The sequence below is a fragment of the Sciurus carolinensis genome, chromosome 8 (assembly GCF_902686445.1).
Source record: "Sciurus carolinensis chromosome 8, mSciCar1.2, whole genome shotgun sequence".
Lineage (NCBI taxonomy): Eukaryota > Metazoa > Chordata > Mammalia > Rodentia > Sciuridae > Sciurus > Sciurus carolinensis.
Genome location: NC_062220.1, coordinates 86,249,163 through 86,358,976, shown reverse-complemented (window position 1 = coordinate 86,358,976; position 109,814 = coordinate 86,249,163). Strand labels below are relative to the sequence as shown.

General features: G+C 45.8%; 9 protein-coding genes and 1 long non-coding RNA gene across 20 annotated transcripts; 8 read left to right on the top strand and 2 right to left on the bottom strand.

The window, feature by feature from the left end:
- The first annotated feature begins 3,387 nt into the window (after positions 1-3,387).
- On the top strand, positions 3,388-6,014 carry Hoxa9 (homeobox A9). 3 transcript variants are annotated; one of them, XR_007109810.1, is made up of 2 exons: positions 3,388-5,066; positions 5,689-5,827. XR_007109810.1 is itself a non-coding variant. In XM_047561215.1 (2 exons), exons 1-2 carry the CDS (start codon positions 4,067-4,069, stop codon positions 5,925-5,927), a joined length of 822 nt encoding a protein of 273 aa, XP_047417171.1. In that variant the 5' UTR covers positions 3,401-4,066; the 3' UTR covers positions 5,928-6,014. The 3 variants fall into 3 exon arrangements, 1 of the variants encoding a protein (XP_047417171.1); XR_007109809.1 differs by having other exon boundaries at positions 3,388-5,113; XM_047561215.1 differs by having other exon boundaries at positions 3,401-4,649; positions 5,689-6,014.
- Positions 6,015-12,072: 6,058 nt separating this feature from the next.
- On the top strand, positions 12,073-15,606 carry Hoxa7 (homeobox A7). Its single transcript, XM_047560070.1, has 3 exons — positions 12,073-12,383; positions 12,587-13,174; positions 14,091-15,606. The coding sequence occupies exons 2-3, from the start codon at positions 12,796-12,798 to the stop codon at positions 14,408-14,410; spliced, it is 699 nt and encodes a 232-aa protein (XP_047416026.1). The 5' UTR covers positions 12,073-12,383; positions 12,587-12,795; the 3' UTR covers positions 14,411-15,606.
- A 1,058-nt stretch (positions 15,607-16,664) lies between these two features.
- Hoxa6 (homeobox A6) lies at positions 16,665-42,202 on the top strand. 2 transcript variants are annotated; one of them, XM_047560069.1, is made up of 4 exons: positions 19,053-22,031; positions 23,435-23,713; positions 29,126-29,227; positions 42,175-42,202. In XM_047560069.1, the coding sequence occupies exons 1-2, from the start codon at positions 21,590-21,592 to the stop codon at positions 23,692-23,694; spliced, it is 702 nt and encodes a 233-aa protein (XP_047416025.1). In that variant the 5' UTR covers positions 19,053-21,589; the 3' UTR covers positions 23,695-23,713; positions 29,126-29,227; positions 42,175-42,202. The 2 variants fall into 2 exon arrangements, with proteins under 2 accessions (XP_047416024.1, XP_047416025.1); XM_047560068.1 differs by lacking the exons at positions 29,126-29,227; positions 42,175-42,202 and adding an exon at positions 16,665-17,072 and having other exon boundaries at positions 21,770-22,031; positions 23,435-23,697.
- Positions 16,934-61,411, top strand: Hoxa3 (homeobox A3). Of its 5 annotated transcripts, XM_047560061.1 has the most exons (5): positions 16,934-17,072; positions 29,126-29,227; positions 46,593-46,675; positions 57,717-58,362; positions 59,713-61,411. In XM_047560061.1, the coding sequence occupies exons 4-5, from the start codon at positions 57,837-57,839 to the stop codon at positions 60,522-60,524; spliced, it is 1,338 nt and encodes a 445-aa protein (XP_047416017.1). In that variant the 5' UTR covers positions 16,934-17,072; positions 29,126-29,227; positions 46,593-46,675; positions 57,717-57,836; the 3' UTR covers positions 60,525-61,411. The 5 variants fall into 5 exon arrangements, with proteins under 5 accessions (XP_047416017.1, XP_047416016.1, XP_047416019.1 ...); XM_047560060.1 differs by lacking the exons at positions 16,934-17,072; positions 29,126-29,227 and adding an exon at positions 44,643-44,782; XM_047560063.1 differs by lacking the exons at positions 16,934-17,072; positions 29,126-29,227; positions 46,593-46,675 and adding an exon at positions 46,713-47,002.
- Hoxa5 (homeobox A5) lies at positions 23,721-28,267 on the top strand. Its single transcript, XM_047560065.1, has 2 exons — positions 23,721-26,268; positions 27,242-28,267. The coding sequence occupies exons 1-2, from the start codon at positions 25,374-25,376 to the stop codon at positions 27,490-27,492; spliced, it is 1,146 nt and encodes a 381-aa protein (XP_047416021.1). The 5' UTR covers positions 23,721-25,373; the 3' UTR covers positions 27,493-28,267.
- Hoxa4 (homeobox A4) lies at positions 38,443-40,800 on the top strand. The gene is made up of 2 exons (XM_047560067.1): positions 38,443-39,137; positions 39,691-40,800. Exons 1-2 carry the CDS (start codon positions 38,510-38,512, stop codon positions 40,035-40,037), a joined length of 975 nt encoding a protein of 324 aa, XP_047416023.1. The 5' UTR covers positions 38,443-38,509; the 3' UTR covers positions 40,038-40,800.
- LOC124991347 (uncharacterized) lies at positions 52,622-55,449 on the bottom strand. Its single transcript, XM_047562133.1, has 3 exons — positions 55,225-55,449; positions 54,430-54,775; positions 52,622-53,317 (listed from the first exon to the last, which is right to left on the bottom strand). The coding sequence occupies exons 1-3, from the start codon at positions 55,447-55,449 to the stop codon at positions 53,016-53,018; spliced, it is 873 nt and encodes a 290-aa protein (XP_047418089.1). The 3' UTR covers positions 52,622-53,015.
- A 3,765-nt stretch (positions 61,412-65,176) lies between the features above and the next one.
- Positions 65,177-69,140, top strand: Hoxa2 (homeobox A2). The gene is made up of 2 exons (XM_047560982.1): positions 65,177-66,495; positions 67,139-69,140. The coding sequence occupies exons 1-2, from the start codon at positions 66,111-66,113 to the stop codon at positions 67,876-67,878; spliced, it is 1,125 nt and encodes a 374-aa protein (XP_047416938.1). The 5' UTR covers positions 65,177-66,110; the 3' UTR covers positions 67,879-69,140.
- LOC124990719 (uncharacterized) lies at positions 67,333-74,146 on the bottom strand. Of its 3 annotated transcripts, XR_007109797.1 has the most exons (4): positions 73,095-73,449; positions 72,820-72,908; positions 72,092-72,161; positions 67,333-69,770 (listed from the first exon to the last, which is right to left on the bottom strand). It is a non-coding gene; the product is annotated as an uncharacterized LOC124990719 (long non-coding RNA). The 3 variants fall into 3 exon arrangements; XR_007109796.1 differs by lacking the exon at positions 73,095-73,449 and adding an exon at positions 73,818-74,146 and having other exon boundaries at positions 67,334-72,161; XR_007109795.1 differs by having other exon boundaries at positions 67,334-72,161.
- On the top strand, positions 72,280-75,361 carry Hoxa1 (homeobox A1). Of its 2 annotated transcripts, XM_047560985.1 has the most exons (3): positions 72,280-72,933; positions 73,137-73,231; positions 73,711-73,846. In XM_047560985.1, the coding sequence occupies exons 1-2, from the start codon at positions 72,574-72,576 to the stop codon at positions 73,194-73,196; spliced, it is 420 nt and encodes a 139-aa protein (XP_047416941.1). In that variant the 5' UTR covers positions 72,280-72,573; the 3' UTR covers positions 73,197-73,231; positions 73,711-73,846. The 2 variants fall into 2 exon arrangements, with proteins under 2 accessions (XP_047416941.1, XP_047416940.1); XM_047560984.1 differs by having other exon boundaries at positions 72,288-73,231; positions 73,711-75,361.
- Positions 75,362-109,814: the final 34,453 nt, after the last annotated feature.

Below are 109,814 nucleotides of genomic sequence, written 5' to 3'. Positions count from 1 at the left end.
GTTTCCTGTTGTTGGGATCCACCTTTCTCTCGACAGCACGACACTGCCTTCATTACTTCAGTTGAAATCGTCTCCAGGTACCTGTACGCGCGGAGGCCGGGCCGTGCGGGGCATCAAGGCCCCGGTAGTGCCAGGCCTGCGGTGGCAACCTCGGTTTTCCCTGTGCAGGAGCCTCTTTTCTTTCTTAGCGCTGTGCCAGCCAGCAGGCCTCACCACTCCCCTATCAACACCTGGCCCAGAGCAGGTACCATCAGGTTAGTTGCTCCTTCGCGGATGCCGGGGGCGTGGTAAGAATTCTGGGCCCCGGGCCATTCAAGGTCAGGGGCGCTAGCTTCCATCCTGAGCCTCTTTTACTGCAGGCCCGCACCAGTCCGGGGACCCCGCCATTCCCTTGCAAGGCTGGAACACACACACTCCAATCCGGGATGTGAGCTCCGGAAAGATCCCTTTGCCAGTGGAGATCCAGGCCGAGATAGGAGGGATAAGGGCGAACAAGGGCTGGGATCCTGGCCTTGTCACTTAACCCTTCCCTCTGAAAATGCACCCTCTGCTCCCAGGAGCCCTCTGTCTCCTTTTTTCCTTCTTCCTCTTTTATCCTTTTATTTTCTTTGCTCCTTCTTTCTTGTTTTCCTCCCCTTTTCTTTCATCTTCTGTTTCTCTGATTCTCAATCTCGCTGCCTACTCTCATTTTCAAATCCTTTTGGAGAAGAAAAGGACTGGCTTGAGAGAAACCTAAAAGTCTTATTTTTCTCTGCGCGCTTAGGTGAAGGTCGGAGTCTGAAGTGAAAGGGTTTGCGTGGGGCCGCTGTCGAGGACGTGGGTTTGGCCTGGTGTGCCTCTGTGCAGACAAGGCCTCGGTTACGATCACGACCGGCTGGCGGCGGCCTTGCGTTCCTTCTCCGCGGGTCGCTAACTGGCTGTCTGGGAGACCAGATTAGGGGGCACCCGCGGCGTCTTTGTGTGCCCACACTCAGGGCAGGGAGGTGTTCGCCAACCTTACCCGGAACACGGGCTGAAGCCCAGCCAGGCATGGTGGATCCAGACCACTCAGAGAGCTCCATCTGGAAGTTCCTTGCCGGCTCTACCAGGCCTGCAGGTCCCAAACTCACTCACTCAGGTTTCACTGTGGTGAGGGAGCCTCCCTAGGGCAAAGCTTGACTGTTTGCTTGCCAGTGGCAGGCATCAGGGTCAGACTATGTTCGATCCGGCCACTTTGTACAGCTGGGTGCTGGAGAAGAGGACTCTTCCCAGCGCCAGTATGTTCAAATAGGTGAAAGGAATCCCAAATTCTAGAGTCATTGGGATACAAACTTAAGTCCTTGTCCTAAGCTATAGTTATGGATGAAAATCAGCCTTGACCATTCTCAGTATTCAAAACTGAAAATAATCCATCCCCTTTTCTCCAGTACACTCATAGCCTTCAGACTCAATGCCCACAGAGCTGTACTTCCTTTCCCAGCTCAGCTGAGGCCCAGGGATTGTTTTCATTGCTCGGTCAGCCAACCTGTTATCTGAAAGGCCGGCACACCCGGTTCCCTTCAACTTCTCTGCTATCTTCTGGACCAGAGTATTGGATTTATTTCAGAGGTTTATTTCAAGGTTTTTGGAAAATTCTCAGTTGTGAAGGGGCGGTTTGTAATTACACCCATTTATTATTTCTTTATGGACATGCAATCCCTTTAATAAAAGCAGATGCAAAAGTCTGAATATTCTGTTTCCAAACCTCTGGGCTCAAGAGAGCCAGTATTTGGTTTTGTGAAAAATTTCCCCCTTTTAGGCACTAGTAACAGCTGCTTAACACTCAACGCCTGATGATTATTTAGTAATTCGCCTATTGGGGGATAAGGCTATTTAAAGCAAAAACCTTTTATTTATTAAAAAAATACTAATATCTGTGTCTTCTCTGGGTACAAAAAATGGAAAGGACAACCAGGCATGCTCTTCCATTTACAAACAATTATAAGTAGGAGTGAAGTTTTCCTCCAGAATTAATTTTTTTAAATGGAAAATCTCAGAATCCCCGCGGACTGTGGGACCTTTAGGACACCTTGGGCTGCGATGGGGGTTGGGATGACGCGGAGGAATTTACAGGGAAAGGAAAATATTAGGGGGGAGGGGGTTGAAGCGGCTGGGACAGGCCACGTCGGAGTTCATTGTGTAGGCCACCTTCCTCTTCCCAGCGCGCAGGCAGAGGAAGAGGCACACTGTCGGTATCTGCGCGGCTTTGCAGCCTCCCTCCCCGTAGAATCTTACATTTGAGGGTCTCGCCCGCTAAGGATAGGGATATGTTCATGATGTGGGTTCTTTTTTTTTTTATTTATTTATTTATTTATTTTTTTTGCGGGGAGGGGTTACTCGAACTTTTGGTGAAAAGGCAGGCAAAAAGAAATAAATGCCTGAGGTCGCCAGCCTTACTGCCAGCGAAGTGGACTAATGAGAAACACACTTGCAAGCATAGTGTTCACACGTGAATTTAATTACCCCATTTCTAGGAGTCGCTACTTTCTGTTTGGATTGGGGTGGGTTTTTCTTTTTCCTTTTCTTCCAATTAACAAAAGAGATTGCGGCCTTTTCATTTGCCTTTACCCCCAAAGAGTGAGAAACAATCTCCTTAATCTCATCAGGTCAAAGGATGGGATTAAAGTCAATGCCCGGTGCCCGATGCTCCGTTTTTTAATTTCTAGTCCTGGACTTGAGCTGCGGCCGCCTTGCTTTCGGCCTTGTAAGTCTGTAAAGTTCCTCGGTTCCGTGGGTAACCAAGGCAGGGCATGGGATGGTGGCCAGAAGGGAGGGAAGAAAGGGACCCTGAAGGGCATTCATACTGGGCTCAGGACCCTTTACTCCAGTGCGGGCTTCCAGTCACTGGAGCGGTGGAATCTCTTAAGCGGGACTGCCTTTTAGCTAGCCGAACTCGCCCTCAATTGATGCTGTTGGCGGTTTTTAACCAGCTTTCAGACCCAGCTTTAGGGCCTTAGTGAATAAAGCATAGGGCCAGGTCGCTAGCCGCCTCTGCTCAGGGATGGCGAATCCCAGAGTGTGCCGCAGGGTCCCGGGTTAGGGGCCTATCCCTGTATAACCAGGCTCACAAACGCTTCACCTTGTGGCAGTTGGCCGCTCCTTACTGCCAGCTCCTAGATGGAACAAGGACGAACTTGGGGGGCTGTCCGGGTGTTAGGCTCTCTCTCCTTTACCGCAGGCTGGGGTGTGGGTGGCAGACCAGACGGTCCCCCGCTAGACAGACAGTCCCTGCTGGACGCGCTCTGGCAGGGGCCAGTGACTACTCTACTTGTGACCCATACTGCGTTGGATTTGACTTTTCACGACGGGCCAGGGGAAAACTCCCGAGGACCGCAGGGATTATTTACAGGGAGCTCGCCAACCAAACACAACAGTCTAATTTAACCTTTCCAAGTCCTCGTAAATTTTTACAGCTGGAAGCCCCGGCGAGGCAAGCGAATCTGTTGGTCGTTCCCGACTTCCCAACCAGCCTGTGTGGCTTCTGAAACAATAACTCCTTATGAAATATCATAAATATAGATTTAAATACAGTAGAGCGAGAATGCGATTTGGCTGCTTTTTTATGGCTTCAATTATTGTCTAATTTTATGTGAGGGGTTCCTCTGGCCGCAGTCGCATGCGGGACCCGCGCCTTCCTGATGGCGTGATTAATTGTGATATAAAATAGTCCGCTTAAGAAGTGTGTGTGTGTTGGGGGGGGCAGGGGAGAGTACAGAGGCAAGGCCAGATTTGATCTTTTAATCTTCGTTGGCCACAATTAAAACAAACCCGATCGTGGAGCGGCGTGATCCCTTTGCATAAAAACATATGGCTTTTGCTATAAAAATTATGACTGCAAAACACCGAGCCATTAATAGCGTGCGGAGTGATTTACGCGTTATTGTTCTGCCGGGCGGACACGTGATGCGCGCGGCCAATGGGGGCGCGGGCGCCGGCAACTTATTAGGTGACTGTACTTCCCCCCTGGTGCCACCAAGTTGTTACATGAAATCTGCAGTTTCATAATTTCCGCGGGTCGGGCCGGGCCGGCCAGGCGCGGGACACAGCAATGGCCACCACCGGGACCCTGGGCAACTACTATGTGGACTCCTTCCTGTTGGGTACTGAGGCGGCCGACGAGCTGAGTGCTGGCCGCTACGCGCCAGGGGCCCTGGGCCAGCCCCCACGGCAGGCGGCGGCACTGGCGGAGCACCCCGACTTCAGCCCGTGCAGCTTCCAGTCCAAGGCTGCGGTTTTCGGCGCCTCGTGGAACCCGGTGCACGCGGCGGGCGCCAACGCCGTGCCCGCTGCAGTGTATCACCACCACCATCACCACCACCCCTACGTGCACACCCAGGCGCCCGTGGCAGCGGCGGCGCCGGACGGCAGGTACATGCGCTCCTGGCTGGAGCCCACGCCCGGTGCGCTCTCCTTCGCGGGCTTGCCCTCCAGTCGGCCTTATGGCATTAAACCTGAACCGCTGTCGGCCAGAAGGGGTGACTGTCCCACGCTTGACACTCACACTTTGTCCCTGACTGACTATACTTGTGGTTCTCCTCCAGTTGATAGAGAAAAACAATCCAGCGAAGGCGCCTTCTCGGAAAACAATGCTGAGAATGAGAGCAGCGGAGACAAGCCCCCCATCGATCCCAGTAAGTGTCTTCTTCTCCAAACCAGCCGCCGCCTCCACGCCGGCCACCGGGATCTGCTGGCCCGCCAGCTTTCTCTGGAGCCAGCCTTCGTCCTCGCTGGGAGCCTCCTGAGCTGGGGCCAGCAACCAGAAGTTGGTGTTTGGGACACCTCAGATGGGGCCCCAAGTCCACAGAACTGTGACGAGCAAGCCTGCAGGGCTGGGGAAAGGGGAGGAGGCTGCTGCAGCGAGAGGGGGCGGGGCGGGCGCTACAGGCCGAGCCAAGACCCGCCGCCCCTCTCCTAGGCTGCCCAGGCCCAGGACAGAGCTACTTTGGGCCGTTCTTCGAAAGCAGCGCAGCGGAGAGAGTCTTTTGTGCGGCTAGATTGTTCTCGAGCGGCGGCAGCAGAGGCAGCCGGGCAACCTGACCCGGGACTCGGTGAAACGGTCGATTCCATCCACTTCTTGCCTTCAGCCTGTGGCGGCGTAAATCCTGCTTAGGATGGGGCTGCGGGAGATGGGGCCGCAAGGGTCCCCTTTCCAGATTATTCAAATAAGCTGGAGACGTGATCAAAGGCGTTGGGGCGCCCTGCCGGTCGGCCTAGCTCTCACGGCCTTCCAGGAAGGTCAAATAAGAAGTGGGAAGAGTAGAGGGAGAGCTGGGGAAGGAAAGGCAGAATCAATGAGAGGGAGAAAAGCAAAATTAATCTTGCTACACATACACAGCGTCGTTTCCCTCTGCGTGGCAAAAAAAAAAAAAAAAGGAGATCTGTTTCTAAATTTCACTCTTTTACAATGTGCAAAGAATGGGATGAGGCAGGGACAGAAGGATAGAGGAGAAAGAAGGGCTGCGGAGGGGAGGGGGAGACGAGGTTTTACTGCGGGCAATTGTAAGTGACCGTCCGTGCGTCTGTCTGTCAGGGTTCCATTGTGTCCGAGGCTGGGCTGCCTTCCCTAACCAATTCTGCAGCATCCTGCATTTCGACCAGAGACCCAGGAGGCTCCCTCGCACCCGGCTAGGGTGCTTCTCCTTCTAAACCCAGTGTCTCTCTCCCCCGCAGATAACCCGGCCGCCAACTGGCTTCACGCACGCTCCACGCGGAAGAAGCGCTGCCCCTATACCAAACACCAGACGCTGGAACTGGAGAAAGAGTTTCTGTTCAACATGTACCTCACCAGGGACCGCAGGTACGAGGTGGCCCGACTGCTCAACCTCACCGAGAGGCAGGTCAAGATCTGGTTCCAGAACCGCAGAATGAAAATGAAGAAAATCAACAAGGACAGAGCAAAAGACGAGTGATCCATTTAGTTCATTTAGGAAAGAGATGAGCTAGAAAAAAAAAAAAAAAAAAAAAGAGAGAGAAAAGACTGCTTGTCCCCCTGTCCCTGCTCCTGCTCTCCCCCAACCCCAGCCTCCACCACCCTGCACAAAGCGGCTCTAAAACCCCAGGCTCATCTCCCCCCTGGCAAACCCTGCTCAGGCTGGCTTCTAGGCCTGCGGCTTTGATGGAGGAGGTATTGTAAGCTTTCCATTTTCTATAAGACAAAAAGGGGGGGCATTAGCGCTGATGGCTGTGTGTGCTAGCTTGTATATATTTTTAAAAAATCTACCTGTTCCTGACTTAAAACAAAAGGAAAAAACTACCTTTTTATAATGCACAATTGTTGATGGCGGGCTGTATAGTTTTTAGTCTGTGTAGTTAATTTAATTTGCTCTTTGTTTGGCAGATCGCTCTGCCTAGATACTTGAACACTGTGTTTTATTGTGGTAATTATGTTTTGTGACTCAAACTTCTGTGCTGGGTGATGCACCCGTTGTGATTGTGGAAGCTAGAATTCAATTTGAACTCAGGTTGTTTATGAGGGGAAAAAACAATTGCATAGAGTATAGCTCTGTAGTGGAATACGTCTTCTGTATAACTAGGCTGTTAACCTATGATTGTAAACTAGCTGTAAGGATTTCCCAGTGAAATAAAAATTTTAAAAGGGGGGGAGGTTCTTCAGGATGCATAGATTAATGGTTTCTTCACTTTCGAAATGTGGGCATTTTAGTCTCTACATATGCTCTATGGTCTTATCTTGTTCGTTGTACATATTATCTATACATTAAAGAAAAAGTTCATAATCAGACAAGCTTGAATATTGTTTTTGCACCAGAGGAACAGTGAGGAAATTCGGAGCTATACATATGTGCAGAAGGTTACTACCTATGGTTTATGCTTAATTTTAATTGGGGGAAATGCTTATTGTAATGGAGTTAATTTTATTGATAATAAATTATACACCACAAAACCGCCATTGGGCTACTGTAGATTTGTATCCTTGAATAATCTGGGTTTTCCATTGGGCTGAACATACACTGTATATTTTGCAATAGTTACCTCAAGGCCTACTGACCAAATTGTTGTGTTGAGATATTTAACTTTTTGCCAAATAAAATATATTGATTCTTTTCTATTTTTTTGCGGGTCTGCTCTTTGCACCTTCTCTGCGACCGGGGACCTTGGGTAGAGTCTCTGAATGGGGGCCAGGCTAGGGGTGTGGAGAGGAAGAGCCCTAATTTTGCCTCTCGCCTGCGTTGGAAACTGAGACCTGCCGCAGGCCAGTCACGGCGGGCCTAAGCTCTCCTAACCTAGCCAGCTGCCCTGGCGGCACAAGCAGCGGAGGAAGATTGGAAAACACAGGCCTCCCCTCGAGACCTTGTGCCTATTCGCTGGACCGCAGAGAACCTCGGACGAGCTGGGCTGGGGCCTGGGTATCCCTGGCCAGTAGCGGTGGAAAGACCACTCATTCATCTCGGTGCCCCAAGAAATTTCCCAAACCCAGGTCCAGGGAGCCGCCTTCGGCCTTTCCTAGCAAGGTGGGAGGAGTGGGGCGCACAGGACCCACAAGGCCCGCCTCCTAAGGAGGCTCTGAGTAGGGAAACACTTGCCCCGCCGGCCACCGTGGCGGCCCGCTCACGCAGCTGGGGGCTTGCGCGGGCTCCAAGGCCGGCGCATTCTCCCCCTGCGTCCTGGCAGCCAGGTCCGGGAGAATCTGCATCCTGCCCCACAAGCCCCTCCTGAGCACAAGTCCTGGCAGAGGCAGGGCAGGGCAACCGAGGAGCCCCGAAGCGCCATAAAAGAAAATGAGGGCTGTTACCGTTTATGGGGTGTAAAGGGCTGCGGAGGGAACGGCCACAATTTCGGAGGCCCGAGCGCTTTCCAGATGTGGCGGGAGGGTGCATCCTCGCTCCCCTCTTTTCTTCTCTTGCCCCTGCCCCCACCCTCCGCGACTCCTACAAAGTTGACTGTGTTCGGAAGCGTGAAAGAGGAACCAGGCGCGAGTGGATGGAGTGTCCCCTCACCCCCACCCCCATCCCGCCGCCAAGTTGGGACGCCCTCTGTTGTTGCAGACAGAAGGAACTTCAAAGAATGGGAGTAAGGGTGTGCCATAAAGACCGGGTCTGCGAACTGTCTGGAATTCGGTCCTTAATGAGTTTACAACTGTCCAGCCCCAATTAGGATATTCTACCAAAGCCCTTTCATTTGTTTGCTCTATCTGCCGCCGATAAAGCGGTTGCGGAAACAGCTTTCTTTTATGGGCATTACCCGCTCCGCGGCGCAGATTTCTGACCCCACGCGCCAGCCCTCCCCCCGCCTCGGGACTGGGTCTTCGCCCCGCCTTTGGGAGTGGGGCGTTCTGTGGACCGCAGCCACGGTTGCCGAAGTTCAGGCTGGCCCGAGCTTTGGGGGCTGCAGTGCCAAGGTAAGACCAGGAGATGGCAGTGTGGCTCCACCAAAGAGGTGCTCGAGCCGCCATCTCCGGCCGCCGCGACCCTGGGAAGTTCCTAAGATGTCGACTTAACGCGAGCCTTTCTAGAATGGGAGCCCCACATCTGAGTGGACAACAGTCATATATTATCGGTGTTGCTCATGCCAGGCTAGAAGCCTTCCTGAGAAGCAAGCATGCGGTGGGGGCTTGCCTGACCCTCACCGCTCGCGCCTCCTAGGCCCCATCCCAAGGGCGCAGCACTGCGGGGCTGCGGCTCGGTGCACGGGTACGACTCCAGGGTCACCGCCCTCAACCCAGCACAGGCCTCGGGGCAGCGAGACGCGCCGGGAACCCGGCTCACCGGCAGATGGACACAGGGACCAACGTTTACAGCGCGCTTGGACCTGATCACCCCACAGAGGGTGTGCAGAGGAAGTGCAGAGGGCGCACACCGTGACCACGGGTTCCCCGGCGGTCCCCGAGGCCCCGAAACCTGCGCGGTGGTTCAGGGCCCGGTTCAGGACCCACAAAGCCAGCACTGGAGAGAGCCAGGACCCCGGGACTCGGCCGGTTTGAATACGTGACAATAAAATTAAGCGGGTGAAAATTGGGCGTGAAACCATCCTTGGTGAATGTCTAGCGTAGATTAGCCGGGAGTTGCCTGGGAAGAGGAACCCTGCGGAACAGGCCAGGAACTATTTAGTTGTTCTAAAATAAATGTGATGTTTGAAATAACAATTATAATATCAGCCAAGTTCCAGAATTGGCGTGCACATCGTGGAAACCTCCCTTACTTTCTCTGGCTGCGGTATTTCCTTGGCTTTAGGAGTAGAGATTACTCTGGCGTCCCCCGCTGAGTAGGCCAAAAGGAAGGGACCCCAACCCATGCCCAGTCTATCCCTGTCCTAGGTGGGGAACACGCTTCGAAGCCGAAGCCTCTGCAAAGGCCGCCCACAGCCCGGATGGGAGGATCAGCCACGGGTGTAGAATGGTTTCGGAGGGAAAACTCAAAAGCAAACAGAATCCTTCGAAGCACCCCGGAGCCCTGTGAACACGCTGCGCGCGGTACATTTATTTGGGATTGTAATAGTCTCTGCCAAGCCCACAAAATGTTTACGACCTGCATCTCCTGGCTGAACATGCTGTAAAACTGGGGACTGGGTTTTGGCTGACATCTCTCCTGGGGGTTTGCCTCACTCGCTTTTTCTTCTGTCTATATACACTTGTTAGTATTAGAGGTTACATCTTCATTATCTTTCTGTATGAAATACATACTATTTCACAGCGTACGATTGTAATTTACGAAGGGTTTTATAGCTTCCCTGAGAGTGACCCGTGGCCGTGTATTCAAAACCGCAGACAGAAAGAGCGATTTCTGTAATTACCAATAAATGAAGTCACAAATCGGTTGCCACCGCTTCTCTCCACCGATCACAGAGGATCCAGGTAGGTGCAAGCCTCCCAGAGTCTCAGAGGCCTCGACAACTGCCCGGTTCGGGCAGGGCCTCCTTGCCCTTGGCCGGCGGGCGGCTAGGTGGCTGCTCTCCCTCTCCGCAGCCTGAGAGCTGCTTCCCGAAACCGGTCTTTGACCAGAAAAGATTCTGTATCGGTCGGGGCTCATTTGAACGCGCCGGGGGTGGGTCTGTCCCCATGCCCCGGCCAGGGATCTCTCACTGGATGGAAAATGAACGGGCAAGCCGCGCGAGGGGTGCGGGTGGAAACATTTAGAGAAGCCAATCGCTTCCTGACTCTTCGGCGCCATTCGCTGCCGAGAGCTGGATTTATATATTTAACTGGATTTAAATATTCAGGACTGTTGTTAACAAAATATAGGAAATACTCCTACAGTAGAATACTCTGACATGAGGAAAGTAGAACATTATCTAAACACAATCATTTGGCTGATTAGAAACCAGCCTTCGAGGGCCTGTTCCAGGCCCAGCATGGACAAGTGTTTCCATGATTATTATTACACATAGCCCATTGTATTTGCGTCTTTTCAGTCAAATAAGTAGGTAACCAAGGGCTCAAGAACCCATGATCAAATAGGTTTTATTGAAAACCTCCTTTTGTCGGGTCGTTTTCGTTTTAAAATTCGTCCACAGGAGGCAGGAGGACAGAGAGAAGCCCAGAAACGAAAGGGAGGTTGAGGTGCTTACGGGAGTGGCCCAGTTGACTGACTTGGGCCCAGAAGAACCTAGGCCTTGCAGGCAGCATCTGAATCCTCACTTTGCCCAAGCAGAGGGGCAGAACCTCCTGCCAGGACGGCTGGGACTCATCCGGGGCCAACCTGGGGTAGAGATAGGTATGTCGCGCTGGCACACAGCTCTTCCTTGAGGCCGGTGAGTTCCTTCCTGCGCTCTGCAAAATCATTCCTCATGGCCTGTTGGATCGCCCTACCTAGGGCAGGTTCTATTTTAAAGGCCATATCTTTCAAACCTTCCAGCAGCCTGAGTCTAGACAGACTGCGGCAGGGCCAGGTCTTTTTCTTTGCATCTTGCTCTGTGTCACCCAAGGAACAATTTATTGGTCTAAAGCCGTCTAATTCCGCCTCTTTGATCTCCTTGTTTGCTTCGTTTTCCTTTAACTTTCTTAGGCTTTTATTTGTCTCAGAAGGCATTATTTGGAATTTTTTTCTTGCTGTTTTACTCCCTTCATGCCTCACCTGAGACTCAAGACTCCTATCATCTTGACCCACCATAAACGGCATCCCCGGATATTGTCTCTCTAGCTTCTCTGTACCCCCAAGGAGACTCCAGAGCCCACCTACACCCTCCTCCCCCACCCAAGTATGAGCCCTTTACTGGGCAGAAGCTGGGGATCCTTGCTGATTTGAACTATCCTACTGCCTTTTGTGCTCCAGGACCCCCTGAGAGGGTGCTGTGAATGAGGGGGGCAGCCTGGATCCTCTAAAACTGATGAGGAGTGCTTTGTACACAAGGAACCAAACTCTATAATTTAGAGGAGAATTTCCGGGGCAATTCCATTGTGAGGTCGGGTTTATGGTGTGCAATCGAGCTGGCAGTAAAAGGTGGCCAGGCTTCCAGCGTAGCCTGGGCAGTTTATGAGGCGTTTAGAGGAAAGGTTAGCTCAATCATCATCCACAGAGAAGGGGCTTCAGTTGATCCAACAGGGCAGGGAAGGTAGGAACCGTGGGTTGAGAGTCTAAATCAGAGGAAGTAAGACTCAGCTTTCTGTGAGTCCAGTACTTAGAAAGGTAAAGCACCAGAGCTGGGTGACCTTTGGGGACGTCTCCCCTATTTGCTTTTGTTATCTTCTAAAGAAACGGGGGCCCACAGTGGGCTTCAGTCCCCAGATGCCTGGATCCCCTCTCCTGTTCAAATCAGCTCTAAAGCATTTACTACTCCCAGGTATCCCGAACCACAAGGTGGAGGACCAGGGTTGGCTAGAGTGAAGGCTGCCTGGAGAGGTGTGTGGTGGGGGGGTCAAGGTTTCTCCAAGCTGAAGAGGAGAGAACCAGTTCCCCAGTGAACCAAGGGGGAAAAAGGGGTTGTGGGAAGGACAAAGGAGTGTTAAGCCATTTATTGACTTGCCGGAGGCCAGCCAGGTGCCCAGGAGTGAAAGCACAGAGCCTGCAGGGCCCTGGTGTCCAGGAGGAGGGAGGAGAACCTCATGCTAATAAATCTGCTGGCAAATGAGGCTCATTAATAGATAAATATTTCACTGCTTCCTTTAGTGCGGATAAACTGTGCGCTGCCGATTAAGGAAAGGAAGCTGGGAGAGGTTGAGTTTATTCGAACCACATGGTTCCAGTTTGCGGTGGCATTCTCTCTGCAGCTGTAAGGACGCTGCGCCTGCCGTGTCTGGATCGGAGTTTAAATCTGGCCTGTCCCCCACTGGACATGATGAAGACCCGGGCACAGTAGATCTGCTCATAGCCAAGACCTGCCTGCGAGGCTATAGGGTGGACGGGTGCGCAGAGTGCAGAGACCCTCCAGGGACTGGGTCAGCAGACAGAAGATGAACAGAGACGATCCACAAGGTTGATCTGGGGTTCGCTACTAAGTATGAGGAACTGTGCCGCGCGGACACTGCCCAGCGTCTGCAGGCTCAGGCGCCTGAGTTGGCGGCTAGTCGCATGCTCCCGCTGAACCTCGGGGTCTTTTTCCATAGGGCACTCCAGGCCCGCCTGGCGCGGGCAGATTCGTTGGCCTCATATTTGAGCCTCTTCCCCTTCCATTCTAGGCGGCAGCGGGTCCCGCGGAGCAAGACCACCTGTGAGGGCTGCTGAGATTGGCGGAGGCGGTCATGTGGGCGGTCACGTGCTGCCGCGAGCTCCGTCCAAAAGAAAATGGGGTTTGGTGTAAATCTGGGGGTGTAATGTTATCATATATCACGCTACCTCGTAAAACCGACACTGAAAGCTGCCGGACAACAAATCACAGGTCAAAATTATGAGTTCTTCGTATTATGTGAACGCGCTTTTTAGCAAATATACGGCGGGGGCTTCTCTGTTCCAAAATGCCGAACCTACTTCTTGCTCCTTTGCGCCCAACTCGCAGAGAAGCGGCTACGGGGCGGGCGCCGGCGCCTTCGCCTCTACGGTACCGGGCTTATACAATGTCAACAGCCCCCTCTATCAGAGCCCTTTCGCATCGGGCTACGGCCTGGGCGCCGACGCCTATGGCAACCTGCCCTGCGCTTCCTACGACCAAAACATCCCCGGGCTCTGCAGTGACCTCGCCAAAGGCGCTTGCGACAAGGCAGAGGAGGGCGCGCTGCACGGCCCTGCCGAGGCCAATTTCCGCATCTACCCCTGGATGCGGTCTTCAGGTAGGCGCAGCCACCAGGAGGGGCGGGCGGAGAGGTAGCCGGGAGCTCGGCGCTTGGTAGCGCGGGCCGGGAGAGAGCCGAGTCAGGCGGCTGTGTGCCGGCGGCCCCTGTGACTCCCGGCGGCGCTGCCTTTCTGGTTTTAATTAGAGCTGAGGCGCCATTGCGTGGAGAGCCCATAGTATTGTATGTAAATGAGGCTCATAAAACTTTTTATGGCCCAATTAATGGGTTCGATCCTCGTAAATTTATTTAACTCCCTTTGCCTTGAAATTTTAACGTTAAGTTTGTTCGCTATTTTCCTTCTCTCTCCCTCCTCTCTCTCCTCCTCCCTCCCTTTCTTCTTTTTCTCTCCCTCCTATTCCTTTCTGTCTGGCTTTTCTTTCTCAAAGGCAGAGAGAACCAAGTTGTCTGGGGGCCTCTCACCCACCTCTGTGCCAGGGGCCATTTCAAGACGTGGGCCAGGAAGGAACTGGGACAGAGGGTCAGAGTGCCCTGGAGACAGGGGCGAGGGCTGCTGAGGAGGGTCACCCACTTGCTAGCAAGGCTAGGGAGCGGAGGGACTCGCCTTTGAATGGCAAAAGTGCAGCAGCTCCCACTTGCCCACACTCTATATTTACAATTTCCCTTTGTCAGGGGGAACCAGGACATTGTGGAAGCGTAGCCGGCTGGAAAGGTCGGTTGTAAAGTTGGGATTCTGTGTCTTTGCTCCTCGCAGAACTGCCTACGCGTCTAGCACCATAGTGGGTATCTTCTGCTAACACTCCCCCTGTTCCATTCTCGGTTGCGGGGCAGAGCCGGATGCGCGGTCTGGGCAAGGAAGAAGGTGCAGGCTCAGGGATAGTAGCCTGGCTAAAGCACTTTTCTGCCCATGTCCCTGTCTGCTTGTCTGTCCATGTGTCTGCCTTTCTACTCTTAGGACCTGACAGGAAGCGAGGCCGCCAGACCTACACGCGCTACCAGACGCTGGAGCTGGAGAAGGAGTTCCACTTCAACCGCTACCTGACGCGGCGGCGCCGCATTGAGATCGCCCACGCGCTCTGCCTCACTGAGCGCCAGATCAAGATCTGGTTCCAGAACCGCCGCATGAAGTGGAAGAAAGAACATAAGGACGAGGGTCCATCCCCCACTGCGGCCCCTGAAGGTGCAGTGCCCTCCGCTGCTGCTGCTGCGGCTGCCGCGGACAAGGCCGAAGAGGAGGAGGAAGATGAAGAGGAGGATGAAGAAGAGGAGGAATGAGGGGCCACACAGAGGTCCTGGCTGCACTGGACAGTCAGAAAAGCGTCATTAAGAAACTCACTGGTTTTATTTACAAAAATGGGGAAAATAAAAAGAAAAAGAAAATGTAAAAAAAAAAAAAAAAAAAAACTACCCCGACTCCAACCCGCACCCCACCCACCCCATCACCCACCCTTGTTCCCAACTTTTCTGGACTGAGTGGCCACCAAGATTAGGTCGCCTTGGGATCCCCTCTGCCTCTGAGGATCCCAATAGATACCCCAAACCCTAGGCCAGCGCTTGGCTCTGGCATGGCCAAAATACTACCTAGCACAGGCCTCCTTGAGAGGCACCCCCAAACTACCTATGGGCCCAGCCCCAGTGGGCCTCCACTCCCAGGATGCCCCCTCCAACACTGGCAAACACCCAGCACCACCCCCATACCCTTAAGAACAGTGATTCTCTCAGTACTACCTACTAGCCCCAAACTACCTATTTTGTGCTGGCTGGCTTGCCTGATACTTGGTGCCGGCCTCTCCCAGGCCAGGCTCCTGCTGCTCCCAGTGGAATGCCTTTGAGGTGTCACTGAGAAGGCATGGGGGTCCAGGGACCAGGGCATTGGCTTCTATTTAAATTGAAAAATAATATATTTATTCCAAAGCATACTTTGTGCTGCAACCTAGAATCCCTCTTTCTCTGGCTTGGGCACCCCAAGCTCAGGTCCATCACACCCCTACTTCTGGAGGGAAGCATTGCTGAGATGGCTGCAGACCTCTGGGTTAGCTTCTGCTTCATAGAATTGCAGAAATGCTCCAGCCTCCCTGTCCTCTTACCTAGCCCCTGTGTCCTACTCTTCAGCCATGTCAAATATGTACGCTCTGATTTTTCCTACAATGGCAAATACTGTATATTTGAATGAGGTTTTGTTTTTTTTTTTGTCATTTCTATAGTCTTGGAGCTCATTTATAAAGGAATGTCTTGACTTGGAAAGGATGTGTTAATGGGGTGACTTTGTAGCATGGTGTGTTGTCTTGAGCTAATTCTGTAGTGGCTGGGAGGCTGGATGCCCTCCCTAATGCCTTTCATCTCCTGTGTTGTCTTGTGTCCCCCTTAGCTCCAGCGTGGGGTTTAGGGAAGACATGCTTCCCAGCCCAGTTAATCATGTTTTACGTAACAAAATAAAGATGCTTGGTGACAAAGAAACATGGACTACTTTATCCAAAGGGTTGGGGAGAAGAGGTGGCTATAGCTGAAGGGCAAGCCCTGGCTATGCCTGCTTGCCCAGGGTGGTGGAGGGGAAGCAAAAATGGAGGACTGTCCTTGGATCCAAATATTGGGTGCGCATGCATTAATGTATATGTGTGTCATGTGTCTTCTTATGTTTTATGTGTGGATTCTGTGAGTATGCATGTGCCTATTTTGTATGTATGTTTTTTATATTTGCTTGTGTATATTTTTATATAATTTCATAATTGTGCATATTTCCACATCCACAATTATGTGTATATCTGTACCCATAATTGTGTGCTTATTTCTCTGTCCATAATTGGGTGCATGTGTTTTTGTGTGTCCATAATTGAGTGTATACATTTCCCTGCATCCATAATTGTATATCTCTTTGTAGAGATTTTCGTCTGATTTCTGTATGTGTAGATCCCTTGAAAACGGAATCTGTGACAGATTCATTATGTTCTCCGAAACTCCCTTAAAAACTCCATAAATTCCATGAGAGAATTCTAAATTCACTCTCTCATCTAAGGACGTGGAGCGAACTCAGAAAGGGTTCTATGGTAATGACCTACCCTGTATCTGATCCCCGAATTTTGCACACCCTCTCACCCAGAGCCAGGATAGGAAATGGAATTTAGGGCCTCTACCGCAGCACCCGACTCTGCCTTTAGGAGAGGCTGAGAGCACCCTAGGGTTCAGCACTGTAGCAGAGGGGTTCGGAGAGGAGTAGGAGCCGCAAACCTCGGCTGCGCAACCTCGGCAGGGTATCTCAGGGTTGGGGAAGGGACGAAGAGCTAAGGGGCAGTGGGCACAGCGCAGAGCATCCTGATCTCTGCCAGCGAAGACCTCCCTTCTATCTCCTGCCCGGGTGGGGCCAGCTTCTTAGAGCTCTTTTAAATAAAACCCGGCCCAAAATGGTCTGTAAAACCTGCGGCCCCAAGTAGGGGCCGCTTCGGTGGTAAGATGGCGCCGGTGTAAGAGCTGCCTCCTCTTAGTGATGGGGAAAGGGTCATAAATCCGTTGTTGTTTATGAAAATTTACAACTTTGCAATACAACTTTATGAGTTGTTCGGCCCTTCCATTGGCCGCTGTCGGTCATGTGGATAGGAACCGTGAACATGAACTTTTTTATAATTTCCCTTGCGAGAATAGAGCCGCATTCTTTTGCTCCGCTCCATCCTGCCTGCTTCGGAGCTCTGCCTTCCAGTCCCCGCTGGTCTGCGCTTTGTCCCGCGATGGCGAGCAAAGGGAAGCCCGGGACAGGCCTGGCCGGGCTGCTGGAGCTGGAGGTGGGGCGCGCCCAGGTCCTGGCGCCGCGGAGGCCGCTTTGCAACTCGCAACCTGGCTAATTTCCTGCGTCCTCTGGCACCAGGAAGGAGGACAATTCGTCTCCCGGGCTGCCCAAGCGACAGCTGTCAGAGGGGCAGGAGCTTCTGGGAGCCGCCATCTGAAGGTGAGACATGTGGGGAGGAGACAGGAGCAAAGGTGGTGAGGTACTGCGTAGGGTGAAAGAGGGCAACCAGCACGACTTTGAAGAGGGGCAATACCCACCCTCACCCATACTCCCCTGTTCACACTCGCTTGCATTACCCACCATAGCCCACAGTCAGTCTCTCTCTCTCTCTCTCTCTCTCTCTCTCTCTCTCTCTCTCTCTCTCTCACACACACACACACACACACACACACACACACAAAACACCAGCACCACTCCCTTTCTTTCTCCCTTTCATCATGGCAGTAAATGCCACCTTCCCATCTTGGCACAGTCCCCATGTTCCCGGCAGCAGCACTTGGGTCCTCTCTCCCCTTTTGCCCACTGACCCCGCGCTCTGTGTTTCCTGCCAGCCTCTCGGTTCGGATATTTTTTGTTTTTTCATTCATGGCCCAATTGGTTGATGGAATTCTCCAACAACAGGAGATAATTCCCAACCCAGGAAGGTGGGAAGAGGTGAGGGCAAAGTAAGTTAACCCAGAGGCATCAAAACAGTACTTCTCTTCCATAGAAATTGGTTTTGGAGAAAAAGGCACTTACTAATTCAGCCAGAGTTCTCCGCAGATTGCCTGCATCCTTTCCTCGGTTTTCCGATGAGGTGTCTGAAGCGCGGGGAGAGGGAATAGGTGGATGGATGGAATTCTGTGTTGAAGGAGAGGATGGGGTTAATTGTCTGGTTGTTGCTTGGTGGCGCGTTTTGGTGCAAAAAACGTTGTGGTGTTAGTGCGGGTGGCAGGGGCCCGCAGCTAAGGTTGAAGGAAGGATGCAAACCGCGTCTTGGCAATAGTGGGAACCCCCCAACCCACCTCGGCACAGGGGTCTGGCGTCCACTAGCCCCACCTCCCACAATCAGGGAGAGTACTGCGGACCTGTTCGGGTGGAGGCACTGAGGGTCTGCTAGCGGTGGCTTTGCCTAGCGCGGTGGTACTAACTGTGGCTTAGTTGGTGCGCTTCGGACCAGATTTGCCCCCGGGAGCTCCCGGACAGCAAGAAGAATCAATCCCGAGGTTCTAGGCTTTCATTCTTTTTATTTGATTTTTCTTTGCTGTTGTTGTTTCTCCGTTTTGAGATACCTTGGTATGCATTGGATAATTTAAAAGGGAGTGTACATGTTTGGGACGTTCGCCCGCACGGTGGGTGCGCTTGGGGCAGATAAAGCGGCGAATTTGCGTGGTAGGGCCGCCGGCTGCCTGACTGCGGCTGCCGCGGGCAGATTATTTATTGCGACAGAGTCGGGGGCTCGCTGCTGCCACGCTGTGGCCGTCGCCGGGACCGGCGCCAGCCGCAGCCCGCCTCTTAAACAGCCTGGCGCGACTGCACTACCGGCCCCTCAGAGATTCCCCAGAAGGCAGTGGAGAGGGGGAAGAAAGGGGGTCTGGGGGGCTGTCTCCCAGGGTCTATTTGGCTGGGAAATCTTCCTGCCTCCGTCACCCCTGACAGGAGCCGGACGCCGGAAAAGATTCGGGTCCTCCCCTCACCCTCACCCCAGCACCATGGAGACTGGTCGCACAGGCCGCCTGGCACATCATGGCTGCTTCTGTCCAAACTGCGCGTCCCAAGGCGCCCCGAGGGCGCACGCCGATTGGGGGGAACAAGCTGGCTTTGGGATTCTAACATTGGAAAGACCACTTGTGGTCCTGAGGCCTGCTGACCTGGCTGGCCCTGAGGAGAATTGGCTATGGCAAGGAAGGCGGGCTATGGCTCCAGGAGAGGGCCTGTGAGGGACAGAGGCCGCACCTGTGTGTTTTGGGTTCTGGTCCTGCCTAGTGATTTGACCGAACGGAGGTGGGCCTTCGAGGTCCCCACACTAACACCGGCAGGCGGACCTCCAGACTGGCGGAAATGGAGGAGGTGGATGGGCAGCACAGGGCAAGGGTGGACTGTGTGATCCTCTTCGCCATCCTGCCCCCCACCCCGTTGGAGAGAAACTGAAAGGTAAGTCTGCTTTCTGTGTAGCTATGACAGAAAAGAGTAATTTCTGGGACGGACATTCTCACTGTCCCAGGAGAGGCTTTATGGAGGATCTACGGAGACTGTGAGGTTCCTATTCTTGCTTGAATGGGTCTGTCCAGTGTGCTTGCCTGCCTGCCCCCCTCCATATATACACACACGTGTGTGTGTCTGGTCAGAGAAATAAATTCGTTGACTGCCAACATGATATGCACTAGCCTTGGCAAACATGAAGATTTCAATTTAATATATTTTCCCTTCTTAGTGCTTACAGAAACTAGGAATATAATGTTTTCTGACTCCTAGCAGAGAAATCAAATTCTCTAATAGCTGTGACAATTATTAGATCAAGAATCTGGGTCAAAGCATAACAACAATAGGAGTAAAAAGCTACAAGCTCCAACATTGTATGGGACATGGAAGAACAACAGATAATTATAAATGTAAATATTTATCAACATCTGAAAAATGATTATTTTATTTTAAATAGTAACTTGTTTGAAATCACTGCCATCTAATGATTTTAAGAAAAATTATGTGAACACAATATTTTTCAACCATGAGTTTTTGAGAAAATAATTCCCTTTTTAGTCTTTGATTCCTGAGTTTTCATTTTCACCTATGAATCATTCCCCTGAAGAAATGTGTGGGAAATGACAAATTTTGTCCAAGAATGAGCCTTCTTTCTATGCAAAGGAAAAACTTTCCCCAGTGGGACTCATCAAGGTACTGGCACAAAGCTTCCTGGAAAGCTTCAAGGTGCCTGGGCTTTGTGGAAGCTGATCTTAGGTCAGTCATTTTCCGATTTTTTTTCCCTCTTTGGGAAAAGGGAAGTCAAGGAAAATATTGAAAAGTAAGGAAGAGATTAAGAAAGTCGTTTACGGATTCCTATGGGAGCATAGCCATTTGCCACTCCCCCAGTTAAGTCCTGAACCCCATCAGCCTGTATTGGTCAGGGTTTTATAGAATTGACAAACAGCCTTCTGAAATCAAACCAAATCATGTAAATAGTCTTTCTTCAACCTCCACAGAATTGAGGATTCTTAAAGCTAATTCAAGGGATTTTACAAGCCCAACAAACACAGTCATAAAAATGCCATTGGACCGATATCACATTTTTCAAAACGAGATTGATCCCTGTGCTGTAAAAGGCAACTATCTTGAAGGCACACCTCTCAAGCAAGAGAGAGTGGTCAAGAACTGGCTTTTCATGTCCTGTCTGGTGACTGCCAGGCTTTGTACAGCGGTAAAAGCAATTCAGGATTTCTGGAGTGGGTGAGACAACTATTCTGGGTTCTGGAGCTACTGCTTGTGGCAGCTCCCGGAGTAGTCTCAGGAACGACAGAAAAGAGGGTACATCCCACACAGTGTGAGCTACTGAGGCCCCTGAAACCAAGTCCATTAATTATCCCCTGTCCTTAGGCCCCACCGGGCTGCTCTCTGTCCTGCTTGGCCAGGGGCCCTATATCTCCTGTGCCTCTGGAATGAAGAGGGAGCAAGTCCCCATCTGGATTTGTATCTGTCTCAGCTCTGAGCTGTACGAAAGTGGGAGTCCCCCATGCTGGCTGAGGGGAGCAGGTTCCACCTCTGGATTCAGATCCCAGTCTTGGAGCCATTCCTCTATGGTTCTTTCTTGTGGAAACAGTGGTTTCTGTCTCTCCATTCCCGGGGTTCAAAGACGGGATGGGAATGGGCAGTTGCTGGTGGTCCTTGCTTTGAGATCAAGAAGGCAAGGTTCATTGCATAAGAGCTCATCAACACTCAAGACGTGTTGTGTGTAGGAGGAAGAGCTTAAGTTTGGCCTTGTGCTGAGTAGCTGTGAAGTAAGCTTTCCGCCCTTGGTTGCAAGGCCCAGACCTCTGGTAAGAGTGAGAAGGAAAGAATAAGGGATTGCATCGGTACAGGAGTGAAGAGCAGACAGTGAAGGCCTGGCTTCTCAGAGCCCCTTGTCTAGCTCAAGAACCCACACGCAGAGTAGGGGAGCGCAAGGGAGGGGCAACTCTGGTCCATGCCTGGAGTGCAGGCCAGCAGGGAGCAAAGCCATCCTTGTCGCCGCCCCTCCTGGCGCGGGGTTGTCAGGTTTCCTGTTTGGAGGAAAAACCTAGCAAAATCGAACCAGGCAAAATGAGGAGGAGGAAAGAGAGAACCTGGCTGGGCCTTCCCGCGGCCTGGACGCTAGTTTCCCCTACCCGGGTCTGATCTGCACATCCCTGCCCCGGGTGCCCGCCGCTGACGTTCGGGAAAAGGAGCTGGGCCGGCTGGCTGTGCGCGCCCATTAATCTGCCGGGCGGGCGGCGGGCGGGCGGGCTGGGGGCTGTTTGTAACTTTGCTGCCTCGGTCGCCGCGGTCCCCGGGGAGCGGGCTCCGGCGCTCGCTCCCATTGGCCGCCGCCGCGTCAGCTGGTGCGATTTGCTGCTGTCGCTTTTGGCGTTCGGCCATCCAGAAACAAACCAGTTCGATGACTACTAATAGTTATAGCCAGATGTACTAATACACAACAAATCACAGTCCTGCAGAGGGGCGCGCAAATGAGTTCCTATTTTGTGAATCCCACTTTCCCCGGGAGCTTGCCCAGCGGCCAGGACTCCTTCTTGGGCCAGCTGCCCCTCTACCCAGCCGGCTATGACGCGCTGAGGCCCTTCCCGGCCTCGTATGGGGCGTCGAGCCTCCCGGACAAGACATACACCTCACCTTGTTTCTACCAACAGTCCAACTCGGTCCTGGCCTGCAACCGGGCATCCTACGAGTACGGGGCCTCGTGTTTCTATTCTGATAAGGACCTCAGTGGCGCCTCGCCCTCGGGCAGTGGCAAGCAGAGGGGCCCCGGGGACTACCTGCACTTTTCTCCCGAGCAGCAGTACAAACCCGACAGCAGCAGCGTGCAGGGCAAAGCCCTCCATGACGAAGGCACCGACCGGAAGTACACGAGCCCTGTTTACCCTTGGATGCAGCGGATGAACTCCTGCGCTGGTAAGGCATTTCCCTGCACCCCCCACCCAAGACAGTGGAGGGAGAGGGGAAAGGAGACAGGGAAAGGAAGAAGGAAGGAGAAGGAGCCAGAGACATTAGGAAGAGGAATTAGAATGGAGGAAAGAATGAACAAAGTTTCTTTGGCTTTTTAAAATCGATTTTTAAAAAGAAGAAAACCATTCCCAATGGAGCCATCAGGCTGATGCAGAGGAAAGAAAAGGCAAGGTCCATGTAAGATGACACTTTAGGGGAGGGTGGGGGGAATCACTACCAGGCTGTGTGGAAGCCTTGACAGAGCAAACTTCAGGGAAGGTGGGCAGGGAAGAGGCAACCAGAAAGGGAAGCTGGCTGGGAGTGCCTGCCCATGCTACACCCTGGTAACATCCTACTCAGGTTCCCAAGAAGAGTGGGCCTCCTGCCACTGGTAACTTCTTTCACTTCCCAATTCCCTCTCCTTTCTGCCCTTCAGAAGCCCAGCTAGAGAGCCCCCCACCACTTGACCTCTCCTAGTGTCTCCCCAAAGTCTTTAAGGGCCACATCCCAGCCTCAGGATCTCTTGCTCTCACTCTCTGTCCCCTCCCTCCCCTCCTCCCCCTTCCACTCAACTGCTCACTCTTAGCCAACTTCTGCCTCCTTCTGAGCCTTACACTGACTTGGGTGGGGGGATCCTCCCACCCTTGGGAACCTTTGGCACTAGAACAGACAGCCCAGCACAGCCCTGCATTGCCAGAAAGTTCAGCTTGCCTATAGTTCCATCTTTTCGGCCCTGGTTTTCAAAGACTCCACCGGGAGTTCTGGCCCCCCCTTGGAGGAGGACAGAACCTAATGTGGATTTTAAAACTGAGAGTTTTGCTGTAAAATTCATTTTCCCCCAGTGGAGCTCTGTGTTTTTCAGATGGGTCATATAATTTGGGCGAATTTTCAGAGATTTGTAAGGGCTGATCATTTTTAACTTTCCAAAAAAACGTGTTGAGTCCTGACATGGGTGGCCTCAGTAACATCCTCACAGAGACCAGTGTGTGAATTCAGTGTCTATACTGCTCACAGGGTTCCATTCCCACCTACCCCAGGCACACATACTACACATCACACACACACAAAATATGACTTTGGTGCTCCAAATTAAGAATGTCATTCCATTATTTCGCTTGTAATGGTTTTCTTATAAGTTAAAAATGTCAAAAACTGTAACTTCCCACCCCAAGTCGTTTAAGGTGGAAAACATCTCGCTTGCTATGAAATAATCTTTGCCATTCAGCCCGCCTTCATCCCCAGATGTAGTGGGAGAGACTAGAGTGGAGGCGGGGTGGTTTCCAGCCAGAGGCCCCTGGCGGGAGGCAGGGAACTGACTGGTTTGGCCGTCGGGACCTCGCTTACCGGCACCCGGCCATTTCTGCCTGCAGGTGCTGTCTATGGAAGCCACGGGCGCCGAGGCCGCCAGACCTACACGCGCTACCAGACGCTGGAGCTGGAGAAGGAGTTCCACTTCAACCGCTACCTGACGCGGCGGCGCCGCATTGAGATTGCCAACGCGCTCTGCCTCACTGAGCGCCAGATCAAGATCTGGTTCCAGAACCGCCGTATGAAGTGGAAAAAGGAAAATAAACTCATCAATTCCACACAGCCCAGCGGGGAGGACTCTGAGGCAAAAGCGGGCGAGTAGACGCCTAGGCAGAAACCAGGCCAGTGCTAGAACCTCCTTCAGCTTTGCCCCTTTGCCCTTGCCTGCTCCCTAAACTTTTCTCCCCGCCTGCTCCCATCCAGGGGCTTCCACAGCTTCAGGGGGGCCAGGAGCTTTGCAAGCGCCTGAGCATTTATTTATTACAAAAACCAAGAAACGCACAAACGCCAAATCCCAGCGGTGGAGCCGGGCACACATACACACACAGGCCTGCTCCCCAAGGCTGCCCAAGACTACTCCGGGGTCCCAGGGTGCGCTCCGAATCCGTCTAGGCCCCTGCTAGCATCTCTGTGCTCCCTGAGCTCAGAATGCGGGGTTGCCTGAAAGAAAGAGCCCTAGGCTGTGCCCCGTTTGATGTTTGAGCGTCTTTGCCTCGGTCCCTCACCATTAGGTCCTGAAGGGCATCACCAAGTCATCTCTGGCCACTAGAAAGACAGGGCCTAAGGGCTGGGGCCCCAGCTTTTTGACGGCCTATGAGATTGCCCCCCGAACAGGAAGACGCTCCAGGAACAAAAGGGCCACTACAGAGCCCAGTCTCTCAGGCCCGCGCACAACCGTCAGTGGAAAAGAAGCAACCTCAATCGGGAATAGCCAACCTGGGCGCCGGTGGAACTCTACAGCCCCGGGAGCGAGGGCTCCCACAGGCTCCCGACTCCAGATTCCAGATCCCTGCCTCCGACAGCGCTGGCGCCGCCACCAAGCGGCTTTCAGAACACAACAAGGGGGCCCAGGGCCATGGGAGCAACGAGAGTCCTGGCTTCCAAACGTGCCAGGGGCGCCTCCGACGCTGGGCCTCCAGTGGAGAGACTCCCCTTGCCTCTCAGTTGTATTTGTGATTTACTTTCGTCTTTCAAAACCCAGAAAAATAACTACGGATATACTAGGCACCGACACGAAATGATTCCATTAACTTCCTCATTTCATTCCTGGAGGTCTAAGCAAGACCCCAATAACTCGACCGGCGGATCCCTAGGCCCCAAGCAGCCTCTGTGGCTGGGGGAAGCGTGGACCCACTCGCTGGGTTCACCGAGAACCCTCCGACTTGGGCCCGGGCTAGCTCAAGGAACGCAACCCGGTGGTGAAGATTCTCCAGGCTGGATATGTAAGCAAATCAAATAGCAAACTAATGACACGAAAACAATATTTACAAGGAAGAAAAATCGACTCGAGTTATAAAAGTGTGTGGAATTTGACCTCGCCTTGGAGAAACACTACACAAAAGCTATCTTTAATAGACGCCTGTCATTTAAGAGGGGCAGGGACACTGTCTCTCATGCGCTCACAAAAACAGAGCCGTAATTGTAGCTGCTGCGGCGGGCAGGATTTATTTCTTCAATTGGTTAAATGGCCTCCTCCCCTTCCCCGAAGGTGATATCTGTATTTTCAAAATTCAGAGCTGCCGGCAGGACGGGTAGAACCGACCCCAACCTCGACACAAAAATAAGAGGGGCTGCAAAGCCGGGAAATAAAGTTGCAAATAAATTCCAAGTCACCACCTCCCCCTAATTCTCTGCATCCTCGCCGGCGCGCGATCGGCAGCTGACGGCCTCACAATTGGTACATCCTAATGGAACTGCGAGGGAAATGCAATAATTTTGCCATAATGGGCTGTAACCTCAATTCGACCCCGGCCCTTGCAGCCCCGGGTCGGAAGCGGAACGATGCGCCCTGCCTCCAGCGGGTGGCGCTCGAGTCCGACTGAACGGCGGTGGCGGGCGGCGGGCACGCGCCCGGGGAGCGCGCGCCACCCCTCTCGCCTCCACCCAACTCCCCCATTAGTGCGCGAGTTTACCTCTAGAGGTCATCAGGCAGGATTTACGACTGGACAACAAAAGCACGTGATTCGAAGTCGTACCCCATATTTGGGTGCCTACGTAGGAGGGAACCAAGTACATGTCCCAGTCATTTCCATAATTCATCATAAATTGTGCAAGGGTGCTATAGACGCACAAACGACCGCGAGCCACAAATCAAGCACACATATCAAAAAACAAATGAGCTCTTATTTTGTAAACTCATTTTGCGGTCGCTATCCAAATGGCCCGGACTACCAGTTGCATAATTATGGAGATCATAGTTCCGTGAGCGAGCAATTCAGGGACTCGGCGAGCATGCACTCCGGCAGGTACGGCTACGGCTACAATGGCATGGATCTCAGCGTCGGCCGCTCGGGCTCAGGCCACTTTGGCTCCGGGGAGCGCGCCCGCAGCTACGCGGCCGGCGCCAGCGCGGCGCCCGCCGAGCCCAGGTACAGCCAGCCGGCCACGTCCACGCACTCGCCTCCGCCCGACCCGCTGCCCTGCTCCGCCGTGGCCCCTTCTCCAGGCAGCGACAGCCACCACGGCGGGAAAAACTCCCTGGGCAACTCCAGCGGCTCCTCGGCCAACGCCGGCAGCACCCACATCAGCAGCAGAGAGGGGGTTGGCACGGCGTCCGGAGCCGAGGAGGATGCCCCTGCCAGCAGCGAGCAGGCGAGCGCGCAGAGCGAGCCGAGCCCGGCGCCGCCCGCTCAACCCCAGATCTACCCCTGGATGCGCAAGCTGCACATAAGTCATGGTAAAGCCAGCCTTTTTCTAAATCCACGCGTCCGCGGGGGCGCGGCTCTTGGTTCCCCTCTCCTTTGCCGCCCTCTCTCCGGGTCTTTCCTAGTCTTGCCTCTCCCAGCCCTCCGGAGCCTCTCCCTGCCATTCTTCCCCTGCCTTCATCCTTCTTCCTCCTCTTTTCTGCAGCACTCTGTGCCTGCAAATAGTGAGGGAATGAGCTGGTGGCCAGGCAAGTTTAGACGTGGACAGTGGGAGAAAGGATCAAAATTCATCTCAAACCCCAGAGCCTCTGAACACGCTCCGGGGTCTGGCGAGCCGAGCAGAGAGCAGAGAGGTACAGGATGGCAGTAGGGGCCGTGAATCGGGCTTGTCAGGGTGGATAATTTATGAGGAGGGCTACGCTGGGGAAACAGCATTACTAATTAGAGCCCCCCAAAAGGGGATTAGGGGGGAATATCGAGGCGGGGGCCGGCGGGATTCTGAAGTGTGGGAGCAGGAGGGAGAGAGAAGGAAAGGAAGAAAAAGAAAGCAGGCTCCCCAAGCATACAGGATGGAACAGGAGGCGGCTCGCGGGGCTGGAACTTTAAGGGAGAGTGACCTGGAGGCCACTTGGGCACTTAGAAAAGGGCCGTACTTTGGTTGGTTTGCTAGGAGTGGGCAGCCTATGAGGGCTGTGCCCCCAGGCAAGGGTGTCCAGGGCAGGGCTAGAGGGCAGAAAAGGGGGTGAGGGAAAGCCCGGCGGCCCTTCGGGACACGGTTCCAGCCCATGATGGGCCAATTGTTCCCAGAGTTCAAATCGTATTGTTTCTCTCTAGAAAGGAAGAGGGAAGGAAATTCGAGAGGGGAGGGTGGGCAGGCAGGGAGGGAGGACTTGTTGAGCCTTTTGCCCAGGTTCCTTGCTCAAGATCCTGGCTTGTCAAGCTGGTGGACTTTGGAAGCCAAGGACTGAGGAGTTGGTGGCTAAACCGCTGACTTTTCTGTTGCAGACAACATAGGCGGCCCGGAAGGCAAAAGGGCCCGGACGGCCTACACGCGCTATCAGACCCTGGAGCTGGAGAAGGAGTTCCACTTCAACCGCTACCTGACCCGCCGAAGAAGGATTGAAATAGCACATGCTCTTTGCCTCTCCGAGAGACAAATTAAAATCTGGTTCCAAAACCGGAGAATGAAGTGGAAAAAAGATAATAAGCTGAAAAGCATGAGCATGGCGGCGGCGGGAGGGGCCTTCCGCCCCTGAGTATTTGAGCGTTTAAAGTACTGAGCAGTATTAGCGGATCCCGCATAGTGTCAGTACTAAGGTGACTTTCTGAAACTCCCTTGTGTTCCTTCTGTGAAGAAGCCCTGTTCTCGTTGCCCTAATTCATCTTTTAATCATGAGCCTGTTTATTGCCATTATAGCGCCTGTATAAGTAGATCTGCTTTCTGTTCATCTCTTTGTCCTGAATGGCTTTGTCTTGAAAAAAATAGATGTTTTAACTTATTTATATGAAGCAAGCTGTGTTACTTGAAGTAACTATAACAAAAAAAGAAAAGAGAAAAAACACACAAAAAAGTCCCCCTTCAACCTCGTTTAGTGCCAATGTTGTGTGTTGCACTCGAGTTGTTTAACTGTGCATGTGCGTGGAAGTGTTCCTGTCTCAATAGCTCCAAGCTGTTAAAGATATTTTTATTCAAACTACCTATATTCCTGTGTAATTAATGCTGTTGTAGAGGTGACTTGATGAGACACAACTTAACTTGTTCGACGTGTAGTGACTAGTGACTCTGTGACGAAAACTGTGACTCCAAGCGGTGTGTCCCTGCGTGCCTTTGTAGGACCCTTTGCACGAACTCTGGAAGTGGCTCTTATAAGCTCAGCTTCAGTGATGTATGTTTTTGTGAACAAAGTTACAAATATTGTCCAAGTCTGGCTGTTTAAGCAAACTGTGATCAGCTATTTTTTTTTTTTTTTTTTGGTATTTGTTTTTAAGGAAAAAATACTGACTGGAAACAAAAAATAAACTTTCTATTGTAAGTTCTCTTGGTCTGGTTTGTGCCAAACAGCGGAGCGGCTCTTTCTGCTTCTTTCTGTCCAGTCCTGGAAGCTGGTGAGCCTGAGGCCACCTGAGCAGCCTGCCTGTGCATGGAGGCCTCAGACCAATATCCTCGCCAGCTACCTCCCTAACTTTGACCCATTAGAAAGTTCAGGGCAGAAGGTCGAAAAAGTGAGGCTGTTCCAAAGTCCACTGTGCCCATTTCCGAGGAAACCAAGTTAGCTTGCTGGATACAAAAAAGAGAGAGAGAGAAAGAAGGAGAAAAATCCCAGGGCTTTGTTAGCCGCCTTTGGGGCCCACATAGATCCTGCCTCTTTCCTAAGGCTGTCTTAGGCCTCCACTTGCTGAAGAGACTGCTATGCCAGGTTATGGACCCCAAACCCCCTGCCCCTAACCCAACACAGCACCCCTTCCCCACTCCTCACCCTGAACCCAGTTGACTTCTTTTGCTACAACTAATTTGCTACAAATGGAAGGTACTTACCCCATCCTAGCTCGATTGGGAAACTCCTCAGAGCGGCTAAAGCCCAACTAGAGATTTGCACATTTACCGACTGCTTACACTGATGCCGTCTTTCCTTTTAAAAGTTATAAAACAGTAAACTTTATAAGCCCCAGTTCCGGCTATATGACATTTGGGTGCCAAATGAATAGGGTTTTGTCTATGAATTAGATCGTAAAATCATCCATAGCACAGACAGATCGGCTCACTGGCTATAAAACGTCACGTGGGGCCATTAAAGTAAGTTTTATGGTTTTGGGGAGTTGACATCCAACATTATATACCACATAACATATAATCTCACTGACGCTGGACTCCATTTGACTCTTTTGCAGGCTACGTGTGCCGCCTGGTCATTCAAATTGTCAATTTTAGGTCCAGAAGTGTCCAAACCACAACTTCTCAAAACTCTGAAAAATGGCTCCCTCCGAGTTAAGGTAAGGTAAGCTCGCCTCCTGAGCTCTTTCAAGTTTATTTGTACTCTGAAAACTTTTTTTTTCTTCTCTCTCTCTCTCTCTCTCTCTCTCTCTCTCTCTCTCTCTCTCTCTCTCTCTCTAAGGCTGCCTCTGAATTCAAAAAGGGACAGCAAACTTTTTCTCTGCTCAAATTAACAACGCCTAGAAGTCAGCTTTGCGGAGGCAGCACAGTGAACAGCGCCTATGGCCGGGCCGCATCCCCAGGCCTAACTTTAATTGCTGCACAACTGCGGATGTTAATGACTTCCGCTGCTCCCGCCGGCGTGCAAAAAGATGATTTTTGTGTGGGAATAGCCTGCGTGTGGAGTCTTGGCAAGCCCGCCCTCCATTCTGTGCCTGGCCTGGTCTGGGCTCTTTGGGGGTCGCGGAGCCCTGGGGTGGGGGCTGGGAGACAGTGGGGCGCCGGCCGCGGGCGCCGAGGGCTGCGCTGAGCTCGGGAGTTTGAAAGAAAGGCCCCGGCAGGGCCGAGGCGGACTCTGGCGGGATTCCTTACGAGGCTGTGGCAATATGTCTTCACTGGCCAGGGTCATTTGGCAGGACTGAATTGAGGCGGCGGCCTTCGGGGCCGGGTTTCAGGCTGGAGCGCGAGAGTAGGAGGGCGTTTGAGGCCCGCGTGGCGCGGGCTGCACCTCCAGGCTGGGCCCCTGGTTGCGAGGCCGAGCCCTGGCTGCTAACACTCACTGGACGCTGGGGACCGCAGGTCCCCACCTGGGGGATGGCTCAGCACCTCCTCCCCCGCCCCAGGGACCAGGCCCTGAACCTTGTTTGCCTGCACGTTCTTTTTATTTCTCTGGGACTGTTCTCACCCGCCTGTGAGTCTGAAGCAATAAACTTTATGGCCGGATTTAACTTTAGTCTTTGAATCCCCAGGCTAATTGAAAGGGGTTTAAAACGCTTTCTTTTCTTCCGCCTTGCCTGTTCTTCTCCCTCTCTTCTTTCCTTTTCCTCTCCTTCTTTGTAGAATTAAAACACAGGACCCTCAAAAGGCAAATTAGGAGTCCCCCTAGATAACACTAAAGATTAGAGCAATTTACTCCCCCTCAGCATACAGACAAATTCTCTTTTCCAAACTGTGCCCTAAAGTTTGGGGGGAAATCGAGGTGTCTTCAATGCTCAACTTAAAAGTCCCTAGAGCTATTAGGTTGTTTTTCCTGACACATCATAAAGGGTAGTTTAGGAAAGAAATTGGTAGTTTGTCAGTAGGAGATTTCCGCCTCTCTTTTGTTAGTTGCTCTTTCTGTTTGATCCCTGGAAATTTACATAATCTATGATTTCCAAAACAGTCTCCAAAATTGCACCAATGGGTGAAGTAAGGTGAAATAAATTTTTCCCGGGTACAATTCCATCTTGGCCCCAACTACCCCTTCTGGTCCCAGCCACCTACATTCTTCAGTGGCAAACCAAGCCAAGTGACAGGGGACATAGTGGCCTGGGTTGGTGTCTCTTTTGGGGGAGTGGGTACCCACAAGGGACCTAGAAGATTTCCCCCAATGCTCTCTGAGGAGTTAAGTCAAATTCTCTAAATGCATTGAGAAATGAAACAAAAAACAGGATCTGATTTTCTTTCAAGAGCTGGGCAGCTTTCTGCAAGTGCTACTTGGTAAAGATATTTACTAAGTGCTTAAAGAGAAAAATGTTGAGGTATAGATTTGGAATTTTGACAAATTTTATTGCACAGAGGTCACCTATACTCAAAGGAAGTCCAACAGTTGTCCCCAAAGTTAGAGATCTGAAAAGCAAAAGCTTGAAAGTTTTTTGGTTCTGTTTTGGAAAATCAGAGCCCTCCTACCTAAGTCCTACTTTTCATGAATAGTGGCAAGATGAAGAATCCCTGAAGTCATTTTGTGTAACCCATTAAAGTGATATGGATACTTCAGCACTAAGATATGTGTCCACATATTAGTCGGGACTGGAATAAAAATTCTATGTAGGTCTGAGAATTCTGGATCCTTTCTTTTGCTATTATGGCTGTTTTTCTTTATTGGCAAGATATTGGGTTGTGGTTCCATTTTGGTTACTCATTTGGTAATACTGTTTGAGTGATTTCTTGGTGTTTGAAATTAGAAGCAGGAAAGAAGAGTCACAGGGATGCTGGCAGGTTTGTCTGAGGACCTTGCATAAAGAGTCTGTACCACATTGGTGGCATACCTCAACTTGGGTTGGAATCATATCCAGTTGGAGTCATATCCAGCACTATACAACAAAGGGAATCTTTCTGATTAATTTTTTAAATTACAGGTTATAAATACTGTCAGCTTGTCTATTTCTGCCTGTTTTAATCTTCACAAAACTTAAGTAGAATTTAAGAGAGCAGGTTGACCCACATGGAGTTAAATAGCTCTTAAGAAATACAACATCCAGTCGGACCTATGTAATTGTTATTGGAGGGATTTTTTTTCTTTCTTCCTATTTTCATAGCAAGCTTGCTAAAAAGGATGACTGGTTATCTACTCATTTTGTAGATAAGTTATTTCTTTTCATGCATTCTTTTGGGTTGTTTTGCAAAGGAGTTTACTTAGGAAAAAAAACTGTCTCTGAAGGCTTTATGAAGACATCCAGCCTCAGACGGGGGCAAAAGTATGTCTATACTCCTTCTCGTCTTATAAAGGGAGAAGGCGGCGGGAATGTGCAGGGGCTCATTTGTTTCCACAAACCTAAGAGAAAATATTTCCTGATGTATAAATATAATAGGAAGCTCTGGTCACACTTACTTAGGGGTTTGTTAAGGTTTGCATGGTCTAATTTCACAACATACACCAAGAGTCCTCCTCTGTGTTTTCCCTTATTTCATTGCTGGTGGCTGTGTGAGGACAGCAAGACAGAATTTTCTATCAGAAAACAAGTCATGTTCATTTGTTGAGATTTAGAGTATTATATCCAAACAACCACATCCTAAAAGATGGGCTGATAAGAGGAAAACAGTCCTTTGAGCTTGAAAGATGCCCTTAGTGTCTCCCTGCCTTGGCTGGAGGTCTATCCAGGATTCGCCCACCATGAGAGGGCAGAGCATTGTGGGTGCCATCCCTTCGGCTTCTAAGGGGGAATTTCCTTGGAATCAATGCCAAAACTATTAATGGGGCTACCAAGCAGGAGCAGAGGGGGTCAGCCTAGGCTCCCACCCACATAGGGGAGGGATCCATAGTTCTAGCCATTCTAAACCTCAGAACTAGATCAGCCCAGGTTTGTTTTATTTGGTGTTTTTCACAAAGAAATTTGTCCCTCTCCCACCAAATCTTTTCCCCACAAATGGGTCTTTTTAATAATAATATTTGTTATGAAGGTTATTAGGTAATTATTGCGATTTTGTGAAGCAGCCCTTGCTGGAGGTGAAGTCTGTCATCGCCTAACAAATGACGCCCGCGCAGTTCACTGCCGGGTTAAGTAAATGCAGAGAAGATAAATCTGCACACCCTAGGAATCGCCAGCAGAGCACGCTTTAGTACAAGTTCACAGTCAACTTGCCCGCCTGGGCTAGCTCACCCAACAATTAGGGCTGCATCTTTATTTTTAAATAAAGAAAAAAGTCTCCATTTCCCCTAGATTTCCCCTATCTTCTCTTTTCTTTCACTTTTTGAAAGATTCTCCTGTTCTACTCCATAATTTTCCCTGTTAGTGAAATCATGAATGATTTCAAGGTAATCTAGTTCCTAATGTAAGTGCTGAAAAAAAGAAGTAGCAGACTGATTTGACAGGAAATACAGTCACAAACACACAAAAATATCCAGTTCCAAAAGGCAGTGGCAGAAACAGGGCATCCTGAGATCTTCAGTCCGGGGGCGGTGTGTGGGGGGGTGCTTCCCCCTGAAAGAAGAAGCTCAGCTTTGTGTATCTTTGTGGTTAGTGTGCTACAACTGCAGGTCAAAAAGTTGAGGGTCAAAAGTTTACATTGTGTAGCACTCTTAGTCATCTGCCCAGACAGAGTTTGATGTCAATGTTAGAGCTGCGATCTTGACTATCAGCACAAAAGATAAAATGGCTCGGAGTGACGCGTGTATCACAGTATGGACTCCAGGTGAACCCTAGTGGTTGAATGACCTCAATTACGGAGGAAAGGATAGAAAATTCCTCTTTTCAAGAGTAATACATGCTGTATTTCATGTTGAATTATTGCTTCCATTCTGAGGGAATAGCAGCAGGTAAATAGGCATAGATTTCTGAAACACCAACACCTTAGATGTTGGAGAGCAGGAGTGGTTTGTAGGTTTGTCAGAAAGAAAAACGTTCAAAAACTCATCAGTGTACCTTTAAGAAATAATGTAGCAACTTTCCAATGTTCCATTATACCCACAAAGGCAAGAGAACAGAACAGGAAACCGCCTTTATTTGAAAAAGGTGATTTTGATTGGCTAGGGTTTTTTTAAGTATATATAATGACCCCTAAAGTGTGGAGAAAAAGGGCAAACATAGGCATTTCCTGCAAAATGTATTTTTTGCAATTTGCAAACATAGAAAATACTTTTTCTGAGACTGCAATCACTGAATGTGAAGTTCTCAGAGCTGGGAAGATGAGGGAAAGAAGCAGAAACCTCTTGAAAGAGACAGGATTCCTACCCCCACCACCATGGAGGAAACATTCATGTTGTTGGAAAAATTTTTGTTAAATTTATTATTAAACCACAACTGAATGTAGACAAATGCTTTAATACAATTGGATAACTAGAGAATGCAGGAAGGTGGAATCCACAAATGCCAGGTCACAACAAAAGACTTCTGTTCTCCAGAATATACTTTTTAAAATTACATGTGGAATGGATGGGGTTGGGGGGTAAGGAGAGGTGAAAACAAGGGTGGGAAAGTAGGAAAGAAAGGGGATAGTGTACTATGGAAGCAGACTGGAACCATAGCTCCTGTGTGAGTTGCAACTGAATAACTAAACAATATTTGCTTTTTCATGCATTAGATTGGCTTTAAGTGTTGATGCTGTTAGAATCCATTTCCTGTGGGACGGATTTTCCTTTTCTATGTATTGACCTTCAAGTGATCAATGTAGGAAAGCAGGAAAGAATGATAAAATATTTTCTAGGTTTTTCTTCTTAATTTTAAAGGTAATCCAACTACACAGAATGTAGACTCTTGCAGGGATGTTTGAGATCAACTCAATATATTCAGGTTGATTGGATTTAACTGTGTCAAGGTATGTTCAGTAGTAAAGTAAATATTTCCCAAACACTGCCTTCATGGAAGTAATCAGGGTGCTTCTACTGTGCAATGTGTAAAGTTTTCACTCTGGCCAAGAGCTTGGAGCCAAATGGGGTTTTGCCAGATGAAACAGAAGAAAGGAAACAACTGTGTGATTGCTGTTACAGCAATGCACACTTTACCACATCTGGTCTACTGAAATGAAGAAAGTGGAAACCCCTCCTACTGAGACAATTCTATGTCTCTTGGAAAGAACCTTTCTATTTTATTTCTGGTTAACACCATGTGACACACCTTAGAAACATTTTAGCTTTAATACCCATAGATACCTCCCAGCTAGTCTTTAAAGGGAAAGAAAAAGGCACTTACTACTTCCAGAGTGCTCATTGGGAGGATTTCAATATTTAGGCCTCTCATACAATCCTGGTTAAGATTCATGTATAATTTTAATATAAATTTCAGGTTTTTGCCTGAGTTGTGTTCATTATTTTAAACTACTACAAGGAAATTACCCACAAACAATTAATTGGTCAGATAGCTGGTAACGTGTTGTTCCTTTACAATCATATGCCTCAGGGTAGGTGGGGAGAAGCCCTCAAATGCCACCATCAGGCATTTTGAAATTCTACCATTCCCCAGTTTGCTATAAAGATGTGCTTTAGATAGAGAACAGTCTGGGGCTCTGCCTCTAAAGAACAAAGGACAAATACAGTCAATACATTCCATAACGTTTACATTTCCTTTGCTTTTTCCCCTTGGTTTTTCCTGAGAAGAAGTGACCTGGGCAAAGCACCCTACTCTCTAAAAGACACTGTATAGACCTTTTAGAAGCGCAAAGTCCAAGGCCGAGGTGAACTTCAGGTCAGCGCGTCTAACAAATATGAAAATGTCGGCTGGTGAAGGGCGCGCCTTGTGATTTAACAAAGACTGTCAATGTGTAAGATTAATAAGAAACAAAATGCACACGGTGTCACTGTTCGGTCACTTTGAAACTTGGGACAGGGTTGCATTCAAGAGGGAAGGCTGTTCCAAACATATTCAAAATGATTCAAATCAGATTCAAACCAAGCTGCAAATACTGCCTCTCTCTTGCCCTCCCTTTCCCTAGGAGTCCCTTCACTCTCCTCCATCTGGGATGCGAGGACATGATGAAAAGTTATTTTACTTAATGGGATTTTAAGAAAGCTTTTGTTGGGAATATATGTTATCCCTGCACGTGGAAATGAGCAAATGTGCTTACTAGTTTCCCAAGGAAAGGATAAAGCTTTCACCCGGCTTGGGACTGGAGCCAGTTGGTGTGTGAAGATTAGCATGCTCCCTCTCTGCTCCATTTCAGGGCATCCCATCTTTTCTCGGGCAAGATGCTGCTGGTAAACTTCAGGGTTTTGTTTTTCTTCTCCTTTTTTCTTTTTTGAATTAGTATCTTCCTAGCTTTTCCTTTGCTGTCTTAGGTCTTATGTAAAGGCAGGAGGTGATTTAAAAAAATACATATATATATATATTTAAAAGATTATTTGATTCAATGGAATTGTGCTATGGTTTGCAAAGGGAGATTGTGGAAGGTTCAGAAAAGGTACTGGGATTGTTTATTACAGCCATAAATCTTGCAGTAAAATGTCAAAATGTCGGTGTGTGAGATAACACTTGGTGGTCCTGGCTCCATTTGTGTTTATGATACGAACCGCAAAGACAAGTTACAGGCCTTGGGGGATTCTGTGTAAGCCCATCTTCCTAAAGTAATAGAACCACACGAAACACAGGCACAGTTAACTGGTTTAGCTTATCCATATACAAACAGTGCTGGTGTCTCCTTAATACTTAAAAATAGAAATTTCGTAGAAGGTTCTAAGGCTAAACAACATGAATTTTGTGTTTTAGTGTCCATAAATAATATTAAACAGACATAGTTAAGACCCTAGTACTCAAGGTTGATGACTTGAGGAGGAGAGCAAGATTTCCTTGTCATGCTTTCCTCCCCTTGAAGCTCAGAGCGCCCAGATTTACAATGTATACTACCTATGTACATATCATTTCTATTACATAGTATACAATCTAGGTATTTATTATTTTTTCTTGCGGGGGAGAGATGTTGGTTTAGGTAGCTGTATCATAGGTTAGATCTTCCCCATCCCAAGTCTAGAGAGGACATCTAAAGATTATAATTAGCGTTGATTTTTGTCTGTGGCTCAGATTCCATTTAAAAAATTCAGGGTGCCTCAAGTCAATGGACTGCACTCTTCACACATACACCCAATGTGGAAAGCCTCTTTAGACCACTTCAGGACGATTCCGGTTAGAAAGCTAATATGAACCCTTTTTTAACCTCTTTTCCTAAATTAGTTTAAAGATTAGTCCCATATAATAGGCTTTATGTGGCTAAGCATTAAACGACTATCCATCAAATAGATATATCCCAGCATTTAGTAACTCATATGAGTAACCGATATAAATGAAGATAAAATTGACATTCTTTTGAAGTGTCTCCAGGCTTAAGCTATAACTTTCCTTGTCTGCGTTCCAGACTCAGTTGTGAGAAGGCTGTTTATACTGCTCTTTGAAAAATCAGCTAAGGTGCACCAGCTGAAATATCCTTGCTTTGCCTGCCAATATAAAAGTTATTTTTAGAATGATGACTATGCTAGTTTGCACTGCTCTAATCTAGGCTGAAAAGTAGGGGATCTATCTAGGTGTGTCTGGTACTCACAAAAGGAAAAGTACACAGTATGAATAAGGCATCAGTATTTACTTCAAAGATCAACATTAGGTGGAATTAATAAGTAATTTATTTGTTAATAATGGCATAATTAGTTTACCCATCAAATTTCAATTACCAAATGGCAGGCAACAGTCCCTTTCCCTCCTTTCCGGAGCTACTGATATCGTTAATATGCTAATTTTCAGCAATTCAGAAATTATAGATTGTTCTGTAAATATAACTCTAGCCTCAGCTACCGCCTGAAAAAGCAGCATCCAAAGGAGAAAAAAAAAAAAATTCTTAGCTGGAAAAGAACCCTGGGGATCAGCTCGGGCCAGGGTCTTATCCTATCATAAGCTTGCTTTTATTTGAGGATTCTTCTGAAATAAGAAGTTATTTGTTTTAAAGCTCGGTTTTGTGGAGACATCGCTTCTATTCATTCTTATCCTTGAGCCATCCTCTGTCGGTCGCATAATCACACCTAGTAAACGCAGGCATGTTTAGTTCTTGTGTCGACCCCTCCATCAAACTAGATGCTATTAGAAAGGTGGGTGTTTTTAAAATTAGATAAAAACAAAACACACTGTCTTCAAGAAAAGGAAAAAATAAGAAACGCATGTCCGATTACAATGGAATGGCTTCGCTGTACACCCTTGTATAGATTTCTCAGCTACCCACCCTTCCTTTGCTGCTCCTGCCAGTCTTCTTAAAACAGGGACTCTCGATCAGACCAGGAGACGAGTGAGCAGGGTGTAGGAAAGGAATATACGGGTGGGAAAATTTGTCGGCCATGTTCGTTTTATTCCAGTGCCATGATAAAAAAAAAACGGGATGCCCCTTGGTGCCGATGCCTTTTCCCTCCCGCAGCGGGTCTCGAACCCTCGAGGACGCGGGGCCAGACTGGGCTGGAAATCAGTGCTGAACCACGGCTGCCCCGCTGCCCCGGGGCCTAGGCTAAAAGTAGGGCATGCACAGGTCCCTGAGGAGCTACAGCCTGACAGGCCCCGAATTCCCTGCGGTATTCCAAATTGGGAGGCTGGAGGACCGAAGCCCCTGCTCACTCCCCCTCCCTGGGCCGGGCAGTGGCATCCATCACCCACCCGCGCGTTTCCTGATCCGGGTCCGCACGCGCGGTGCGCCCATTGGTGGGGGCGTTACACGTGGGGCGCGGGGCGGGGCGCGCGCGGGGCCGAGGCGGAATGCGCGCGCGCGCGGGGGGGGGGAGGAGCGGCTCGAACTTTGGTGGTGGCGTCGGCGGGAGGGGGTGGGGTGGGCACTTGACAGCGGGGGGAGGGGAAGGGCGCAGAGGAAGGGGGGGATGGGAAGCGAGGCAAGAGGGGGAGGGGCCTCAGCGAGCCCAGAAAAACGACAACGCGAGAAAAATTAGTATTTTTGCACTTCACAAATTAATGACCATGAGCTCGTTTTTGATAAACTCCAACTACATCGAGCCCAAGTTCCCTCCCTTCGAGGAGTACGCGCAGCACAGCGGCCCGGGCGGCGGAGACGGCGGCCCAGGCGGGGGCCCCGGCTACCAGCAGCCCCCGGCACCCGCGACCCAGCACCTGCCGCCGCAGCAGCCCCAGCTCCCTCACACGGGCGGCAGCCGCGAACCCCCTGCCTCCTACTACGCGCCGCGGGCCGCCCGCGAGCCCGCCTACCCCGCGGCCGCACTCTACTCCGCTCACGGTGCCGCGGACGCCGCCTACCCCTATGGCTACCGCGGCGGTGCCAGCCCCGGGCGGCCACCACAACCCGAGCAGCCCCCGGCGCACGCCAAGGGCCCGGCGCACGGCCTGCATGCGAGCCAAGTCTTGCAGCCTGGAAGGCAGCCCCCGCCACCGCCTCCCCCGCAGCACCGCGCTGCGCCCCCTGCGCCCCCGCGGCGCTGCGAGGCGGCCCCCGCCACTCCGGGCGTCCCAACAGGGGGCAGCGCCCCCGCGTGCCCGCTGCTCTTGGCCGACAAGAGCCCGCCGGGCCTGAAGGGCAAGGAGCCCGTGGTGTACCCCTGGATGAAGAAGATCCATGTCAGCGCCGGTACGTGGCGCCGCTGGGGAGGGGCAGAAGGGTGGGCTGGGGCCAGGCCCGCGTTGGAGGGTCGGGGCGGGGGTCAGGGGCCAGAGGCCCGGGGAAAGGGGGCCTCGGGAGGGGAGCCCCCATCTGGCCCCGGCTGCTGGGGGATGTGGGTGTGTGTGCGCCAGCCTGCAGCCTGATCCAAACGTGAGAACCCTTTTGTACCCAGGGTCCCTTTATCAGGAGATTTACGAGACGCCAAACTGTTAGGGCAGTAATTATAGCCCCCATAAATTTAATTGCCCTGGCAGAGGCTTCGGGCCATGTGTCTTTGAAGCTTTTCTTCAGCCCCAATGCCCAGCACCATTCTTTATGGCTCTCGGGTGTTTCCCGTTGTCAATAGCCTGTGAAACATTTTCTTTGCCATTTTATGTATCTTGCGTGAACTTGATGTCAGGTTATTATATAATGATGATGTCCAATTGCTCTTCCCCACCCTATCTTCTCTCTCCTCCTCCTTTCCCGCTCTTCCACTCCCTCCTCCTTGGCCTTCTCCTTCGGGGTTCTGGGCATTCAGTCAACCCCAGTTATAATGGAGGGGAGCCCAAGCGCTCTCGAACCGCCTACACCCGGCAGCAGGTCTTGGAGCTGGAGAAGGAGTTCCATTTTAACCGCTACCTGACCCGGCGGCGCCGCATCGAGATCGCCCACACGCTCTGCTTGTCTGAGCGCCAGGTCAAGATCTGGTTTCAGAACCGGAGAATGAAGTGGAAGAAAGATCACAAACTGCCCAACACCAAGATGCGAACCTCCAACCCGGCCTCGGCCTCTGCTGGCCCGCCAGGAAAAGCACAAACTCAGAGTCCACACCCTCATCCTCACTCCCTCCCTGGTTCCTCCACACCCATTCCCTCCTCCATATAATCTTCTGGAGACCTAGATCAGTTTCTGTCCCTTACCTGTTTTTCTTCTTTCTTCTCCTGCCCATTTCTGTATCCCTCCCCCGCCCCCATCTGGACCATAAAAGACACCAAAACAAAACCCAACTTGGTGAAAAAGATAACCAAAAAAGAAGACATTACTCCCAGTAAGAGTGTGTGCTGATCCCCAAGAGAGGGCCACTAAACCCAGGTTGCCGTTTGGTGGAACAACCTGCTGGCCTGAACAAGGCTGCCAGGTTTGTAAACCTGTGAAGAAATATTTGGCATCATATGTATTTGAGATGTCTAAAATCAGCTGGACATAGCATACTGACCGCAGACATGTACTTTTATATTTGTTGCAAGAGCAAAACACCCTTTCCCACCCTCCTTACCTCCTCCTCCTCCATTAGGGCAGTTTATACAAGCTTGTACTGAACTGAATAAATGAGTGGACATTGTGGACCTCACAGGATAATTTAATTCTCAAAATGTGTAGACCTTGATGGTAGGTGTGACCATTAGTTTCTTTTCCTTGCATTTATTTAAGAGATACTGTCTTATTCAAGGGCACAATCTCCAGGGAGAAGGGAATGCATTTAGATCCATGTGCAACTGTACAAATTGTGATATGGCTGTATAGAAAGCCATGTGCTAAGAATAAACTTCATTTTAAAAACATTAAAAACTAAGAGACAGATATGCGTGTTTACTAAGCTTTTCATTAAAAAATAAAAAACTTGTGGATTGAAGTGCTTGACCTTGCATGTAAAAATCTTGTAGATGGCTTGAGTTGTGTAACATGGATTCTGACTGATCACATAATTTGTGTGTGTGTGTGTGTGTGTGTGTGTGTGTGTGTGTGTTCAACTTGAGTTGAACTCTTGTCAGGCTTGACCCGCTGTGGACACGTTCCAAAGAGCAGGAAGGCTCTTGAGCTCTGAGAGGCCTCCTCTTCTTCCCAAACTTGGCCAGGATTTCAGGTTTCGAATCTCTGTAAGGCATAGAAACGTGTCCTTCCCTGCAATGAAAGGTGAAACCATGCAGTGCAGCAGGGGCCCAGGAGTTTCTGCAGCTGTTCTACACACTGAACTCTGAGCACACTTGGAAAGAAGTGGTCCCTTTGGTATTTGTTGCACCTTCCCATTTAATCTGCCTGTTTCCCTGGAGATAAAAAATAGTTTGTGCAAAGGGTTGAGATTGCTTTTCATTTCTTGGCTGGTTGTAAGAGCCTCATCACTAAGTACAGCTTGGGTATTTTTGTTCGCTTACTCCTCTTTTATGAAGGAAGAACTTTCAAAGTAAAGAGATTTTTCCTAGTACATCCTCCAAAGTATCTTCTGAGGAAATAAAAGCATAATGACACCCCAAAATGCACCCCAAGCAAAGTAGACCTGGAAGAGTTCACTGCTGGAAGAAAGCCAAACTCTGCAACTAGGGTCACTTTTATCAAATGCTTGGGGATCTTTCTTCTCAATCCCTAGATCTAGATCCAAAAGATTGAAAATTAAAACTCACTTCTTGATCTCCATAACTCTAGTATTTGTATACTGAGTCCAACTTGGCACTAAAAGCAGGGAGTACCCTATAGCAAGATACAGAAATGATGATGGTGCATACTGGCCCAAGAATAGTAGAACTGTCATCTGCCCTTGAAAAAGTGAAGTTTTTAGTTCGTAAAGTAATTTTAACAGAGACAGGAGGGTGTTCACCTACCTCTACAATATCCAAGGATTCTTAAACACAATTTTCCATCAGTGGTGAAACAGCCAGTATTGGTGCTGGTACCCCTTTCACCCCTGCCATCCTGTGTGTGATACAGGCAGGGGTGATCTGTTCTTAACGTTCGAACAAACCAGATTTGAGAGAGAAGTGATGGGCACCAGTCTCCAAGGGGTCAAGAAAATTCAGGGGCAAACAAATACACCATGTCAGGGGGAAAAAACTGGCATAAAGTGCATTTTATAAGGTGTGAGCGGGTGCCAGGCTTTTCTGGAAGCAGCGCAACTGCTGCTGAAACTTATTAACCCTCCCCCTACTACACGCACTTGTAAAACGAAATTAAATCACGCTGAAAATAGCAATTTTCCCAGGAATCATTAATCACCTCATACAATAAATACTTCTTTGTAATTCAACAGCAATTCTGAAAGGCATTCTCTGGGAAAAGTCTGTGGAGGAGAGAGGGATCTTCTTGCAAATAATGTGGTCTCAGGCAAAGACACAGCATCTTGGCTGTCTGCTCAAAAAAAAAAAAAAAAAAAAGCCTAAACTCTTGGTGGAAATTGAGTGTCAAGCTGCAAAACCTCAAATGGCAGATTATCATCATTTAAGGTAAATCCTTGTGTTTCCTTTGTCGGGAGGAAGGGTCTGGGTACTTTAGCTCGGTGCTGGATATAGAGGTAAAGGGGATGTCTTTCTTTCATTTACTTTTATATCCAGAAAAGGAAGAGAGGATTGAGATAGTTTTTTGGATATTCCAAGACAAAATGCACTTGTGCCCAAAATGTATTGATTATTAAGGTATTGATGAGTTTTACAAAACCAGAATTATCCGAAGTGATCCAAATTGTAATGCCATCTCTTTGCACTATTTTGTCTGCTTCAGATTTGGTATTAAAAGGAGCTTATTATAACAGCTTGGAAAAAAATCTCACTTTGTGCTTCAAAATCCTGCATTGTCTGCCCTTTGCTAGGGCAACCATAAGAGTTCACTGAGAGGACAAATTTTCTATCTCATTAATTGTCTTTTTTAAAGGCAAACCCTGCTAGCCCCTCAAACCCTTGACCTTTAAAGACAGTATTTTGTGTAAGCTCTATAATTCTCCTAACAAAATGACCCTTACACATGCTCTCCTGTTCCCTTCCTCCTCCTCCTTCCCTCCCTTTAATACACACTCATCTGCTTTAGTCACAGAGCCAAGTTGTGCATGACTTTGGAGATAAAAGTTTTGTCAACATCTGAAATCAACCTAAATAGGATAGGAGACACTTTAATGGTCACAGTTTGAATTAAGTACTTAACACTCTCCCCCTTGAAGAAAAATGGCACTTTGCAGGTTTTCTTCCCTGGTTTTGCTGAAATCTACGATATACCCGGTGTTTTATTACAGCAGGAATTCAACTGTGACAGGCATAGTAGAGTACTTAATACCCAAGATAGAGCTCTTGGGAAGATTACCTAGATATATGGGGATGGGCCTACCGCAGTATCTCTGCCTTTATATCCAACTGTCCCAAGGTGCCCCTTTTCCCCCATTTCTCACCCTTCTCCCCATAGAGTGGGTATCACTATCTCTCCTGCATCCACCTGTTCCCCTGAGCTTCCAAATCTGTTGTTCTTGTCACTGCTGGCTACTTTCTAGCAGTTCCAACATATAAATAGATCAGGGATTCTATAGAATGGAAGGAAAGAAAAATCCCAAAGAACAAATGAAGTAGAAATCTGGAGCTCCCCATTCAAATGAGTAGGTTCTGTGCAGGAAATAGGCTACCTTCATCACATGCTTGGTCTCTACATACATAGGTACACACTCCTGCACTGAAGAACACAGATTCACCTTCCCCAAGTGCTGCTCCTGGCACCCCTTTTCTATATTACACACTGGTCCAAGAAAAATTGCTTTTCACCTTAAAGAGTATGGACTGAAAACAACAGAAAGAGGAGATGTGTGGTTTGTCTCCTTGATAGCATCAGGGAGGTGGCTGAGGCTGTCGGGAAATCTAGTGTGCAGCTTCTGGCTTGGAGCTCTTGGCATGTTTCTTCTGAAAGCTCCAGACTTATGAAGCACCCCTCTCCACTTTCAGGCCAGCTCCTTTCTTTCTAGGATTATTTTTTGGAGATGAAAGGGATTTCCAGATTAAAAGAGACCTGGAGGCCATTTTTGTTCAAACTTCTCAATTTACACAAATAAGGAAACTGAGGCAGCTGAATAATCCCCCATCCTGATGTTCCTCTGGTAAATGAGTTGGTAGGTTGAGTGGAGTGTTTGGTCTCACTGAAGATGAGAGTAAGGACACAGGCATCTTTTCCCATTGCTGAGGTTATTCTTCCAGGAATGGAAAGTATACATCTAGGATTACACTTGATGTGCAAGGCCACAGGTGTGTGTAGCCTGGAAGAAGGGTAAATTCTTGCCTGATGCACCATCAAAGTTGCCCTGGTATATTATGTAACCAAACTGCCCTACTCTTGGTGATCAGATAGGTTGTTGACCACTGGGTTCAGGATGTGATGTCAAGGCACCAGAGAGAGCAGTGGGTTCCCCACTGTCCACAATGCAGCTATCCAAGAATAACCAATTTTGTTGTGCTCCTCTTCCATGGCAGTCACTTGCTGGATCAGGGTAAGGGTGAATGCACTTCTGAGGCCTGGGGAGCAAAAAAGCCAAACAAGGACCCTGGTTGCAGCTGATAAAGGTGTAGCGCCTGTTCCAGGGAGATATTGAAATTGTAATCTTTGAGATCACGTGACTCATTAAATAATTAATGCAGATCGTCAGGAATGGATCGGAGTCGTCAGGGCCTCACTAGGAATGAATCTCTCAGAAGTGCGACTCCAACTTCCTATTTGATTGTTAAAAACATAACCCTCAGATTTATTTCCAAAGGTTTTTAACTCCTTCAGGAAGGCAGGAAACAGACCTTCAGCGTGGAGAACCGGAGCTGGCAGGCCCTTGCTGGGTCCTGGGGATTTTCTTTTCGGCAGGGTTTCTGCGGGTCCAAGGAGCGCGCTGCATCTGGTGAAACGTGAGTTCGGGCTCGAGCTTTTTGCGGTCACATCCTGGCTTTGGTGATGAAGTGGGACGGATGCTCAGACAGTTGGTAATGTTCTGATTCACGCTGGGGAAAGCTGCAGAGATACCACAGGACGGGCGCGCGGCTTTGTTCAATTTTCCCGGCGTTCATAAATCACCCGCGCCGGGCAAGTGAGGGAGCAAGCAAACGCCAAAAACGTAGAGAGAGGCCACAGCGGCAGTGGCGACCATTGCAGAGCGAGAGACCTAGGCAACATCTTTCTGTAACTCATTAGTCTGAAGGATTTATGGGGAACAGCAGCCATGAATTTTAGACTTGGAGATAAAGAAATAGCAACAACAATAATAACCGCAATACTCCTAAACCTCGAGCAGGGTGGTGGTTGTGTAGGGTGGCATAGTGGATCTCTTTCTGGGGCGAAGTTGAGTGGCAAAGTGCAGGATGGCTGAACCCCACCCTGCTCAGGGTCACACAGGAGCCCTAAAGCCAGGGGCACTCCAATTGAGGACACCAGTGAGAGTTTGAACAAGAGAAAGGGACTCTGCATGGTTTGAGTCCCAACCACCAGAGTGAGGTGTAAGTGGCTGTGAGTCCACTGGTGGCAGAAAGCAGCTGCCAGTTTGATGCTATTTGCTCAGCCTGCTAGTGGGCTATGAAGCGAGGGGTCAGGGGACTTGTCAGCTATTTGGTGGTCCCTCTCAGTGCTCTCAGCAGGATTACATGGATGCAAGACAGACAGGAGGGTGAATTTGGACCAAGTTGGAATGTGGTAAGTTATCTAGGTCTGGATGAAGGAGTAGTGGGTTCAGGGTTAAGGCTGTCGAAGCAAATGCCCTGTGGAGTCCTAGCAGAGGGGAGAACTTCTCACAGCCAGGGCCCAGAGCTCTGGGATGATTCTCTGTTCCTTCCCTAGCAACTCTCACCCCAGAAAGTTGGATGAGGACTCCACAAGACCACCTATTGCTGATAAGGGAGCAAAAGAGAGTTGCAAATATTGTTAGGTGTGAGATTGAAGTAGTACTGCAGGGTTGAGCCAGCTTGTGGCTGCTGTGCAGGGCCGGGCAGAGCAGGGCAGGACAGAAGCAGGCCCCCTGACCTAATACTGGAATATTGATATTGCCCAGTGCCCTGACCTTGTGGGTTTCCAGCGGCAGTGTTTGGATGGCTTTGAGGAGTGGGTGTTTGGGTAGTCCTGCCAGCCCACCAGAACCAAGAAGTGGCCAGTCTAGTATTTGAATGAACCAGAGGACAAAACCTCCCAAGATTGCTTCTGGTCTGTGGACTGAGCTGGGGTCTGATTTCGCGCCAACAGAAATGAACGCTATTAGTGAGGTTTCTGGAGAGTCTGTGATTGAATGCTTCCAGACAAGGCTTCCCTTTGTTAGCAAAAGAAAATAAAGCATGCATTCACATTCCCCAAGTTGGGGTGCCTGAGGAGCTCTTCCAGAGGAACCAATGCAACCAGCAAAGCTTCTTCCACCTTCCTGTCTTCCTTCTCTGTCCATTTTCTTCCCCCTCTTCTTACTCCCAAAAAAGAAAGAAAAAGGAGAGAGTGTGGATGTGGAGATGGAGTATGTATTTATTTAACAGAAATAAATCACCATCTTCGGGCCATTTGTAGACTGGAACATTTCGAGGAGCTATGAACGTGTCGCATGGACGAGTGCCCTGGCGACTCCTCCGTGTCGGCGTCACCCCCAGGGCCACCCTGGCGCCCGCGCAGGCCGCATTTCCAACTCCGGTCCTCCGACTCCCTTTCTTCTCAGCGACCATTCACCCTCTGCTGTTTATTTGTCCACAGACCGCCTGGACACCGGAAGAGGAGATTCCCTGAGCGCCTGGAATTGGAGACAATTCCTTGTTCAGATTTAAACATCTTTGGAGGTAAGCGCCGTGCCAAAACTCTTCCCAGAGCGGGACTTTGCACCAGGCGTTTGGGAGGAGTTTAATCCTCCCCAGCTCCTGGCAACTACAACTGGTTGAAAGAGGTTCTGGTCAATATTTAACTTCTGACGAGTTTTGGAGCTGGCTTCCCTTCAGCTGCACGCCCCGACAATGCTGGACTTCCAGCAGACAAAGAGTCTGCCCCAAAGCCAGCGATAAGCCGAAGGAGTTGAGCGGTTGCAGAAGCCAAAGATGGGGTGGAGGGAGCCAGAGGGGTTGTTTGTTGCTTCCTGCAAACCCCAGACAAACCACACACGGAACTGCAAGGTAAAAGCAAGTAGAGGCCATGGGCACCGCGGCCGTTGCGTGGGCTGCTCCCCTTGTCTTCTGAGGCAACTGCGCCGGGGTTCTGAGTTTGGAAATACCATGCCAGCTCTTGGTTGAGGAAACTTGTCTCACTGCTTTGCCGTTTGTCTGATTCTTTTGCCTGTCCACGAGAGAAGTTGCTGTTTTTTGAACGTGTAGGCCTTTGCAGGCAACGGATCTCCTTCAGCTTTTCATCAGGGCTGACCCACGGTTCTTCCTTCGGGAAAAACTCCCATCTTCTATTCTCAACGTTTTCTTTTCCTATTTGGAACAAGGGAAAACTCTTTAAAATTCTTTTTAAGTTCTGACTTAATTTGTTCTCTTAGTTTGGGATGCAGGGAGGTAATTACTGTGGTTTATTACCTTGTAAAAGATCCATAAATTATGTGCCTATTTGGGGGAGGGGTGCTGGAATAGCTTTTGGAAGCTTGGAATGAACAAATGAATTTGCTTAATTGTTTCAGGAATTACTTATTTTAAAAGAATTTTTGAAATTTTGTTTTCTATTCCTTAGGTCTATGTGTTCCCCAAAATTTGCTTCCCAGATAGATATCAGCTTGTTAATTAATTGCAACATGTTATTCAGGGGTGGTATGGTGCTCTAGATAAAATTATTATTTTATCAGATAGGAAGTAAACAGAATAATAGTAACTAGGTTATTTTCTCAGCAACCGTATGCCTGTTTATATCAAATACAGATGGAACATTTCAGGAACTTTCAACTGGGTATATATATATATATATGATTTGCATCTCTGCAAACAACAGAACTATTGCAGGTATAAATAGCTGCAGGAGTTTGGGCTATGTGTATAACATGATACACACATCCAGAGAACTTGGAGCCCATTTATACTACAGTTGCACCCACAGGGAATATTTCACGTTAAATAGTGATCTATCATCTACACACACACACACACACACACACACACACACACAGTGGGCTAAGAGACCTGATGCTAAGTAGCAAAACCAACAAAAATGTTGAGTGTAGTTTTGATAGAGAAATCAGATTGCAGTATTTGAGTATAGATATAGCTAATCTGCTAACAGCCTTGCAAATATTGACTGAGGGTCTGTATCCTTGGTTGCCTGCTCCTTCCAAGCCAACTTTCTCCCTATTTTGGTTGGTGGACTGGATCCCAGCCTGGTCAAGTTGGAGGCTAGTGGGTGAGTGGAGGGGTATTGGTAGCTGAGTTTTAAAAGGCTTATAGCTTGGCTCCAGGAAAACAGAATTCAGAGTGGTAAAGGAAGATGCTTAGCTGTTAGGTCTTCTGTGAGTTGCCCAGCTCAGACTCTCTCTTAGGGAAGTCATTTTCACCTCAAAAGTTAAATTTCCTTTGACTTTCTTTCCCCCTTCTCATCCTGCCAAATCACTGCATCTCAAGTAGTTCATGTTAATTTTTAAACAGCAGTTGGATCATTAACTGGGATAGTAGCAGCATTGAGGCTCTAGGATGGAGCTGATACGCCTCTGGGCCCTGCTGGCATTAAGGTTCATCTCTGAAGCAGTACCAGTGCCTTCTGCCATTGATTTATGGCCTCAAAAGTTTCAATTTGCCCAAAATTGTTCTGAGAGTTCTAAATGGGGTCCCTTTTCATCTTTGAGTCAATACTTCTATAGAAACTGGGGTGGGGGAAGTTGTCAGCAAGAGGGCAATACTTCCAAGTCCCTTCTAGGATATCTGGAGTGTTCAATGTGAATGATTGGGGTTCATAAAGTGCAAGGGGCAGAAGAATGAATGGACTAAGTTACTGAGGAACAGGAGAATTCATTTTGGAAATCAACCATGATCCCATTCCCCATCTCCCAAACCTGAGAAAGGCAGGTTTTCACTTTGGGTTCTCAGTTTTCAGCTTCTGATTTAGGTCAGATGTGGGAAAGGTCACATAGAGGTCCTCTTCCAGCTATACCACAAACAGAAACTTGTGGCAATACTACCACCAGCTTTGGCCAGGGCTTGCTTCTAAGGGCTTATGTCTCCTCTTTTATTGCCTGATCTCCCCCCATGACCAGGCCCCCTTACTTAGGGCCTTACAGTTTCATCAAACTCCTGTTCCCTTTCAGGAAAGGAAGGAAAGGGAGCAGCTTGCAGCTGCTACAATTGAGTCCTCACACTTAGAGATAACCAACTCAAGATACACTCTCAAGAAACAAAAGAATATGACTTGAGAAGCCTACTGGCCTCACAGCACTCAAAGTTCAAAAACTAAAACCAGAAAAGGGAAACTTATTAGACAGCTCAAGGAGAGCTAAAGTATTGAAATGAATGAGGAATGTCACCAAGCAAAAGGCAGGAGTTGGGGTAAAGCCTGGGGGGCAGCTTATTTGTTTTAGCCAGGTTCTTCCAGAACAGAATTGGTTCAATTCAGTTTCTGCTGATAGATGTGGAGTTGTCTTAGGGAAGGTAGACAGACCTTCCTGCAGAGAGGGTCCCAAGTTGTCTTGTACATTAGCACAAAGTTGTCTTGTACATTAGCACAAAGTGAAGGTTGGTACCCCCCACCAACTCTTGTAGGAGCAATTAGATCATTTCCCCTTACATTTTTCTTCTTTAGAAACTTACGATTTCAGGTATCACTCAGCTATGCACTAAGGAAATGTATGCAGGTTTGGCTAGGGCATTAGGTCCCTCCAGATTTTTCAAAACCTTGACTCACTACTTTAAAGTCAAGCGTGTCTTTGCTAGTGGGCTCCCATTGAACAAAATTGACTGGAGTTGGAAAAGAAGTTTTAACGCTTTGTCAGGTAATTATATGCCTTTTTGTGTCTCCAGTAGATGTAGTATATGGTGCGGGTGTTACAAACTCCACTGGTCATGATAGGCTAGTTGTTTTGGGGCTCAGCTCTTGCCTTTCTATATGCTGGCCTGTGGGTCAGAGGAGACAGGGGACTTGGGAGTGCTGGATTCAGTTTGTCCGTGGTGGACAGGAGGTCATAAGGAAAGTTAAGTGGACTCTCAGAACACGGATAGCATTGTTGTCCCCTTGTGTTTGGAGCATGTATAAAGAAATGTAAGTGGAGATAAGCAGCCTTGTATGACATGTATGTGTGTATGTGGTGGGGCGGCCTCCAGCGTCCTAATACTTAGTACTCTTACTGACTACTGGTTAAGGTCCCCCATTTATCTTTCCCCAAAGCTAAATGTTCTGCTTGGAAACCTAGTTCCTTCAGTGATTCCCTATTTCAAATAAAAGGATTTAAGTTGACGTATGACCACGTGAGCACATAATACAGCACATTATTGTGGCATTTGGAGTGAAGACCCAGGCAGGCTTCGCCTGTGATTACGTTTTCTAGATTCTCTACAGAGCGAGAGCTTTCCCCCACCCCCACGTACCTACCTCCTCCTTCTCCTTCCCCTTCTCCGGAGAGCGCTCTTCCAGCGGGTTGCAGTTTTCAGCGCTCATGGAGCGGTTCTAGGCGAGCTAGCTGATGGGACTGGAGGCCACACCAGGAGGATGGAATTTATTTTAAGGTATTTCCGCTGATTGTTCATATCTAGAGTGAGTTATAGCTGTGAGAGACAAAGGTCAGGCGAGGAGACCCTGGCTTATGGACAGGACCCTCAGCCTTTCTCTTCCTTTGTTTCTCTTTAGGAAACGAAACCATTTGAAAGATTCAGTAGTACCTCAGACACTGAGTTTAATTCCCTGGAAAGTGTTGAGGGTTGAAAAGAAAGGGGTACTTGGGCAACTAGGTGGGCCCAGTAGTCTCCAGTGTGGGGGTGGCTTTGTCCACCACAGGACTGGAGTCCTAGGAGCTCAGCCTCAAGCAGAGGGAGGGTCCTGAAGTGCCCCGCACAGGCCGAGGTGGCCGAGCACAGAGCTGGAGGGCAAGACCTCAGGGAAAGGGTGGGGGACGGGTGGAAGAGAAGGGAAATCTCTCCTGGGTCAGCAGTGTCTGCCGGTAGGGATGGAGGGTTAGGGCTGACCTGGGCAGCCTGAACAGATGCAAGAGGAAAATCGATGGAGGAAATGTACACATACGCTGCCATTTTATTGATGATGCTTCCAGCCACTTTGTTCAGTGCTGGGTTGCAGGGCACGCTTCTCCACTCGCCAGGACCGAGGGAGCGCCATTGTTTCCCCGAGCACCGTCTGCCTGGGAGGGATGCAGAAAGACAGCTCAGACCTAGGAGAGGCTTGGGGTGGTGGTGAGCATGCTGATTGCCTGGAGGTTGGGTTATTCTCACATTCTGAAGGGAGCTGGGACTGGGTTGCGTTTCATCACTGGGTTCAGTGTGGGTACTCCCTGAATGCCCCCAAGTCAGATTGGAGAGTTTATGAACTAACCAGTGTGCCCTGAGTTGGATGAAAATCTGGAGGCAGAGTCCTCAGGAAGCAGGGGCAGACATCTCTGGCTTCAGAGCCCCAGAAACAGAGCCGCTACCAGGATGGAGGAAGATGAGAGTTAAATTGTGCATCCAAATTACAGGAAAGCCTGGGCTAATTAGGCTTTGGGGACCCCACACTCCTGAGAAGAGTGGAAATTCCTTGGAAAGGTGGAGGAAATTCCACTTTCCTCTGCTCCGCAGGAAAAAGGGTACCTATGAGGAGTCAGGAATTGGGTTTGCCTCTTTTACTTTTTTTTAAAATCTCATTTCCTAAAAAAAAAAAAAAAAAGAAAAGAAAAAATCAAATCATGCTTCCCCTACTTGAATGGAATTTACTTCCCTAGAACAGAAGGGCTGATTCTACCCTTCTCTGTGCCGGTCTCGGCGGTAACTGTTAAACTGAAGCCATTTCAAGTGCTCTAAAACACCCCTTGGAAATAAAATGTAAGCTTTAATTGCTGTTCAATTACTTGTCAGCATTTCATATGATTTATGACCCAGTTCTGGCGCATTTTGACCCAGTTAAAGACTCATAAATAATATAGTTTCACTAGAAAGAATGAGAAAGGGAATAGAGGTTTGTTAGAGGCATCTTTTTATTGTCGCTTCAATGCCAGCAAACAGAATAAATATCTAACGATGGACTCTTGAGCTGGTTCTATATAAAAGTGTGCACAGTGAGAAGCCAACAGCTGCTTTTATAGAGCATGAGTTGGTTTATCCTCCCAGGAAAGAACTAAAACCACTCCATTATAGCTAAACTATTAGCTATTAAAAAGGCCGATCCCCCCAAAATGCCAGCCTCACTCTCACAGGCAAGTATAATTCCTCAATAACTTTTCTCCCCATTCTGGAATTTCAATGCCTCTTCTTGCCAACAGTCACCCCTCACCTTCTTCCCTGGTTGCACAGGTAGCCTTGGAGCCCCTATGGCTCTCTCAAAGATATGCAGGACATTGCCTTGCATGGTAGAAATGTACCACCAGGCACCTTCGTTGCTCCAAGTACTCTTCTGAGAAAATTTTTTCTTCTTGTACCCCTGGAAGAAAAATCAGGAAGCATGGGGACTTGGGATGAGTTCCAGGAGTCAATGGGTCCTCTCAGCAAAGAGAAGCTTGGTGAGTTTGAAGAAGCCTGGAGAATTGTTGAGGGATTTGCCTAGAAAGGGCACAGCCGGCAACGGGGGATTTCTGAAGGCAGAAATCGACAAGCGTATTTTCTTAAAAAAAAAAAAAAAAAAAATAACAAACCAACAAACAACCTCTGCTGTTACAAATTTTCAATCATCTCGCCCGCGCTTGCTCCAAAGCCAATCCTTTGGATTTCAGAAGAGAAGCATGAGGCCCGCGTTCCGGGATGCCAGACCTTAGTCTTGAAGTCAGAGCCCCACTTCTGTCTGCAGGGGCCCGTGACTCAAAAGCCACCTAGTCAAGGGCGGGTGGAGGCCCTGATCCGGACTGAGTTCCCACCCTAGATCTCCCAGGGCTCCCGCCGTTCGTTCCTCAGGTCCAGTCTCCGAGGTTTTCCCGGCTTGGTCTTGGCGTCCTGGAAAGTATGGGCTCTAGGCGCCCCAGCCCTTGCTTGGGCGCCCTCGGCCCCCTTGGCCCAGCCCGTCCCCTCCCGGGGCAGGTTCTCACAGAGAGCTGGCCTTCCCTGCAGCTGGCCTGGCTGAGAGGGCGGTGAGAGTCGCGTCAGCAGTTTGGAGGAGAAAGTGCGGGTTGATTATTGACCCACGCCTTCTTTCTTCAAATGCCATATCCGACTCGGCGGGTTTGAAGAGAAAATGCCGCGGAGCGGATTTTTGCGGCCGACTCTCACCTCCTACGCGGCCAGCTCCAGCTTTCAAGTTGCGCCGCTGCAATATGCCATAAGGAGCAAGTGTTTGCTGTTTTGTGCTCTGTTTACAGCTTTGGGGCGCGGAGTCATAAATCTTGCCTGGCCATAAATGACAAAAACCATTGGTATGCATGAGGCCACCCTGGCCCAGAGTGCTTTTTGATTTCTCCCTTTTCCCCTGGCTTTGTTTTTGCTCTAAGGTGACACTTTGGCTCCCTGACAGTTTAAACATACTACTTATATTTTTAACACCTTTCTTTGAGAAGAACCGGCCGTTGACGCCTCGGCATTGCACCAAAGCTCCCTTTCTCTCTTTTTGCCACACTCATACCTTTGCAGAGTTTGCTTCTGAACCTATAGAGCTCGGGGAAGCTTTGGGAGGAACACCATCCTCTTTAAAGTTATGCAATATTGCCAGGCAATCTCGTGCCTTTTCTCAGCTCTCAGTTCATAGAGGAAGACCACTTCAGTAACGGCGGGGTGCGGGGGCATATCAGGCATGTCCATTTGTGTTGGGGTCAGAGTTGTATCTGTCTTCCCTGTAGGTGAGCGTCATGACTGTACTGTTCAGTGGGCACTGGAGAGCTGGAGATCTAGGTCGTTAAGCACCCTAGTATGTGCCTGAGCCCAGAGCTCCCATTTCACCGCTGGGTCAAATGTACATCTCCCCCAGGACACTTCCCTCCCGGCTATCAAGAGGCCAATAGTTTCTGCCTAAAAATATAACCCAAGAGACCGGATGGCTGTTGGGGAGGTCTCTGGAGAAAGGTTGGCTTTGGGGTGCCAGGATCGGGAGTGGCAGGTGAAGTAAACTCCCAAACTCTGGGGAACTCATTTCTGGTTCTCTCTTTACCTTTACCCGGCAACTGGAAATTACTAGGGGAGAGGGCTGTGTGGTTTCTCAAACGGATTCCTAAGAAATAGAGCCCGGCAAGAGAGCCCCTTTGTGAGAGCCGTTTGTCCTCATTAGCATAATTTTCCTGGACTTTAGTGACGCCTAGGAACGAGGAGAGGGAGGGGTGGGGGGAGGCTGCCCTCCTCCCGCCGCCGAGCTCCCTCTCGATTCTATCCCTCCCCTCGCCTCAGCCCCATCCCCCACGCCGGCCCGCGCTTCCCCTGCCGCCTTGGTCTCCCCTCCCGCCCGCCCCCAGCACCCCCACCGCACCCCCGACCAGACGCTGCTCCGCGTGTAATATTCATAAGAAACATACCCAAGTCGGTGCCACTAGCCCAGGCAGAGCCCCGCGCTGCGCTAGCGCTTATCTCCGGGCCGCGGCTGCTGCCCTCGGGAAGGGCAGGGGGCGGGGGTGTGGGGGAGGGGTGGGTGGGTGGGGTGGGTGGGAGGGGGGTCCAAGCCGCCCCAGTCCGCCCTGGGCGAGCCGTGCCGGAGCAGCGAGGCGACCACGCTGTGTGCGGCGGCGTCCAGGCCTTGGGGTCTCCCGCCCGCCCGCCGTCTCGGCTGATGCTGAGGGTCGGTGCCCATCCCGCGCCGAGGGGACCCGGCCGGGCAGCGGAGCCGGGCCGGGGGCCGGAGCCCGAGCCTGCGCTCGCGGCGCTCTTCAGAAGTTAAGGTAAGCAGGGGCACAACCGGCCGCTCTGAGCGCTGAATGGCGGAGTTTACGTCTCGGTGATTTATAGCTGCAGACTTAAATCTCGGTTCAAGAAGAGTTCACAAGCCGGAGCTTCCTTCCCGGCAGTGACTGATACCCTTACACTTCGAGTTCAGGCCGCTTTCCCATCCCCGCCCCCACTCTCCCCTCTCCCCTAATCTCGGCCTCAACTTTTCTGGGTCGGGGAGGGAGCGAGGGGGCAGGGGACGCAGGGGCTCTTTCTCCACGGTCTTGCTCAAACTCGGGGTGAGGGCAGGCTAAGAAAGGGATAGAAATGGAAAGAGGGGACAGTATCAGGAGCAAGGAGGTCGAATTTGGGCATACCTTGCAGAGAGACAATAGCTCTTGTTTCCTGCACTCGATTTAGCCTCTTTCACTCTCCTTCAGCTCCTGCACCTGGGGGTTATTGTCCAGAAACAGATCTTTGCAGAGGAATCTCCCTCCACTCCCAGTCTTTGCTTGGGGGTACGAAGCAAAGTTTCCTGGCTGGCAAATCTCCAACTTCTTTACTAGGTTGGAAACTTTGGGGACTGAGTTATGGGAGAATCGTGTGAGGTCCAAGGTGATTGCGGACCTCAAACAATAGGAAGGACTTTGGTGGGATCTTGGTGTTGAACGCATATTTAAGTTTATGGGGACTGTCATATGCTCTCTGGTTTTTAAAGGTATTTTCGTTATTTTACAAGACAATGCACAACCTGATGAAAAGGCTTAAGTAAGCCGCAGGCCCGTGTAGTTCGTGATAATGGATTAGCAAATCACCAGAAATATTGCATGTTCAAAATTAACTTAATTTTGTTTTATCTAATATCTTGCTGTTCAAGTGTCTAGAGTAATTTCTTGACCTGACGTTTTATTTTACACAAACCTGGTATCTAAAAAATTTCTAATGCCAGACATTAACACTGTCAAATGTAATAGGAACTGTTTTCAGTGAAAGAACAGGAAACCAAGACAGTAAATTGCTATTCAGTTTTAAATTTTATTTTATCCTTTATTTGCTTTCCATCACGGTAGCTGTACTTCCTTATCTATTTCCAAAATAGTAACAATACTCCAGGGCTTATGATTATGTACAGTAACTCCAGATAAGTGACGCTTTAATTTTTAATTGAGGTTCTGGAAAATTAATTGTGCCTGTTTTCCAGATGTTGGTCAGATTGTTGGTTTAATAATGAAATCTAAAGGAGTCCATTATTAAAAACAAAATTATAATCATCCACTGGTAGATGCTTATTAAATTATTTTTTCTAGTTAACATCTGCTATCCTTGGAAAACTTGAATAATATCTGGGGTTCAGTATACGTAGTTGGGGCATGAAGTGTTAACCATTTTCTTAAGGAATTGTCATTACAATGTTAACAGTCAGATGGACTTATATTTTGAATGTGTGAGTGTGTGTGAATTTATGCAACTCATATGGAACTTTTCTTGTTGAGAACTAGAGGTTAACCATGCCAAGGTTGAAAACAAAGAGTAAATGTAGATTTCACTTCTGCGAACTAAATAAAAAAGGGTTAAGGTTTTCACTTGCTTTTTAGATTTTTGTTGCTCCTCACCTTTTCTTTTCTTTTTTTCCTGGTGGTGCTGGAGATCAGGGACTCTTGTAAGATAGGCAAGTGCTCTACCACTGAGCTTCATTCCCAGTCTTTAGTGTTATCCTTTACTTGTTGTTTCTGAAACAGGTAAATAGACCAAATAACAAATATCAACAACTGCAGCATACAAGGATCAGGGAACTCTGACAGGATTTTATGGCTTGTGCTTCCATGCCTCGTCCAGAGCCAAATGACCCCCATACATCAAATTACATAGCAGTTTCTAAGACAGAACCTATTATCGTTAAGTTGGAAAGAGAGTTCAAGCCGTGGTCATGGAGATGAACGCTGGTTTTTCAGGTTCCTGGTGGGTTGTTTTTTTTTTCTCTAATCCATCATGTTTTAACAGGTAGAATTTGATCATTGCCCTGAATAACAGCACCTCAGAAAGTCCAAGACAGGAGGGTCTGGGAACTTGTAACTGGGGAAAGGAGGTGGGGATGGCTTGCTGCAAAGTGCCTGAGAAGTAGCAGAGGAAAAGAGTAAAGAACTGTCCCTGATTTGAGTTGTGACTTGCTGGACAGGATGATGTTCCTGGTCCCTTCCCTAACATATACACAAACCCTGTGTTCCACCCAAACTTTTATCTCCCAGTTTCTTGGCCATAAGGAGCTCATTTGGAGGAGGTGGGTCCTTTCCCTGAACAAAGGTAGATTAACTGCCTAAAAAGCTCAGCTTCTGAATCCAGCCTGCTCAGATAAGGCAATTGCTTACAAACCTCTCTTGAGGACAGGAAGGTCCCAGCAGAGGCTGGATGGGGAGTAACCCCACCTTAGGGCTCTTTTTGGCAAGTGTCAGTACTAAAGCGGGGATTCCAGGGGGGGAAATAGCGATCCAAGCCCCTCTTTGCCTTCTGACTGGTTCCCCAAGGTCCACAGAGGGGAGAGGCTTGGGGTCTCGGATGATTTAAAAGGACAGAGATGAAGGGGCACCAACGTTTCTTCCCCCACCCCCAAAAAGAAAGATTCCAATCTTGTTCTTTCTAGCCTACCAGGCCTTTCTCCTTTTGGACCTTGGTTCCAGAGACTCAGCTTCCAGCCCTCAGTCATTCTCCTTTTCTCTCCCCGGAAAATCCCCCAACTCCAGACGCAAGTTAAGCAAATATTTGTAGCTGCCAGTAAATTCCAGCGGCTTTTTATAGCGCGGCTCCATGCGCCCGGGGCCAAGTCGTGCTGCTAAATATTGCTGACCACTTTTTCTTTTATGGCTTTCATGTCACTTAGCTATTGAGAGTAAGATGGATTTGCGCGGAGCCCTCACCGCGCTGCGCTTCTTGCCCCCCCTCCCAGGTCTGCGGCAAGCGGCCATTGGCGGCGGAGCGTCACGTGACCTCGGGGGCGTGCCAATGTGCGCCCTTACGGGTGTCAAGCCCCTGTCAGAGTGTGCGATCAAGATTGTGAAACAACGCGATGCAAAAAGCGACCTACTACGACAGCTCGGCGATCTACGGTGGCTACCCCTACCAGGCAGCCAACGGGTTCGCTTATAATGCCAGTCAGCAGCCATATGCGGCATCTGCCGCTCTGGGCTCTGACGGCGAGTATCACAGACCTGCTTGCTCACTCCAGTCTCCCGTCAGCGCAGGGGGCCATCCAAAAGCGCATGAACTGAGCGAAGCGTGTCTGCGTACCCTGAGCGGCCCGCCCAGCCAGCCCCCAGGCCTGGGTGACCCGCCCCTGCCCCCACCCCCACCTCAGGTGGCACCCCCTGCCCCACAGCCGCCCCAGCCCCCACCACAGCCCCCTGCGCCCACCCCTGCGGCTCCGCCGCCCCCTTCTTCTGTCTCCCCTCCTCAGAATGCCAACAGCAACCCCACCCCAGCCAGCGCAGCCAAGAGCCCCCTGCTCAACTCGCCCACCGTGGCCAAACAAATCTTCCCTTGGATGAAAGAGTCGAGGCAAAACACAAAGCAGAAAACCAGCGGCTCCAGCTCAGGTAAAGGGGTGCCTTCTGAAAGAGGCTCCAAGCCACTTCTGGCCAGAGCCAGCAGAGTGTAGAACATTTCCAGAAATCCACTGCTCCCACTCTCCCTCCTCCCTACCCCAAAGTTTTCCAGAATCTTGGCAAGTTAAAGAGGTGATAAGGCCTCTGTGTACCAGGAACCCCCAGACACAGACTTGATGGGAGTCTCTCTAGATCTCCCCAAGGGCAGGTGGAGACTAATGAAGTTGGAATCCCTCCGTTCCATTCTTGGAGTTCTGACCTCTAGGCAGAACCATCCTGAGCTCCACTGTTTCTCTTTTAGCCCAGCTCCTGTATTCTAATGAAACAGTGACATCCTCCCCATCCTGAAATGTGGCAGAATAAAAGCAGGCCTAATCATCCTCCAAGTCAGAATCAATGCTTTGTCTATAATCAGAGCCATTTTCACTCCAGCAGATGGAGTGACTGCCTCACCTCTGGGAAGGCTTTGCTCAGACTTAGTACAATGAAGGCAGCCAGGGATTTCCTGAGGGAGGGGATTCAGCTTGTCATCCTAATGGGAACCACATGGGCCTCCTGGAACTGCACTCCAGTGGAGGAAAGGCCCCAGGCCTTGGGCTTCCTGGCATCTTGGTTACCTTTGCCCCTGCCCTCTCTGGTTGCCAGTGCTCTGCTCTAAGTTTGAGCATCTCAGGCCTCCAGAGCCAGAATTTGGGGGCCAAGGAGGACAGAGGGCACAACAGTGGTGGGCAAAGCTCTGGCAGGCTGCTTAATGACATGGGGAGCCCTAATGGATAGGCCATCATGAACCTCCCCAACAGAAATGGATAGCATCAATGAGATCTCTTCTGGGCAGAAGCCTTTCAGTTTGGGGTTTCCACTCGGCCCATCTTCTCTGGGTAGTTGGAGAATTGGCCAGCTGAAGTTTCTGCCTCATATTTAGTCATTTAAGGAGGAAAAGAAGACTTGGGAGTGTACATTATGTGTCCCACAGTTCAGATACTGGAAAAGAATGAAGATGGTGAGACCTGCCCACAGGAAATCTTGTCTGATGGGCCTAGAGGGCCAGTAAATGTGTCAGTGCCAGGAAGGAAATACAGAACAGGAAAGCTAACTGGAGACTTCAGTCCACCTCCCTCTTTGAAGAAGCCTATGATTTGCTCCCTAGCTGAATGAGGGACTAACCACCTACGGTTTCCCCCAACCAGGAGAGAGGACAGCACCTAATTCCTGTTCCTCTCCGGGGCCCTAACAGATGGAGGGATCTTTGGGTCCTGGAGAAAAGAGAGGCCAGGCTGGGTCAGGAGCTGGGCGGGGCCACACGCAGCCCCTGACGTGCTCTTCCTCTCTCTGTCCTGGCAGGAGAGAGCTGCGCTGGTGACAAGAGCCCACCTGGGCAAGCTTCATCCAAACGCGCGCGAACGGCATATACGAGTGCGCAGCTGGTGGAACTAGAGAAGGAGTTCCACTTCAACCGTTACCTGTGCCGGCCACGCCGGGTGGAGATGGCCAACCTGCTGAACCTCACAGAACGCCAGATCAAGATCTGGTTCCAGAACCGCCGCATGAAATACAAGAAAGATCAGAAGGGCAAGGGCATGCTAACGTCGTCGGGAGGCCAATCTCCAAGTCGTAGCCCCGTGCCCCCTGGCGCTGGCGGCTATCTGAACTCTATGCATTCGCTGGTCAACAGTGTCCCATATGAGCCCCAGTCACCCCCGCCCTTCTCCAAGCCCCCACAAGGCACCTATGGGTTGCCTCCAGCCTCCTACCCTGCACCCTTGCCCAGTTGTGCCCCACCGCCACCCCCACCCCCACAGAAGCGCTACGCGGCGGCGGGGGCCAGCGCAGGAGGCACCCCTGATTATGACCCGCATGCTCATGGCCTGCAGGGCAACGGCAGCTATGGGACCCCACACTTACAGGGAAGCCCCGTCTTCGTGGGGGGCAGCTATGTGGAACCCATGAGCAACTCCGGGCCGGCACTCTTTGGCCTAACTCACCTCCCCCACGCCACCTCTGCTGCCATGGACTATGGGGCCGCTGGGCCGCTGGGCAGCGGTCACCACCACGCGCCGGGGCCAGGGGAACCACACCCCACCTACACGGACCTTACTGCCCACCATCCTTCTCAGGGAAGAATTCAGGAAGCACCCAAGCTCACCCACCTGTGATGGTGGGCTGGGGCTGCGCGCCAGGAGAGTCCCCCGCCCCTCCTTTTTCTTTTTTAAAAATGTATTTCCTGCCCCTGCCTTTTTTCTCTCCTCCGCCCCCCTTTCCCCGGTTTTGTTTTCTCTGGTAATGCATTTTTATAGTTTATGTGACGTAGCAATTTTGGTTGCTGGAATGGCTGTCAGTATCAGTAGCGATATTTATCTCTTCCCGCCCCTCGCTCGGCCACTGGCCCTGCGCCCTTTACCTTCTCCACTCTTTGATCAGAAACAGGGTATATGAACAAATTTTCTAGTCGAGTTTTCAAATGTGAATTTGTTCGTACTTTATGGTTCCCGAGGGGGAGCGATTACTTTTTTTTAATTATTTTTTTAGTTTTTTAAATTGCACTTCTTGTAAAGAGCGAGAAAAAAAAATCAAAGGCGCTTTGAAACAGGGGCTCCCTGTACAAGGATGACTAAGTGTACGTCTTTCCGTGTGTGTATGCTGGTGAACAGTCAGATTTATTTATATTTTTTTTGCAAGCATTGAATAGTCTAAGTTTTAAATATTATTTATCCCCATCCGTTCGTATTTATATTAAAGAAATTCTGTACCCTGATTGTTCAGAAGGTTTCTTGGGCCTTTTGTTCAATGGTGTATTGGCGTACTTATAAAATTTTTATTTGAAAGGGAACTATAATTCCTTGATAAAACGGTAATGATGCAATAAAACCAGAGAGGATCCAGCGTTTGAAAACAGTGATTTAGGTTTGTAACATCCGGCGAAACTGAACATCCAATCTGTAAACGCGAAAAATGCTAGATTTGTTTTGAGAGTTCTTACATTCCTTGCTGCTCACATTCTGAGAACAAAACAAAAAAAAAATAAAGTTTTTATTCTGATTAACATCCGTGTTCAAAGGGGTTCTTTGGCCGAAGATGGGTGTCTGCGTGGACTTCAGGCGGAGGCGAGCTGGCGGAGTAGGCCGCGGCAGCCTACCCAGATCCTCAAGCTTGGGGCCTGGCCAGGCGGCTCGCCTGAAAGCTCAGCGAATATTCGGGGAGGCAGTCCGGGTTCCTGGTGGCGGCAGCTCTGGAAAGGCTGTGCGGCTGGGCTGCTTGGTTCCCAGCTGCCGCGGAGGCAGGCGGAGGGCGCTGGGGCTGTGGAGCGTCCGGTTGTCAGAAACAAAGGCAGCTTGACCGAGACGCGGCGGGGGGCGCACAGGTGCCCCGCGGCCGCGCGGAGGGAGAACGCAGGGCAGTCCTCCAGTGTTCTTCAGCACCGGCCAAAGCGGAATAACCAATTTCTTAACCCGGTGAATCACCAACCGTGCAGAAGATACAGAACTCTTTCCTGGAGCGTTCATACTCATGTGTCCTTCGCGGATGCTTCGCAGTAGATAATCGCGCCTGGAGAAAACCATCTCTCCCCAAATCGACACGCAGAGTCGAGAAGATCCAAAGGGACTGAAACTCCCCCAGACCTCAAGCAAAAGGAGGGCTAAGCTCAGGGGAGTCTCCCTGAGCCCTTCCTTGGACTGCCTGAATGCTAGCATCAGTTTCCTCGTGGAATTTAGCATTTGCCATTCTCTGGATTTATTTCCTCTCCTTCGTCCCTCCCAGCTTCCTTTTTATGGCCTCAGGGGGAGAGGGAGAGAAAAAAGGAGATTGGTATCTTTCTAATAAAAATACAATTGTATAAGTACTTCTTTCATTTGATGCTACGGGAGCTTAAATATTACATTTCCACTCCTGGATTTAAGATAGAGCTGCCTACAGACTGGAAGAGGCAAAGGCAGGCACAGTAAAAGGAAATATTTCCATCTCCTGATTAAAGAATTGCTCAGAGAAGGATCTAAATTCAAAAAATGCAAACCTTAGAACTGTATCCCCTATCATCAACCTCCTCAAAACTGGGAGTGAGGAACCGCCAGCGTCTGGGGATCAAAGCTTCTGATGTGAGAAATAAGCCCCATCCTCCCTGGATTGTGTCTTTCAGAGACAGAAGTGAAAAATGTCGCCATTTTGTTTGCAATCCAAAATATCCATCATTATGGCCTTTATCATCCTCCCGAGAATTGCCCTCAGAGGATCCTTAGAAGCAGGCACTGGAGCCATTTCTGGGTACCTGCTAGGTCCCAACGAACTGCTTTTAGGTAACCTTTTCTCCTTTTAAGAAAAAGAAAAAGGCTCGGACGATGCAAAGCCAGACAGCTGCAGAGAGCTGGGTGTTTGCACCCTGAGGTGCTTTCTCCATATCTGTCCTGCGGCTTCTGATATATATGTTTTCTTTTCAAAGAGTTTGGTCTGTGGGGAAAAGGTCTTGCTCCCCCTACCCCAACCTCCCTGGGGAAATACGATCAGACCTCAGAAATGCAGAGGCAGGAAAATCAGTCTTTGTGAGGATTGGAGCTTCCACCTTTTGGTTGTTCCAGCAGAGCAGATTACAGAAGTCTTCTTTTTAAGTAACTATTTTAGAGACATGTGTAAGTTACCTGGGAAAATAAGGAGCAGTATCTATGGAGAAGGAGGAGGAGGAGGAGGAGGAGGAGGAGGAGGAGGAGGAGGAGGAGGAGGAGGAGGAGGAGGAGAGAGAATAGCAGAATATGAATCTCCACGCAAGGATGAAAATCTTACCGGGTTACCACTATTTGAAACATTTCTAAAAAAATCTCTAGCTGAGGGAGGAATGCTTTAGAAGCTTCTTCCTTCCCTCAGGGCAGAAATTGTAAAATGAGAATCTAATATGATTTTCCATATCTTGCCACTCTAGGCATTCATTTTGGCTTTCAAAGAAAAAAAATACTGATCGCATCCCAACTTTCTAGATATTCAAAAGAAATTCTTATTAAAATATCTCCTGAGTTAAAGTAATAGATTTGGGGACTATTTCAGTGTTGAGCAGCTTCAGAAAAGCATTTTCTTCCAGATGGTATTTGAATTAAGGGGGCTGAGACAGGCAGAAAGCTCTCACCCACGCAGTGCCTGACAAAGCCCAGCTATATAGAGGTAGTGCTGCTCCCTCTCTGCATCTCCCCTCCCTTTCACCCCTTAATATTTTCTGATAAAAGCAAATGCCAAAAGCCGCCATCCCCAAATCCACAAAGCACCTTTCCTAAAAGCAATCCTATAACCCTTCCACTGACAAAAAATATCTTTTAAAAGACTAGTTTTCCTTGTTTACTTGCGTTTCCTGCTCTCCTCTTTGCTCGGCCACATTTGATCTTGGAAAGAGCTCGAAGCTGAAATGTGTTCTTAAGGGCCAGAAGCTGTCAAGGCTTTTGGTGAGCAAGATTGATCGTGCCCAGACTTCCTTCAGAGCTTTGTTTGGAATAAAAGCAAGAAAACTGAAAAACCTCACATTTTCCAAAATAGCATCTATATCTGTAATGCAATGCCTCTTGGCTAGTCGAGGTTGGAGGCCACTTTAATATCTCATTTCCAACCCAAACCCCCTTTGATGCTGGCCTCAGAGACAGAGTTCTGCCCTTGCTTCTTGGTCAGCCTTTCTTGTTTTCTATGGAAGATTTTTCTCCCCCACCAACCTCTCTCTCCTTGGCCATCAGAATGATTTATTTTCCTGCCACTGATGCCTGCCGGCCTGGGGGAGTCTGATCACTTGGTCCATTTCAAAGAAAGCAAAAGCAAATCACCATCCTCAGGGTTTGATGGGGAAAAGAAGTACCTTCAGATCTCAGTATCTCTCTCTCTCTCTCTCTTTCTCTCTCTCTCTCTCTCTCTCTCTCTCTCTCTCTCTCTCTCTCTCTCTCCCTCTGCCTCATGCCCTCTTTTTGGCTTGGTGGGCTTTTTTTTTTTTTTTTTAAGTTGTCTTTTAGTACCTAAAGGTGTTATCTTTTCAACCCTCCAGCACTGTCCAAGACACACACAGCCTCAAGTCCTGGAATTGAAAAAAAGAGAAGGAAGGAGAAGGAAAAATTTGTGTAATTTCTCCTTGGGATGCCCTCTTTTTCCCGCCCCCCGCAGTGCTCTTTCCCACAACAGAACCCGGGTGCAAACCTCCCTGGTGGAGCAGGAAGGTGTGGGAAGCAATTCAGGCTGCCAAGGAACACTCGCTGCATCTGAACCAACCAGCCCCCAACCAGAGCGACAAGGACAAGGAAAGAAGGGTAGGGGAAAAGAGAGAGGGAGAAACAAGCGTCTTCTCCTTCCCTTCTGGTAACTTCCAACAGACTTCCTGGAAATCGGAAATACTCACCGCACCCGAGCCCTAAGGGTATGAAACCCAGAATGCCAGGAGCCGCGCTTGCCTGCTCGGGGCGGCATTTCTTTGGCTGGTCTCCGCCCTGGCTACCGGGATTTGGACACATGGACCTGGGGTTGCTGTCTCGCTTGGCACATGCATCTATCTTTCTCCAACCACTCCTGAGAAGTTGATGGCGCAGGAAGGTCGGGAAGCTTCGAGAGCCGCCTCCCGTTTTCCGCTTCCCGCTGGAGCCAGATGCAAAGCTGCGGTGGAAAAAGCCGGCTAACAATGGGGCCGGGGGGCGCGGATTCCAGGCTGGACATTGAGAATGGGGCGAGAGACTGTGGGAGGGGGAAGAAGAGAACAGACAGAAGGGAGACAGGGAGGGGGGAACGGGGGGAACGGGGAGATGAGGAAAATAGGGAAAGACGAGGGGGAGAGAGAGAGAGAGAGAGAGAGAGAGAGAGAGAGAGAGAGAGAGAGAGAGAGAGGGGATCAGTTCTGAGATCCAAGAACTGTTTTTTAGGAAAAGTAGATAAGATTAGGGAAATTAAGGGGATCCCCCCAAATCTTCTCTCTTTTCTGTCTTCTTTCTTTCTCCTTCTCACTCTCCATCTCTCCCTGTCCTTCCCCCTGTCTTTCTTCTCCCTCTCTCAACTCCTCTTTCCCTCTGCTCTTTCCTCCGGTCTTAGCAGAACTTATGTGGTTGGGATGCGGGGGCCCTCGGGTGTCAAAACTTTGAAGATTAATGGATTACTTTGTTAATGACTGCAGGCGTCAGACTGAGGTGCTTAAATGATTTGTGAGGTGCGAGGCGTCTTCCCGACAGTCCCAAACAATGCGCGGAGTGTGCGGGGGAGGCAGAGGGCAGCCGCCGGCCGGACCGGCAGCAGGGCTCACACTCGCACTCACTCACACACTCATACACACTCCCAGGCGCACACACCAGATCCTTGCTGAGCAGGAGGCAGGCAGGCACCCTCGCCCCGCACGCAGTCTCGGGCATTCCCACCCACATCCACATATATGTATTTTTGTCCTGAAAAAAGTGTAAATAAAGCCTCGCTGGCCCCCAATGAGGCGTTCCTTCCCGACTTTTTTGGATCAATCAAACAGACAGTGGCTTCTTTTGATTAAAGCCCAAATTGTCATTGGGCAGAAGCAATCATGTGACAGCCAATTCGGTCCAATTTCAACCTTGTCTCCATGAATTCAATAGTTTAATAGTAGCGCGGTCCCCATACGGCTGTAATCAGTGAATTAGAAAAAAAACACCCCAGCAGCGATCTTCTATGATAGATTTTTTTTTTCCTCTGCGCTTGCCTTTTTCCTGGGCCTTGCCCCCCCAAAGCCCCTCCAAAAGAGGGAACTTTTTCTCCGAGGGGGCTCCAAGGAGAAGGCCATGAATTACGAATTTGAGCGAGAGATTGGTTTTATCAATAGCCAGCCGTCGCTCGCTGAGTGCCTGACATCTTTTCCCCCTGTCGCTGATACATTTCAAAGTTCATCAATCAAGACCTCGACGCTTTCACACTCGACACTGATTCCTCCTCCTTTTGAGCAGACCATTCCCAGCCTGAACCCGGGCAGTCACCCTCGCCACGGCGCTGGCGGCCGCCCCAAGCCGAGCCCCGCGGGCAGTCGCGGCAGCCCGGTGCCCGCCGGCGCCCTGCAACCTCCCGAGTACCCCTGGATGAAGGAGAAGAAGGCGGCCAAGAAAACCGCGCTGCCGCCGGCTGCAGCCGCCGCCGCCACCACCACTGGCCCTGCCTGCCTCAGCCACAAAGGTCAGTCCCGAGACTTGGCCCCAGGTCCCCGGGACCCTGTTACCCCTCCGGGCTGCCCCGAGAGCGGTTATGGGGGAGGGGAGCGTGGGTTGGCAGCGAAGGGGGAGAGGGACAGATGCCTGGTTGCCTTTCCCTGACCCTGTGGGCTCAGGAGTGGGTTTGATGGAGAGCAAAAGAGATCCTGTGCTCCACAATGAGACATATATATTTTTAGAGAGGGAGGGGGAAAACTTTCCCTAACTTGTGTAATGTGGGATGATTTATTTGAGTTGGAACTGACCTCCTCTTGTCTAGTTGTCCTAGAGTTTGGCTTTTTGACAGTAATGAAGAGTGATAGATAGCTCTTGCTCAGCTAAGCAGCTGATGCATTAATTATAAATTGTGTTGTGGCTAATATAAAGTTTGCTCCCGGATGAAGAGGTTGGGGGGAGCTATAGGCAGGAATTTGATAGAGGTGGAGGAGATGGGGTTTCCCCGGGCTGGGCTCCCAGGAAAGGCAGCACAATAGCTCTACTGCATCCAGGGCGGCCATTTTGTTGCAGTTGATCTTTTCTGCTATATTTATTCTCCAGTGGAATAACCCTGCTCGGACCCCTCCACCTCCAACTGTGCGTGTGTCTCTTGTTGGTTTCCCTTTCCGCAGAATCCCTGGAAATCGCCGATGGCAGCGGCGGGGGATCGCGGCGCCTGAGAACTGCTTACACTAACACGCAGCTTTTAGAGCTGGAAAAAGAATTTCATTTCAACAAGTACCTTTGCAGACCCCGAAGGGTGGAGATTGCAGCGCTGCTGGATTTGACTGAGAGACAAGTGAAAGTGTGGTTTCAGAACCGGAGGATGAAGCACAAGAGGCAGACCCAGTGCAAGGAAAACCAAAACAGTGAAGGGAAATTTAAAAGCCTTGAGGACTCGGAGAAAGTGGAGGAGGACGAAGAAGAGAAGTCGCTCTTTGAGCAAGCCCTCAGCGTCTCAGGGGCCCTTCTGGAGAGGGAAGGTTACACTTTTCAGCAAAATGCCCTCTCTCAGCAGCAGGCTCCCAATGGACACAATGGAGACTCCCAAAGTTTCCCAGTTTCGCCTCTAACCAGCAATGAGAAAAATCTGAAACATTTTCAGCACCAGTCACCCACTGTTCCTAACTGCTTGTCAACAATGGGCCAGAACTGTGGAGCTGGCCTAAACAATGACAGTCCCGAGGCCCTCGAGGTCCCCTCTTTGCAGGACTTTAACGTTTTCTCCACAGATTCCTGCCTGCAGCTTTCAGATGCAGTCTCGCCCAGTTTGCCAGGTTCCCTCGACAGTCCTGTAGATATTTCAGCTGACAGCTTTGACTTTTTTACAGACACACTCACCACAATTGACTTGCAGCATCTGAATTACTAAAAACATTAAAGCAAAAACAAAGCATCACAAAACAAAAACCCCTTTGACCAGGTGGTTTTGCCTTCTTTTATTCCGGAGTTGATTTTTATTTTCTTCTTGACCTACCCTCTTCCTCCTTTAAATGTTGAGCATTTTGTTTAGTGATTCCCTGACCCAGTTTCAGAGTCATCTCTTACAGATTACATTGGAGTTTTAGTTGTTTTAAACCTCATCCAACAACAACTCTTTATGTGGTTTTCCTGAAAGCAATATATGAGGCCTGCAAGAAAGTGATCAGAAATTGTACCATCACTTTCTTTTTATTTTTGTATTACACTAGGATGCATTGTCATGCGTATTTTTGGTAGAATAAATTTTCCTTTGCTATAAGTAGCTTTATTTTTTCTCCCCCTCCTTCTGAAGGATCATAGTGGTTTCTTTTTCTTCTTTTAGTCTAACTTGGTAAATAAAATTCTGGTCACAATTTATCTTCTTTTTCAATTTTAATATATTTATTAATGTGGCATGTTCAGTCTTCAATAGACAGCAACAAATAAAGCCAGAAAATGGCTAGGGCTTCTGACAAGTACTTTTTGATTTTAGGGTTTTTTCTTTCTTTTTCTTTTCTTTTTTTCTTTTTCTTTTTTGGAAGGGAATGGATTTGGCTTTCAGTGTAGAGTCTCAAGCCATAGATTTAAATTAGTAATAGAAAAAGGACTGGGCAGTCTAAGAGTTGGGCAAACCCAAGCTTTTGAAGGTGGAGAAATAAAGTGCCTACAGAAACCCCAGCTCAAGGAATGAGCAACTCCAGGTTTCTTTAACAAGCTACCAGGTCAATAAGTTATCAACAATTCATTTATTTATACACGTTGGTTTCAAACATCTACATTCCAACCCCTCCCCCAAAAATCCCCCATACATTTTCAGTGGTTGATTAATCTCCCAGCTGTTGATGGGTTCAGGCAAAATAGACCTAAAAGATAGAGAAAAACAATAAAACAAAATAGTGGTTACTAGATGGAAAATGCACTTCAGGAAGTATTCTTTCCAATTGTCTGGTCCAGTCATTCTAGGATACTCCCACCCCCCCTCCAGGGTCAGAAAAATCAATATTTCACTCTTAAATCTGTTTACATTGCTAATAATGGATCATTAAAGCTTTGAAGTCAGGTTAGCAAGTTGAGATTTAAAATGGAGTGTTTCTGCAACCTAGGTTATAAATTAACCCAGTTAGGCAGAGAAAGAAAAAGCACTTTAAATGAAATATCAATAAAATATGATCTAGGGTGTGTTCTTGGGCTGTTCTGTTTTTTTTCCAGTTTTTATGCCTCCCCATGTTTATTTTTCCCTTTTTGAGCTCTGTTCTCTGGGCTACTTACCGTGAGAAAGCGCAGCAACATGTGTGTTGGGCGGGTTGATTTAAGAACCCTGCTCTTAACAGCAAAGGTTCGGAAGTTACTATGAAATCGCGATCTTTCCTCAAGGGTTTGCTCCCTACTTTCTGTCACCCCTTCACCCTCTAAATCCCAGCAGTAGCAGCGGCGGTGTGTGGCGTTTGTGGCCGGCTTCCGGACCCAGGCTCAGGCTCAGCGCCGAGCAGGGCGTCCTGGCTGCGGCCAGGGCTGCGCCGCTCCTGGATGCGATTCGTCCTAAACCCATAAATCAAACGCTTTCTATGAATGAGAATGTCATCAAAGAGATCAATTGCAGGAACACATGCACAAATAAAAATCCTCTTACGTATTTGCCGGGGATCCCCGTCCGAAAGCATTAAGTTAGAAGGCGTTCAGTCATAATTCATTTTTATTGCTCTTTTAAAACAACAGCTTGGCTGAGCCGCGGATGCCATGAACGGCTCCGGGGCCTTGGCGGCGTTTTGTCTCCTCCTCGCTCTTTCCCTTTCTAGAAGAGCCCTGAAAGAGGCGTTTTGAGCAGAGCCAACAGCTTACAGACGATTATTTTAATCGTAACCAAGCTCGCCTTTCACCCATTCTCCTGAGGCATTTAAAGATATTTTAGCTGAGTCCTGGGTCGCTGGCCTACATGCCCAGAGGACCAAGGGTCTCCTATACAGCAGGATGGCTTTCACGAATCCTGGGGGTGGGGTGGTGGTGGTGTGGAGGTTGGGGAAGGATCCGAGCTACCGAAGCCTACGGGCTGGAGGCAGCGGGAGGCTGCCTTTGTGAGCCACTCCAGGAGAGCTGCACTCTGGGGGACCAGCCCAGGCACAGCCGGCTTGCGGGGAGCTGGAGCAGTATGAAGAGGCGGGATGGTAGTTGGCCTGTATGTAAGCAGGCTTGTATGGCAGTGCAAATTTGTGATCCCAGGGAAAACACCCACCCGGCTTTCCCTGAAAACAGGCCAGGAGAAAGAGAGGTGGAGGGAGAGGAGACAGCGGCTGAGGCTGCAGGCGGCTTTGTGAAGGCTACTACCGGCAGGATACTGCAAAGGAGAGCCAAGGAGGCCCACAAAGGTATAGGAATGAGGCAAGCGGGCAGAGGCTTGGATCTCCCTCACTGCCAGCACAGACTCTCTTACATTCTGCCCCCTGCCCAACAGGATCCCCTTCCTTCCCCAAGTCTGGTGCTCCCAAGGAAGCCATCTCCAACCAGGCCCCCTTGTCTTTCCCCTTTTACAGGGTGAGGGTCCTCACAAGCTGAAACTGGGGCAGAGGGACTTTCCGGAGCTGCTCCCTTTTTCCATGCTTGGGGGTAGGTCAAAGGTCATAGGAAAATACCATTCCAAAAGGAAATGTTTGGGGAAAATGTTTCATTGCTACTGAAGGAGTTCAGAGTCAAAGGTCTACAGAAATTTTCCCTCTTGTGGGGACAGGTTTTTGAAGAATTTTTTTATGAGAATGGAACACAGATGCATGAAAGGGTGACTAACACATTTGAAATGTGCCTGCCTAGAGAAAACTTTCTTTTAATGTAGAAAGGGAGGGCGTGGGAACCCCAAACCCACCTACAATCCTCACTATTAATTTCTGTCTGATTTAATCTCACAAACATGTCAGAGTAAAATCTATGCAGCTTTGGTTGAAAAACTTCTTAGGTGCTCTCTGGATTTCTCCTGCTTAAGAATGCATCAGTTCTCGGTCTCTGCTTGACCTTTTTTCTCCACAAGCCCAGGGTTGACATGAAACCTAATAGTAAACAGCAATTAATGACCCCAGCATTATCATTGTAGGACTAGAGTGAGGGAGAACAGGCTCCCTGGCCTGGGGTGACGCTGATTTGCACGCGTCTCTCTAGGGCAAGACTTGAAAGTTCACGCAAGCAACTATACAGTCCGTTGGAAAGGGGAGGAGATGTTGGGGAAGAGAGAAGTGTCCCATTCACCCTCAGCCATCTGTCCACCGCCCCTCCCACCTGCCAGCCTCCACCCCCACTCCAGACTATCAGTAGATGGGGAGCAGTAGAAAGTGGAGGCTTTCCCACTCCTAACATCCCCCTCAAGAAAAAGAAACAGGATAGGGGGAGTTCGGAATGTTTTGTAGGGATTGCGTTCCGGCCTTTTGAGTTCTGCTCTAGAGATCGCAGGCTCCTAAGTCCTTAGGAGCCGGCAGATGGCCTGCAGCTCAAGGCCCGGCCCCCACGCTGGCCACGTTTGCTAGCCGTCATCCCCCTCCCCCTCCTTCTACCCCTCAAACTCCAGTGGTGGAGTTGCTTTGGATCCTGGAGGGTTCCCCTAGCAAAGCTGAGTGGGGAGGAGAAAGGGGCGGAGAACAAGGAAAGAGAGAGGGCGGGGAAGAGCCCGCCGCCCCGGCCTTTTCCAGCAAGCTTGGTTTCAAGGGCTCATTCCTCCCTGGGGATCGAATTACAGAAGCTCCTCATTGCCATGCTAATGACGAGCGGGGGTTGGGAAAGAAGGCTAGGGAGACCCTCCGTGGAGGAGGGAAGTTTCTTTTCTTGCTCTCGTCGTCCCCTCCACTCCCACCCGAGTTCCTCCCAGCCAGTTCTCGGCGCACTACCTTCTCCATTCCAAGCCTGGAGAGCTAGTGGCCTAGCCTTGCCCTCCTCAAGCGTTCTTTGAGCTCCCCACAGCCCCACGGCCTCACAGCAGAGGTTGTGCGGTGGAATTATCCTGGGACTCTGGGGCGCGGTGACGACTGGATTCCCACCCTTCCTGCTTGGCGTGCTCAGGGCTCGGCCAAGGTACTTGCGGCCACCCAGCGAGCTCTAGCCCACTGATTCCCACCCCAGGAGAGCCAGGAGCCCTCTTCCCTTCTCACCTCTTGCCAGTTCATCTTTCAGAGCACCGCGGGGAGGGGGCGGAGGCGGGGGATGCCTCCCAGTTCCAACCTGGTGGGGGAGGGGGACGAGCTGAGTCCGGGAGCGCGCAGAAGGCAGCCTCCGCTCGCTTCGCCCCAGCTCTCGGAATCTGTCCTTGCAGCCGCTGCAGCTGCTGCCGCCGCCTGGGCTGCCGGGCGGGTGGGGTGGGGGGGCTGCTACGCGTCACCTAGACGGAGGAGCGCCGGGGATTTAAATGCCACTGAAACGGTGATCCATCACCGCCGGAGCCGGCAAACTTTAGCAGGAGGCTTAGCCATTGGCTGACGAAGTCACGTGCCAATCCCCTAGAGCCCTCCGCCCTCTAGCCCCCCCTCTTGCGCACTGTACATTCATATCATTTTTCTTCTCCGGCCCCATGGAGGAAGTGAGAAAGTTGGCACGATCACCCAGGGCTTCGCAGGACCGGGTCGCTCAGTGACAGATGGACAATGCAAGAATGAGCTCCTTCCTGGAATACCCTATACTTAGCAGTGGCGATTCGGGGACCTGCTCAGCGCGAGCCTACCCCTCCGATCATGGGATTACAACTTTCCAGTCGTGTGCGGTCAGTGCCAACAGCTGCAGCGGCGACGACCGCTTCCTTGTGGGCAGGGGTGTGCAGATCAGCTCGCCACACCACCACCACCACCACCACCACCACCACCATCACCCCCAAACGGCCACTTACCAGACTTCTGGGAACCTGGGAGTGTCCTACTCCCACTCGAGTTGTGGTCCAAGCTACAGCGCGCAGAACTTCGGTGCGCCTTACGGCCCCTATGGGTTAAATCAGGAAGCAGACGTAAGTGGTGGGTACTCCCCGTGCGCTTCCGCTGTTTACTCTGGAAATCTCTCATCTCCCATGGTCCAGCATCACCACCACCACCAGGGTTATGCCGGGGGCACGGTGGGCTCGCCTCAGTACATTCACCACTCATATGGACAAGAGCATCAGAGCCTGACCCTGGCCACGTATAATAACTCCTTGTCCCCTCTCCACGCCAGCCACCAAGAAGCCTGTCGCTCCCCTGCGTCGGAGACGTCTTCTCCAGCGCAGACCTTTGACTGGATGAAAGTCAAAAGAAATCCTCCCAAAACAGGTCAGTCCTGCCGGTCAGTGGGTGCGTCTTGATGAGCTGGTTTGCTTAGTTTTCAAAGAAAACTAATAGTGATTTTTAAGAAAGCTTCTTGCTTTCGACTAGCGCTTTAGGTTGTGGGGAGAGTGCTCCAGGTGTGTTGGGGGCAAAGGAGTCTTTCGCATTGGTGTGTTTTCAAATGGGCTGAGATTGATTTAAGTGTTCTGGAAGTAGGAAGCGGGTATGTGCATGTGCGTGTTAGTGGGGAGTGTTGGTGGTGATGGTATTGTTAATATCTCCCGACTTCATTAATCATGGGTCTGACCAAGCTAATGGCTGACTTCAGGTTAACACTTTACACCTCATCACTCACACTCCCCAGTTGGGTTTGTGTAGAGAAGTTCTTGATCTACATCTGAGTGTTGCTCTGAAGCGTGTAGGGATCTCTTATCGATTTAAGAATTTTTATCTTTTCCTCTAAATGGCTTCCTACCCTACCTCAGGGAAAGTTGGAGAGTATGGCTACGTGGGTCAACCCAACGCAGTGCGTACCAACTTCACCACCAAGCAGCTCACGGAGCTGGAAAAGGAGTTCCACTTCAACAAGTACCTGACGCGTGCCCGCAGGGTGGAGATCGCCGCTTCCCTGCAGCTCAATGAGACCCAGGTGAAGATCTGGTTCCAGAATCGCCGAATGAAGCAGAAGAAACGTGAAAAGGAAGGGCTGCTGCCCATCTCTCCTGCCACCCCACCTGGAAGCGACGAAAAGACCGAGGAATCCTCGGAAAAGTCCAGCTCCTCACCCTGCGTTCCTTCTCCTGGGTCTTCTACCTCAGACACACTGACTACCTCCCACTGAAGGCCACCCCTGCCCCAGACTTCTTCTTGGGCTAGGATTTCTTACCCAAAGCACATTCTTAGCTTATCTTCCTTTCCATTTACTGTCTCTCTCTTCCTTTCTGATCCTATCTGGGGAGCTCCTGGCCAGGATAATGTGTTTCCAGAAAATTCTAGACCAGAAACTTGCTGAGAGGTTAACTCCTTAGTCCGGATTTGGTGCCAGCATCAATTTCTAATGACCCCTTACATTCCTCCCTGATTTTAAGAGATTTTCATAGAAACTACTGTTTCTTTCAGATACCCTTTGAAAAATAGTTCTCCTTGCTTGCAGAAACATGCCAGAGGGAGGCATCTCACCTCTTATCTAACTGTGTATTTACAGTTCTCCCCTACCTTGCCCTTAAAAGTAGGATAGAGGAAGAGTGTCCAGGAGCTTATGATGAAGAGATGCACTATGAGTGTGTTTACACAATTAATTCATCCCTTAATTTAATTCAGTTTCATTTCTGTGAGTTTTCTGGTTGTAAATACTTTGTCTTGAGAGATTTATCTTTATACAGATTTTTCTAGAAATGTTTAGATTAGGTGACTAAATCAGACAGGGTGGGCAAGCTCTCAAAAGGGGTACAGTTTTTATGTGATAATAGGTGAAGAATAAATTCTCTCATTTAAACCCAATCAGATGCCTCAGAGGGTAGTCTCAATTTATTCCTTCAGTGGTGAAGAAGGCCTGCAGAGCACAAGGCTCAGAAACCTTGGCTTCCTGTGCTAAGTCTCTCCCCAGCCCTGCCCCTTTCTCATTCTTCTGGCCAACCCTCCAACTCAAATTTGTGCTGGATTATTCAGAACCTAAGGTATTGCCCAAATCGACTTCTTCCTTCCATGATTACCTTAGCTGGATATGATGTATTTTCAGCTGAATTGTTAATGTGATGGATGGCACAATGAATGTATATTTTGTGTGATTCGTGAATAGTCTTTTGCATGTCGCACAATGTTTTGATGTCCCTGAAGTACCACACTGAGTTCTATCAGTTATTCTTTGTGAGCCTATGATACTCCCCATTTCCTGTACAATCATGAACAGCTCTGAGATCCTGGAGTAATATGATCCAGAGCAGAGTTTACGGGTCTTAAGATGTCTGTAATAAATATATTCAAGTTTCAGGTATGCTTAAACATATGTGTCTCACAGGGCTACAATTTGTTGCTTCCTACGAAGTTGGCTTATTTCATGTGAGAAGGAGAGAAGGGTGGTGTGTATTTTCAAAGAAATGGGCCTTTTCTTGAATAAAAGTGAATGCTTTTCATTATCATGTAGCTGAAGCTTCCCCTATGAGTGTAATTTTACCTAACCAATGTCTATTTGATACCTTGAATTTCTTCAGAATAACATCAGTTCTTTTATTATAATCAAAGTGCATAATGGGAAAAAAAGAGTGGGGAAGATATTTATGAAGCAGATCTATTTTTGAAACAAACATGGATACTTCCTGGGTCAAGTGCTAACCTTTTCACCTCCAACTGAACGTTGACATATATATAAACAGAGCCTCCTTCAAAAACTGAAACTGTCTTCAGTCAGTCTTTCCTCACATCAGTGAACCAAAAGAGAAGAGATTCATATTTAATTAACTCTGGTATAAAGCTGCTGTGAAGATGGGGCCTGCCCCACCCCTCTTCTTCCTTTCTGAGGGTCAGGCAGTGTTCCAATCTATTTCACCCTTTAAATTGAGTGTAGTATGTTTTCAGCAAACCCTTGTTCCCTCCCCTCATTCTTCCTGTCAACATCTATCCTTCCTGGCTCACCCCCATCTCTGGGTTGCATATCTCATTTCCTTCAGACTCAGCTTTGATTTCATAGCCATCTTGGCAGTAAAGAGTCCACAGTTCTAGTTCCATGCCACATAACTCAGAAAAAAATTCTTTATTTTCTTCTCTGGGCTCAAAAGTTTCTTCCAGTGAACTTGTGAAAATCATTCTGAAGTCTTTCCATACCCAGGTTACTTCTGACCAAGGTATTAATTGACCTCAAACAGAGGAAGCCAGCAAGTGATAGAGTTCAAAGCGGCAATCCTCCCAGACCTCTTGCCACTTTTCCCTTACTTTCACACATTTTCGGAGGCTTTAATTGAGCCCCAAGAGCAGAGCAGAACATTTACAGCATTACAAACAAATACAGACATATGACTTCCTTCCTCCTCAAAGGATGTTTTAAAAGATGGGCTGAGGAGAAGACCCTACAGATATCTGGAATTTGCAGGCCTCTAGAGCACCGGTGAGATTTCCTGCACTTTCCTGCTAAAGGGGGCAAGCCTGAACTTTGCAGGCGCAGTTGCTGCGGCCATATCAAGGGCGCCGGGTGCCTTCCCTCAGCTGCCGGGTTCTGAGGTTGCCTCTAAAAGACTCAAGTGGACCAAGGAGAACTTCAAAGAAGGCCAACCCTTTCTTTCATTTTCCGCCTGGCCTTGTACTGTATCTTTTGTTTATTAGTGTAAGGCCATACAGCAAAACAGATGGCTGGTTTCCAAATACTTTAATGTGTTAAAGTTTCATTTGCATGCCACTGTCTTAATTTCAATATCTAAAGGCAGGGCCCGACCCACTGGAATCCAGAGATTCCAATCTTCAAGGTGCTGGTTTTAATGTAGCTGAGAGAGAGGAGAACGATAAATTATGGCTAAACATCCCCAGCCTTCTCTAGGTCGTGGAATAAATCAGTTAACAAGCAATGCATTTAGGAAACATTAATACACCTTTCAACAAGGAAAACATTTGTATCTTTTTAGCTGTCCCAATCGATTAAATCAAAGGCGCTTAACACATTCTATTTCAAGGTCTCTCCTTTTTCTGTTTTGGTCTCTGAGGAGTGCAGTTAGCTCCTTGAAAAATGACAGCAATTGTAAGTGAAATGACACAAAGAGGGAAACAGAAAATAACATTGTATTGACACATTTGAAAAGGAAACAAGGATCTCAGTTAAGGACACCGGATAACGGCAATATAAAATTCGTTTTCAAATGCTTCCCCCCCCCCCCACTTCCTTGACATTCATCCAAAGTACTCCTGAAATTCAGCATGTCCCCAAACTAGGCTGAGTGGAGGTCTTGCTGTGACTCTGAAGTCTGCTCTGGGCTTCACCTTTGAAAGTTTACTTTTGGAGGCTATTCAGATGCGGTGGTGTTTTCCTCTGGGGCAATCAGATTCAAACCGATCAATATTTACTCAGTCTGAAAGGGTTGTTGAAAAGGCTGCTAACAACAAACTGCTTAGCTGCTCACCCCTGTTTAATCTCAGGTTCACCGAAAGTTCAAGAAGAGATGAATGCAGTGATGGGTCACTTTAGAATGAGTCCCAGCGGTTTATCTGAGCTCTCAGCTAAAGGCAACAATTACAGTTCCATCCCTCTTTGGGAAAGGAGTAACTTTCCTATTATTCTTTTGCTAAACAATGTTTACTAGAAACTTAAAACACTTTCCTCTTCCCTCCTGTTCTTTTTTCTTTTTTGAAACTTCCAGCTGCCCTTCCTCTGCTTCCTCCTACCACTCCACTAGACTTCATTCACCTTAAAATAAATTACAGCAAGTATTTTTTAAACACCAAATTAGTCTGATAGAAGAGATCCGATTTATTTCAGATGCCACAAGCTATGAAATGAAATGCTTTGGGCCATTAGAGTTTATCTTTTTGAAAGTAGAAGGCAAGATTGAATTGAAATCCATTTGCGTTTGAGTGATATCGACAATCAGAGCCCTAATATTCATCTGCAATGGCCACTCAGACAGAAGTGGCAGGGAATTAGCTTGTGCAGAAACAAATACTTCAGGCAGAAAGTCAACTTAAAAAATTTACACCCTCCGAGTGCATGAAACTACTGAGAGATGAAAAAGGGAAATCCAAGAAAGCCAGTGGGAAAGGGTGGGTAGAAAATGCTGGACACTGAAGCTAATTGCAACAGCTCTTCAGAGGTCAAAGTTCATATAATCACTGCATAAATGCATACTAAATAGGGATTCATTAAGCTTTCCTGATGGCTAAGCACGTCTGTGAAAAATCATCACTGCTGTTTGTTTCTTCCTTAAGAATAACCATTCTTGCAGTAGAAGCTCTAGGTGGTTGAGTCTAATTTACTATTTTGAGAGACAGGCAACCCATCTGTTGTAAAATTTTGAAATCAGTGCATGGACAGCATCTATCTTTATGTTGAATGGGGCTGTAATATACCTTTCACTCTTAAAAATGCTCTGGCTTTTCAACACACATAGAAATACAAGTTAGCATGCCCTGATCAGATAAGCCACTCACTGGATGGCTAAGTCTGGTGACTCTCTGCCATAGATAGATAAACCTACTATGTGCTTGTATTTCTGAGAGCACACAAAAGTTCTGCCTTAGAACTCCTTGTGCCTAGATGACTAGAATTGAGTGGGACCCCTAGCCAACTTCTCATTTTATGGATCAGGAAAAGGTACCCAGAGGTGGATTTCATTGAGAGTACATAGTAATCAGTAGTTACTTCATATATAAAAATCAGAGTAGCTTAGAACCTGAGTCCAGGGCACTTTTTCATTCTAAAATTGTACTTTAATTTTGCTTCTTCCTCCCCCATTTTATTCTGTGTGATTTGTTTCAGACTGGATATTGTTTACTTTTTTTCCTACTTCTGTTTTATTGGTTAGCCACTCAAGTCAAGTCCTCAATTTTGAGGCCATCAGGAAACAACCTCTAAATGTTATACCATTTTGCTTGTATAGTAAAATGTTAGGCTATTTGCCTTTAAAGACATACTTTTTAAAAATTTTTTAATTTTTTTAAAGACAGGGTTTCACTAAGTTGCTGAGGCTAGCTTCAAACTTGTGATCCTCCTGCCTCAGCTTCCCTAGTAGCTAGGATTACAGGCATGTGCCACAGTGACCACCAAGATACACATTGTTAAAATAGAAAAAAATAGAGTAGGTAAAATTCCACACACACACACACACACACACACACCCCTTGTTTTTAAATGTAGACTTAGGAGGAGTAAGCAAAAGGGAGTCTTCTACACTCAAGTTTGATCTCCATTAAGTTGTCAAGAGGTATCACCTAGAAAAGACTTTAAAATACAAGAAATGTTACGGGGGGGGGGGGTCCTCACCCAGAATTTCTTTTTTCTTTCTTTCTTTTTTTTTTTTTTCCCTGGGGATGGGGTGTCTGGTTTGTCTCCTGAATTGTTTGATTCACATCTGTTACTCTTCTCCATGGCTCATGTACCTAACACACACACATTCCAAGTACAAATCATTAACAAAGTTTTCTGAAAACACAACTTTCCACCTTGTCCTTCATCTCATCCCCATGGGATAATCTCAGTGGAACCTGTTACTCAAAGGACATCAGTGACTGGGTTTGCAGAGCTGAACTGGAATCTTCAGGATTTGTGTCTTATTTTTTTAATAACAAGAGCCATTAAATATACCTGACTGTCGGATGCAAAATTGCAAACCAAATATCAATCAAGCAACTGTTTTGTAGGTGTTAGCCTTTAAACTCTTTTGCTTTAGTCGGGGGTGGGAGGAAGTGGGAAGGGAGCGGAAGAACAATCCCAAACCTCAATTATATCCTGCAAAATATCCTTGAAAATTGTATTTCGAGTTTATTGGAAAATGAAAAGACCAATGTTTCTTTTTCAACATGTTCCCAGGCACAACTAAAACAGGTGTCTCCATTTTTTAAACAGCTTATTAAACTTTACTCTTACTAAAAACGTGCTGAAAAAAAGTTCAGTCACGGAGCTAATCTGCAGAAATCAGAGTGTTTCATATTTTCATTTTAGGTTTGTGCGGTTAATTCATTAGAGAAAACAGGAAACTGCAACAGAAAATGAAAAATCATTGAACTTTTTCGCACTGGGTTTTTTTTTTTTTTTTTTTTTTTTCCAAAGCAGCACTGGACGTTTTACACTTTATTGCCTGCTTCGTTTTAAAAGAAAAATCACCATGGTATCATAAGGAGGGTGCAGACAGCAATAATTTAAAATGGTAGGGACCCCCTCCGCGCATTGAAATACGCTCATGGGTAAAGTATGAACGGGAGTATTCCATTCCGAAGGGCAAACCGAGTCCCTCTTGCAAGACGCGCTGGGAGTTGCTGTCCCAGCCTCGCCTCGAGCTGGGTTCGGGAGGCCGCGCAGCGTCGGGCAACCGAGTGGGCGCCTGGTCGGGGCAGTTGCGCGAGGCCCGGGGCACAGGGCCTTCACCCCCTGAGACGCTCTGGAGCTGGCGCCCCGAGGGGAAGTCGCCTTTCCTTCCTTGGCTCCCCTGGTTTCTCCCTCCGAATCCTTCACCTAACGCAGCCGCTTCCTCTCGTGTCCCTCCCGGGATCCACCGCGGCGTTCCAGTCCTTCCCCACCCAGCCTGCGGGCGTAGCAGGTCGAGGCGGGACCTGGACGAGGAGAGCCGCATCGGGCCCAGCCTGGGCCTGCGCTCTTGCGGGCTTGCGCCCCTGGGTGGCTTGGGAGTGAATGCAAAGTGAGTCGGGGCGCATCCCCCGAGGTTGCCGAGTCACGCTTTGTTTCAAGAGACTGGGAGGTCTCGCGTTTCCTCCTTTTTGCGCCTGCATAGTCCTACTTCCAGGTGCTCCTGAGGAGTGGCGTAAAATGCCTGGGGCGTTTCCCAAGTGAGGGCCTCAGGGCTTCCATCCTAGGACCCAGGAGCAAGCAGAACCCAACATTTCCTTTTTGGAGGAAGAAACCCCAGGGCGAAAGCTAGCCACCTCCTAGGTCCATCTTTTTAAGATTTAAAAGGAGGGAGATTTGACTTTACTAGAACTTTCCCCTAGATATCTCGGAATGTACCTTAGTAACATATTCATTCCCCTAAGTAGTTCAACTTAGTTGTGTTAAATAGTAGGAGTGGGGATGCAGGTTTGGATGGAAGTCAAAACTTTGCCTTAAAGTCTTATCTTGAGTCTCACTATTTTCTAGAAGTTTCCTGTACTACTCAAGTTTCCTACTGAGTCCCTCTTAACAATTTCACCTTTCACGCATGAAACTTTGTTTTACAGCACCCAACTGGAATTGTGAACTTGACTATCCACGTGTGTTAGTCTCAACTGTCCAAGTGGATCATAAATTTGAGGGCAGGGCCTTTGACTTCCAGTAGCATGAAACAGCGATCCCTTTTAGTAGAAAGAGGTCTGGACTGGAATTCAGGATGCCTCTGTGTGTGTGTGTGTGTGTGTGTGTGTGTGTGTGTGTGTGTGTGTGTTTGATTGACATATAGTATTTGTACATATTTATGAGGTACAATGTGATGTTTTGATTCATATATACATTGGGTAGTGACCAATGCAGAGTAATTAGCCTATCCATCACCTTAAATTTTTGTCATTTCTTTATTGTGAGTACCGTCTTCTATTTTTTTTTCTTTCTTCTATTTTGAGAAATATAATGCATTATTGTTGATTATATTTACTCTGCTATATCCTAGAGCAATAGAACTTATCCCTCCTATGGAAGACATTGTACCTGTTGGTTAATCTTCCCCTCATTCCTCCCCTCCAATCTCCCACTATTCTACTCTCAACTTCTATGAGATCAACTTTTTTAGATTCCATTTACAAGTATGATCATGTGCGGATACCTGTGTTTTGTCTTTCTTATGCACAGTATATATATATATATTTTTTTAACACCTGGGGATTGAATTTAGGGCTTTGCACATGCTACACATGTGTTCTACCACTGAGCTACACAACCCTCAGATTCTTAAATTAGAAAATAAGGTGACTGTTATTGTTGACTCATTCGTTGTCCTATAAAATTTATGTGGTTTTCAATATCCTGAAAATCTGAGTCAGGAAAACTTTGAGTCAAGCTCTATGCCAAATACTTTATAAGTTAAACTTATATAATACTTATTTGGCCCCAAGAATAGGGTATGTGTATTTTTTTTATTTTACAGATAAGGTAGGAGGTTCCAAAATGTTAAATAACTCATTCTCTGAATACAGAACCCCAGTTTTAAACACTTGGTTGTAGCATTTCTCTACGGAGCCAGCCAAAGGGTTTAAATCCTTTGTAAAGAATCATCAGGTTATCATTTTGTTTTGTTTCTACTATAGTGAGTAGTTTTTCACTAGTAAAAAAACTTATCTAAAGAAATAGACTGTTTCATATCAGACATATATGTAAACTATGGTTATACATTCTTGGGAAAAATAAGTAAGTGACAAATAGCTTGAATGGAAACACAAAGGGAAGGCTCAAATTTTAACAATAAAGTCAAAGAGAACTAAATAGAAACAGAAAGATTTAAAAAAAATATTTGGCACTAATTTCAGGAATTACTTAAGGGAGAAAAGATACTTTTTGTATTTATAGGTTATGTTTGTGGCATGCCTAACATATGGAAAAATGGAAATGTTCAATATAAAGTGCAGCTGTTTTGTTTCTATGAAAGCTGGTATCCACATGGTTGGAAGCATGGTTTTTTACTCCCAGTTTTCATTTTCATATATTATATATTGCAAATCCAGTCACAATTTATATTTAAAGAAAAAAAGGAAAGTTCATCTCCACTCTAAAGGCTAATACTCACAGTTTACAACTTACTACCTCTTGACCACTAATAACCAGAGAAAACAGATTCAGGAACTTGAAGGAATATATTATGAGGCCAAAAGAAAACCAATCTTTAAAAACTGGTCATTGTCAATTTACTTGAGATCAGAATAGAAGTTGTACATACTGTTTGCTTTATCCTACCTTTTTAACATTCATAAGTGAATAAGGACTTGGGATAAGTACAGACTTTATAAATTAATGATATTATTTAGTTATATATAAAAATCAGAATCTAAGAAGAGAAATTATAAATCACCTAATCTGGCTTCTTCATCTTACAGGTGAAGAAATTGAGTCTCAGAAGAATGTTAGCAGGAAGAATAAGTACAAATGTTTACTTGCATCTTTAATATACATGTAAGCCTATATTTACAATGACAGCCATAAATTAAGTCCAGACTACATGTATTAATAGCATTAATAATTACTATATTAAGCAAAGCAATCACAAATCAGATTTTGGCCAGAGGTTGTCTTACTTCCTGTTTACCTTCATGAATCCCACAGTAAGGGATTCAGATCCCTCTTGTTTTGTGGTAGAAACTGGCATTTTTCTCCCTTTCAGAAATTTTTTACATGGTTGATCAGATGAGGAAGAGACAAAATCAAGAGAGTCAAGCTCCTCAATTACCCTGTCCAAGCCTCTTACCTGACAAATTAACTCCTTAGTCTCCACTTAACTCAAGCACCATAGAAGTCAAGGGAATTTTGGTTTTATTGACATGATGTGTTCTTTTTTTTTTTTTTTTTTTTTTTTTTTGCGGTGCTGGGGATCGAACCCACGGCCTTGTGCTTGCAAGGCAAGCACTCTACCGACTGAGCTATCTCCCCAGCCCTATGATGTGTTCTTTATGGCCAAAAGGACTTAACTTACTATTCATTATCTTACATAAAAAATACTCCTCTTTTATGTATGATCTGGATTTTAGCAAATTGTGATAGCTTTTTTTTATGTTAACATTTATGGAAGACTTTCTCAGTTCTAGATGCTAAGAGTTTCATATCCTATCTCAGTTGTTCCTCACAGTGACCTTATGATATGGATTTTATTCCCATTTACAGATGGAGAAACTGAACCTTAGGGAAATCCTGAATGTTCCTCGAAGTGAGTGATTAGCAAAGTTTGAATTTGTAACCGCACCTTTAATCATTACATGTGAAATTGATATTATATTGTTATTATTATTATTTTATTTTATTTTGTAGTGCTGGGGATTGAACTGAAGGCCTTGAATATGCTCTACTACTGAGCTATATCTCTAGGCCCTGAAATCTCATATCTTAAAAAAAATTTTGCAGAGTTGGGGCTCAAACCCTTGTGATGCTAAGCAAGCAATCCAGCCCTTAGTCCCTGAAGTCTCATGTCTTAAGAAGGCAAGAGAAGGGCCTGGGCATAGAGGCACACAACTATAATTCCCACAACCAGGGAAACTGAGACAGGAGAATCACAAGTTCAAGGTCAATCTGGGAAATTTAGCTGTCTCAAAATAAAAAATAAAAGGGGCTGGGAATGTAGCTCAGGGGTAGAGCACTCTTGGGTCCCAATCCCCAGTACCATAAAAAAAAAAAAAAAGAATGCAAGAGTAATAATGTAATTAGGACTAGGACTAATCTTAAATTTAATTTCAGATTTAAAGTAGGCTTATATTCAGAAGCTTAGTTTAGGATTATTTTAAATCTCTATATGACATGAATTACCTTACTTTTATAATATAAAATATGATCCATAGAAAAGTTCATTTTCTATCTGTTGCGTTTTATTGCTGACAGAATTGAAGTTCTTGATGACCTGCTTGCAATTCTGACAGCCCAGTGGAAAAATAGCATGATTCTATAAAATATTATAAATATAAAATTATTATATCAAATAAAGACAGCATATCCAGTTATTTTTCTAGTTCCCAAAATATAGCTGTTTTATACAGTCTAGTCTTTGTCTCTGTGTACTTTTACTTAGAGGCAATTATAATGTGCTTACAATTTTTGAATTCTATTTTTTTTTTTAGTTAATGGTACATTGTAAACATTTTATGTCTTAATTTTACTTAATGATTGGTTAAAACAGTGGATAATTATTACTTATTACATTAGATACTTTTGTTTCTTTTTTATTTTCCTTTTCCTTTTCCTTTTTGACTTATTTTATCTATCTATCTATCTATCTATCTATCTATCTATCATCTATCAATGTTTTGAGTGGGGTTGGCTCCCATGTGAACCTTTTATGTGTAGGGGTTTCTCATTGAGAGTCTAAGAGCCCTAACTTTGCTTTCTTGGTAATCTCATCTATTTCCAGCTCAGCTCTGGTGAAGGTGCTGGAGGAGCGTTAAGTAGTGACCATGTCTGGTGCTTTGATAGTATCGTCAATATAAGGGTTTAGAGCAGGGGTTGTGGTTTCCTCCTTAGCAGATCAGTTCTGTCTTTTAGTTCTGGCTGCTAAGCTTTACAGTTTTCAAGCTTGATTTCCAGACTCCCTAGCAACTTTATGAGCTACACATGTGCTCCTTTTTCAATTAAAACACCAATAATTTCTGTTGCTTACAGTTCAGAATCTTGGTGCAAGTAATTCCAGTGACTTAGAAGACTGAGGCAGGAGGATTGCAAGTTCAAGGTCAGCCTCAGAAATTTAGTGAGATCCTGTCTCAAAACAAAAAATAAAAAAGGACTGGGGATGTAGCTCAGAGGTAAAGCACCCCTTGGTTCAATTCCCAGTACCAAAAATAAAAAAAAAATTCTGAGACTGTAAGACAGATAGTACTTTGAAATTTTTTAGGAAATGTGAACTGTAACTTGGAATTATGGGAGGGAAGTTGGACTACATGATTTAGAAGGTATCTATAGAAGATGTGCTAAATGGCAGCTTCTTTAAATTTCATTTTCTCTCTTTTCCCAGTTTTGGACTATTTTAATGTACCCTCTTTGAGTAACCCTGTTTGCCTTGTTACACCTAAACAAGTACATAAAAAGGGCCAAAGATGGTTCTTTTCCTTGTCCACCAAGAAATCACAAATAGGGCTGGGGTATTGCTCAGTGGTAGAGTGTATGCTTAGTACACTCGAGACCACACATCAATCCTCACAACCAGAGGGAAAAACCCCCCAAAACAAAAACCCACAAATGTATCTAATTGAATTAGAGACTAGAAGTTGTTTTCTACTTATTTATAACCTACCTATTTTATCAGCTTGAGGATTTATTCTTCTAGGACTGGACCTACATGCACAAGTGTAGCGGGCACTCGTCCATTGCTTACCTTGAGCTAGACTCTATACTAAGACTTTACAAAGACTGACTCATTTAAATCTCCTCTACGACTCTATGAAGGGTAGGTTCTAGTATAATTCCCATTTTAGAGAAGAGGAAACTGAGGGTTACCCAGCTAGAAAATGCCAAAGCCCACTTAAACTCTGTGTGGTCTGGCCTCTGGGCACTCATTCTTAATAATACTGTGTATGATTTCCCATAATTAGCTTAACTGCAAACTTTTCCTTTTTCTATCCTTCTTCTTTTTATCTTCTAATTTTTTCCTCCTTATTTGAGAATGTCATGAAGGCATATGTCCAGTGCCTGACTGAGCATTTATAATTGCTTGAGGCAAGTAGTTTGGTACCTGTCAGCTCTAGCGGCCTTTGATAAGCACCTATGGATTTGCTTTTCTGGCTCTGGGAATTTCTCCTGGTTTCACCTCTTCCTTACCTTTGCTAACTCTATCCTCCTCACTTGGAATTTCTGCTCACATCTTATGGTTTTTATCTTGCTGCTTCATATTTGAATTCTATCTCATTACTTTGCGCCTTCTTTCATTAAAACACTTATTTAGAGATGAGGTCAAATTTTGTTCATAGAAGACACCATCTCTTTTCAAAGTGTTCACAAATCATTGTAAAAAAAACGTATTACCTAATTTATATTACATTATTTAGCAATATTTTAATTAAAATTTAATTAGATAGTTAAACTTTTAGGTTATTTTTGTAAGAATTCTATACAGTGATTGGAAGTTATAGACCTTTTTCCCCAAAGTATATAAATTGAGAATAAACTTTTAGTTCTGGTTGGGGCAGTATAAAAACATGATTTGGATCAATCACTAGTTTTCTGATGACATTTGTTCAAGAAGATAAGGTGCTTCGGAGATATTAACATAAATTTCATACTCCCTTTTATGGTTTGGCTGTGAGGTGTCCCCCAAAAGCAGAAGATGAGACAATGCAAGAAGGTTCAGAGAAGAGATGATTGGGTTACAAGAGCCTTAACCCAATCAGTGAACTAATTACCTGATGGGATTAATTGAGTGGTAACTGAAGGCAGGTGGAGTGTGGCTGAAGGAGGTGGGGCATTGGGGTTGTGGTTTTGGGGTACATATTTGTATCTGGCAAGTAGAGACCTCTCTCTCTGCTTCCTGATCACCGTGTGAGCTGCTTCCCTCTGCACACTCTTCCTCCATGATGTTCAGCCTCATTTTGAACCCTGAAAAATGGAGTCTGCTGTCTATGGTTTGAGACCTCTGAAACCTTGAGCCCCTAAATAAGCTTTCCCTCCCCTATATTGTTCTGGTCAGATCTTTTAGTCATAACATCAAAAGAGCTAACTAAAACACCTCCAGTTTGTAGAAGTCAAGGGAATAGAAAAAGAAAAGGGTAAAATCTTAGAAATTTGGGGCTGGGGATAGAAAACAGGACCTCACACATGCTGGTCAAGTACACCATGACGATGTCACTAGCTCTATACATATAAATGGATACATATACCTTGCCTCTTAATGCCACACTGCTGACACTTTTCACCTGCTTACTGAGTTCAGTCCAAAGGCTATCTTGCCCCAGAAACTTTGCTACTATAATAGGTTCCTCTTCCCTATTTCCTCCTATGATCTTGAGGCCTTGGCTAAATGATGCTTCCTCAGGAAGGCCTTACTGGATTACCATACTCAAAACAGATCCCTTTTATTTTCTACCCTAGTGCATTCTTTGTTTCCTTTACATTTTCATTACACTTTAAAAAAGTAATTTTATCTTTTTTATTAGTCTCTCTTTCTAAATGATCATCAGCCTATGTACTGTGACGTTTAATGTCTGGTCAGCATTTTATATTTCCCTAGCATACAGTTCCTATCACATAGTAAATTCTCAATTAACATTGAATGAATCTTTATTTAGCTCAGTTCAGCAAGACTACTGTAACAAAGAGACCAAAAAACAAAGCAATTTAAATGTGGCTGAAGTTTAATTTTTTTGCATATAAAATTTCAGAGGAATGTAAGAATCCAGACTGATGGAGGGCCTTACACCATAAGGTCATTTTCCTGGGAGGTACTGGGGCACCTTCCCACTGAGCTACATCCCTAGCCATTTTTTTTTTTTTTTTTCTATTTTGAGGCAGGGTCTCATTAAGTTGCTGTAGGCTTCACTAAGTTGCTGATGCTTGTGATCTTCCTTCCTCAGCCTCCTGAGCTACTGGAATTATAGGTGTGCATGACCGTGCCCAGCTCATGAGGTCATTTAAAATCTGGATTTCTTTCACTGTACTTCTCTGACATTCCCTAGGTCTTATGGGTTGAAACTATATCACCTCTACATCCTCATTCCAGTTCTTAGGAAGGGGGACAGTGCTAAAGTGTAGGGCCAACAATTTCCTATAGAGTAAGTAACTTGTAAGTTGCACATATTACTTTCACTCACATTTTATTCTGATAAACTTAGTCTCATGACTATACCTTGCTGCAAATGATACTGAAAACATTGTTTCTTGGTGGGTGGTCACCAGCCCAGCTAAAATGGCATTTGAGGATAATTAACCCTGTTTCAATGTTGAATAAAGACGGTTGAAAGAATGAATAGTTATTGTTACATTATAAGCATTTGGAATGGAATAAGTGTCCAAAGGTTGTGTTTTAGAAATCCAGGAAGCTTAGATATGACATAACAATACTTGACACTGACTAAAAGAATAGCAAATATGCTACATGACATATTCTATTCTTCCATTCATTTGTGCAAAAGGCATTTAGGGCCAGTCTGGGTCTTGAGGGGACACACCTGGCTTGTTTGAATTTGGGGACAATGGAATGGGAGCTTCTCTTCCTTCAGGAAACTTCCAGAAATATGCTGCTAATTACTATAGCCAGGTATGACCTCCCACTTGTTGAGGCAAGGACATTATTTGGCTTCAAAACTTCGTTATCTTAAATTCAACGCCAACAAAGCCTGAAATCCTAGGGTTAAAACCAGAGCAAAAAGTAAATGGTAACTATTTTAAAGAATACAGATAAAATTTATGTTCCACTAATGTATCCTGATACAAAAATAACTTTTTGTCAAGTATAGACTGAGCGTGGAGTTGTAAGAGAATACTTGCACCTGTCTTCCCCTGTAACTGGCAGGGGCATCTTGGAAAGGCTTGTCATCAGCTGATCTTTCCATGTGATTGAAGATGAGGGGAAGAGGCCCAGCTGCTGCTACCAACTTTTCTGTTTGTGACTGCAGGAGACCCAGCTTGTCATTAGACTCTCCTGTCTTAAATCCCCTCTGCACATGAAAGATAATTATTCTAGTTGCGGTAGTGCACACCTGTAAGCCCAGAGACTCAGGAGGCTGAGGCAGGAGGATCATGAGTTCAAAGCCAGCCTCAGCAACTTAATGAGGCCCTATGCAACTCAGCAAGACCCTGTCTCTATAAAAAAGAGCCGGGGATGTGACTCACTGGTTAAGTGCCCGTGGCTTCAATCCCCAGTATCAAAAAAAAAAAAAAAAAAAATTTGAGGGCTGGGGATATAGCTCAGTTGGTAGAGTGCTTGCCTTGCCTGCACAAGGCCCTGGGTTCAATCCCCAGCACCAGGAGAAAAAAAAAAAACTTTTGGGAGAAAGTTTGGGAAACCCATTTTGATACTTTCTTTGCCTTTTAGCCTACCAGATTCCTTCCAGATGAGCTCAGTGCTGTCTTTATGAACTTTCTCTGACTCTCCCCAGCTCTGCTCTCTTCCTTTAGCATTTTCAGAATATTTCACTTTTGCACTTTAAACTTGTTTGTGACTGTTCTTTATATAAACTATTCTGGAATCGGGACTCTATGTTACTAATCATTGTTTCTCTCTTCCTTGCACAATACCTGGCACGTGGTAGGCACTTGGGAAATGTTTGCTGAGTGCATGAATGAGTGAGTAAAAGAGCAAATGATCCTTGGGTTCTTTCTGCACCCTCTAAGTTTTCATATTGTGGTTCATGACTCCCCAAGTCTAGGAACACAAAGTGTGATTTCAAGTTCTTTCTTGTTTCCAAAATGTATTCTCACTTGCTTATTGAAGTTAAATTGAAGTTCAACATTCTTTAATAGAGAATCTATTGGCCTTCGCCTTTCATTATACAAGGAGGAGCAAAATGGTTTAAAATGTAAATGTTGCTTGAATTAGCATACAGACCAAAGTGTATTGAAACTAAAGCGTAACCCATCAGTAAATCAAAAAAGTATAAATCACTGGTGCTAGAGTCTTTTCTGTTTTGACAAGGGGTGGAGGGCAGAGAGAAGTTGGTGTTTGGACTCTCAAGGGGACCAGAGAGCAAGGGGTTCAGAAGGTCATCTGGGTAGCTGTGGAGAATAAGAAAGGAAACTAGGGGACGCTGATTTGAACTTCTTCAATGTCTCAATTTTACAGCAGAAGTATGGGTCAACTGCTTGTGTTTGCAGTTTTGTGAGAACACCGTGGAGAACTGTATGGTTCACAAATAGTATATTCTTGGATTTGTGAAGATCTGGGGTGTTTGTGCATATGTGCACTTTAAAAAGTTGTTTCATTATAGGGGAATTATATTTCCAGAGGAATTAAATAAGGGGTCTTATAATCTAGATTGTACCTTAAATTATCCCTCCCAGTAGAATAGTTTGAGTACTTTGCATGACCAAGTGACATTGGAGATGGTCCCCGACAGGGAAGGGAAGTTGGAAATATATCAAAATTTGATTTTAGGACTGGGGAGATAACTCAGAGGTAAAGCACTTGCCTAGCATGAGTGAGGCCCTGAGTTCAATCCCCATCACCATATACAAAATAAATAAAAATTTGATTTAAATTTTTAAATTTTATTTTAAGTAGGAGTCTCATAAATGGGGACTGCCATAATATACACTCTGTGGTCAATTGCTAATGTCAAAGGATCTTTGATGCCTCAGATTATTCAGGTGAAGGGGCTTTAATAGCTGAAGGCAGTTTGCAAACTTCCGGTTAGTTTTCTTTTTCCTTTTCTGGGGGGCGGGTACTAGGGATTGAACTCAGGGGCACTTGACCACATTCCCAGCCCTATTTTGTATTTTATTTACAGACAGGGTCTCACTGAGTTGCTTAGTGCCTCACTTTTGCTGAGGCTGCCTTTGGACCCCTGATCCTCCTTCCTCAGCCTTCTAAGCACCACCGTGCCCAGCTGGTTAGTTTTCTTAATACTTTTGGAAGCTGAAAACCATATGAGCAGAGGTCCTGTGCTACACTACTCAAGAATTTGCTGCTTATGATTTTCCCCTATAATTTCATCTTTTCCAAAATGTCATATAAATGAGAGCATACTGTATGTAGACGTTTGTGTATGAACTTTTAAAATGCTTTCACAGTTCATTTTGCATTTGTATAATTGTCACTTAGATCAAGATATAGAACTTTTCCAGCACCCCCAAAAGTTGTCATGCTCTTTCCAGTTAATTCTCCCCACTATTATGACTTTTACCACTACATTAGTTTTCCTGTTTTTGTCTCTCATACAAATAATATTATATAGTAGGTATTATATGACTTTTTCCCCCTCCATGTCTGTAAGATTCACTCATGTACAGGGCACGGTGGCATATGCTTGTAATTTTAGCAACTGGGGAGGCTGAGGCAGAAGGATCACAAGTTTGAGGCCAGCCTCAGCAACTTAGCAAGGCCCTAAGCAACTTGACAAGAACCTGTCTCAAAAAAAAGGGTGGGGGGCAGAGGCTTGCCGGTGGTAAAGTGCTCCTGAGTTTAATTCCCAGTACCAAAAAAGAAAAAAAAAAAAAAAGATTCATTCATGTTATAGCTAGTAATATAGTTTGTTCCTTTAAAAAAATTACTGTGTAGGGTTGGGGCTATTAGCAGAGTGCTTGCCTAGCATATGTGAGGCACTGAATTCAATCCTTAGTATCACATTTAAAAAAATAAACAAACAAAATAAAGGCATGCTGTCCATCTACAACTACAAAAAAAAAATCACTGTGTAGTATTCCATTGTTCAATTATACAATATTTCATTTGCCTATTTTGTGGTGATCACATTTGAATCACCTCTAATTTTTGGCAATTTTGCAGTACTTTTTTTTTTTTTTTTTTGTACTAGGGATGGAACTCTGGGTTTTTAATGTGCTGGGCAAGTGCTCTACCAGAGTTCTACACCAGTGAACCTTGAGTATATCTTTTATAAATATTCTTGTTGGTGACCTGTGGTGAGAGTATACACTTACATCTATCTTTTGGGTACATTCCTAGGAGTGGAACTGTGGGATCATAGGCTAGGCATGCATTTAGCTGTCATAGGTCCTGCTAAACAGGACCTTTTAAAGAGGGAACACCAATTTATACTCTCACCATCCACGTATGAGATGTCTAATTACTCCATGTCCTTACCAACTCATACGGTTGCCAGTCTTAAGTGTGGCCCTTCTGGAGTGTGCAGAGTAACCACTACTTTTAGAGTAACATTGTATGTACAGCACCAAGAGAACCATTCAGAGTGCAGAGAATCAGAGAATTCAGAGTGCCCAGGCTTATCAAGGTAACCAGCTGGGACAAGAGGCAAAGGAACCACCTTATGTTGCCAAAAAGACCTGCATTCTTTTTATTTACTATTCCATGATAGTGGTGGTAGGGAACCTTCCCTCTCTAAATCGATAACCCCTTCCTTCACTTGAATATGTGTTTAATCTCTATTTTCCTGGAAGAAAATAACAGGGGGTTTGTTTGGTGAGGACCTTTTTTGTTTAGCCTTGTTGAAAGAAGGAAGTGAGCCTATTCCTTCGTTGGTTGAAAGGAGCTTTGAAAGACTATCAACCTTCCACTGAAATCAAAGAAATATTCATTAAAGAATGGCTAAGTGATTGGAGTCAGGGTCTATGTGCATGTATGGAGCAAAATGTGCTTTTTGTTTGCCAAGACAGTTGTCTTTAAGAAACACCATGAGGCAAGTCCATTTAGGATTCCATTGTTTTCCTTGATGTTTGCAGCACCAGGCAGACTGGTGGGCTTTGGCCCTGCTATGTGCTTGTTCATCTAATAGAAAACCTAGGAAAGTACAGCCCAAACTGCCAGATATTTTTGTACTCTGAACCTAACATGGACTGTGTAATGAGATTTTATGTGTACCTAAGAATCACTATGCATTTTCCATTATTTCTGGCCACTCTACAAATACATGAATCAGATTAAAGAATAGTCAGTCAGACTTGAATTAAATGTATATTCCCATAATGGTGATTATCATTTTTTCTTAGCTTGACATTATTATAGCAAGCTAAAATAATAGGAGATAAGTAGCTATTATAAATGAACCATTAAAAGCAACAGTAAGCCAGAGTTATCATTGATCTCTCCCTGTCTCTTACTTTATAAAAACTAATGCAGCGAATTGCTATGGAGTTACCTATTTTAACAATAAATCTGTTGTGTCAGGGCAATGACCCAATGTTTTCTTTTACATTAATTTATAGTCAATTGATTTAATCCTCTGAATATCTCACCATATAGCATAAAACCATTTCTTAATTGAAAGACAAAAGAACTTGGAGATGGAACCACCTGGCTGAATATTTTTGTAGAAGATTTCCACTTGATCAATAGCCAAAAAAATACACCTCATTTTCAATGACAGTTTCAAGTTTAAAAGACCAAAAAAAAAAAAAAAAAAAAAGAGAGAGAGAGAGAGAGGTATGCTCTGATTCATCATCTATTTGAATAATTGACTGAGAGATGTATTTAGAAATGTAGGGTTGTTTTTCCCCATTTGCAGAAGAGCAAGGCTTATGGAGACATTTTAAGGCACTGGTTTCCTTTTTTAGTGAATCATAAACTAGAATGTGGAAAATGAACTCAAATAGCAGACAGTTTAATATGACTACATAAAACATTGATGCTGTGCTGCTGAAGTTCTTCCTTCCCTCAACTTCTGGAAGAAAATAGCCAGTACTGTATGCCCCTCCGGCCAGTCCACGGCACCTTTCCATTGGCTCGGATGCAGGCACCGCCCGCCACTCTCTCCGGGAAATCGGGTTGCTGGCTGCCTCTTACGGCCAGTTTCAAATTTCTGGCAGTGACCCACTATTACCCTAGCCCTGTCATAGCTCTTGTTCATCTGCACAAATCTTGAGCCCAGTGTTCTACTCCTGAGTTTTTTTTTTTTTTTTTTTTTTTTTTTTTTTTTTTTTTTTTTTTTTCCCGCTTGTTTCAGGGAAAATGTAATGAATACCTTAAAATATCACTGAGGAAAAAAAACAAAACAAGAAATAACAAATACAACAGAAATTAAACACAGGCTTAATTTGGCAGAGTGCTTTTCTCTATTTTTTGTCCCCTTGCCTACTTACTCATGTCTTGCTTTTCTTGAGATGTTACAGATCCAACCCAGGTAAGCTAAAGAAAAGAAAAGAAAAAAAACCATGGCCATGCCTCATCATCATATCACAGGCATAACTCAACCCGGAAGGAAGTAATTTAGGGATGGCCATCCTATTACCATCCTTCTTTTTTTTTTTTTTTCCTTTACCTAATGCACATAGCCAAAGAGAGCATGGAGGAATACCTTAACACTCATCCCGTGAAGAGGAAGCAGTGATTTTTTATGGTCCTCGTAACTCACGCTATCAATTTTATCTGTGATAGGTCCATGTCAAAATTGGAGTAATTAAATGGAATGACAATCCTGTTAAATGTGTTCATGCCATTGCATTGGCAATAAAGCATGCACAAATTTACAATTAAGGCTTGTCTTTCTCCTTAGCCACAGAGAATTGGGACAAACATTAAGTTGCGCAGACATGGGGATCCAAAGGGGTATTCATCAAAATAAAAACACCAGGTGGATACTCTCAGGATTATAATGTCTTCTTATGCAATTACTCTTTTTCATTGCATATTTTGACTGAATAATAATTACCTTTGCACTGAGAGAAGGCAGGATCAGCTAGTTTCAACCTGTTTTATTACAACCCCCTCCCTTTTAAAATTTGCAAGGCAGCATAGAACCGTAACTGTTTATTCAGATAAAAGTATATTTGTTCCAGTTCTTAGTTTTCAAAGGCCAACAGACTTCCAAATACAGCACACTGAGCTTTTAATATAGACACTTTGGTGCTACAAAACAAACCATTAAAGATACATATGGATGGTATGGTTAATTTCCTAAATTATCTCTAAGAATCATCAATATAACAGAGAGAAAAGAGACTTGAAGCCCAGCCCAATGGTGAATTGACAGCCATCTTTAACCACCATGACCTAAGAATGACCCTGAGCTCTGCTGGATGCAGTAGTGAGATCTGTTGCAGCACACAGGAATTGGATATCTAACAGGCCTGGAGGTTCCCACTGAGCAGCAACTGCAGAATCACTTGCAAGAGCTGTGATACACATACTTGACAAATACTGCTGCAAACTTCATGCTCTTTTATTATATATTTTGAAACAGAGTTTTGTATGTGTTTAATGCTTATTTTATCTGCTTCCTGCTTTGTAACATTTTAACATTCATAAAAAACTGATACGTTTTTTATATGTTTAAAAACATTCTAATTTGACCACGTCTTCAAGTATAAGTACGATGTGTAAATGTATTTTGCACACGCACACAAACACATACAGGTATCAAAAACTAACATTATGGCAACAAAATGTTCTCTGAAGTGCTAAAAATCCCGAGTGCCATTGTATGATAAGATGCAATCTTTGTTTTGTTTTTGAGAGTTCTTTGTCTCTAAGATGTGCTTACATTTAAAATTTCTTGCTTAAATCTTTATAATTGGATCAATAATGATAGTTTAGGGGAAAAAACACATGTGGAGTCAAAGAATGCAGAGTTAGGCTTGACTGCCATGCAACTTTGTCACAGAAATGCTATGACATGAAAAAAAAAAAAAAAAGAAATGCTATGACATGTGTATGTGTATATTTATATGTGAGACACATACACATACATACATATATGTGCTAGGATTGAATTCAGGGCTTCACATAGTAAACATGTACTCCACCACTGAGCTATACCCTCAGTTCCAGAAACAGTTATTTGAATAAAGCAGAGTTGTTAATCAGGGGATAGACATTTGGAGGACTAAGCAATAGAATTCTGGTTCTCTCATTAGCTTTCAGTGACCAAAGTGGAATGTTTTGGGATTGCTTTTTCTTTTCTTCCTCCTCTTCTTCTTCTACTCCTCCTCCTCCTCCTCCTCCTCCTCCTCCTCCTCTTCCTCCTCCTCCTTCTTCTTCTTCTTCTTTTTAATTTGATACTGGGGATTAAACCCAGGAGCACTTTAACCACTGAGTGACATCCCTAGCCCTTTTTTGTATTTTATTTAGAGACAGAGTCTTGCTGACTTGCTTAGGGTCTCACTCTGTTGCTGAGGCTGTCTTTGAACTCGAGATTCTCCTGCCTCAGCCTACTGAGCTGCTGGGATTTCAGGCATGGGCCACTATGCTCAGCCTGGGGTGTTTTTTTCTTTTGCAATACTTCTTTTCCAAAGACTTTCATGAATCACAAGTGAATATATTCACCTTGAAAAAAAAGGGGGATCAAATTCTTTTTACTAGTAGCATGCACATAATAACTAAAATGTTTACTTATCAATAAGTGAAAATGTAAATTGTTGATTTCTGTACAGCCTTCTCCAAGCATCAAATCCATTTAAAAATTATTTTATAAATAATCATAATAATCCTCTATTCCTAATTCTTTCTTTCAGTTTTTCAGCTTGCAGGTGAATCCTGCATTTTCAGTTTGTGGGTTACTGTGGAAATTTGATTGGCAGCACCACGGGAACTGGCCTCCCAGGTCTTTTGGGGGAAATGTAACACTGAGGTAGTGTTAAACATAGGATAGAGTGGGAGCCTTCACTCCAACTATTGGATGGGAAAACCCTCAGCTTCGTATTTGCAATGCTGAAAAATGATAAAGGTTTTGTATATCCTTATAAATATCAAATTTTAGAGAAATCACCTTCCCTTCAGGACTGCTAGAAGATGCCAAATTCAACTGCTGTATTTACTGGCAAGCCCGGGTTTCCCTAGGTTAGTATTTCTTGGTTTTTATTCCTTGCTGTGCTTTTAATGAGAAGCAGGTACATATCTGCATATGTTAATTGGCAGTGCTTTCTAATGATACTGTAATCTGAGTTTCTTGAACTATTCTCTGAAAAGTGTGGAGGAATCTGTGGCTAAGAGAAGAGGATGGCTTCCCTGGCTCCATGACAAATGAGGATTTTAATCTGATTCATAACCTTTTACAAACAGCTCCATCTTGACCAGGCCACTATATCAGGTGACCTATTCCATTCGTTAATGTTTCACATTGGGCCTAAGTGCCTACGATAGGGGAATGACAACAAGTGAGTACCAGTGACCTCATTAACTTTGACTAATACTGCTAAATGAATGGTATTATGAAGTTTGCCCCTTGGAAACCTGTCTACCTGACAGTAACAGAATCCTACTATAAGTTGCTACAGAGATTTATAGGCTCTGTCACTTTGGTCCATTGCAAAGCACCTGAATGCTCTTTTTCAGTACTATTTTTTTGTGCATGCCTAAATGACACCTCCCTATAAATGGAATTCATCTTTGGCTTGACTTGTTTATCATCTCAGATCTATAATTCTAATGAATAGAATGCTTCCAGGTTTCATTTCAGGAAGTAGAAACATTATAGCTCTTTTAAGAAGAAAGAGATTTAGATATAGGATATTGAGTCCTTATAAAATTGGAGTAGTGAACTCAAGATTGGGCTCACAAGAATGACTCCCAGAACAAACGGCTGAACTGGCCTGAAACTTCAGCTGATAACTTGACTTAAAAGGTGAAGAATCAGGAGGCTGCCATAGAACTGTAGCATTCAAGAGTTCATCACTTGGAACTCTGCTAAGAAAAACTATAACTTCCCTTCCCAACCATACTTGCCAATAGCAGCAGAGAGGCCAGTAGGATGATTGCCCTTCCTCCTTTCCACCTTCCAGATCTCTTATGATTGCATCTAATTGCATCCTGATTCCAGAACTCTTTTTTTGGGGGGGATACCAGGATTGAACTCAGGGGTGCTTAACCATTGAGCCACATCTCTAGTCCTATTCTGAATTTTATTTAGAGACAGAGTCTCACTCAGTTGCTCAGCTTTTTGCTGAGGCTGGTTTTGAACTCACTATCCTCCTGCCTCAGCCTCCTGATGATTCCAGAACTCTTAATGCAACTTTTTCTAGCCAGACACAATTGAAAGAAATTGAAATAGATGTTGATTGCCAATTTATCATTTCCATCTCACAATCTAAAGAAGCAAAAGGGTGTAACAGTAAGAAATTCATGGGCTCTCTCTTTCTCATTACCATTGATATTTACTTACTTATTTATTTATTTATTTAAGGGGGGATACAGCAAATTGATCTCAGGGGCACTTGATCACATCCCCAGCCCTATTTTGTATTTTATTTAGAGACAGGGTCTCACTGAGTTGCTTGGTGCCTCGCTTTTAATGAGGCTGGCTTTGAACTCACAATCCTACTACCTCAGCCTCCTGAGCTGCTGGAATTGCAGGTGTACACTACCACACCCCAGCTCATTCATTTATTTTTGGTACAGGGAATTGAACTCAGGGGCACCTGACCACTGAGCCCCATTCCCAGCTATTTTTATTTTTTATTTCGAGACAGAATCTCCCTAAATTGTTTAGGGCCTCACTAAGTTGCTAAGGCTGTCCTCAAACTTGTGATCCTCCTGCCTCAGCTTCCTGAGTTGCTGGGATTACAGGCATGTGCCACCACAATGGATTTTCATTTAGATGGGTAAATATTTTTTTTCTCTAAAGTAGTTAAAGTAAATGATGCTGTTCTAATATTTTTCTACTGTTTGAACTAGCTTGGTGTCCCCACAGTCTTCCCTAAGTGTTGACTAAATAACCAAGGTCTCAGAGATTCTGCATCTTTTTTCATCTTCTGTTCCAGTCGGCTGTCCTGATTTCTACCTTGGCTCCTATTATTTTATTTCTCTCTTTCTCTGTGCACGTTCCCTTACATTGTTGTTTTAGTGGGATTGTGTTGCTTGGCTCCAGCTGTCTTTCTTGAAGCCACCTTTGGAATCTTCCTTGTTTCTAGGCTTAGCAACCACAAGAAGCATTACTCAAATGTCTGTCTGTTTTTATAACCTCAGCCTGCGTATGTCACCTGGACTTCTAGTCTTCCAGGAAGGAGTCAGATCAGTAACAGTTCTGTTATAGCAATGTTCTTAAAGTGTTTTGTTATAAACATTTCAAACAGCTAGAAATGTCGATTGAACAAATTGAAACATTTAGGGACTGCATTTATTTCCCATTGCTGAGTTGCCCTGATCTTGCTAGAATCAGCACTTAGCACAGTCACAGAGTAGGCATGCGATACTGGTTGAATTAATCACAGAATTTAATGGCCATGAAGCCAACATTTCCAGAACTCATTCATGTATTTTGATAAGTAAGAATTATGCTTTAAGTTTATGCATTTTACTTTGGCGTGTAAGTCTTAGAAAGTACTGTTTTCAAGCTGTCTGACTATACAGTGTGGCTTAATTACAAAAGGGAGCCATTAAGCTATGGATCGGTCAGAGTTCTTTGGGTAATTTATTGTCTCATATAACTGAAAGGCCAGGAACAATCTTCCAGGGCAGCTGATCAGGGCTCACATGATGTCATTAGAACCTGTCTTTTTTACCTCCAATGGTTATATGGATACCTTCTGCTGTATTTGATTCATTGCTAGGCTATATATGAAATCTTCAAATAACTAAAGAACACATCAACCTAACACTAAATCTAGTGGGGAAGAGGGTCTGCTTCCCCTTAGTGCAAACACAAGTCCAAGACCTCAGCCTGCTTATACAAAATAGAATACAATTGACCTGACTTAAGTCGTGTGCCATCTATGAACCCAATCATTGCCTGAGGGTGGAAATGGGATGTTCTGATTGGCTTAGTCTTGATCTTAAATCCCATTCAGAAACATAAAAGTTGAGTCTTGGTCTTAAACTCCAACCCCAGCTTTTTCAAACTGAGAATGGAACTGGAGTAGATCTCCTAGTGGAAACTGAAAATATTGTGTACCTGGGCCTGGTGGCATACCCCAGTAATCCCAGCAATTCCAGCAGCTTGGGAAACTGAGACAGGAGGATGGCAAGCCTCAGCAATTTAGTGAGATCCTAATCAACTTGGTGAAACCCTGTCTAAAAATAAAAAATAAAAAGGACTGGGATCTGGGGGTGTAGCTCAGTGGTAAAGTGCCCTGGGTTTAATCCCCAGTGCCAAAAAAAAAAAAAAAGAAAGAAAGAAAAAGAAATGATACTGTTTCCCCAGAAACCTAGAGATGAGATGTGAAACCAAGAACTATCCTGAAATTTCTGGCTGTGCTTGAGTGTTCTGGGGTCACAGATCCACTGACTCTCCAAAAGCACCTTTTCCCCCTTTTTAGGAAACAACTAAAACCAAAGTTTAGAGCCAGCATTAAGGACATGGGTCTAGAGTCAAACTGAGATGCACCATGACTCAGTATACCCTGCAGTTCTCAAGAATGATTCAGGACTCTGGGCACTATTTGTCCAGATTTCTATTTTTAATTTAATATTGTTAGTACATTGAAAATAACACTTAAAAAAACAAACATACACAAATGTAGGGAGATAATACAATAAGCTCCCATCTACTGACCCCTAAGTTTAATCACCATCTAGCTTGTCATTTTATTCATCTATTATCTCCTTTTCTGTCTTTGCTAAAATATTTTAAAACAAATCCCAGATATCAAGCCATTTTGCCCCTATATTTCACATTATCAAATGTTCTTTTTTAATAGATTCGTTTTGTTCTTTAATACAACTAGAAATGAGTCAGTTGTAAATCCAGATCTGGTGGGGTATCAGGAGACTTAACCTTTTTTTCACTAAAATTCAAGTGAAATACACCTCTGACCCAATACCAGGCCTACAGAGGATTCACAGTACTGCAAACTGTAGTATTCTAAACAGCAGGAAAGGAGTTCAAAGGGTAGATGTGGTCTCTGCCTAACTGGGTAGGACTTTGCTGGCTTCCTGTTGAAGCAGTTTAGACATTTGAAAGGTACTGCAGCTGCCAGGTTTGTGAACCTGATCATCTTTAATAGTTGTCTTTTTATTAGGGGATTATGGTTTTCTCATTTGGAATTTCAACATGATTCTTCTTTTTTCAAAACTGAACTCTAGAAATGTACTTATATAATGAGTGTGGAGCTCAAACTTTAATGTTTTTAACACTATCTTTGATTTCAACACGGATACCCCAGTCTGGTTAGTTTGAATCAATTTCTTATGTACAGTTTGATATGCAAACATAACTAAGTTCCAAAATTAGTGACTGGAATTTTTACATTAAAATTTTTAATTGGGACTATTGTCAGAGAGATTATAAATCAAAGTTTACCATTATGTGCTTTAACAGTGTCTTTTAAAATATAATATCTGGTTTAGTGTCTACAAAATTGCTACTGAACCTTGACCCCTGAACCTCTAATTCAGAAGATCCCATGAGGCTTTGATTTCTGGCAGCATTACTATCGATATTGATCAAGGTGAAACAAGGCAGGATGGAACAAGCAGCTGGAAATAGCTATTGACTTACTCATTTGAAAATATTTTTGGAGCTTCTTTTTTTATTGCCAGGCATTGTGCTAAGTTCTGTGAATAATTTAAAGAAGAAATGAAAAAGTCAGGTGCAGTGGCACACACCTGTAATCCTAGTAATTTGGGAGGCTAAGGCAGAAGGATTGCAAGTTCAAGACCAGTCTCAGCAACTTAGTGAGGCCCTAAGCAACTTAGCAAGACCCTGTCTCAAAACGAAAAATAAAAAGGGTTAGGGATGTAGCTTAATGGTAAAATGTCCCTGAGTTCAGTCCCCAATTACCAAAAAAAAAACCAAAAAAAAAAGGGAAAGAAAAAGAAATGACAAAGACCAAAGACCCTGGCTATGAGGAACTCACCATCTACTAGAGAAAAGTCCTATTACAAAATAGAATACAAAGTGCCATAAAAGAAAAATGTTACTCCCAGATTCTTGGATCTGAGATGGTTACAAGAGATTGCAGTTGAAATAAGCTGGGGAATGTGTATTGAATTTAGACCTGCAGAAATGGACAGGAAAGAAAATAAAGGCCTTACAACCATGATAAACCATTGTGTCTTTTAGAGAAGAGCTATAGGGAGGCAGCTGCCATGACCCTTTAGGTGGGCGGACAAATAGGTGGTATTGCTGTTTACTTGTGTCTTACGTACTTAGGTATTATGTATGACTCGTACACATTAACATTGTAAAAAAGACAAAAGAAATACCATGTCAAACATTCTGACGTGTTACCTAATCACAATTTTGTGAATCTAAAACTTTGCTTCTACAAGTCCTCCAACATTTCAGCATTAATAAGAGTGAGATATTGTTTCCATCATTATTTAATGTGATTAGCTTTAATTCATAGCCTTCAAACCCCATCTTCATATGTAAAATGCACAAAAAGTATAAATAAAGGGGATAAGATGTAATAAGTAGCCAGTTAGGTTCTGTTTGTTCTACCTCTGCCAGTGTCTCCTGAATCTGTTTCTCCTCAAGTTCATTTTCGCTATCCAAATTCATGTTGATCATTCTCATTTGGAACTCCCTGCCCTTCGCCCTGTTTTCTTTCATTCCGTTCTCCATCCTGCAGAGTGAAACTTCTACAACACCCAATCTGATACCGCTTTCCTTGCTTTAAAATGCCTCAGTGGCATCACATTGCTCTAAAGATAAGATTTGAATTCCATTATGTGATATGCGGGGCCTTTCATGATAATTTTGTCAAGGTTGATATGTGTGATCAAAGAATATCTAAATACAAAGCACTTGAAGAAAATGCATTGAATGTTAGGCAATAATAGATATCACCTGCTAATACAGTTACTATGACTATGTCTTGTTTGACACTTTCTTTATCCTGTTTCTTACATAAGCGGTTTAGCTGAAGCTTACTTTATAGAGCAGATTGATTATTTCAATATTCTCTGTAAAGGAAATTTCGGTATGTTAACAATTTCCCACACTGAACTTCATTATAGAATTAGAAATTTATCTTTCTGTAAGGACCATTGACCTTAAGATAAAAAATTTAAACTTTCAACTATTACATGTTGAAAGGAAATGAAAATATATTAATTGAACTCAGGAGGTCTTATTATATAAGCATATATATATATTTAACATATAAACTCATATAGTTATTTATTTATTAGTACTTTTCTCTTTTTTTTTTTTTTTTTTTTGGTAGCAGGGATTGAATCCAGGGACACTTAACCACTGAGCCACATCTCAAGTCCATTAGCTCTTTTTATTTTTTATTTTGAGACAGGGTCTCTCTAGCTACCTAGGGCCTCACTGAGTTGCTGAAGCTGGCTTTGAACTTATGATCCTCCTGCCTCAGCCTCCCTAGTCACTGGGATTACAGGCGCATGCTACAACGCCCAACTATTATTACCTTTTTAATGGAATTGAAAGCCATTTTTGTGTGTGAGTGTGTGTGTTGCTGGGGATGGAAACCAGGGCCTTGCATACAGGTTGTTCTCTACCACTGAGCTATACCCCCAGTCCCTACGTTTAAAGCAGAACTTTTCTGTTTTTTGTGGGTGTGGTGGTGCACTCCTATAAATCAAGCTACTTGAAGGAGGATTACAAGTTGGAGGCAAGCCTGGAGAACTTAGCAAAACCCTGTCTCAAAAAACAAGTAAATAAAAAAGGTTGGGAATATAGCTCAGTGGTAAAGTGTCCCTGGGTTCAATCCCTAGTACTTCAAAAATAAAAAAAAATTAAAAATTAAAAACTAATAAAAAAAAAACCCAAAATGAAACAAAACCCCAAATTTTCTATTTTTAACGTAATGAACTAAAAAGATGCCAGTGACTTCATTGAATGTAATATGAGTAATCTTCATGATTCAGCTATACCATTCATGGGCATTTGCCAGAAGGAAATCAAGTCAGCATGCAAGAGATACCTGCATACCCATGTTTATTATGGCATTATTCATAATATTCAAGATATGGAATCACCTAAGTGCCCATCAACAGATGAATGGATAAAGAAAAGATGGTCTATATACTTAATGGAGTATTCCTCAAACATGAAGGTAAACAAAATCATGTAATTTTCTGGAAAAATGAATGGAACTGGAGGCCATCACGTTAAAAAATAAGCAAGACATAGAAAGACAAATATCCAAGTATGGAATCTTTTTCTCTCATCTATGGAATTTTTAAAAAATGATGACTTGAAGTGGAAGAGGGTTTATTAGAGAAGTGAAAGTGGACCGGGGTTGAGGGTGAGAAAGAAGGGCAAGAGAGAATGGAAGGGAGGAGGGCAGGATCCAAGCACAACATATGCATGTGTGCAAAGGCCCCAGTGAAGCCCATTAATTTGTACAATAAATGTGCACTAATTTTAAAAAAGGAAATGCCCTCAAAGGATAATCATAGAGTAGACAGCTAGATAGATCTTGTGTAAAGAAAAAATAAAAACAGTTTTTCAGTGGAAAAATGTTACAAGAAGAAAATCAGAGGTAATGTACATATTTTAGAAGAGAAATGAAAATGAAGCTACCAATTGACAGATTACTGAGACTTGATGTTTAGCTACTATTTGATGTTCTAGACAGCATGAAACATCTGCCCTACACAAGGGAGAAACAAAGACAGCCACAGAAATGCTAGGGTTTTTTTGTTTTCGTCCCTGACATATGCTATCTTCTACAATCCAATGATTCATTCTGTGATATGTAGGATTGTTCTTGGAACATTCACACAAATTAACGACAGTGTTTATCAGTCTTTACTCTTTCTCTTATTGTCTGTTCTGAGAAAGTCAAGGCAATGACAAATTATATTTGGGTCATTGTCATGATCCAAAATTAGGACTGGGGTATCATTAATTCTGTTTACAAAAATATTAAATAAATAACAAGGTGTCTTGGTGAAAAATTAGAGGCAACACTTCATGAATGACCCTTTTCCTTAGGTGCTGTGAGGAACAGTGTTAAACAAATATACATAACGTATTGAGTTGATTCTGGCACCTAGTGCGCACATACTAACCTTATTCTTGTTGGGTTGAATCAGTGTTTGTGTGTGTTTGGAAGTAGTTTGGACCATTTAAACTTATATCTCACTCATTTATTTGTGTTTTGGATTTTCTCCATTAAGTTATTCTACATAGTGGTTATATATATATATATATATATATATATATATATATATATATATAAATGTATATGTACATACATATAAATGTAAATATATTTACATTTTGCTAAATTACCTTTGCTAAAGTCTATTAAGGAGATGTCAACAAATAATGAGCCTCTAATCTATCATCATTATACTGTTCCAGTCTTACTCCACTACTCAGAGACCTTTTCAACCGCCTCTGCAAATACATATATCCTTTTCTCTCCACAATTCCTTGGATAATGGTTTCTACACTTTTGGATTTCATGTTTTTGTGAAGTTCTAAAATTAAAATGGGACATTCATATATGTTCTATTTTCTCAAATAAGGCCATTAAGGAAAACAAATACCATCTAGGAGAATCATCATTTCATTTAAAAAGTAACTCTAAGAGTAAAGTCTTCCGGCTTTAATATTTTTTCCAATTCTAAAGTTCTTTAAACGCTGATTGTATAGATGTGAAAGCTGCCTCTCCACATTGCTCTGTAATAATTGCCACCATTCTTAACACAGTGCTAAGTACAAGGTGGTTCTCAGTAAATATGATAAAACTGATATTCTGGTTGTTTTATACTCACATGACATTTAATACAAAACTGTTTGATAAAGCTCCCCCACTCTTTTTTTTCCAGTGTTGGGGATGGAACCCTGGGTCTTGTGCATGTTCGCATGTTCGTCAAGTGCTCTACCACTGAGCTACACTCCCAGTCTCTGGTAAAGAATCATTGAGAGAATCAGTAAATGAATCAATGAAGGCTATTTATTAGTATATCCAAAAATTTGGACACGAATTTCCAGGACCTTGAGCAGGTAGATATTATCACCAAAGCCTGATGAAAGGACTCTTCTCTATGTCTGTCACTGTGTTATTGTAAGTAGAATAGCTAAGTTCAATGGAAATGTGAATTTTCATTATAAATTCATTGTCTAGTTACCTCACATTATATAGGTTATTATTAAAAGCAGGGTTTTTTTTTTTTTTTCCACCAGGAATTGAACCTAGGGGCACTTAACCACTGAGCCACAGCCCCAGCCTTTTTTATTTTTTATTTTGAGACAGAATCTCACTAAGTTGCTTAGGGTCTCCCTAAATTGCTGAGGTTGGCTTTAAACTTGTGATCCTCCTGCCTCAGCCTCCCAAGTCATTGGGATTACAGGTGTGTGCTACCACGCTTGGCCCTGTATAGATTTTTTATAAAGCACATACAATTTCATATCTTGTCTTTTTAATTTAAACTTTATATCAAAAGCATTTTGACTTGTCCTTTAAAAATGTTTACATGCATAATTTTTTTAAGACCTGAAAAATATTCCATTCTTTTTATTATCAAAGGTAGCTTTAAGCATTCCTTTCATTAGGCTTTTGGAATTTTCTGGAATTTTGCTATTACAAACATTTCTGAGACATCTTTGAGGACAGTCAACATTCTGCATTACTTCTCAAACTCCCAGAAGTAGTATTACTAGGTCACAGTGTGTGATTATTCACAAGGCTCTTGAGTCATATAACCAAATTGTTTTCCAGAAATTATCAATTTACTTTCCAAAATGAAGTGACTGTAAGTGTCCATTTCACTGTGCTCTGACCAGAATTAGGAATGAAAAGACATTTAAATTGTTATCAGTTTGATTTTTTTAAAGGTAGAATTTTATCATTTTAAAATATTTAAAATACAAGTATTGTTCTCTCTTTTTATATTAGACTCATATCTTATATTTTATTAAGTTCCCTACAAAGAATCTAGTATATATGGGAAAAAAGTTGACAGATTTACCATCTGATATCTTTGAATGTAAATACAATACCTCTTTATCTATGAGAGATATGTTCTAAGGCCTGCAGTGGATGCTGGAAATTATGGATCATACTGAATCCTTCATTATATATACTACATTTACCATATACATATATTCCTATAATAAAGTTCAATTTATACATTAGGCACACAAGAGATGAACACTAATAACTAATAATAAAATGAAACAATTATAAAAATATTCTATAATAAAAGTTATATGAATGAGTTCTCTCCCTCAAAATATCTCATTTCACCATACTCTCCCTTCTTCTTTCTTTATTTCTTTTTTTTTTTTTTTGCAGAAGGTGTCTCTCCCTTCTTCTTAAGATATGAGATGGAATAATCCCTATATGATGAGACAAAAGTAAATGGTGTAGGTATTGTGACATAACTTTAGGAGGCTACATAAGGGTTATTTGAACACAAACACTGTCATGTCACTATAGTTGATCTGATAGACAGCTACTAAGTAACTAACTGGAAGGTAGCATATACTGTGTGGATATGTTGGACAAAGGGATGATTCATGTCTTGGGCAGAAGGGTGCTGGACAGTGTAAGATTTCATTGTATTGCTAAGAATGGTGCACTATTTAAAATTTATGAATTGTTTATTTCTGGAACTTTCCTTTAATGTTTTCACATAATGGTCAACTGAGAGTAACTGAAACTTTGGAAAGTGAAGGCTTAGATAAGGGGAACTACTGTAATTTGTCCAGTTTGAAATAAATTGGCTGATGGTGCTATACTAGGTGCAATGTTCGAAGCTGGAATAGGGTCCTTTTGTGTCAGTTTACAAACACTGTTAAGTTACATCAGCTTGATAACTCTTTACCACTGTTTCCATAGAACAGAAATTGGAATATAGAGGTTTAAAAATATAAAAGTCATCCAAAATGGTACTATTAGGAAAATATTGCAAAAACTCCTACAATAAATAAGCTAGCAGAAGAAGTTTTATTGTGAAGTAAAAAGAAGACTTTTATTTAAATGGTTGGAAAACATTTCCATTCAATTTTAATGTCTGTAAATGATTCATTTCCTACTGTTAATAGCAGTAAATCCCCATGGCGAATAGCATTCTCGTTAAAGTCATAATGGATCTCTATTCACTCATTTAACAGCTTGAGGGTACACTTTTCCACAGAAGAATGGTAATCTTTACTTCAATATTTCTTTAATGACTTGAGAGGAAGCAGGATGTTTAAAGTTTGTCATTATAGTTGATGAATCTGTGGGATTACTAACCAAATTTTAGAACTTTAAAATTTCTGTAAAGAAATTCTTTTCCTTATGATGGCAAATCCAAACTTTAGCCACTGGAAAGAATGATATGTTTTTCACATCATATTATATTTCTCACTGAAATTTGTCAAAATGTCCTGATATTTACCAAATATACTAACATACTTTAACATATTTATTAAATAGACTAACAGTCCAATTTAAATTCCAGTTATAAATCTCAGTGATAATCTAAGAACTGAATATTTTTAATATATTAGTTTACATTCATTTCTCATTTTCACAGAAGACTCTTAATATAAATTTGCTGTATAGACATTTTCCTAATTCAACAATTATTATTATTCATTTTGAAAGAAAAACAGAGGTGATAGATGTTAAGTGGCTTGCAAGGGCCACAGAGCTAAGAGGGAGATAGTAGGATTGCTGATTCAGTCCTCACCCATTAGACCAAACTGTTAGTATATAATGATATATAACAGCTGTTAACCTTTGGGGTCCTCTAGAAAACACACATGTGCATATGAAAGGGGGCATGTTCTAAAATCAATACAAAGCTAAACCAAGATTTGATTAAGGAAGAGCTCATTAAAAAAGAAGGCATTGAGAACTACAGTATTTTCCACTGAGTTATCTCAGCATGCTTGCAAAATACTGTCTTATGATAAATATAATTTACTTTTCCTTTTCAAAATGCAAAACATATTTTTGTATAGTGATTCAGTGTTCTTTTAAAATGGATACTTTTTAAAAAAAGAAAACAATTCCATAATTACATTACTCTAATTAACTGTACACTTTTGAATGAAGTGCTTTACTATTTGTGAATTTTTTCAAGGCTTTGCTCACACATTCATGATTTTGCTTTTTACATAGTTGCACAGACAATTTTCAGTATGGAGTTTCATAATTTTATTTTACACTGAAATTTAAATAACTCCCTAAAACTCATATGAATTGAAAATTTATTAACTTGTAGACAAAGTCCAAGTATTCTAATAATCTGTCACATACTGAGATTATTTTGCAACATGGACTATTTTGTTAAACCTTTTTATTTTTGTATTGAGAAGTTGCTGGAATTTTATAATTAATTCACGAGGTATAATTGTGAAAGAAGAAGGAGAATACAGAAACTCTCAGTGATGTGTCAGAATAGAGTCAAGTATGAACAGGCCCCTTGGGGCAGAACTGGAGTATGGGAAGGACTAAGAGTGTAATTGAACTGAGGTTTTAAAATGGCCATTATTATGAGACTCTGGGTAGGTTTGGGTAGGAAGTCAGGCAATGGGCACTCCATGATCTATGAGATGGAAGATATGTCAATAAAATTACACACATCTTGAAAATCCCATGTGGGGATGTTGTTCCTCTAAAAGCTTGCAGAGCACAGGCACAGAGAATCTACGAGCATGTGGCATTGGAAGATCAGCACTGTCAGATTGGCATTACAAAATCCTTGCCTCAGGATTTAAGATCTGCTGCAGGGTTCTCTTACCTGGGAGGGGCTTGACACAGCAGGACAAGATCCCAACCTCGAGGGATTGAAACACCAATTCAAATTCAGGGAACAAGACCATCAAGGATTCACTGACCATAAATGGAGATCTGGATGGACACCAAAGATCT

Bases quoted from the DNA above. Each gene is read 5' to 3' on its own strand.
- Hoxa3 (XM_047560061.1), top strand. From the start codon at position 57,837: ATGCAAAAAGCGACCTACTACGACAGCTCGGCGATCTACGGTGGCTAC. The intron at 58,363-59,712 runs GTAAAGGGGTGC...CTGTCCTGGCAG, and splicing joins AACCAGCGGCTCCAGCTCAG to GAGAGAGCTGCGCTGGTGAC.
- Hoxa2 (XM_047560982.1), top strand. From the start codon at position 66,111: ATGAATTACGAATTTGAGCGAGAGATTGGTTTTATCAATAGCCAGCCG. The intron at 66,496-67,138 runs GTCAGTCCCGAG...CCCTTTCCGCAG, and splicing joins TGCCTGCCTCAGCCACAAAG to AATCCCTGGAAATCGCCGAT.
- Hoxa6 (XM_047560068.1), top strand. From the start codon at position 16,680: ATGAGTTGTTCGGCCCTTCCATTGGCCGCTGTCGGTCATGTGGATAGG. The intron at 17,073-21,769 runs GTGAGACATGTG...TTCTACCAACAG, and splicing joins CTGGGAGCCGCCATCTGAAG to TCCAACTCGGTCCTGGCCTG. The intron at 22,032-23,434 runs GTAAGGCATTTC...TTCTGCCTGCAG, and splicing joins GCGGATGAACTCCTGCGCTG to GTGCTGTCTATGGAAGCCAC.
- Hoxa9 (XM_047561215.1), top strand. From the start codon at position 4,067: ATGGCCACCACCGGGACCCTGGGCAACTACTATGTGGACTCCTTCCTG. The intron at 4,650-5,688 runs GTAAGTGTCTTC...TCTCCCCCGCAG, and splicing joins CAAGCCCCCCATCGATCCCA to ATAACCCGGCCGCCAACTGG.
- Hoxa7 (XM_047560070.1), top strand. From the start codon at position 12,796: ATGAGTTCTTCGTATTATGTGAACGCGCTTTTTAGCAAATATACGGCG. The intron at 13,175-14,090 runs GTAGGCGCAGCC...TTCTACTCTTAG, and splicing joins CCCCTGGATGCGGTCTTCAG to GACCTGACAGGAAGCGAGGC.
- Hoxa1 (XM_047560984.1), top strand. From the start codon at position 72,574: ATGGACAATGCAAGAATGAGCTCCTTCCTGGAATACCCTATACTTAGC. The intron at 73,232-73,710 runs GTCAGTCCTGCC...ACCCTACCTCAG, and splicing joins AAGAAATCCTCCCAAAACAG to GGAAAGTTGGAGAGTATGGC.
- Hoxa4 (XM_047560067.1), top strand. From the start codon at position 38,510: ATGACCATGAGCTCGTTTTTGATAAACTCCAACTACATCGAGCCCAAG. The intron at 39,138-39,690 runs GTACGTGGCGCC...CTGGGCATTCAG, and splicing joins GAAGATCCATGTCAGCGCCG to TCAACCCCAGTTATAATGGA.
- LOC124991347 (XM_047562133.1), bottom strand. From the start codon at position 55,449: ATGCGTTCAACACCAAGATCCCACCAAAGTCCTTCCTATTGTTTGAGG. The intron at 54,776-55,224 runs GTGCAGGAGCTG...TAACTTCTGAAG, and splicing joins TTCTGGACAATAACCCCCAG to AGCGCCGCGAGCGCAGGCTC. The intron at 53,318-54,429 runs GTATGTTTCTTA...ATTTATGGCCAG, and splicing joins GGCTAGTGGCACCGACTTGG to GCAAGATTTATGACTCCGCG.
- Hoxa5 (XM_047560065.1), top strand. From the start codon at position 25,374: ATGCGCCCTGCCTCCAGCGGGTGGCGCTCGAGTCCGACTGAACGGCGG. The intron at 26,269-27,241 runs GTAAAGCCAGCC...TTTCTGTTGCAG, and splicing joins CAAGCTGCACATAAGTCATG to ACAACATAGGCGGCCCGGAA.